Here is a 144,179-nt window from a genome sequence, read left to right as displayed (position 1 = left end):
CCACCACTGTACTCTATATCGATACACTCTACATCAATGCACTCCACTCTGTATCACTCCACTCTATTGCCCCTGCACTCAATACCAATCCACTGTACGCCACTCTAATCTATTAAGCAAAACTGCACTCTGTACCACTGCACTCTACACCACTTTACGCCATTACTCTACACCACTCTACTCTACACCACTACACTCTATTCTGCACCACTCTATTGTATGCCACATCACTCTACCCTGCACCACTCCCCTCTTTGCCACTCCACTCTATTCTGAGCCAACCTACTCTACGCCACCGCACTCTACACCGCTCTGTGCCACTCCACTCTATGACACTGTACTCTATACCAATGCACTGTATGTCACTGCACTCTATGTTGCACCGCTGTAGTCTATGCCACTGCTCTCTACTCCACTCCACTCAACTGCACTCTATGCTGCTCTACAATGCTGTACTCTCCACCACTGAACTTTATGCCACTCTACTCTCCACTTCTGCTCTCTACATATCTGTACTCTGTAGCACTCCACTCTACACCACTCCACTCCACGCCTCTATACTCTACACTGCACGCCTCTACATCACTGCACTCTACGCCACTATATTCTGCACCACTCTATGCCACTGCACTTCATGCCACTCTACTCTGCACCACCCTATGCTACTCCACTCTGTCACTCTATGCCACTCTAGTCTGCAACACTGCACTCACTCTACGCCACTCTACTCTGCACTGCTGCATTCTAAGCCAATGCACTCTACACCACTGTACTCTATGCCACTCTACTCTACACCATTCTACTCTGCACCACTGCACTCTGTGCCACTGTATTCTATGCCACTGCACTCTATGCCACTCTATTCTGCACCACTCCACTCTGCACCACTGCACTCTATGCCACTGCCCTCTACTATGCCCCACTCTAATGTGCATCACTGCATTCTACGATGCATCATTGTATGTGGCTGAATTCTATGCCACATCACTCTGAAAACACTCTATGTCAATGCACTCTACACCAGTCCATTCTACTCTACACTACTCTACTCTATGCCACTCCATTCCACTGTAAGCCACTCTATGCCATTGCACTTTGCTCTGCAGCACTGTACTCTGTCATTCTACTCCATGCCACTATACTCCAAGCCATTGCACCCTACACCACTGCACTCTATACCACTCTGCTGTACGTCACTCTACTCCACCCCAATGCACTCTACTCCAATGCACTCTACACCACTGCACTCTACATCACTCTACTCTGCAGCACTGAACTCTTCCAGGGAGCTTGGTATTTACTTTTCTTTCTCTGACATCAAAGTACAAGGATTTATGTGACAATCATGCTGGCTCTGGGGATTGCTTGAGGAAGACTTTTCATGTTACTTCAGAACAAAACTGCACTCTGTAGCACTGCACTCTACACCAATTTACTCCATTACTCTACACCACTCCACTCAACTGCACTCTATGCTGCTCTACAACACTGTACTCTTCACTACTGAACTTTATGCCACTCTACTCTCCACGTCTGCACTCTACACATCTGTACTCTGTAGCACTCCACTCTACGCCACTATACTCTACACTGCACGCCTCTACGTCACTGCACTCTACGCCACTATACTCAGCACCACCCTATGCCACTGCACTCTATGCCACTCTCTGCCACTCTACTCTGAAACACTGCACTCTATGCCACTGTATTCTATGCCACTGTACTCCATGCCACTCTACTCTGCACCACTAAGCACCACTGCACTCTACACCTCTGAACTCTACTATGCACTAATCTAATCTACGCCACTGCATTCTATGACGCTGCATTGTAAATCACTGAACTCTATGCAGCTGCACTCTACGCCACTGCACTGCACGTCACTATACTCTGCAACACGCTACGCCAATGCACTCTGCACCAGTTCACTTCTCGACACCACTCCACTCCATGCCACTGCACTCTACTCTGCTCTGCAGTACTCTACTGTATGCCACTGCACTCTACGCTACTACATTCTACTCTGCCCCACTGTACTCAACACCACTGTACTCTAGGCCACTCTACTCAACACCACTATACACCAATGACGTCTATGCCATTCTACACCACTGCACTTTACGAGACTCTACTCTGCAATACTGCACTCACTCTACGCCACTCTATTCTGCACTGCTGCATTCTAAGCCAATGCACTCTACACCACTGTACTCTATGCCACTCTACTCTACACCATTCTACTCTGCACCACTGCACTCTATGCCACTGCGCTCTACTTTGTACCACTATAATGTGCACCACTGCATTCTATGATGCATCATTGTATGTGGCTGAATTCTATGCCACTGCACTCTACGTCTTATCACTCTGAAAACACTCCATGCCTATGCACTCCACACCAGTCCACTCTACTCTACTTTATGCCACTTCATTCCACTTCATTCCACTGTAACCCACTCTATGCCATTGCACTCTGCTCTGCACCACTGTACTCTATGTCATTCTGCTCCATGACACTCTACTCTAAGCCATTGCATGCTACATCACTGCACTCTATTCTGCACCACTCTACTCTACACCACTCTACTCTATGCCACTCTATTGTACATCACTCAACTCTACGCCAATGCACTCTACTCCAATGCACTCTACACCACTGCTCTCTACAACACTCTACTCTTATCACTCCACTCTACGCAACTTCACTCTGCCGCACTCCACTGTATGCCACTGCACTGTATGCCACTGCACTATAGGGCACTGTACTCCACTCAATGTCACTCTATGCTACTGCACTCTACGGAAATATATTCTACAATGCACAGTACACCACTCCACACCACTGCCTTCTACACCCCTCTACTCTGCATCACTCCACTCTGCGTCACTTTATTCTGCAGAACTCCACACTATGCCATTGCACTGTATGCCACTGCACTCTATGGCACTATACTCTACTCTGCACCACTCTATGCCCCTCTCCTCTGCACCACTCTACCCCACTCTGCTCTGCACCACTTTATGCCACGGCACTCTATGCCACTCAACTCTGCACCACTGCACTCTATGCAACTGCACTCTACTATGCAACACTCTATCTACACCATGGCATTCTACAATGCTGCATTGTACCCTGCTGAATTCTATGCCGCTGCATTCTACGATGCTACATTGCATGTGGTTGAATTCTATGCCACTGCACTCTACACCACTGCACTCTATGTCACTTCACTCTGATAACACTTTACACCAATACTCCTATGCCAGTCTGCTCCACTGTGCTCTATTCCACTTCACTGTAAGCCACTCAATGCCATTCCACTCTACTCTGCATCACTCCACTCCATTCTATGCCATTCTACTCTACGCCACTCTACTGTAAGCCACTGCACTCTACACCACTGCAATCTATTCTGCACCACTGTACTCTACACTACTCTACTCTTATCACTCCACTCTATGCCACTGTACTCGGTGCCACTCTACTCTACGCCAATGTCCCCTACATCACTGCACTCTACAACACTCTACTCTGCAGTACTGCACTCAATGCCACTCTACTCTACTGAATTCTTTGCCAATGTACTTTACGCCACTGCACTCTACGCCATTCTACTCTGCCTCACTCCACTCCATGCCACTTCACTCTGTGGCACTCCAATCTATGCAACTGCACTCTACGGCACTATACTCTACTCTGCATCATGCTATGTCACGCTATGCTAATGCACTCTGCACAACTCCACATCACTGCTCTCTACGACCTCTACTCTGCTTCACTCCACTCTGTGCCACTTTATTCTGCAGAACTCCACTCTAGGCCACCACACTGTATGCCACAACACTCTATGCCACTCTACTCTGCACCACTGCACTCTATGACACTGTACTGTATGCCACTCTACTCTATTCTGTACCACTGAACTCTGCACCCCTGCACTCTAGACTGCTGCATTTTACTATGCAACACTCTAAAGTATGCCACTGCATTCTACAATACTGCATTGCACAGTGCTGAATTCTATGCTGCTGCACTCTTTGCCACTTTACTCTGCAACACTGTACACCAATGCACTCTACACCATTCTACTCTACTCTATGCCACTCCACTGTACGCCAAGCTACACAACTCCACTCTATGCCACTCCAATACACAACACTCTATGCCACTCCAATACACAACACTGTACTACACTCATCACCATTCCACACTAGACTACCCCATGCCACTCTACTCTACGCCACTAACTTTTAGCCATGCTGAACAGCAACTACACTGCTGTACAACAAGGATAAAACACATTGGCAAAGCCAATAGCTCTTACATAGGCAAGGCCTATTGGCTTTGCCAATGCTTGTCACTATACTGCAGCTTCAAAAGTCTATTTTGAGCTAAGAAGCTTTACCATGTCAGTAAATATATTCTATTATTTCCTCCAGAGATGCTTACGTAGGTTAGGGGATGAGAAAGCAAACCTCAAGGCAAGCTCTTGTGCGGTGTGATGGAGCCACTTCACCAGGTCTGCGCCATCCCCACATGCTGTTACTGCAGCATGGCAGTTATAAAAGGACAACTGTCAAAAATATATATTTATTTTCTCGTACTTTAATTGTATATAAAACAGGAAAGGTTCAGTACCAGCAGCAAAACATAAATAAAATAAAAAACACGGAACAATTACACCCATTCTGAAAATGAAGAAAGTCATAGCAGGTCGATTACAATCTTTTTTTCAAACACCTTATGGAGCTTCACTCAGGTAAACTGTATCTAGCGGCTTTATCTGACAAGTGGCATAGGCAATGGCAACCTACCTACGGTTCCCACAGGGAGTCTAACATGACGGAAGAGCTGTCATTATTGACAATATCTCCAGTGACATCATAACAGCTGGCATCTCCACCTGCAACCTAGGAATTCATTTGGACAGTGAAACAAAAAGCTTATCATTCATGACCAAGATTGGAACCATCTTTGGACCTGCAAACGTGATTACTGTGACATCTTAGTCCTAGGCTTTGCTATCTACTCTTCCTAAACTCTGAACAATGTTCTGAACGTATCCACCACCATGCATGCTCTTCAACCACCCCGATCCATCTACGCCTCCTCTTAACATCTTAAGGTAGGCTAGTTGTCAATGTCAAAGGGATCTATTGTCAAATGTTCCCTCTTTATTTCACACACATGATTTGCCTCTTCACACCTCATGATACTTCGTTACCAAGCCCCCTTCGACCCCAAACATCCCAAACCCCATCTCAGTTTCACTTATTCAAACTTATATTCTATCAACACACCAAACAAAAGTCAATCAATCAGGATTTATAAAGAGCTGCAAATCGTGGGGGTCTCAAGTCAATGGAGTTGCTAGCTGCTTCGCGGTGCCCTATTCGAACAACCATGTCCCGTGTCCCTCTAAAATGAGGACGAACAAGTAGGAGCAGTGAAAAATGAGGGAAAAGCAGGAGAAAGCGCCGAGAAAATGGGGTGAATTGAAGGAGAAAGCAGTAAAAAAAATGAGGCAAAAGCAGGGGAAATCTTGATTTCCCATGGCACAGCGGGTCGGGACCTGCGTCTTCGCATATTCATTTAGTAAGCACAAAACATGGATGAAAATCCAGGAATCAGTCTGAGCCAATCCGAATTCTTCTGGGCTCCTCCCATTCCAATGTGATTTTGCTCGTCATTTCCGCTACAGTTAACCACCATCGAAGCAATCAACAGCAACTGACGTTATTACTCACTGCAATCATTTAATTTTGACTGTTTCTGCAGTGATTTTTGTATTCAGCAACAAAACCCCTAAAAAAAGCTAAAGCCTGCAGATATAACTCGTGGAAGATAAAAATGGTCAATATTGCATACGCACCAGGAAGACTGAGTTCAGTCTTCTCGAATATCCATTTTAATATATTAAAACGTGCAGGCAAAATATACCTAATCTCTTGCTTCTCCTGACGAAACTTTGCACCTACCCACTCTTGCATTTCACCACTCTTTATAATATTGTCACCTGAGACCCAGCTGGTATTGGCACTTGCCCAGTCACCAATGATCATCCATTCTGCCCCAATGCTACCATTTCTGATAAGGAGGCTACAATTTCTTTCCATGTGAATATCATGTTGACTTTGGTTGGTCAGCCATGGGTGGACATCTGTTGTAAGGAATACACACTTAGGCACTTTTTATCCTCTTCCTGCTTCTCATAATGTCTGGTGCAGGGTTGAGATAATTTCACATCATCTGTGCCTAGTAGGACAGTGCCCCTTTGCCCCTCATTACCTCTTAAATTCTGTCCCTGTCTTCAACATCAGAGATCTTAGCAATGAAAGGGGTCCCTCATCTCAAGCACATCAATCCCACAGGGCTGTTGATAATGTAAAGCATTTCCACTTAAATAGGATTCTCGTCCACATTTATACCTATCAGTTGTGTTAGTCATTGGGATGGATCTCTGCCATAACTAGATCTCTGCCATCTCAGAAGGGTACTGAGGTGTTCCATGTTCAAAGTCAGGGCAATTTGTTCTCTAATTGTGCAAAAGTCATCCTTTTTTTTCCTGATCATCCCCCATTTATTGACTGATGCTGGTAGTAGCCGATTCTGATTGTGCCCTGGACTCTGCTAACCAGGCCCAAGGCCACTGCTCTGATTAAAAGGTATATGGCGATTAGGTGTAATTACAACTGGTACTGACAACCTACCTTCAAGTCCCTAGTATATGGTAGGGCATGTAGGTTTAACCGCCCAGCAAATTTAATGCACTTAAGTGTGCACTGCTGTGTTGCCTACTGTCAATTTAAAAGTCAGTCCTGCTTTGCAAGCTGCTTTTACATTGAAATTATATGCAAATTCGACTTTGGATTTAAAGGTACTTCCAAAACATTAAGCTATCTTATTTTACACATATGTCACCCCTAAGGTCTACCATAGGTGCCCTCAGGGTAGGGTGGCATCTAAAAATAAGCAGGGGAATTTTAAAAGATGTTTTATATGCCATGGTGAGGGAATAACTACCAATTTCGTTTTTACCCATTGTAGCATTTTAGCTCCATAGGCTAACATTGGGAATACTGTAATAAAGCATAACTATTGCCAAGAGACATAAAAGATTAGTAATGATAAATCCAACAAATTGCCACACTTGAATTTATCATAGCTAATGTAGAACAGAAGTTATAGAATTTTCTTTTCTGTGAGACAGAGTCCAGCCTTCTAACAGCCTCTTCTGGTTGGCCAGTCCTGACAGGCTTAGCCAAATTGCTCTGATGAGGTGATAAGTGGCCTGCTCAGAGACAAAAGGTATCTGGCCAGGGGAGAGCTGCAGCTGCAGAGAACAGGCCAGGAAGGGGGCTGGGTAAATAAACTGGTCTTCAAAGGGAGGAGGGCAGTAAAGATGCAAACTAGGTCTAGCCCCTCTTCCTGTACCCCCCAGCCAGATGAGAGCCCCAGGAATGGAATTTGCAGAAGGCCTGGAAGGGGAGTGTTAAGGGAAATGAGCCACACCAGTAGTTTGGCTTAGCCACATCTTAACCCCGAGGAGAAAGTTTCTCCATCTTGAATTTTAAATTACAGTGCTTTGTGTGACAAGAATATGCCACACTTTGGAGAAAGCTGTCATGCTTCTGGGTGGCACCCTGTACCCCATAGGTCAGGGGTTGCCCCCCCTACGTGTTGCCCCAGAACATAGGATAACTCTGGGAGATCTGCATAGTAACTCAAATTCCCTGCCTGAAACTACAAGAAGAAGAAGGACTGCCCTGCTTGAACCCTGGCCTGCACCAAGAGGACTGCACTCTGAATGACTGCACTTGCTGTACACTAAGGAACTACATTCCTACGGACTTTGCCTTGCTTCAAAAAGAGAAGGAGTGGACTCCCTGATAGCAACAGGTTAAAAGAGCTCCACCTGCATCATCTCCAGCAAGAAGAACCCAGCTGACTCCCTTCAGCTGAACTTTAAAGGATTTGGCCAGGTGCATTGTGGGAACTGTAGTCCCAACTTCAGACTCTGGAACCTTGGATTTCATTTGTGGACACTTTGAACTCCCAAATGGAACTTCAGAAAGCACCACCTGAAGTTTGGAGAACTTTTGTGAAAAAGCTTTATAAGTGGACCGACCCAATGATGAGAGTCAAGCCGCCGACATCGGAGCCCCGTCTCGGCCTGAATTTCAGATCCGTCCCACTGAAAACTCCAGAGTTCAAGACTTCAAGGATTTCATCGAGGCCCTGTGCAAATCCAAGCTACCATTGTTGATCTGAAACCCAGCCTGACAAAGTGCCCCGCTTGACGACGAGAGAAAAACCTCCAGAAAAATGACTAAGTGAAAAGGTAAAAACTTGACTGGGCCTTTCCCCTCATGTTAACCGACCCATGCTCCATCACGATCGGCCTTAAACATTGACTTTGTCCCAGTCAGGTGCGACCAAATGTCCCAAGTTGGTGTTTTTCATTTTTAGGCACTATAAAGCATATATTCTTTTCAAAAATCATATGTCTGGTTCCCTACATTGGATTTTATTAGTTTTGGTGTCATTTTAATCATAAAAATATTTCCTATTTCTTTTAACTTGGTTGTGGATTTTTATTGTGTTTTGTGTCTTACTTATTTAATGTATTGGTGTTTTTAAATGCTTTACACACTTGTCTTCTAAGTTAAGCCCAGCTACCAAGGGTTGAGCCCTGACTGGGCTTTATATTGTGTTGTTGGCCTTATAGCTAGTGGTAGGTGCATACTTACCCCTACTAATTATTAGGGGTGGGCGGAATTTGCGAAATTAACTTTCGCAAATTATCGCGAAAATGTTTAAAATTATCGCAAACAAGCGGAAATATCGCGAAGATGCGGAAGTTTTTTCCGGCATGTTCGCGAGATTTTCTGCATGGTTGCGGGTCGCCAACTTACCCATGTGGTTGCTTGCGGGCGCGGCCATCTTGTTTTGAGTTGTCTCGCGGTGCATGATCGCGAGAAGAAAGACGTGCTCGCGCGACACATGACGTCACTGCGGGCGCGAACTGTCGCGAGACAGCGCAAATGGCTAAAAACAATACAACATCTCATGGAGAACGCGACCGGATCAAGAAAACTTGTCGGCGAACGCAGGGATTCAGGTAAGGCGATCGCGCGCGCGCGCGAGAATGTATTATTTTACAGCGCGAGCAAGAAACAAATTATCGCCAAGCTGCAGGAACCGGAATTTTTGACATTTTCGTGCTCTCCGCGGAACGCGAAAATGTCAAATTATCGCAATTTCCGCGAACGGAACGAAATTTTTGCCCAGGCCTACTAATTATCCACCTTCCAACACTAATAATGACATTTTCCCTTTAATCTGTAGAGTTCACCTTGCCTTCTAGATCTTTCTGCCTGTCTTCAAGCTCTTTCACCTCAGTCAACATAACTAACAGTTCTTCAGATTTATCACCTCTCTTTTGTCCAACCTATTGTTTAGCCTGAACCTGATCACAGCTAACCAGGACCCCTTATTTCTAATCTTGCTTCTGCTTAGTCCTCCATCCTCTGTTTTCCTTTATGCATTGCTGGGGCAGAAATGTCTACCCTCATCCACTTGCTACAAAACATTCCATTGTCTGCACACATCATGGCCTCTCCCTAGTACTATGGGAAGTGATGCAAATGTTACTTCAAGTTTTCCTTTGATATTCTACCAATTGCTCCCTTTCTGCCACAGTAGGAAACTAGATTCCACTTTACATGAAGTGTCTGACTCCAGTTTACCTGCTGGCCAACAGCTACCTAACTATTGGTCCATTCAACGGTGAATCCTCTTCTAGAATTCAATTTGAAATCGTGACAATTCTCAGCTGGTGATGATCCACCCCAAAAAAGTGCTCTGAACGTAAAGGGGACACATATAGACCAAGGCTGAAGAGCATCTGAAAGCCTGAGTAGCAGTGTGGGAGGATTCCACTTGGTGCAGCTAAACTCACTCGGGTCCCCAGCAACCATTTGTGGAGCATTTCTTACTAGAGTCAATTTTAACTTTCTCTTTTCATCTTCAACGTTTAAAGGTTCTCTCTTTGAAGGTCACTGTTCCTTAAGAAACTCATTGGAGGTAGACTCTGAAATGCCACCATGTGATTCCCTAAGCATCAGGGGATTCCCACTACTGAGGGCACAAGCCTGCACTACTCCAGGGCCCAACCTTCACTTAGAGAAGAGCATTGTTGATAGAAGTCTTCGTGGAGTGTCGAGAGTAGAATAGTTACAAAATCGGGACGCAAGTGAGATCAGTAATTCCCTTCCAGGTGTATATGTGCATCATTTTGTAGGAGGGACATTTGAGGTGCAATTGTGTACCGAGTAGTAATATTATATTCAGGTGTGCCTTCAAAATTCACCCATAGGTTAGAGATTCCTTTTTACTCCCCGTGCAAGAGCTTGTTTTCAGCTACTTGTGACATATTGACAGATACTTTGAGGTGCGTGGGACAGACGCACAGATAGTGAGGGCATATTGAACGTATGACCCGGAAGTAGTTAGTAGAAGCTGAATCACATCGACAGATTAAGTGTCTCCTTCTGTCAATTTTGTTTCAATACTTCTGTAGTGCAGATCTGAGCTGGCCTGCTTTACATGCCCTCGCCGCTCTCTCTCCCACGGTGCAATTTGTGGTGCCTATTTATACATAATCACTTTCAAAGATCAGCACCTCCACTGGATGGTGCCAAGTGGATTCTGCTTGAATTCCTTCCTGCTTCCTACAAGTTAAACCAGAGCAAAGAGAAGTAGCCTGCAGTAAGTTCTGATGAATTAGCGTATCAAATATATCACTGCCCAAGCTCCACACTGTGGGGCTTATTTATGAGCCCCTGTGTCACTTTTGTGCTGCCGTTGCATCACTTTTTGTGACACAGCGGCGGCGTAAAATATGCGCCACATTGCTCCCTATTTACAAAGTGACGCATCTAGTCAGACGCAAGAAATCCTCGTAGAAGTGGCTCCGTGAAATTTATCAGATTTCACTGCGCCACTTCTAGGACGCCACTGCTTCAAATCCTTATGCCTGTCTCATAGCAGGCATAAGGGTGACGCAGTGCTACAATCATAGCCCTCCCCCTGCATTGCTGGAGTTGCATCATGCTTCCAACACAACTCCAGCAATGCATCAGTTTTGCGCCGACAGATAAATCAGTAATGCTGATGTATCTGTCATTCCTTGCGACATGATGCGTCATACAATAAATATGACGCATCCATTAAGTAGCAAGGAGCGCACAGTGATAACTGTTGCATCGCTGTTTTCATGTAGCCATATGGCAGTTTGCATTAATGAGGCCCTTTGTTCAGAAATTTTACTTGTGTCTGGTAACAAAGACCCAGTACAGGGACCTTAAAATACTGAGCTGTATTTGTGAAGTTACTTCATTTCTCATCATAGGTGCTTGTTTAAGTGTGAAATTATCAGCCATTTCTTAGCCAAAATTATCTGTAATCATTAGAGGTTATCTTACTGCACATGATCTTCCTAACCTCAGGGTTCTCTTTTTGGAAGTTAAGGTTGGAATATTATGAAGGACCGCTTGAGGGAGCATAACATAGATGCAGTAATTTCTCAAGGAAAACTCAATGAATTGCCTGATATGGAAAATTATGTTTGAATTGCCACATTCATTTATTAATTAATTAGTTAAATTATAACACAGATCTAGCAAAAGAAGCCTTTGAATACCAAGTCAGATTATCTAAATGTAAAGATTCTCTAAATTGATGAGAATCTGAGCTAGAGAGGAATAAAACCCAGCCTTTTAAACTTGTTGCAGCCATTCTAATCCCTTTGGCTATGAAATACTTTTGATGAATTCCAGAAATATGTAAATTATGCTTGCTGGGGCATTGTTGATATTTGTATTTTATATTTATATGGTGATCTGCTTATACAATGACATAATCTATTCTACTGGATAGATCCAACAGATAAAGGAAGTATTTTGACAATCAAGAAAATCGTCAATGCCGCATGAATAAACAATGTGAGCTTGAACAGAAACGGGTGTACTTCCTAGGCTGCAATCTCAGCCGTTGGGTTGTGGAAATGGTCTTCAAAGAGTCAAGCTATTTTATCTTGTATAAGCACAACAGAGGAGCTAGAATAACTTTTTGATCCTAGCCAACTATTACAGCTTGTTCATACATGTTTTAGTTATTTGTTAATTTGTTTATTTGTATTATAAAGCACAAACCAGGAGAAAGCGATGGGAAGCAAAAGAGGTAAGGAATCATGACCAAAAATAAATTGAAGACAGTGAGCAAGAAAAGAGTCTCTATGCACCACGAGCACAGCAGGTGCCATTAGCAAGTGGTGAAGGAAGGGAGCATGGTCAAGGCATGAGGCTGGAACTTTCAGCATGAAGGCTTTATGACGTCATCACTGGGAAGTGTTGGCTACAGGGGAGCCGCTCAAGTCTTTCTAAAGGAAGAGATACAAGGAGACAATATTACAGGGAAGGGACTGGAATTTAAGACCAATTGGGAATAACCCAAAAAGAAATGAGAAGGAGTTGGCAGATTTTTTAAACCTGGAGTCTCCAGTCGTAATACCTCAGGACTGCGGAGGCACATCTTATCCTCCTCACCTTCCTCGAGATGGCAAAGTTCTGAGTAGGTTAATGAGGTAAGTTCGAGTGCAGGATTATGGCTGGCTGCGTCTGAGGTCATGCAAGAACAGTGTGGGGTTATTTCGACCATGGATGTATGATCAGATCAATGCGGTCCTGAGACTAAATAGATTGCGCATATTCAGCCTCCTTGAGAGACCTTAATTGGTCTTTAGTAATGCCTGTGAGCAGAACATTCCCATAATCTAGTTTGAATAGGACCAGAATCAACAGGTTGGCTCACTGGGTTAAACTCTGACTGCTGAGATATGCAGTGATATAGGGTGACCAGACATCCCGGATTTCCACGGACAGTCCCCGTTTTTGGAGAAGTGTCCCGGTGTCTGGACACTTCTCTCCAAATTGTACTAATGTCCCGGTTTTTGGGTAGTGCCTGGGTTATGTCCCGGTTTTTAAGGGAGGGTCGAGTGAACCTGCACGTTAATCACAGTGTTGGGCAGGATCACATTTCGACCGTCTCTCTTTGAAACGGGGACAGAGTTCAATTCTTTAAACTCTCCTGCTGTGCTGCTTCACCTCATTTAAGCAGCACAGCAGGATTTAAGGAGGTATGAATCGGGGCTGCAGAAGCCATAGGACAAGGCCAGGCTCACCAGCAGCCGGACCCTGGAGCTCTTCCCAGAACGGGTGGTAAAGTAATGAAGTAAAGTGAAAATATTTTTTTTAAAGAACACATATATATATATAAAACGTACCTGCGTGTTTAAACAGGATCACATGGATAGTTTGAAATGCAGAGATTCAGTCCCGTGATCAAGGCTCCTGAGAGAGCAGAAACGTTGGGAGTGGGAGTCCCTCATGCTGTGGGGTTCCGTGATATAAACACATTTTTTCAAGACATGACCTGTGCCGGTGTACTTCTTTGAAAGCGAGAGAAGAGTTGTTGGGACATATTCAGGATGCCTCGTCCTGATGCACTGGCTGCCCTGTGAAGAAAGGGCTCTCCCGAGGCAAATTAGAGTGGTTTTATATATATATATATATATATTATCTACTGGCGATCGCCAGTAGATAGTTATAGTTAGGACCTATTTTCCATAGGAAATCCGCAACATTCTATTCCTAATAAGTCTGGCGCCGGTGGATGAATCCTCGCGAAATTTTCCAAACTTTTGGCCAGCTCCGCTCCGCTCGTACCCTGAAAGTTTTGTGGTGATTCGTCAAGCGGGGGCCGAGAAAAAAGGGGGGTCCAAAAACGCGTTTTCCCCATGCAATTTCCCATAGGATCTGTTGTCGCAGCTACAGTCCGAACCGCTGAGCGGAATGACACCAAATTTGGCAAAGAGATGGTCCTTAGTTCAGACTCGTGCCTTTTGCATAAATGGTGTGAATCCGTTCAGTAGTTCCTGAGAAAATTAGAGTTAAAAGTACATAAATATATATGGCCGGGGAGGATCCGCGGACCCTACCCACACCGTAAGCGCACCCTTCCCGAACCAAGCGCGCACCCCCCCGATCGCGCACTGAATGCTAATTGGCTGTCGAGTGTTTGTCTACATTCGAAACCAGGAACTGTTGGCGGCCATATTCTGCCTCGGTAGAAGCGAGGCTGAAGAAGCAAGGGGAATAAGTGTGTAAAACATATAAAGGGGGCAGAATGGAAATACTCTGACCCTCTAGAGGTGCTTAGGGGGTCCCAGAAGGACCCCCTGGGGCCCCCCTTTAAAAAAAAAAAAACGGCGAAATGCGCGCGCATCCTATCGCGTTGGATGCACGGATTCTCTCGCGGTGGGTTCGCGGATCCAAGGAAAAGAAAAATGAAATTGTTGGGAGATAAAGATTAAGGTTAAGTGTTTTGTTCTTGAGTGGCTCTAAAAAGAGCCGTTGTGTTCATTCAGAGTTTTTGGTACTTATAAGTAAGTACCTATACAGAGTCTAAAGTTGTTGAGGAAGACTCTGTTTCCTTCATCAGTAAAGTGTACTCCATCTCTCCTATACATCTCTTGCATATCAAAGTGCAGATTGTTATTGTAAATGGACTCCATTCTGTAGTCTCGGAGAAAAGCAGAAACAGATTTATTCACATGTTTCCTAGCTTTCTCAATCTGTGGACAAAAATGATCGGACCAGTTCCATTTCTGCCTTTGGCATATGTTAGAATACACAAAGGCAGTTTTAGGGAAAAGTGAAATCAGTTCTGCAAAGGTGTCCTTCATAAGCATTTCCAGACCTACCCCAGTCAAAGTGCCTAGGTCATTGCCACCACAGTGCACTATTATGAGGTCAGGGTGTTGGATTTGCATGAAGGATTTCACCAATGACATCAATTGGTGCCACTTTAACCCTCTCTGTCCAATCTGCATTTGGCAAACCTAGGTCTTTGTGAATGCCTTTGTTTTCTGCATACCAGAAAATGTAGCTGTGTCCCACAATCCACACTGTAAGCATCTTGTAAGGAGGTCTGGATGCACTCAGATGGTCTCTGTAAATGAAATGGCAGTTTGGAAAGTAAGATGTTTGTAAAATGGTGGCTAAGATGCAATTTTGAAAAAAGACAAGAAATCATTGGTTGTTTCACAACCTTCTACATCGAAAGGTAGGGTGTATATTTCTGTTTTTTAAACGCATGATTCTTATTGGTTAACAAAAACTGATTGTAAGGAACATTATATATGATATGTTGAAAAGTCAAGCACACTTGCTGTCTTGATTAGCAACATTGTGTGTGCTGAACTTGTGACCTGTGTGCTCAGTGCAGTGTTCCATGACCTTATTTTCACGTGGGTCGCACTCCGCTGGTCTTTAGCAAGTAGCCCCATAGGATTCTGGATGATAGAGTAGCAGCGGCGAGTACACCTATGCTACAAAGTGTAATAATAAATGCCATCCCTGGACACGTGTTTCGAGGTAGTTGCCTCTCGTCAGCAGGGAGCAGGACTGTGTGGGGGGTGCCGTAGACTGCCAAAAAATATGAGGTTTAAGTACCTTTCGTGGCGGCGCGCGGGTGCAGACTCCAGGCTCGTCAGCCAATCGCTCAGGGAGCTTCAAACATTATTTTCACGTGGGTCGCACTCCGCTGGTCTTTAGCAAGTAGCCCCATAGGATTCTGGATGATAGAGTAGCAGCGGCGAGTACACCTATGCTACAAAGTGTAATAATAAATGCCATCCCTGGACACGTGTTTCGAGGTAGTTGCCTCTCGTCAGCAGGGAGCAGGACTGTGTGGGGGGTGCCGTAGACTGCCAAAAAATATGAGGTTTAAGTACCTTTCGTGGCGGCGCGCGGGTGCAGACTCCAGGCTCGTCAGCCAATCGCTCAGGGAGCTTCAAACATTATTTTCACGTGGGTCGCACTCCGCTGGTCTTTAGCAAGTAGCCCCATAGGATTCTGGATGATAGAGTAGCAGCGGCGAGTACACCTATGCTACAAAGTGTAATAATAAATGCCATCCCTGGACACGTGTTTCGAGGTAGTTGCCTCTCGTCAGCAGGGAGCAGGACTGTGTGGGGGGTGCCGTAGACTGCCAAAAAATATGAGGTTTAAGTACCTTTCGTGGCGGCGCGCGGGTGCAGACTCCAGGCTCGTCAGCCAATCGCTCAGGGAGCTTCAAACATTATTTTCACGTGGGTCGCACTCCGCTGGTCTTTAGCAAGTAGCCCCATAGGATTCTGGATGATAGAGTAGCAGCGGCGAGTACACCTATGCTACAAAGTGTAATAATAAATGCCATCCCTGGACACGTGTTTCGAGGTAGTTGCCTCTCGTCAGCAGGGAGCAGGACTGTGTGGGGGGTGCCGTAGACTGCCAAAAAATATGAGGTTTAAGTACCTTTCGTGGCGGCGCGCGGGTGCAGACTCCAGGCTCGTCAGCCAATCGCTCAGGGAGCTTCAAACATTATTTTCACGTGGGTCGCACTCCGCTGGTCTTTAGCAAGTAGCCCCATAGGATTCTGGATGATAGAGTAGCAGCGGCGAGTACACCTATGCTACAAAGTGTAATAATAAATGCCATCCCTGGACACGTGTTTCGAGGTAGTTGCCTCTCGTCAGCAGGGAGCAGGACTGTGTGGGGGGTGCCGTAGACTGCCAAAAAATATGAGGTTTAAGTACCTTTCGTGGCGGCGCGCGGGTGCAGACTCCAGGCTCGTCAGCCAATCGCTCAGGGAGCTTCAAACATTATTTTCACGTGGGTCGCACTCCGCTGGTCTTTAGCAAGTAGCCCCATAGGATTCTGGATGATAGAGTAGCAGCGGCGAGTACACCTATGCTACAAAGTGTAATAATAAATGCCATCCCTGGACACGTGTTTCGAGGTAGTTGCCTCTCGTCAGCAGGGAGCAGGACTGTGTGGGGGGTGCCGTAGACTGCCAAAAAATATGAGGTTTAAGTACCTTTCGTGGCGGCGCGCGGGTGCAGACTCCAGGCTCGTCAGCCAATCGCTCAGGGAGCTTCAAACATTATTTTCACGTGGGTCGCACTCCGCTGGTCTTTAGCAAGTAGCCCCATAGGATTCTGGATGATAGAGTAGCAGCGGCGAGTACACCTATGCTACAAAGTGTAATAATAAATGCCATCCCTGGACACGTGTTTCGAGGTAGTTGCCTCTCGTCAGCAGGGAGCAGGACTGTGTGGGGGGTGCCGTAGACTGCCAAAAAATATGAGGTTTAAGTACCTTTCGTGGCGGCGCGCGGGTGCAGACTCCAGGCTCGTCAGCCAATCGCTCAGGGAGCTTCAAACATTATTTTCACGTGGGTCGCACTCCGCTGGTCTTTAGCAAGTAGCCCCATAGGATTCTGGATGATAGAGTAGCAGCGGCGAGTACACCTATGCTACAAAGTGTAATAATAAATGCCATCCCTGGACACGTGTTTCGAGGTAGTTGCCTCTCGTCAGCAGGGAGCAGGACTGTGTGGGGGGTGCCGTAGACTGCCAAAAAATATGAGGTTTAAGTACCTTTCGTGGCATTTGGCAAACCTAGGTCTTTGTGAATGCCTTTGTTTTCTGCATACCAGAAAATGTAGCTGTGTCCCACAATCCACACTGTAAGCATCTTGTAAGGAGGTCTGGATGCACTCAGATGGTCTCTGTAAATGAAATGGCAGTTTGGAAAGTAAGATGTTTGTAAAATGGTGGCTAAGATGCAATTTTGAAAAAAGACAAGAAATCATTGGTTGTTTCACAACCTTCTACATCGAAAGGTAGGGTGTATATTTCTGTTTTTTAAACGCATGATTCTTATTGGTTAACAAAAACTGATTGTAAGGAACATTATATATGATATGTTGAAAAGTCAAGCACACTTGCTGTCTTGATTAGCAACATTGTGTGTGCTGAACTTGTGACCTGTGTGCTCAGTGCAGTGTTCCATGACCTGTTTCTATGGTAACAGGCAGAATGCAGATTGGGGGAAGGGTTGAAGTTTATGTCATGTGGAAAGGGTTGAAATGTTTAACCAATAGAAATGTGTGTTTGCTTTTGAATTTATGTGGGAAGGAATGTGATTTGATGTTTACATGTATATGTGTGGAAAATGAGAGGGAAACTTTGCCATTCTTTGGTTCTGCTGACAGGTGCACAGTGTAGAGATTCTGTATAAGAACATCTGGTGTGTGACTGATATCTGGTGTGTGACTGATATACTTCTTAATCTACAAAACAACTTGAAAGGTGAGGTATTTAATTGTGAGGGGATGTATGTAGACTATTTTGATTTTAATCAGACTAATTTATTTCTTCTGCTAAAGTGTAGGGAGTACTTTTTTTTCTCTACAATCTTATTGACGTGTGTGTGCATGTAGAAACCATTCTGTGATAAGCATTTGTTTTTTTCATGTGTTTGTAGACAGATAACTGTGCAGTGTTTATATTTTGGTAGAATTAGAAACCAGTCATTGTTTATGAATTTGTGAAATGAGTTATGTTTCTGCACTAAAATGTAGTACTCCTTGTAGATGAAGAAATGTGTTTTGGTATAGTGCAAGGGATAGTGTTGTTTGTCTAGAATCACACAGTGAGTCTGTGTGCATTTGGGAACCACTGTGAGAGAAGTGTTTGGTAACATCGTGTATTTACTGACAGATAACTGTTTTAAAACATGTCATGTTGTCAAGTTTTAGTAGCATTAGAAGACAGTTATGGCTTATGCTTTGATTAAATGAGTCATGCATTTACACTAAAGTGCAGTCGTGAAATATGTAGATTGTGTGCAGTTCCCTTACCACTTCCACTGTAGTGAATGAGTTTTGGTAAACTCCTAGGGATAGTGGTGCTTGTCTAGAATAACACTGTGAGTGTGTGTGCATTTGGGAATCACTGTGAGAGAAGGATTGGGTAACATAGTGTATTTTCTGACAGATAAGTCTTTTAAAACCGGTCATGTTGTCAAGTTTTAGTAGCATTAGAAGCCAGTCTTTGCTTATGCGTTGATTAAATGAGTCAGGCTTTGACACAAAAGTGCAGTCTTGAAATATGTACATTTTGTGCAGTTTCCTTAACACTTCCATAGTAGTGAATGAGTTTTGGTAAACTCCTAGGGATAGTGGTTGTTGTCTAGAATCACACTGTGAGTCTGTGTGCATTTGGGAACCACTGTAAGAGAAGCATTTGGTAACATCGTGTATTTTCTGACAGATAACTCTTTTAAAACCGGTCATGTTGTCAAGTTTTAGTAGCATTAGAAGCTAGTCTTTGCTTATGCATTGATAAAATGAGTCAGGGTTTGACACTAAGGTGCAGTACCATGTACTATTCTCTTCACTGTGGCAGAACTGAAAATTTAAAAGTTTTACCCAGGCACTGTCCTAGAAGTAGTCTGATGATTTAGTCAGTTTCTAAGTACTTATGTTGTGAACCATTCATTACCAAATAGACTGCTTCAAATGTCTATGAAGTATGCATGTAGTGTTCTAACATACTATACACTTGTCTTTTACACCTTCAATTGCCTAGTCAGTATCCATACACTTCCAGGAAACACCCTGTCACTCCCTTTGTAGTCCTCTAGTGACCCATTCAGCACTATGTACTAATCCATTCACTGTGCTAAAACCCAAACACTTATAAATTCACCAAGACACTCTCTTTCCAGTACTCTAGTGATTCAGTCACTGCCTAAGTATTCATGCACTGAGCCAGGCCTTAGCACATGGACTTCTTCAAACCCCTATCCACTATGCATGCAGCCTTCTAACCACCTAGACACTTGTCTTTCACACTTTCAATTCCCTAGTCAGTATCCATACAGTCCAGCAAACATCCTGTCACTCCCTTTGCACTCTTCTAGTGACCCATTCAGTACCAAGTACTAATCCATTCCCTGCGCCAAAAGCCTACCACTTATAAATTCACCCAGGCAGTCTTCTTGCTGTTTTCTAATCATTCAGTCAGTACCCAAGTACTCATGCAGTGAGCCAGGCCTTATCACATAGACTGCTTCAAACGCCTATTCACTATGCATGTAGTCCTCTAACCACCTACAAAGTTGTTTTTCACACCTTCAATTCCCTAGTCAGTATCCATACACTTCCAGGAAACACCCTGTCACTCCCTTTGTAGTTCTCTAGTGACCCATTCAGCACCATGTACTAATCCATTCACTGTGCCAAAACCCAAACACTTATAAATTCACCAAGACACTCTCTTTCGAGTACTCTAATGATTAAGTCACTGCCTAAGTATTCATGCACTGAGCCAGGCCTTAGCACATGGACTTCTTCAAACTCCTATCCACTATGCATGCAGTCTTCTTACCACCTAGACACTTGTCTTTCACACTTTCAATTCCCTAGTCAGTATCCATACAGTCCAGCAAACATCATGTCACTCCCTTTGCACTCTTCTAGTGACCCATTCAGTACCAAGTACTAATCCATTCCCTGTGCCAAAAGCCTACCACTTATAAATTCACCCAGGCACTCTTCTTGCTGTACTCTAATCATTCAGTCAGTACCCAAGTACTCATGCAGTGAGCCAGGCCTTAGCACATGGACTGCCTTAAATGCCTATCCAGTATGCATTCAGTCCTCTAATCACCTACACAGTTGTCTTTCACACCTTCAATTCCCCAGTTAGTATTCATACACTTCTAGCAAACACCCTGTTACTCACCCAGTGTGTCTCCTTATAGTACTGTAATCATTCAGTCAGTTAGCATGTAGTCTTTTAATGAGGTAGGCTTTAGGGCATGAACTGCTTCAAAGTAGTATGCACTATGCATGTAGTGTTTTAACCATCGTCACACTTGTGGTTCAGGGCTATAGTTTCTTAGGCAGTTTTTATATAAAATGTGTTTGTACAGTAATGGAATAGTGTACATTTGAAAGTTATTAATATACATTTATTTGTGATTCTTTTTTACAGATACTGTTTTTCAACGTTAAAATAGAGAAATCATGCCAGAAAAAAAAAGAAAAAGAAAATAACAGAGACAGGAGGATTATTTGAAGAAACATCAACCACAAGTATTGAATGAACAAGATAATGTGGCTAAAAGGAAAAAATCTTCTGGTAAGATCACAAAGCAATTTATTAAAAATGTTTGTAGGAGCAAACAGAATGTAGATAATGCTGGAACTTCTGAGAATTTTTCAAGTAAGAAAAAAATTCTAAATAAGAGGAAAAGTAAAAAAGCAAATGTTCAGTCAAAGGAGATAAAGTATGGTAAAAGAAGGCAAAATCAGTATAAGAATTACGCAAAGAAATATTTTACAAGAGAGTAGTGCATAATTTGCTGAAAGATGTGAAGAAATATAAAAAGAGCTTTATTTTATAAAAAGAAGAAGCATATTGAAAGCATTGTGGAAAAGGGTTTTGAAGTAAAAAGGAAACTGTTTATTTTAGTGTTAAACAGAATTCTATCACTAGATAAACCAATATATGTAATGAAGGCCAAAAGTAGGAGGAAAAGAGTTATTAATAAAAAAAAAATTGTGATTTTTTTTGGGAGAATGGAAACACAGTTCTACTTCAGAGCCTTTTTTTAATGAAGAGAGTTATTCACTGAGCGAAAAATTATTGTATGCAGTTGACACCAGTGGTAGAGGTTATGAGGTTAGTGACGGTTGTCCAATGGAGAAAGAGAAAATGGTTGAAAGAAATGCAGAAGAAGTGATAGCTGATAAAGTTTTAGGGAGACGTGCTAAAAACCCTGTGTACACTTGGGATTGCAGTAGTGTTTGCAGTGTACGACAGGAATCTATTGAAAAATTATGTAGTTTTTTACGAGCCTATACTTAAAAAAGTGTAAAACAAAAGATTAAGCTGTTGCAAGGACTAGACCCTTGCAGAGTGAGAAAACATACTGGTTTGCAAGGTCATTCTCTGGCTTGTCTTTCTAGGAAAGTTTGTCAAAGTGTTTTTCACCATTTCAGAATGCTGGCAGTACATCATACTCAAATGCGGAAGTTAGTGAGAAGGTTTTATTATGCAAAAAGTCCAGCACTAAAGTTAAGTGAGTTGAACAGTGCTCTTTTGCCTGGGTCAGTATCAGATGTGAAGCAGGTCTGTGAGGATATTGAGTTTTGTTACTTTGGGCCTCAGCAAGAGAGTGAAGAAACTGACACATTAGAAGAACAAAATGTTGAAGAGAATGTAGAACCCGTAATTACAGAAATATTTGAGGATGAAATCACAAAGTTTAAGGTAATTTCAGGTGAAAGACCAAATGTTTCTTGTATTTGTTGTCGGCGAAGTCACTATAAAAATCAGACTAGGGGTGTCAATCTGTATTTAAAAAGTGAAATAGAAGATAATGATAAGTGGATGGAATTTGCAACTTATTTGTTGGTAGAGGATTGTTTTGATTTGGGTTTTGAGCAGCGTATTTGCAAATATTGTTATAACAAATTAGATGAGAATAAAATGCCTGCTAGAGCTGTTCATAATAATCTAGAGTTGGTTGCTATTCCTCCAGAGCTGATAGATTTAAATGCGTATGAGTCTATTCTCATACAATGTGTTCACCCGTTTCAGGCTATTGTTCGTATGGAGCCCAAAACAAGTAAATTACCTCCATCAGAGTTGCAAAGAGGATTGAAAGGAAGAGTTGTGTATTTACCATTAGATTTAAAGAAAAATATTGAAACTATTGGTGTAGACCATGCAGAAAATGAGCCACTAGTCATTCTAGTTAATGGTGTTCCTACTAAGAATAAGAAAATCTGCCAAGAGTTAGTGGATGTTAGAAAAGTGCAAAAGGCATCATTGTATCTGTTAAAAAATAATGAGTACTATAGAAATGTGTTTGTTGGAGAAGAAGAAATAGATTTAGCAGAAGATACTGAAACATTAAATGGACAAATTGAAAAAGTGGACATGTCCAGATGTGAAGAGATCTATGAACATTACAGTGTACAGCCACTTCATTCCAAAGAGGTGATGGGGAATACAATTGAGTTGTTTCAAATGAAAAAAGCAACAGGAAGCCCCATGAATGTATGGGAAGAGAGCTTGGAAGCTCATGGTTTCCCGTAGTTGTTTCCAACAGGAAAAGGTGGACGATATGATGAATGTCCTGTGCAGACTCCTGCATCTGAATATCGGACAACAAGAATATATGCAGAAGATCCAAGATTTCGTCAATGTATCCCTTATATGTTTCATCTTCTGTTTGAAAGTGACTTGTCTGGACTTTCATATGCAGTAAATCACATTTTAAAAACTGGAATGCATCTTCAAAATGTAACTGCAAAGGAATTTATGGATAAAGTGCATCAGAGAGATGATCATTTAGAATCTCAGTTGATTAAAAATGTGATGGCATGTCAGCGTGGGACTAATGAATATTGGTATCGTCGACATGGAGAACTGAAATGTATGCTACAGAACTTGGGAACTCCTACATGGTTCGTTACACTAAGCTGTGCTGAGTATGCTTGGGATGATTTACTTGAATTTCTTCGAGAGGCAAATTCCAATATAAAAAATATTGAATACAAGACACCTGGAGAATTGTACTCTTTGGATCCTGTCAATGTATGCAGATATTTCAATCATAGATTTGAAGCTATGATGTCTTTCATCTGCAATAAAAAGAATCCTCCTCTTGGAGAAGTTGTGGATTTCTTTTGGAGTATCAAGCAAGAGGTGCTCCTCACATACATATGTTGTTATGGGTCAAGGACGCCCCCAAATTTGGAACAGATTCAGATGAAACTGTTTTGTCTTTCACTGAAGATTAGGCTACATGTGCTCTTCCCAATAGCAGAGAAGACAAACTTAAAACAATAAGTCTTACGATTTCAAAGCCACAGGTGTGGAAAATACTGTCGACGAAAGTACAAGTCAAAGGATAAGTTCTATACCAAATGTCGTTTTGGATTTCCACGTCCTGTATTATCCAAAGGAAGAGTGAACAGTTTGATGTCAGCTGTACGACATACCATCACAAGAAAGTCTCAGAAAAACACCTACAACTTAAGAAGAAGCGAAGAATCAAAATACATAAATGACTACAATCCAGTTATTTTATCCATGTGGAACGCTAACATGGATATTCAGTATGTTGCGGACAATTCCATTGCTGTTGCTCGATATGTAACGTCTTACATTACTAAATCAGAAAAGACTGAATTGAAAGAAATGTGGGAAGAGATTTCTCACGAGAAGACTCTAAGTAAGAAATTATACAGTTTCAGTTTGAAGATGTTATCGCATCGTGAAATTGGAGCATATGAATGTTCAGATCGGTTATCATCTGCAAGTCTATATTCCAAAAGTAGAAGAATCATTTGGGTGAGTTTAGGTCTTGCAGGAATGCGAAATCGGGTACTGAGGTCTGTTCAAGAAAGTGAATATTTAGCAGAAAATGACACTGAAAGTACAGATATTTTGAAAAACAATATGTTGGACACATACTATCCAAATAGAAGTCATCATCTTGAGAACATGTGTCTCTATGAAGTGCTGAAAAACTACACTTTTAAACGGAATACTACAGAGAACATCAACGATGGAAAATATGGAGTGATTGGTTCCGAAGGATGTCTGGTGAAACAAAGGGAAGGAAATTTAATTAATCACAGAAAACTGAGTTGCGACACTGCTGACAAAAGGGAATTTCACTATTTAGCCCTTTTGCAAATGTTCAAACCATAGCGTTCAGAACTGGAATTACTTGGAGATCTTCCCAGCTATGAAGATTCACTTAATGCTTGTAAAGATAGCATACAATGCAGTGCTTTCGCAAATTATATCAAAATGTTGATTGATGAAATTGATCAAGAAGCTATAATTGCAGCTGAGATTGCTAGAGACAGTTCTCAAGACAGTCAAAGTTCTGCTGCACCGAGTCAAGATCCACTAGGACAATCAATTGTTGAAAATGAAGCAGCGATTGCAATGAATGAGGTGGAAACAGCAATGTATCAGGCACAAGAAGATGCAATACAGTTAGGAAACTTGGAAGAGCAACTAAATGTTGAACAGAAACAAATATATCAGCAAGTGAAAGAGCAGATTGACCATGGATTACTTCATGAAAAGAGAGGGTGCTCATGTACATCATTTCAACCTATCCGAATGTATGTGAGTGGTCAAGCTGGAACAGGAAAAAGTTTCTTAATTAAAGTAATTACAAGTTATCTGCAAAAAACAACTGAGTCGCATTTGTCTTGTGTTGTCACTGCTCCAACTGGGTTGGCAGCACATAACATTAAAGGAATTACTTTACATCATTTACTAATACTACCAGTAGAGCATGAGAACAAATTGGAATACCACAAGCTATCTGGAGAAGCTTGTTGTGAAGTTTCAAGAGTCCTGAAGAAAATGAAACTTCTCATTATTGATGAGGTGAGCATGGTTTCAAACTTGATGCTTGCCTTTGTGCATTTAAGAATGCAGCAAATTCTTAAAACAGAGTATGACATGTTATTTGGAGGAAAACACGTCATAGTTTTTGGAGATCTACTGCAACTGACTCCGGTAAAAGGACAACCGGTATTTAAAACACTTGCCCATGAAGATACCAGAAAGTCTCTTGGCAGTGTTGGTAATGTGAACATTTGGAGTAATTTTGAATACAAAGAACTGACAACAAATATGCAACAGGCAAATGATGCTGAATATGGAAGTAATCTTTAAGATATAAGAATTGGAATTCTTTCAAAACAAGGGAAAGAAGCTTTGGAGAGTCGATTACTTTGGAATGTCTTTCCAAATGAAAATTCAGTTCCTGCAAAAGTGTACGTGGAAATTGCTAAAAATAAGTCAGTGATTTGCTTCATGCCAACACTGCGTGAGTGTTCAATATTCAACGAAGAATTATTAAAACTGGAAAATGAAGAAATTGGAAAAATGGAAGCCATCGATAAAATACTGCATGAAGGAATCACTATTATTTTGACGGGTAAGTTGAGATCAAAACTGGATTGTTTAGAAAAAAAATATCTAAAACTGCTGGTTTAGAAAATACACTATATGCGTGTGTAAACTGTCGGGTAATTTTAAGGCGTAATTTGGATGTAGAGAAAGGTTTAGTTAATGGTGCAATGGGCAAAGTGGTGGATTTTGTGAATTATCAGAAAAAAAAGGAATTTAATTTTTAAAAATTAAATTTGATCAGATTGATGAAGTTAAAGAAATTGGTCGCTGTTCAGTTCGATTTTTGCTTGTTAAAGATTTATATGTCCGTAGGAAACAATTTCCATTTTCTCTGGCATATGCAGTGACTATTCATAAATCTCAAGGATTAAGTGTAGACATTATTTAAAGAGGGTATGGCATATGTTGCTTTGTCGTGAGTCAGAACATTATCTGGTTTGTTTTTGATTGATTTTGATGAGACAAAGGTTACTGCAGATGCAAACTGTGTAAAAGAGTATAATAGGTTAAGAAGGGTTTATGCTCCAAATTTAGGTCAATATCCTGTCATTTGAGATGTCATGAGTGATGTCATCAGTGATGTCACTGACCATGTCATGAGTGATGTAATATGTGACATCATCAGCAGTGCATTGCGGGGGCGCGAGTTATAGTTAGCTGAACTAACTATAACAGGGGAATTTGTAGGGTTTTGTACGAGGGAAATGTCCAGCTAACTATAACACCCCTGAAACCTATGGTTTTTTCAGTGAATATATATATATATATATATATATATATATATATATATATATATATTTGAAGCCCTGAGACTTAATAGGACATTTAGTCCTATTTGTATTTCTATGTTTGTGCCCGTCCCGGTTATTCATTCTGAAAATCTGGTCACCCTATCTACAGATCATGATTACGAATCCTGTCAAGGTTAAGGTAGACTTCTGTTTGCCTGCGTTTAGCAAATTGAAAACCATGCAATAGTAACATCTGTTATATGATAGCACTGAGAAATAGCAGAAGTGCAGTATGTAGTGCTATTTGTAAATGACAGCATATTATTCTTATTATTTCTATAGTTATTCGCATTATTATCAACCATAATGCATTTAGTTTTTATTACACTAGCAACCGGGGCTGTTGTTGATCATTTTTCATAATCTTTTCCACACGCACTGGAACAAAACTGAGGAATGCCAATTTTTACCATAGCTGGAGAAATGTCAAGTAATCAGCTCCAATATCCAGCCACTGGTGTTGAAAACAAAAGGGTGGTTAAGGGCTACTTTCTTGAGTCACATGAAGCCCTTGATGTTTTGAAGACAGATTTCAGGATAGTGCACTCATATATTGCAATAAATGCAGTGGCTGTGGTTTCACCAAGACGGAGGACTCTAGCAAGATGAATTATCAATCCTCTGTATTCCTTTGTACTCTTTCTCGATACATCAGCACCCGGAAGCAATTTAGTTGTACAGTGCATGCTTTATGAGCAAAATAAACATACAATTACATCATAATATCTATAAAAAGAGGACTGTAGATATCTGTTTTTGTCATTTTGTTGCCTAGTGACAATATACAGAAAGGTCATAGCAGCTTTTGAATGTTTTATTGGATTCTGAAAACCTTGTACTTTTTACAGCATCTCGAAGCATTCATGAATTACAGAATTCTGGTGATTTGTTGTAATTTCTATTCCTTTATAATGGAAGCTATAGTTTGAGCTCTGGAATTTGTATACCCCTAGTTTTCCCAAAGAACTGAAACATTAACCCAGCAGCTAGGGATGCCTGCCCAAATGGCATCCGTATCCAATAAATTGGAAACAGCTGTTAGTCGGGCTGCAGGCAGTATATTTTTTACTCTCCTAATGTAAGGGAAAGGAATGTTGATGCTTAAAGGTTTACTGTATAAAGAATTGCGATTTCATCAAGGAGGAGGCTACATTATGCATAAACTTTTATTTGCTTCCTTTTGCACCAAAACCTTTCTTGCATTGTGGATGCTTCAGTCGGGAAGAAGGATTAGAAGTATGTTTATTCAGAGCAAGCAGGGACATCTGTTCAGCTTGATGTCTGGATGTAACTGTTCTAGTTCAGAACTAGAACTTACTCTCAGATACAACTACAACTGTAACCATGGTACTGGTTACTAAGGTAGCTATGCTGCAACATCTCGTCCTTTAATAAATGTAAAACATGAATTAATACATACCCTTAAATCTAAGTTATTATATAAAATTAATTGTGTTATAAAAATACAATTCAAGATAACAAAAGTACAAGAAAGTTATTGATGTATGAAACATTTAAAATACAGGAATTTAAGATATTATTCAGGATAACAAAGTACAAGAAAGTTATCAAAAGGAATAATATATGAAACACTTCCGATACAGGACTATCTTTAAGATACATGTATTGTATTCCCTTCTGTACAAAATTAAAAAGATTATATAGCATAGTTTCCATATTTTGTTGGTTATCTTGTCTCTCGACCAAAGCGAGTTACTTTCCCAGTTTTGCTTCCAGAATGTGTGAATTCTCCCGAAGATTGGGTTTCAGCAGTGGGGGCACTATTGATGAATTGAGAAAGAGAGTCTTGATTAGCAATTGTGGTGTCTGTGACCTCATCCCACATCCAATTCATTGATGAAGTAGATTTTCCCACTTTCTCCTTGTGATTTATATTGCAATATTTTGATAATTTATTATAATGCCATATCTTTCCATCACTCAATTCAGCAGACCTGGAATAAGGTTTGATTACACGTAGAGGTAGAGAATATTTACCCTGCCCCTTTTTAACTTTAGAACTAAGTTTCACTTTGACCCAATCACCTTTTTTTAGTTCCACGTCCCGTGTATTATGTGTTTTGTCAAAATAGCTTTTACTTATTTCATGCATTTTCCTTAAATTGGACCTGGCAACCGTTGGTGACCATTTACCACAGGTTTTTATGGTGTTCCACACGACATTGTCTTTAGAGAATGGTTCTCTTCCTCGCAAGATTCTAAAAGGACTGTACCCTGTGCCAGTTGGGGTGATTCTGTATGCCCAGATAGTGCTTGTAAGTTCTTTTTCCCAATTTTTCCAACGTTCAATGAAGCCTGTATGCTGCCCATAATGACTCTATTGAATCTTTCCACAATGCCATTCCTAGCAGGATTATAGACAGGGGTTTTCTTGCTTTTAATACCATTCCTTTCTAAAAATTGGATGTACTGAAAATTGTGGCCCATTATCGCTTAGAATTATTTTGGGGATTCCTTCACATAGGAATATGCTTTCCAAAAATGTTATGACTTGTTTCGTGTCAAAGTTTTCTGTTATCTCTGGCCATTTTGAGTAGTCATCAATGATTACTAGAACATATTTGTGGTTGCAAGTCTCATCGTCGATTGGACCAAGCCAATCTATACTTAGATTTTCCCAAGGATGGTCCGGAAGTTGCCTGGTGCCAAGAGTGGGTTTGAGTACCCGCTGAGTTTTTTCAGAATCTTGACAGATGGAACATTGTTTGACAAACTTTTCAATTTCGCCATCCATACCCGGCCACCAGTATAGCATTTTAAATCTAGATTTTAGTTTAAGGATACCTAAGTGACCTTCATGGTTTAAATCCAATATTTTCTGTCGTGAGGAAGCAGGTACAACACTTCTTTCTCCTCTTCAAACGTATCCAGAATTGTCAATAGAAAGTTTGTTTTGTAATTCCCACATGGCTCTAAATTCTCCCTGACGTTCGTTTTTGATGGGTCATCCTTGAGTTATGAACATCAATGCTTTGATTAGAACTTCATCTTGTTTGAACTCATTATTCCATTCCTCTTTTGAAATTGCACTTATTTGATCATATATTGCAGCTACATTAAAATTGTCCCATTCATTGTGTTCCTGTGGCTCATGTGGAAGTGGAGCTCTACTCAAATAGTCTGCAACTTGATTTCTTTTACCTGGGTGGTATTCTACCTCATAAGTGAAATCCAAGAGTTTTATATTAATTTTTGCAATTCTTGGGGTTGCCTTTAATACACCATCAGAAGTTAAGACTTTTAGTAGTGGCTTGTGGTCAGTTCATTTTTTTTTTTTTTTTTTTATTGATTCCCACAATAATTTCGGTGACAGTACAAATTATATTACATCATTACATATTATATATAGACCTTATGAACAGACTCTGAAGATTTTAGATTTTGAAACACAAGCATTGGACATTATATAGCATCATTACAAATTATACATAGACCTGATAATCAGCCACTAACAATTTTAAATTTTGAAGCACAAACAAAATATAAAAAATGACTAGATACCATGGAATACTTCATATCGTAAGATAATCTGACAGAACACCCCAAGTTAATGATCCAATACGTTTTTTTCTAGCTCCCTTCAGTGCATACAAACTCCATTCTAACTCATAAATACTATATAGTTTATTTCTCCAAAATTCAAATTTCATAGCTAGAAAAATAAAATTCTTATGCTCCTTTAGAACAGTTAAATTTGGTTCAACTCCCATTAACATCAATACTGAAGATATCCTAAACGGATGATGTAATACTGCTGTCATAAATTCCTCAATAGCAGTCAAAAAAGGCGACAACTTATTACATTGAAAAAATATATGTAACATATCAGCATCAAAGTCCCCGCATCTAAAGCATTTCCCATCATATTTACTACCCCACTTTGCCATCTGTTTAGGGGTATAATATAAGCAAAAAACTGTTTTGTATACTTGAGCTTTCAGATTTGCGGCTAAACATATCTCTTTAGTGATGGATAAAGTATCCTGAACCTCCAGTTCCGGTATTCCTAGCTGACCTTGCCAGTAAATGTTGTATTTTATCATATCATCCTCTCTAAACTCCAACAATATCGAATAAAGTGAACCAATCCTTGAATGAGATCGAATCTCCTCCACTAATTTATTAGATAAGGGTATAATTTGTTTTTTTGAACAAAAATTTCTAACTTGGAGATATTTAAAAAAGGAATATTGAGGCAATTGATATTTAGCTGATAATGCTATAAATGTGGCAAATATTCCATTTCCGTTATAAGTCTCCAATTCTTGAAAGACCCTTTCTTGACCAACTCTTAGCAACATTATCCCAGAAAACGGAGGGGAGAATTTTGTCAGCACTGAAAGGAGTATAAAAAGTAATTCTGCCAAAATGCATTAATTTCCTAACACTTCTCCAGACTTGAAAAGCTGAAATCAATACCTTAAAACGGGTATGCTTGTAATAATTACCGTCAAGTTCTTTTAATAGACACCCTTTAGCTTGTTCTCCTAATAACAAAAAAAATATCGAGGGTGATTCCGCTTCATCCTCCATAGGTTCGCCTGTCAACATATATCTCATTCTTTGTAAAAAACACACATAGTAATAAAGTAAAAAATCCGGTAACCCGCGTCCACCCCTTTCTTCAGGTAACGTTAGCCATTTCATGGCTCGACGTACTTTTCCTGGAGCCCAAAAAAATTCCCCACAAACAATCTGAAGTTTCGATATATATTTAAGTGGAAATTGCAATGGTATACTCCGAAATAGATATAATATTTTAGCAAGAACCTTCATTTTAATGATGTTTCCTTTACCAATTATAGATATTTGCAGTCGTCTCCATCTATCCAGTGATTGCTTAATTTGTAAAGTTGTCTCTTGCCAGTTAATATCTACTCTCTCTTGCATATGGGATGTAATTTTTATACCTAGATATGTAACTACATTGGTAACCCGTGAATCTTTAAACTGAATTTTTTGTGTACACAATATTTGGGTTTTTGCGGAGTTTAATTTGCATCCAGACCTGCCACCAAAGTCTCTAGCTAAACGTTCAATCTCAGTGATTGCCTCTCCTGGATCAGTCGTTACTATTGCGATATCATCCGCATATGCAAAGACTGAATAAGCTATATCCTTTACTATAAATGGTTTAATATGGGGCGATTTCTGAAGACTATTGATAAACGGATTAATAAATAAAGCAAAAAGCAGAGGAGAACACGGACATCCTTGCCGTGTCCCTCTTGTTATAATAATCTTTTCCGATTTTAAACCCATAGAGGTTATTCTAGCATTAGGTGTTTTGTATAAAGCTTGAATTGAAGTTAAGAAAGCCTTCCCAAACCCCATCCTTTCCATTATTTCCCATAAATATGACCACTCCACCCGATCAAAAGCTTTCTCAGCGTCGAGTAATATTAATGCTAAATCCCTATGTTCCCCCTCTGCAATATCAAATAAAGTGATAACTCTATTTATATGAGTAACCGTGCCTCTTTTAGGAATAAAACCATGTTGATTTGTCGATACAAGCGGGGTTATAACCTTAGATAACCGATTTGCAATCATCTTTGAGTAGATCTTACTATCACAGTTAAGCAATGATATTGGCCGATACGACCCAGGTAGCTCCGGTGACTTCCCTTTTTTACTGAATACCACGATTGAGGCTTCATTCCATGTATTTGGAGCGGTCCCTTTTTGCGCCATTCTAAAAATCTCTAACATAACCTTTTTTAGTGATTCAAAAAAACATTTATACACTTCCCCTGGAATTAGATCAGGACCTGCCGCTTTTCCGAAAGGTATACTCTTAACGGCTACCTCTAATTCTTCCATGGAAAAGGGGGTATCCAAGAATTCCGAGTCAATATTATTTAGCTTGTTGAACATCCCCTCTTCCCACTCTTGATCTTCAGCAGAGTTGGGTTGGTGAGTATATAAGTCCGTATAAAATTGTTGAAATATATTTAATATTTCCCCTTGATCCTCGTGAATCACCCCATCCTGATCCTGTAATTTAACAATTGAGCGGGAGGTAGATTTCATTTTTAAGCGTAAAGCCAAAGACCGGCCTATAGCTTCCCCATATTCATAAATCTGGCGTTTATGTACTAAGTATTTCTGTGCAATCTCTTGGGTCCAAATTCCGGTTATACTCGCGCGACATTGTGCGATTTTGGCTTCAGCCTCGTGTAAAATAACTAAGTTATTCTCCTTCCCTATTACCTTAATCAGCTCTGCCTCCGCAGCCCTTAAATTGTTGTATAGTTCTCTCATTTGAGATCGTAGTTTGTTTTGATGATACAAGCCATATCTTATAGTCTCTCCTCTAAAACAGGCCTTAAAAGTGTCCCATACGTTTAGAATACTAGCCGACCCAATATTAATATTGAGAAAATCTAATATCCACTTGTTCATATGGATTCTACATTGTTCATCAAGACACAATTTCCGGTCATAAGAAAAATTTCTTAATCTATATATCTCTTCTGAAGTTGAGATCTCAATTAGCAAAGGGGAGTGATCAGATGAAACTCTGGGGAATAACTGAATCTTAGTCCCGATATGGATAGATGTAGACATGAAAAAATAGTCCAGACGGACAAATTTCTTGTGTGGAGCAGAGTAATAAGTATACCCTGGGGACGTCGGATAGTTTTTACTCCAAATATCCACCAGACCATGATCAGCCACTAAATCGTATAAGGCTTTAAAAACTCGTGGTTTACGACCCCTATCATTTTCTAACCCAGCAGCGAGTTCAACATTATTTAAATTGATTTTAAAATCGCAACATATAATTAAAGGGGATCTCCATTTAGCGAGTTCTGTATTCAAGTGTTCTAAAACCTCTGCTTCATCAGTATTAGATCCATAAACAGAACATAAAGTAAAAAAACCTTTTCCCACTTTTAATTCAGAGATCGCCCATCTACCCCACTTATCTGCTACACTATGAACTACCTCACAATAACCAGGTTTTGACAAAATCATTACCCCTCTGGTGTTATTGGTTTGTTGAGTGGCAGAAATTAGAGCATACCCCAAGTCTGCTATAAGTTTCCTATTATGCCATGCTAGATGGGTTTCTTGTAAGCAAAGGATGTCGGGTTGAATAAAGCGGATTTCAGCTGCAATTCTCCTTTTATTAAAGTGGTTAAGCCCGGATACATTAAATGAACATATTTTAGTGTTTCGCACCATACAGTGTTGATTTCAAAATTCTCAAATCAAAATAACTCATAATAGATATTAATCTCATTATTCGACATAAGCTGATATATTTATATTTATACATTTCCATTACATTATTGCCACCGAAAATTACCATGGTTTTTTCCCTTTTGGCCCACCCCTCCCACCTTCCCTTCCAAAGCTTCCCCCCTCCCTCAGAAGACATCCCCCCCAACCCCCCTGTATCGAGGCTTTAGGACGATGGTGCCGAGCTAAATGGGCCCTCTGACTTCGCCACAGGACACAAAAAAGTATTACTATCCCATCTACATACCGGAATGTCAAAATTAAAAAAAAAATTTTAGAAGAGAAAGAAAAACTTTTAGAATAACCTAGGTAATTCCAGAATTACACCTAAATAGATCTCGGTTAACCGAATTTCCAGTTTTAATAAACCTAAATAAACTTAGAAGTCGTTCAATGACTGTAAATATTCTTTCGCTTCACCTACATTTGTGAAAAAGCGAGTTTTCTCCTTATGAATCACTTTAAGTTTTGCTGGGTTCATAATATAGGCTTGGGCGCCTTTTGTTTGAAATAGATGCACCAACTGGCGCAATTGCCAGCGATTGTCCATTGTATATTTGGAATAATCCGGTGTAGCAAAAAAGGAGAATCCCTCTGCCATAGATTTCTTATTTTGTTGGGTGCTCATGTATACATCTTCTCTAGCACGGAAGCTGTTGAAAGCTACAATAAAAGGTCTAGGTTTGGTTGGAATTTGACCAGATCGGAGATTGAAAGGAAACCTATGGGCACGATCAACTTCTCGCTCCCAATCCCATTTATTCAAAGACGGAAAAGCCTGTTGAAAAAGTTCCACTATATATTTACGTGGGTCTTGGCCTTCTTTCCCTTCCGGAATCTGCATCAGTCTTAAGTTATTACGACGAGCGCGGTTTTCAAAATCCGCCATCTTCCATAGTATATCCTCCTTATTGGCGCTCAAGGTTTCAGTTATCGATTTCTGTTTCACCAGCTCGTCCTCAATATTTGAAATCCTAGTTTCAACTTCTGTAAATCTTTCTCCAAAGTCAGACTGTGCCTTGGCTAACTTCCGGATAGAGCCTTGCAGTTTCCGACATGAATTTTGGATTTTATGGCTCTCTAGTGCAGTTTTATCCATGTGACTCAGAATAGTCTGATAAATCGTAGTCAGCGTAATATTATCCGATACATCTTCTGTTCCACCTTGCGCATGTATATCACTCCCAGCTCTAACTGTAACGGGACTCTCCTCCTCTAAAAAATCAGCAGGTTCATTCTCATCATATTCGCTCTCTGGCCCCTCCATGCATAGCTGTTTGGAGTACTGCGCTACTAAATCTTCACACGAAGAGGTTGAGTTTTCTGACACTGAGAAGAAATCAGCAGATTCAACCTCTGCGGAGATTACGTTAGCCGGTGCCCCAGGGAAGGATTTCTTCATCAAGATTGTTTCATCCGAATTTAACACAGAGCCTCTCTCCACAGTATCGTACTGTCCTTCTGGATTAGCACAATGACTATCAATATTTTGTATCAATAAATTGGAGACATTAACATCCTTCTGCGGCGCTGTATCTATCAGCTGAGATTCTTGCCGAGCCTTAGAAGCTTTCCCTTTTTGTTTTTGTTCTGAAGCAGTAAATAAGGCAGATATCGTCTGCTTCACTCTAACAGGAGTCCCCTTCCCATTTTTCTTTGTAACGGTGACAATATTGTTTAAAGTGCTCTCACCATGATCGAGATTTACTGCTGGTATTTCACAATCTGTTGCTAATTCCTGTCCGCGTTGCTTGCGGGTGGTTTTAGGAGCCATCGTATAATTCAGCCGATCTTCCAGGCGATCACGATCCACGTTATGCTGCAGTTGCTTGTTTAGAGCCCAGCCTGCTGCACCTGTGCGGGTTACCGCCCACCAGACTCTACGGAGTTTCAATAATGCCGTAACTGCTTCCAGCATGGAGATATTTTCACCGTTTTTGTTTTCCCCGAGTTCAAAATTGTATCAGCTTGACTTTTCTCGAAAGATTCTTCCTCCTTGATAATTTTCCAAAGAACAGCAGACTACGAAAACAGAGTTATCAGCTGCTCCATTTCCTGTGTTCGTTCTCTATGGAGTTTCGACAGCGCCGCAGCTGCATGCAGGTATTTTCACCATGGAGCCTTTTGTTCTTTTTTTTCCGGTTTCTTTAGATGAAAAAGATTTTCACTCCTTAACACATTTTTCAAATGAAAGCCACAAGCCGTGTATAAGCCATAAGCAGGCTCCCAACAACCGAAAAGGGACCGATGAAAGACGGGTTATCAGCTACTCCGTGTCCTGGTGTCCTGTGGTCTCGGTAAGCGAGAGGTTTAGCTCACACGTCCAGCACACCCGGGCGTGCAATCGCCATCTTGCCTCCCTCTCTAAATTCTCCCTGACGTTCGTTTTTGATGGGTCATCCTTGAGTTATGAACATCAATGCTTTGATTAGAACTTCATCTTGTTTGAACTCATTATTCCATTCCTCTTTTGAAATTGCACTTATTTGATCATATATTGCAGCTACATTAAAATTGTCCCATTCATTGTGTTCCTGTGGCTCATGTGGAAGTGGAGCTCTACTCAAATAGTCTGCAACTTGATTTCTTTTACCTGGGTGGTATTCTACCTCATAAGTGAAATCCAAGAGTTTTATATTAATTTTTGCAATTCTTGGGGTTGCCTTTAATACACCATCAGAAGTTAAGACTTTTAGTAGTGGCTTGTGGTCAGTTCAAATGATGAATTTAGTACCCCACACAAACTGTCTGAATTTCTCCATTGACCACACTGTGGCTAGCATTTCTTTTTCTATCACGGAATATTTTTCTTCCGTTGGAGACAAGGAGCAGGAGGCAAATGCAATTGTCACCTCTTCACCATTTTCATTTATTTGAGACAAGACTGCCCCCAAACCTTTTCCACTTGCATCAGTTGTGATGATACTTTGCGCAAGGTTGTCAAAGGCTTGTAGGGGAAAAGCTGAGACAAGGTCATTTTTTATTTTCTTAAAATCCTCATCAAGTTCCTTGTTCCACAAAAAGTCTTGTTTGATTTTAAGCAATTGTCTCAAATTATAAGTTTTTGAGGCAAAAGTTTGTACGAATTTTGAGTAAAATTCAGCCATCCCAAGGAATGATCTTATTTCGTCCTTAGATTTGGGTACTGGTGCCTTTTTTATAGCCTCAATCAGGCTCTTTTTTTAAGGAAATACCATCACCACTTACTTCATGTCCTAAGTATGTGACAGATTTCATTCCGAATTTGCATTTTTTTAGTTCAGCTGTTAGACCTATTTCAGCAAATATGTGGAGAACATTTTTTAATCTTTCGTCATGTTCTTTTCTGTTTCGACCCATGATTAATATGTCGTCCTGAAAATATGTTATGCCTTCCAATCCTTTGAATAGTTTGTGCATCAATCGTTGGAACACGGCAGCAGCAGAAGCAAGGCCGAAAGGCATGCGCACGAAGCGATAGCATCCAAAGGGAGTTATGAAAGCTGTTAAATTTCTGCTGCTGTCGTGTAACTGAATTTGATGGTACGCCGATGTTAAATCGATTGTTGAAAACCAATTAATTCCCTTAGACTGCGCAAGTAATTCATCAATCCTTGGTAATGGGAATTTGTCAACTACGATGTTTTTGTTTCGGTCTCTCAAATCAATGCACAGGCGCAACCGGCCATCCGGTTTGCGCGCTACGACCAACGGAGCAAGCCATTCAGAGCTTTCTACAGGCTCTATAATCCCTTTTTTTTCTAATAAATCCAATTCAGCCATAACACCTTCTTTTATGCTGATAAGGATGTTTCTTGCTTTATGGCAACTTGGGGTGGCATTGTCTTTGAGTATTATCTTGGGTGTGAACCCATACAGTTTTCCTACATTACCAGAAAAAACATTAGGAAATTGTTTCACCACCTCATTTGCTAAACCATTGTTAAACTCTTCAACTAGCATAACTTGGTTTTTCATTTTTGGATTGAGAATAATCCCCAGCTCACCTTGATCAATCCATCCTAATACGGATGGACCTTTTTCCGCAACGTATAACTTACATATTGCATTCCTGTCTTTAAACCTGAAATTAACCTCCACATAACCCACCATGGGTATTTTTTCACCAGTGTATGCTACTGGTTGGATATCTGGAGGCTTCAAATCTGATTCCAAGACATTTGCAAATTTGCTCTCCCAAACATTGCGCTGTATGATAGTACAAGGTGAACCAGAGTCTGGTACAATTTGTAGATCAACACCTCCTATGTTTACTACACAAACTGGTTTCTTTTTTTCAGAACTGCTTACATTCAGTACGACATTGTCTTCATCATTTATGTCGATAATACATAATATACCATCGTCACTAGATGAATTTCTTTTATCGTTGTGCTCATCACACTTGTCTTCAACACAATTTACTACCCTTTTGTTACCCTTTTTAATTCTTCCTCTACATGCCCTTGTAAAGTGTCCCATAATCCCACAGTAACCACATTTTGATTTTAACGCAGGACACCATTTTTCATTAGCATTATTGCCTTTGTACCCACATCTGTAACATGTAAGCTGTTTATCATCTTGAAAGTTTTTTCTATAAGTAGATCCTTTCTTATGGAAATCTTTGAAATTACGTCTTTCAACTTTTTTGTTATCATCTATATTGCTAGAAACTTTACTAACTATATTATTCTCATCCTTGTTTTTAAGTGTAACCTGTGCACATCTTTTGGACATTTCTCCTTTTTTTTTTTAACTATGGCTATTATTTCCTTTAAAGGAGCGTCCCCACATACCCATAGTTTTTCTTGTATGGCAGAGTTATTGGAATGCATAACAAGTTGGTCTCAAATAAAACTGTCCTGAGGTTCTCCAAATTCGCAATTAATAGATAATTTTCTCAGAGAAGATACATAATCTTCAACTGGTTCTGATTTATGTTGTTTTCTCTGGAAAAACTCATATCTACTAATTCCTATGCAAACAGTGGGTTGGTAACGTGCATCGAGATCTTCTAATGCCTCAAGAAACACATTCCCTCCCACTCTTGCTTTTTTTCCCATTTGGTAGTAAATTCTTGACCCTTCTGGTCCTAGACTGTGTAAAAGCATTTTCTTTTTTCTAGATGCAGAAAAATCATCTTCACTTTCTTCTTCTAATGCAGATATATAATTAAGAAAATATTCCTTCCAATCTAACCACTTCAAGACAGGTTCACCAGGACGTGTAAGAAAAGGAACTGGGGTAACCAAGCCATAGCCTTGGTTAGCCATCTTTAAATATATTTTCTGTGCTCCCAAGCTTGTAAAAAAAAATTATAATTAAATGTAATATTTCATAAAACTTAAGCAATTTTCAACCATATGAACAATGTTAATGCTTAAGGTTAAATTCCATCTAGCAATGAGTACCTTATTTTTTTTTTAATACATAGTTTATCAATTGTGCTTATTGTGAAGCAGTAGATAGATATACAAAATAATAAGTAGATGTGGTGTACACATCACCTTAGAGATAATGTTTTTTTATTTTAACGTATCTTTTTATTTTTACCGTGATTTTCTGTGAGGACTCCTGTACGATGCCTTTCGCTCGCGTTTAAAATCTCCTTTGTTTTTTTTAAAACTGCTTCTGTTTGACGAAGAGAAGCGCTGCGCGCTGAGCTTCCATGACGATTATTTTCCCGGTCCGATGTTGCCTGGATACCTAAAACAAAACTAAGATGGCTGCTACGTGCAGATCACATCACGTGATCTTGTGCGATGACGTCTATACTCTACAGATGCCGAGCAGGCTCTTTTCAAATGAGTGAGCGTCACAGAAGTAATCCTCCTTCAGATTCTAACTTGCGTAATGATGATCTTGCAGCTTGCGAACATGGGGGCACAATGATGTTGGAACGTACTCGGGAATCGCTACCGCTTGAAAGATGCGGTCAAGGTAAGCTGCTTTAACGGTCACATTTGCGTAAGAAGAGAAATCCGATATTATCAAAGCGTAAATGCTGCCTTTCCTTGCTTTTTTTTTTTATAAGAAAGCGGAAAACTTACAGTTTTGGTACGGATTGTCCAACAGTTCTGGCATGAATAAAGATGAATCTCTCTTTAAGTTGCAAGTGGAAGCCACGAATAAACTTAGGTTAGAGGTTAGCAGTCTTCACGAATGCGTATCGTATCGTATCGTATTTTTTTCAGTTGTTAGCTTCCTTTGAGCAGTTCTTTTTCCGCTCTGCTTGCTCTCTCAACTGCTCTAATAAATTAAATCTTTTTCCGGTTGACGGAGTGAAGAAATGTAATTTGTAAATCCTTACTGATTCTGGCATCCCATCCTCTGTCGCCAAAATGTAATGATGCTTCAGTCAGAAGTATGTTTATTCAGAGCAAGCAGGGACATCTGTTCAGCTTGATGTCTGGATGTAACTGTCCTAGTTCAGAACTAGAACTTACTCTCAGATACAACTACAACTGTAACCATGGTACTGGTTACTAAGGTAGCTATGAAGCAACATCCATTTTCTTCCTCTTTTGTTTCTCTTCAGTCAATCAATCATGGGTTTGTTACGCGCGACTACTCACCCGTAAGGGTCTCAAGGCGCTGGGGTAAGGAGCGAGGCACAGGGTGAAGTTGGGGATTGATGTCGTCTGTCTGAGGTGGAGCGGGAGGGCGTTCCAGGCTCTGGCCACGAGGACGGAGAAGGAGCGGCCTTCCGATCTGGACTTCCTGGTGCGAGGGACCACAACGTGGGAGAGCTGGGCTGATCATAAGGTCCTTTGAGGTGCGTGGAATGTGAGTCGGCTATTCAGGTATGCTGGTCCGGTGTCATGGAGGGCTTTGTGTGCGTGGGTGAGAATCTTAAAGGTGATTCTTGCCTCGATGGGAAGCGAGTGGAGTGTGTGCAGGTACTGGGTGATGTGGCAGTGTCGTGGCAGATTGAGGATTAGTCTGGCGGCGGCGTTCTGGATGTTTTGAAGTTTGCGGGTGAGGTTTTTGTTGATTCTGGCGTAGAGTGCATTGCCGTAGTCAAGTCTGCTGGTGACAGGGGCGTGTGTGACGGTCTTTCTGTGTTTGAGGGGTATCCATTTGAAGGTCATGCGTAGGGGGCGGAGGGTGTGGAGGCAGGAGGATGCAACGGAGTTCATCTGGCGGTCCATTTTGATTTCGGAGTCCAGGATGATTCCGAGGTTGCGTGATACGTCCATGGGGGTGGGCAGGCTTCCAAAGGCGGGGTGACACCAGGTGTCATTCCAGGCGTCGGGGTGTGGGCCCATGATGAGTACTTCTGTTTTGTCCTTGTTGAGTTGTAGACAGCTGCTCTTCATCCATTTGGCCACTACTTCCATGCCTTCTTGAAAGTTGTGTTTGGCTGCGTTGGGTTCATTGGATAGGGAAGGATGAGTTGGGTGTCGTCTGCGTATGAAACAATGTTGAGTCCGTGGGTTCTGACGATGGGGGCGAGCGGAGCCATGTAGATGTTGAACAATGTAGGGCTGTGGGAGGATTCTTGGGGGACTCTGCAGGTGGTTAGTGTGGGGTCCGAGAGGAAGCGAGGGAGTCTGAACCGCTGAGTTCTGCTGGAGAGGAATGAGTGGATCCAGTCGAGGACCTTGTCCCAGATCCCTGCATCATGAAATCCGCGTGTTAGGGTGTAGTGAGAGACTGTGTCGAAGGCTACTGAAAGGTCGAGGAGGATGAGGGCTACTGTCTCCCCTCTGTCCAGGAGGGAACGGATGTCGTCTGTTGCGACGAGGAGGGCAGTTTCTGTGCTGTGGTTCTTTCTGAAGCCGGATTGGAAGGAGTCAAGGATGTTGTGCTCTTCGATGAAGGTGGTGACTAGGCTGTTGATGGCTTTCTCGATGACTTTCGCTGGGAATGGGAGCAGGGAGATGGGTCTGTAGTTTTTGAGGTTGGTGGGTCCACCGAGGGTTTTTTCAGGAGGGGGTTGATCTCAGCGTGCTTCCAGTTGTAAGGGAAGGAGGCATTCACGAGGGAGCAGTTGATGGTGTGGCGAAGCATGGGGGCGATGGTTCCAGCGGCTCTGCTGAAGGGGTCCGTGGGGGCCCCGGGAGGATTGACTTCATCGTCTTCAGTGTGTCTTCGGTGGTGAGGGCTGTCCAGCTGTCAATCATTGGCTTCAAGGTGTCCGGGGTGGTTAGTGAGGGTTCTGTGTGTTGGCTGTCTTCGTCAAAATTGTCGGAAATGTTCTTGATTTTGTGGTGGAAGAAGGTGTGGAGTTTGTCGCAGAGGGCTTGTGAGGGAGGGATGTCTGTAGACTCGCTGATGGGCTGGGCGAACTCTTTGATGATGTTGAAGAGTTCTTTGCTGTTGTGCGCGTGTGTGGAGATTCTGTCCTTGATCGCTTTCTTTCATGTATTTCTGATGAGTTGGTGGTGGGCGTTGGTGGCGGCTCGGAAGTTGTCGTGGGCTGCTGTAGATTTGAGTTCCTCCAGGCCTTTTCGAGGCGGCGTCATGTGCGTCTGGACTCTCGGAGTTCGGTGGTGAACCAGCTGGCTTTCCTGGTATGTGTGTTGTTGTTTTTCTTGAGGGGGGCTAGGGTGTTGGTGCAGTCGAAGATCCATCTGTGCAAGGTTCGGGCTCCGGTGTTGGGGTCGTCATTGTCAGCTATGGTTGGGGTGGAGTTGCCAAGTGAGGTGGTGAGCTGGTCATCGGTGTGTTTAGTCCAATTTCTGCAGGGGCGCCTGTGCTGGGTTCTGTGGATGGTGGGTGTTCTGAAGGTGAAATGGATGCAGCGATGGTCAGTCCACAGGAGTTCGGTGGTGTGGCTGAAAGTGATGGAGTTTCCTGTGGTGAAGATGGGCTCGAGGGTGTGTCCTGCTGAGTGCAAGGGCTCGGTCACAGTTTGGCAGAGTCCTATGTTGTGGAGGTTGACTTGGAGGGATGTGGCGTTGGGGTCTTGTTGGTTGTTGAGGTGGAATTTGAGGTCTCCCAGCAGGGTGTAGTTGGTGGACGCGATGGCCTGCGGGTGATGCTGTCTGTGATGGAGTTGGTGAATGGTCCGCAGGGTCTGGGGGGCCGGTAGATGAGAGTTCCTCGGAGAGTGGTGGTAGGGCTGGTCTGTATCTAGAAGTGTAGGTGTTCCATCAGGTCTGTGGGCTCGTCGGAAAGTGTGCTCAGTCAGAGGGTGGATTTGTGGACAATGGCAATTCCCCCCAGAGCGGGTGGAACGGTCCTTCTGGGAGATCTTATATCCTTGGGGAATGGCGATGGCGATGTCAGGTCCCGAGGTGGTGTTGGTCCAGGTTTCAGTGAAGAATGAGACGTTCGGGGTGGTGCTGTCGAAGAGGCCCCAGATTTCAGTGACGTGTTTGTGGAGGGATCGGACATTGAGGATGATGCATTGCAGGATCTTTGGTGCGGTTGCGTTGTTGCGGGCGGGTTGTGTTGGATCCGTGGTCTTGGCGGTGCTGAAGGAGTGGCGGCAGGGGTGACAGCTGAAGGGTCCGTGGGTGGCGGCTGGTGATGCTAGCTTGCAGTTGTTGTTGCGACCTGGGTTGAGTGCGTAGAGTGCCGCTGGGTTGTAGGGTTGGCGATTTGAAGGTCCAGGGTTGGCGCTGGCCATGTTTGAGTCGCGGATGGGAACAGACGGGCTTGCCTTTGGCGTGCCAGCGGCGCGCCCGCTGCGCTCGGATGTGCATCGCCGCCATTAAATAGGGGTCGGGGAGGGCTGGACAGCTGGGAGGTGGGAGAGGGAAGGGGAAACTAGCTTGGGCTGGTCGCGCTGGTGGGGAGGGGCCACGAGGGCTGCAGCGGTGGGCAAAAACGGGAGAGAGGTGCTCAGAATAAAGAGTAGAGTGAAAACAGAGTAGAGGTGAAAAGGACGATAGAAAGTGATAGAAAGAGAGTGACAGTAAAAGGGTGAAAAACAAAGGTGAAAGGAAAGAGGTGAAAGGAAAAAGAAAGCAGAAAAACAGAGCAAGAGAAAGAGTGAGAGGTCCACTGGACCACCAGGGATGAGGCGCAGACATAGCCTGCGGATGGAGGACGGCCTCGAACACCAACACTTGAGAGTGCAGGGGCCCAGGTGGGCCTCACTTGATGGTGGAGCTGCGAGGGTGGGAGAGCAATTTCACTGACAATAAGTCAGTGGTCTTGGTCGCCTGTCCCCGCAGCGGCCGCCATTAAGTCGGGGTCGAGGAGGGCTGGACAGCTGGGAGGCAAGAGCGGGGAGGGGAAACTGGCTTGGGCTGGTCGCGCTGGGGGGGAGGGGCCACGGGTGAGCAGCGACGGGAAAAAAACGGGAAAGAGGTGCACAGAATAAAGAGTAGAGTGAAAACAGAGTAAAAGTGAAAAGCAGGATGGAAAGTGATAGAAAGAGAGTGACAGTAAAAGGGTGAAAAACGAAGGTGAAAGGAAAGAGGTAAAAGGAAAAAGCAAGCAGAAAAACGGAGCGAGAGAAAGAGTGAGGGATCCACTGGACCACCAGGGATGAGGTGCAGGTTATAGCCTGCGGGTGGAGGAGGGCCACAAACACCAACACTGGAGAGGGCAGGGTCTCAGGAGGGCCTCACTTGATGGTGGAGCTGCGAGGGTGGGAGAGCAATGTCACTGACAATTTCTCCTACCCATTCACTTCTTCTGTGTTCTCATACCATAATCTCTTTACTAATCTGAAAAATATGCAAACATAAGTGTATCTTTCTTCCTATCTTAATTGGCAGATCAACTTAATATCCAATTACTCTTATTCCTTAAACTTTGTTATCACTAATGAACACTCCTACTTCCTCCAAGTAACTTGGGAGGGTGTGTGGAATAATACTAGCCTCCTTGTCTTACAATTATGATTTTTCATAAATAAACCTTTAAGAATCGTCATTTTATGGCAAGACAGGAGGCTAGCATTATGCATGTTCAAAGTTTATCAAAGTTCAGCGTGAAACATGATCTGTTGGTCTAAAGTAACATTTCCTAAATATATCCGTGCTAGACCAATCTGCTGCCTTCATAATCTCATCCAATTTACCTCCAGACATAAAGGTTTTACTTGCAATGGCACCTAACTTAGTCAAGTCAATACCTGCTTCCTTCATTGCAGACTTCCCCCACCTTGCAATGGTTGCATTCGTAACCACATGAAAATGTTTTACATATGAGATAAATAGCAGATCCACTCCAGTACTCCTCTTATTCCAACATTCTACTTTCATATTCTTTAATACATTTAACCACACATAACTTCAGCGAAGTACCTATATTTGGATAAAATATAGAAGTTTATATAATTTTTGTCCTTTTCAAAATCTTAAACAACACTCCCATTGGTTGGTAAAATCTGTTCGACACCTCCAATGCCCCCATATCTGAAACTCTTCTGAAAGAAATTAAACACAACAGAGCCGCTAATTTGCAGTATAATTTTCTTACACCCAAATATTTATTACTAGGCCACAACTGAGAGCAATTTCAACATTGAGGGCCCGATTACAATATCAGGCAGTCGGACCACTGTCTGTTGTTGTGGCAGTCAGGGGACGCCTGACAAGCAGTCAGTGGTCCAATCATCCAATTACGATATGACCGCTGTGGTGGTGGTCGGAAAGTGCTAATTTACACTGCGGCTTGTGCTGCAGCCCAGGAAAAGGGACACGGCACAAGCCACAGTGTAAATGAGAAGTTTGTGCATCCATTCACTGTATGATATGCACCATGTGGTGCACGGCACACAGTGCATGGATGTACATGGGGGTACTACATGTGCCCCACTGGACCTCTTTGCAGTGGCCCAGGAGGGACGGGGGCCTGTTTGAGGCTCCCAAAGTCCCTTGCTGGCAGCTCTTTTATGGCACTGGTATCGCCATGCAAAGGCTGTTGGAAAGGGACATCGTAATCCTGGCAGTGGTGCTTGCCTCGCGACTGTCTCTTGTCGGGACTACGATTCCGACTGCTACCCTGTCGGGATCAGATTATCCTGTTGGAAGCTGCGGTCTTTCCCCCAACACCTCCTGGACCTCGTGGCTGAAGAGTCAAAACACCCTTGATCACCTAAAATCACCCGACTTCCGTGGGCATCCATCTTCCTGGCCCCGGGTCACTGACAAGGGACTGTGAACACTGTCCCTTCTGCTTTCAGGTCTTCTTCATCTTGAATCCAGCCTTGGATTCCACCGGACACTTCTCCAGACTTCGCAAGCAGCAAAACTTCTTCGGCTTCCATAGAAAACGACGACGCGACCCAACACCAAAAGACACCTATGCACCCGGCTTCCCTGGGTGAGGTAACTCGTGCACTCCGGTGCTCCTGTGGGTGTTGGCCCTCGAACTACTTACCTTGTAAGTGGCTTGCTTGTAGACTCTCTAGAAGTACCCTTAAACTTAAAAAATCCAACTGCGACTTGCTCCATTGAAATCCTTAGGGAACCCGCGGCTGTGTTCTCACACTGCACGTGTCTCCCGTGGGTCCTTTACGTACCTGCCTTGGGTGGATTAGTGAAGCCCCAGCGATTCTACAGGCCCTAGGCCTTGACCCCTTGCAAGTCGATTTCCTAAACCTCTTTTTTAGTATATGGTCTGGTACGCCCCTAGGGCCCCAGCCATAGTTTTGCTTAACTTATTGTGAAACGTTGATATTTGCATATGTTCCTGACTTCTAATCTCATAAAGAGATTAGTAGAGTGTGTCTAGAAATAAATACATATATATTTGATATATATACCTGTGTGGTGTTTTTTCATTTGGTAATTCAAGAGATTATAAGGTAAAACAAGCTGCTTCACATTCCTCTGAGACTTAGCCTGAAGGCTGCTCTCCACAGCTATCACTAAGATAGCTTTCTTTAAAAGGTTGTCTTAAACCTATCTACCATAAGAGTCGAATTGGACTGGTGCAAGGTGGCCACTATAGCTAGTGACCAGCATTTACCAGGCCAACTTCTCACAAAAGGGATGAAAAAGAGAAAGCAAATGAGGGGGCATGAAAAAGAGTGATTGTCACAGGGGAGAAAAAGTGTAGACAATTATAATATCGGAAGGAATTGATTGAAAGAAGGCGAGGTGGTGAGAGGGGACTGAGGAAGAGGGAGGCAGAGAGAACACAATATTTCTTGGACAGAGGAGTGAATATTTAATTGGATGCCCATTTTATGCATACATTTAGAAATTCTGCCAGTGACTTCCGATATAAACATGTATTTGGCTACCTATTATGCTGGAATTAGAGGATGTTGTATATAATATATATGCCAGGCCAACTTCTCACATTACAGGAGTCCAATCACCCTTGCTAAATCCCTTAGATTAATATACTCTTTCCTCATCGCCTTTTTTACGTCTTCCTTTGTTTTCTTTATCTTCCTTACCAGAAGCTGCAACTGACACTTTATTGTGTCTATAATAAAACCTAAAAATTCTTATATCTGTCTTGGTATTAAAACAGATTTCTCTGTGTTGACTATAAATCCTAATGACTCCAATAAATCTCTTACCATTGTTAGATGTTCCTTCAACTCTTCCCCACTTTGATTCACTATCAATATGTCGTCCATATAAACGATCATACTTATGTCCCTCTCTCTCAAATAACATACCACAGGCCTCAATATCTTTGTAAAGCACCAATGGACCGATGATAGGCCGAATGGAAGACACTGAAATCGGAATAACTGACCTTTCCATCTCAATTGTAACAACGTTTGAATCTTCGGATGAATTGGAATAGTGAAATACGCATTCTTGAGATCTAACTTCACCATCCAGTCCCCATTTCACAACATATCTCTTAGCAGATGGATACCCTTCATCTTGAAATGTCTGTTAGTTACAAATTGGCTTGATCCTCTCAAATGTCTCCCTCCACCATTGGTCTTTCCTCTCCACTAGAAAAAGAGTGCTGACATTCCCTCTCCTGTTGTTCTTCATCTCCACTATTACATTTTTTTCCAACAGCTGCACCACTTCCTGTGTCACAATCTCCTCCAAATCCATTTGAAAACTCAACTCTCTTGGTTCTTTCACCTGATATTGTTCCCTATACAATTCTATCAGCTATCCTCTTTCTGTAGAGGTAACACATGGATCTTCTGTGATCCTTTCCCGTTGTTCTGCAAACAATTTTAGTCTTCCTCAAGCTTTTTCTTGGGTAGAACCAAAAACTGTCCTCATACTCATCTTGACCTGCTGAGGAGCACTGCCCTTGATCTCTGGCCCTTGATGCTCAATGTCTATTTCCTCTATGGGTTTAGAAGCCATATGGCTGTCATAACTTCCTCCCTGGTAACCATTTCCCTGGTTGTCTTAATTATGGGTCATATAGAACCCTCGGCTGGGATGCTGCCCCCTCCTCCCAGCCCGTCCATAAAAATAGTTCCCTAAGAATACTCTTTTTATCGACTTTTGTACCTTATCCAAGCTTGATAAGGTTTGAACATATTTACCGATATTCTTAACCATGCCGTCCCCGAATAACAGGTCTTTCGCCTGATAACTGGAATCTTTTACACTAAAATCTGCCAGCTTTGGATTTATTCACATCAGAATACTTTTCTGCCTTTGGGCTAATAAACCAGCATTGGCATTGCCTAGAAAATAAATTGCCCTTTGGCATCATAGGTGGATATTCACATCCAACCCCTTAATGAACGCCTCTTCCACTAGATCATAAATCCTTGCCACTGGGCCAAGGATGTCCCAAACTTTATCCTGCCAAGACTTAGGAATTTTTCTAACCCCTTTCTCAGGTCTTTGCCCATCTAAAATCAATGTGTGATCATCTCAGGATTAATATTAGGGGTCAAAGTAACCTTCTTTTCAATATTGGGGCATGAGCATTCCGCTCTTAGCATGTTCCTTTCTTCTCTCTATAATGACCTTAATGTAATCTGCCACGTGATCTAGTGGCCACCATTCTGTGCTTCTAGGATGCTTTATCTCCCTAGGATCAAACAACTTCTCACCCATGGGGTCTGTTAGACCTGGTACCATTGGTGTGAGTCTCCCTTCCATTTTTTCTGATTGCCTCCTCTGTTTATGATATGTTTTGCTGGTTTAGATGCTTTGGGCACTGTGCCACTGCTATTCAGTGCCACAGTGCAAGTGCTCCCTATGTTAAATTGATGTATTGATTAGTGACTCCATGATTGGGTTATTTGATTTACTTGTCAGACCCTAGTACAGTGCACCATGTGTGCCCAGAGCTTGTAAATCAAAGGCTGCTGGTGGGCTTGCAGCACTGGTTGTGCCACCCACAGAAGCAGCTTGTAAAGTGTGTCTCAGGCCTGCCATTGCAGAGCCTATGTGCAGTCTGGTACTGCCATGCTGACTGACCAAGTGCCCCCACTTGCCAGTCCCTAAACCTTCCCTTATCTTCATATCAGACACCCCTATGGTAGGCCCAAGGGCAGGGTGCATTGTAAGTGTAAGGTAGGACATGCCCTGGTGTGTGTGGCATGTCCTATTAGTGAATTACAGCCATTTTCATTTTTCACTATTGCAGGGCTACCTGTTCCCCATAGGCTAGAATGGGCAGTTTGATTATTACATCTTATAATCCTAACTGACTCAGGGAACATGGTAGAAAGTCGAATTTAGTACGCCTGAACTCAGAATGATAAAATACATCTTTTAGTAAAGTTGGACATTCTGTGTTTGAAAATACCACTTTTAGAAAGTAGGTATTTTCTTGCTTAACTGTCCAAGCTTGCCTCTGCTAGGTTGTGTATTGTGTGTCTGGTTCTGTGAGTGACAGGGGCTGGGGGATTCCAAGGGAGAGGGTAAGTCAGCACAGGGCTGAATAGGAAGATCTGCACGTAGATGGGTGGGAGGAGTTGCACCTGGGACCTGAATAGGGCTGTGCCTTCCCTCCACAATGCTGGCTCCACCTCCTGTGGTGTGTCTGATGTCTCTGCCCTGCACTCTGAAAGGAAAGAAGGAGTGAGGTAAACAAAGTGCTCCAGGACTGACCAGAACTGGTTTGGACTAGTTAAAGGCCTCTCTGCCTTCAGAGAACAAAGAGAAAAGTAGTATAAATATGGGGACCCAAACCCCAAGACTTTAGATCACTTCTGGAACAACAAGAAGAAAACTCTGCCAAGGAGAAGAACCAAAGGAAACTATAGGAGTTGGACTGCCCCCTTCCAGTGTTCTGTGTTGTTGGGTTGGCCTACAGTGGTGTCTTCATTGCCAAGGAGAGGAGAAGGAACTTTTACAGAACTTTCATCATCATGCAGAATATTTCTCCAAGGGCTTGAACTTGTGCTTGCCTCCTGCTGAAGTCTCAGGGACAACAGACTTCACCACCAGCTCCCCTCTGAATTTCCTTGCTGGGAATTCTATCTGCAGAAGCCTGCGTGTCGTCTGGAGCTGGAAGCGCGATGCAACGAGAAGAAGCGTGTCGCCGCCGCAGCTGTAGTCATCGCATCGCCGGAGAAGTGTGCCACCGCCGCATCTCCCAGTAGCGTGCCTTTGTCGCAGCTGTCTGCTGTCGCATCACCGGAGAAGCGCGGCGCAACCGTGAGGGTCGCATCATCAAAGAAGCGTGTCGCAGGGCCTGTCGCGGCTCCAAAGTACAGAGTCACCGCAAGGCTGCCAGGGCTTGTCGCTTCGTCTCAACGTCGTCGCATCAAGGGCGCCATCTTATCGCACCGGATTGTCGCATTGCATCGAGGCGCCATCTTGCCGCATCGCAACCAGGCTGCAGCACGAGAATCTACGCATCACCTCCTCTCCGGTAAGGATCAAGACGCATCCCCTACTCTGCGCAAGCATTGAGGCGCGACACATCGTCTCCCACGAAGCAAGGAACCGACGCATCTCCAATGCTGCGAGCCTTTTGTTTATTTTGCGTTACGCATCCAGGTACTTTTGTGAGAACTTTGTTGCATTTACCAACAACTTGAACTAAGTTAATTCTACCATCTTGAAGCCAATTTTAAATACAGTATTGTGGATTTTTGTAGTTTGTGGTCTTGTGTTAAGTCTATATAAAGAATAGCTATTTTTATAAAACCTGTGTAGTGGTTTTACTGTATTACTGCATGTGTTCACAAATGCTTAACACACTGCCTCTGAGATAAGCCTGTCTGCTCGTGCCAAGCTACCAAGTGGGTGAGCAAGGGTTATCCAGTAGTGTAATCCCATTTCCCTGACTTAGAAACAAGGGTCCCTAATTGGTCAAAGGTACCTACCTCTGCCAACTAGAGACTCCCAGTTCTAACAGGGTCCAACACCATATTCTTTCTTTTGTCTTTTTTCCTCAGACTCTCATCAAATTCATCCTCTAGACCAGAGCTTTCCAAAGTATGTGTGGCGACACGTTACTGTGTCGCCTGACCTTCGTGGGTGTGTCGCGCAACAGGAGCCATGGCCCTCGCAGTGAGGGCTTGAAGGCAGGGGCGCAACGGAATTGAGCTCAAAGAGCTGTCTGTGTGTGCGCGCGCCCAGGCTGAGACAGCTTCCCACACACACAGACAGCTTTGAGATTATCGCAGCCGCACCCGGGTACTTCACAGGTCTTTACAAGACCATTAACGAGGCTTTGTTTTTTTTTTTCACCCCTCCATCTCCACATGGCGAAAGGGACAAATCCTTTGTTTGTCACCGGTAACCTTTGCCGACTGTCCTGCTGCGTGGATATTTCCTTTTCTATGCAGTGCAGGAGAAAATAAGTTTGTTTATTCCTGTCACCTTTCCCGACCCCTGCAGCAGTTTATCACACCAGGCTGTGACACAGTTTGACTAATAAAGTAGGTAGGAGAATTTGTCACTATTTGTTTTTCGATTTAAAATGTGCACAGGACCAGCAGGACACATACTTTGTGCGTGCTTCATTTAAACAATTTTTTTATCATTATCATGACCGATGCAGGATAAAATAAGACAACACAACATGCCCAGATAACGCTGGTGATTAATGATCCTGCTGGAGGGCAATCGTTTGTCTGTCCGTAGTTTTTAAATGCAGATCAACTGTATTTTATGTGGAAGCTCAGTGGGTTACTGCCTTTGTCACAGAGATCCTTGTGCTACTTGCAGTTCAGAAGTTACAATCCTAACATAGGACAGTGACCAATGAACTGTCACCAAAGAGCTGCATACAAACATGAATGGTGTAGTTAGAACTTCGCTTATTTTTGTTTTGTGATATAGTTAGAACTTCCTCAGTCTTTCATTATTCTAATGTTGCTGAAATGAGTATGTTTGGGCAGATATACATTTTTATCAGTAAAGCTGACCCCCATGTAATACTCTTTAAATCCTAAAGTTGTTTCCCCACACCAAACCCTCTTAAAATATATTGCCCACCAGCATGTATGACGTGATTCATACACCTTGTCATCCTCATTGGCTTATGTGACATTCCCTGTAGACTGATTTACATACTTGTATGACTCATTGTCTCTGTATAATGTGTGCGTGGTGTAAAGTACTGACACACTACACTGACATGAGTAGCGCTATACAACAAATGAAATGCATATGAGAGAGGGTCTACGTAAAGATGAGGGGCACTGTTGGAGGGTGGCAGCGAGGGAATCTGAGGAGGAGGTGGTGGTGGGAGGGGCTATGGAGCAATGAGGGGCACTGTTGGAGGGCGGCAGTGAGGGAATCCGAGGAAGAGGTCATGGGGTGGAGGGGGGGGAGCTAGGGAGAGACGAGGAGCACTGGTGGAGGGTGGTAGAGAGGGAGTCTGAGGAGCAGGTCATGAGGGGGAGGGGCTACAGAGAGATGAGGGGCACTGGTGGAGGGTGACAGTGAGGGAATCCGAGGAGGAGGTCACGAGGGGGAGGGGCTATGGGGAGATCAGGGGCACTTGTGGAGTGTGGCAGTGAGGGAATCCGAGGAAGAGGTCAATGGGGGGGCCATGGAGGGATGAGGGGCACTGTTGGAAGGTGGTAGTAAAGGTATTTACGGAGAAAGAGGTTATTAGTGTGGCGCCAAAAAAGACTTTCGCATCAGCGCTAAACCCGGCCCTGTCATGGCCTTTCTGTTTTTGTTTAATTAGCAGTCTGGTCATACAGGCTACTGTGGAACATACTTTAAAGTGCGTGCTAATTATATTTACTGCTTTATTCAATGTTTTAAGTTTGAAGGTGATTTTACTATTGTTTTTACCGGGAAAAATGAAAGTGGAGCCCGATGGTGCCTGATATGGGGCTAGGGCCCAAGGTCAGCTGTGAGATAAGGTGCACTGGAGAGGAGTAGTGGATAATCAAGCCTGTAAGGGAGTGCGTTGCAGAGTCCGGGGTCAGGTGGAGGTAGTAATGAAGAGGGATTCTCCCTGAAGGCTCGCTCAGAGGGAGCCCGAGTAGTGTCAGTTGCCTGATACTACCACCTCAGAAACCTCCTTTTCCCATCAAAGGAACATTTCATAGAAAAAACACTTTTTGAGAGTGATAATATTTAGAAAGAGATTTGGAAAAGAGTGCGTTTTACTGGGCCTTGTAAGACTAAGAAGAGATAAAGGAGGGCACTGAAGCAGGCCTGCCTAGACATATATGCGACAAATCGATCCCGCAGTGGCCCCCCCAAATGCACCCTTGGCCCACCCAAATAAAAATTCCTGGAGCCGGGCCTGATCAGGATAATTAAATAAGAGGTCGCAGGCCATGGGGCCATTTTTACCAGCCCTTTTCTACCTTATTCCATGTCCCTCTCTCACTTACACACACCCAACACCCCAACCCTTTTGGTTAAGACATGTCATTAAACAATCCCTAACGCATGGCTAATGCAACATGTTCACTGCTCTTTAGCAGTTACTGCTTCAAGCTGTTTCAGGCAATACTCTCACCCCTGCACACTGCTGTTTACAAAAAGCTGAACTAAACAACAGGCTTTTCCCACTGAACGATGAGTTGAACAACTGTATTACTTTTACCAGGTAATAACCCGAAAAAGCAAAATGACAACTATCAATTATTTAACAAATCCTCTCAATTATCTCACAGCTTTAATGACTGCCGCTGAAAACAAAAACTAAAAATCAATATTAGTCACTGCCAGTAGCACAAGAAACCAAACATGAAAGTTATATGTTTGTTTAGCAGGTCTATCGTAAGTACATTTGAGCTCATTACAATATTTAACAAATTAGATTTTGCTTCGGGGTTGTGCAAAAAAATTATGCAACCCGATGCAAAATCAGGGCCTTAACATGTATTTATTTTTTTAAATCCTGCCACAAAGAAACTGGCAACAAGGAGAAATGCGGCAGTAAATCTGTTCTACTCAACTGGTTGCAAAGTCTGTATTTTAAAATATCATGGGGTTAAGGCACCTGTGGCAGAGATCTTTGTGTGCTCAGTAAAGCTCGGGGAATAATAATAATGGTAAAATAACTATTTGCTGGAGAGGTTTGTGTTTTGTCTAGTCCCAGTTTTGGATCAAAGTAGCATTGAGGGTTAATAGGTCTCCTGGAAAGCACATTATGTAACGCGCAGATGACAGATTTTTATTGTATGTAAATGGGCAAGTGAGTTAGCGCTTTGAACACAGAGATCCTTTTGTTACTTGCAGTTCATACATTGTAATTCTTCTGATATAGCACAGTGAGCCAAGAAGGACATGTGGCTCCTACACCTTGTAACTCTCCCCATCTTATGTAACACTCCCTTGATTTACACACATCATTTATTGTCAATGTATAATGTGTATGTATAAAGCACTCTGACACTACAATGGGATTAGTAGCACTATAGCGCTGTAAAAGAAACAAAACAAAATAGTGACATTTAAATTGTTTGTGTAAATACTGGGACAGACTAACAAATCTGACATTCCTACACACATGCATATCTCTTATATAAAAGGACTGAACAAAGTCAAAAGCATGCCTGCCTCTTGTGTGATGTGATGTGATAAGCTATGTGCCTTTGTTTCTCCTCCATTTCATTTAGATGTGAGGCTCCTGATAGCTCCCAGCCTGGATACTCCAAGAAAAGGAGACCTGATGGCCCCTTAACTTCGACCTTTGTTATAGGCCCAGCTGGAATCTGATAAGCCCCTTCCCCGTCTGTACATTGCTGCTTGGAACAAAAGCAAACAATGTGCAGGCACTGTTGAATGTGTCCCGGTGTCTAAAAATTGCACCAAGACAAGTTTACCATATTTCTGTGGGGCCCAATCTCATAGCAGGGTAGACTGCGATCACCCTGTGAAAAGAGTGGATAGACTCAGTCTACCCTCAACTTGTGCCCGGTCTACTACATAGTGCCAAGAGATGCATGTGCATCTCTTGACGCTATGTAGCAGCTATTGCTCATTTTAGTAATGATGAAGTTCACCTGTGTGCCCTAATACTGAAAAGCGAGGGCAAGAGATCTTTGCAGTGTAAGTTAGTAGATAGGTACATAGTACATTTCCTTTACAACGAACCATGAAGCGGTGTTTAGGAATTTATTAATATGCTAGTTATAACAGGTGCATTTAGAAAACTGAGGCCCAAGCTCCTAACTAGCAGGAAGGCCATTTATTTTCTTGATCTGTGCGTAAGTGGATGAGCTCAAAGGGGTAAGTACACATCACTTATCATTTTGCTGGCTCGGTGAGTGAGGTGAATAATAAAGCCGATCTACAAAGAAAACGAATCAACAGGGTTGGGGCGGGCGGGAGGAGATGGAGTGAGTGAAAACACCAGCACTCGTGTGGAGTGCTCAAAGACAAAGAAAATAGTAGCTCCTATAACGGGAGTAGTGGAAGGACGCAAGCACTTGGTCCATGTTCAGGGGGAGGGTCAAACACAGGAAGAAGCATGACGCTTTTATGCTATGGACTAACGGGAACGACGGATATGAGAGCACGATGGAGCAAACAAGTGGTAAGGCAATGGGCGGGCTGAAGCCCACAGATTGAAAACATGCTGTTCGAGACAGCACATGCGCAGCCTAGACGGGACCTAAAAAAAAAAAGACAGAATATGACAAACAAGGCCAACATGCTTAAAGTTGATTATTATATAATAGCTCACCAGCAACTTAATATTTGGCCCAATACAGGAAATAGGTTTTCTTTTGATAACGTGGCGAAACAAAACTCCACAACCCAACCGACAGTTGATCTAATGTACTGCCTTGTTTTTTTTAACTGGGAATTATTCTAATTTGATTCACATGTTTCTTTTTAGTATTTAAGAAGGGAGAAACGTTTGCCAAAACCAACACTCCATATGCTGTGGGGGTGCCCTTTTTGTGCTGTAAATCACTGGGGCATGTGTCGATGTGTGCATGATTATATTCTTGTTTCAGGCACAAACCTAACCTTACTCCCTGTTTTGCCAGTCACTGTCTTTGTTAAAAACAGATTCACAATTGCTTTATTAAACCTTCTTGCTTTCTCCAATTTGATTGAAAATGCACCATTTGCCCACTATTTTTTAAACCCCCCCCGAACACCTCTGTGGTGATTCCGGCTCACTCGCTACGCTCGCTCGCATTACCGTGTCACTAAAGCAGGAATGTCAAAAAAGTGTGTCACCAGCATGAAAAGTTTGGAAACCTGTGCTCTAGACCATCATTATAGTCTAAATCCAAAATGTACTCGTCATAATCCTGATGTTATATGACTGTTCAAATTCATATACTTTGTCTTCCTCCAAGTGCAGTGCTAGACTGCCCATTTTGGTTTTCACTTTGGACATTCAATCTCTTTGAACTTCTTGAGACTCCTCTCTCATAGCCACTGGCTAAGTGTGTTCTCTTTCTCACCCATTTTCCTTCTGGGCCCCTGCTACTTTCTCCCTCCCCTTCTGAGATTGAGAAATACTCCTCCTCATCCTGACCCTTACCTGCTCTCTTGGGCTTCAATACCTCTTTAACTGTCTCTTTAACTGGTTGTGGCAGTCCCTGAGAGATAATCTTTCTGATTAAATCCTCTGGCAAAGTCTGCACAGACTCTTTTTCAGACATTCAGCCCAATGCCTTCACTTTATTCACTGTACTTGCTGTATTATTTGATCATTTAAACATATTTCCTGGTCCCAAAAGCGGGACCTTTTGGCTATGCCAATGCTTGTTTGAATAAGTAGATATTCTCCCACGGTACTCTTAGATTGGACTCACTTCGAGAAACCAACTGCGGACACAGAGTGTTGCTAAGAGATCCAACGGCTAATTTCAATGATCAAGTGTGTTCAAACATTGTCTGATTTATACCGCCATTCCGTTTGAAACACACGTGTCTCCTCTGCACGCCTTCCAGTATGTCCATTACAAGAAAGCTGAACCTCTTCCGCTCCTCTTACTGTCTACTCGGTGCGTTGGCCACACGCAATATGGCTATGCATCGCGTCAGGGCGTTATAGTCTTTTGTGCATTGCTCGGGAATGACAGATCTGTAACATCTCCATGAGCCCAAAACACACACAATAACCTTCAAGTAAGCCTTTCTTCATTAATCAAGCGATTTTAAACAAGCAATTAATTTTTGAATTTCCAAAAATAAAATACAATTTAAATGTAAGCCGTCTGATCTCGAATAACACATTTTTATAAAATATTGACACTGGACATTGGCAAGATGTCCCTCTCCTGTCAAACCCTAAATGAGGACCTTAGTGTGGAACTCAGGGCCATCGTCTTGAAGTATGACCCAGAAAAATTAAGCCTTCCCTGTAAGATCTACGCCCAAATTAACGTGACTAAGATTCAATGTTTAACCTGGCCATATGTAAATGTGGCTTCTGCTCACCCCACCGAGACCTCCCTTCTGCTAGATACACCTCGGTTCAGAACACATTTTCTGGGATAACCTGGGGAGGTGAACTACTAAGAAGAAACCACTTAACGTGAATGTCATTCATTCTCAAGCCAATTTAAACATACAGGTAATGTATGCTGTCAAGAGACAAAAATAAATATATTATCCACTGGCCAAAAGCCTCCAAACGTGGGTAATAACTCTCTTCTTCCCTCTTTTATTTATATACAACATCCTCTAATTCCAGCATAATAGGTAGCCAAATACATGTTTATATCGGAAGTCATTGGTAGAATTTCTAAATGTATGCATAAAATGGGCATCCAATTAAATATTCACTCCTCTGTCCAAGAAATATTGTGTTCTCTTTGCCTCCCTCTTCCTCAGTCCCCTCTCACCACCTCGCCTTCTTTCAATCAATTCCTTCCGATATTATAATTGTCTACACTTTTTCTCCCCTGTGGCAATCACTCTTTTTCATGCCCCCTCATTTGTTTTCTCTTTTTCATCCCTTTTGTGAGAAGTTGGCCTGGTATATGCTGGTCACTAGTTATAGTGGCCACCTTGCACCAGTCCAATTCGACTCTTATGGAAGATAGGTTTAAGACAACCTTTTAAAGAAAGCTATCCTAGTGGTAGCTGTGGAGAGCAGCCTTCAGGCTAAGTCTCAGAGGAATGTAAAGCAGCTTGTTTTACCTTATAATCTCTTGAATTACCAAATGAAAGGACACCACACAGGTATATATATCAAATATATATGTATTTATTTCTAGACACACTCTACTAATCTCTTTATTAGATTAGAAGCCAGGAACACATTCAAATATCAACGTTTCACAATAAGTTAAGCACAAATATGGCTGGGGCCCTAGGGGCGTATCAGACCATATACTAAAAAAGAGGTTTAGGAAAGTCGACTTGCAAGGGGACAAGGCCTAGGGCCTGTAGAATCGCTGGGGCTTCACTAATCTACCCAAGGCAGGTAAGTAAAAGACCCACGGGAGACGCGTGCAGTGTGAGAACACAGCCGCGGGTTCCCTATTGATTACAATGGAGCAAGTCGCGGTTGGATTTTTAAAGTTTTAGGGTACTTCGAGGAAGTCTACAAGCAAGCCACTTGAAAGGTAAGTAATTCGAGGGCCAACACACACTAGGGCACCGGAGTGCACGAGTTACCTCACCCAGGGAAGCTGGGTGCATAGGTGTCTTTTGGTGTCGGGTCACGACGCTGTTTTCTATGGAAGCCAAAGAAGATTTGCTGCTTGCGAAGACTGAAGAAGTGTCCGGTGGAATCCAAGGCTGGATTCACGATGAAGAAGACCTGAAAGCAGAAGGGACAGTGTTCACTGTCACTTGCCAGAGACCCGGGGCCAAGAAGATGGATGCCCACGGATGTCGGGTGATTTCAGGTGCTTGAGGGTGTTTTAACTCTTTGCTCACGAGGTCCAGGAGAGATCGACGATGACTAGCAGCTGGATTCTGAGTGGCCCACAAAGTCTGCAGCTGACTGAGATGTCGGTAACTGGATTGGAGCCAACAAGCCTTTGCAACAGCAAGTCTTATGAAAAGTAAATAAAGACAATGGTGCAGACCAGCAAGGTCTGAGAGACTCACCCAGCAAGGGTGAGTGAGGGCAGGCCTGGAGCAACCAGAGGAGCCCTTTGGTTTGTTAAGAAAGTCTTCAGGGGACCCACAAGCCAACGGGCAAGTGATCGCAAAGATGCCTCATGAGGAAATGCTTTGCAGGAGCCCACGGTCACTCGGGATGGGGTAGGCCTCGGATTTTCGGTGTACAAGCTGCTGGAGGCTTGGGCCACAAATGGTCCAAAGCACAAGTTCGTAGAACGTCGTGAAGGGGTTGCACTTGACAATAGTACACGGTACCCGGGTATTGCAGTTCCTTGTCACTCGTGGGGTCCACGCACCTCAGCTCTGCTGGGGACTCACAATGGCGGTCGAGAAGTCAGGAAATCCACTACTGGGGCTTCAGGGACTTCGGACTTCGGCGGGAGCGGGAAAGTTTGCGACTGTTGATTCAAGTTTTTGGTGCCTGCCCAGCAGGGGAGTCACTCCTTGACTCCAAGGGAGATTCTTCCGTCTTCCAAAGGTAGTGGAACGTCGAAGGACCAGGATTCTTCTTGTAAAGCGTCGTCCAGGGTTATCTAACTTGCAATGGCAAGGTTTGCTTATCTTCTAGTAAAAGAAAGGGAGGGACAAGCTCTATGACCACTCCTCTAGGAGGGTCAGGGGGGTGGGTGGTTACACCCACTTCCCTTTGTTCAGTTTCACGCCAGAGCAGGGGCTGGTAGCCCCTGAACCAGTTTGAGCTGGCATATGCACAGAGGAGCCTACTGCTCCCCCAGTGCAGGACATTAAAGCACTCTAAGAGTGCACCCACCCAGCTCCAATACACTAAATCCTGTCTGGAAGGTGGTGACACCTCCCTATGACAGGATGCCTATTGTGGGGCCTCCTCCACTGCGAGTTTCGGTCAGCAGCAGGAGGGCAGCCCAGTGTCTGTGCTGGTGGCATCCATTTTGTGATGCCAGGGCTCTTTCAGATATCTACTGTGTTTCCACAGTGGGTACATGTCGTCCCCTCTAGAAGGGTGGGATCATACTCCCACACCAGTTACTGGTGTGGGGGTATGATTCCAAGTTGTGTGACACCAAACACGACATGTTTTGATGCAGTCATTCCAAAGTTAGCATTTACCGGGAGGTTATAATGCACTTAAGAGTATGTGGTTTAACCGCATCCACAAACAGCCACAGGGAATAGACTCTGCCAGCTGCAGAGGGGCCCTGCTCAGACAGAGGCACCCCTCACATTGTAAACCAAGCCCCCTGCCCTCAGGATTGATAGGGCCTGCTTTATGGGTGACTGATAGGTTTATATGTGTGTGTATGCTGAGATATAGGAACCTATACCTCTGTGAGGAGTGCTAACACTACCTCACCCAGGCTGCAGTAGCAGGCCTGAGGTGTCAGATTTAGTCTGCTTCCCAGGGGTGGCATAATACATGCTTCAGCCCCTGGTAGGCTTGTAGAGTACCTATGCCCTTGGTACCTAAGGTACCATATACTAGGGGCTCATAAGGCACCACAGTATCCAATCACTAGTGCATCTAATATGCACTCCAAGCCGTTTAGAGAGAACAGAGAGACTGGGGCCCTGATTAGCAGGGACCCAGCCAGACTATAGCCAGAAACCAGTGTTAACATCAGAAAAAAAGTGGGGGCAACATAAGTGCAGATACTACTCTCCTACACAACCCCGCCCCCCAAATGCAGGGACACTAAACTAACCTTGATCAGTTGAGTCTTCATGTTCTAAGTGGAAATACCTTGAGAGTCCATCTGCATTGGCATGTTGGGTCCCAGGTCTATGTTCCAGTGTATAGTCCATCCCCTGTAGGGAAATGGACCACCTTAGCAGTGTAGGATTTTCACCTTTCATCTGTTTGAGCCATAGGATGGGCTTGTGGTCAGTCTGAACTATGAAGTGAGTGCCCAACAAGTATGGCCTCAGCTTCTTTAGGGCCCACACCACAGCAAAGGCCTCCCTCTCTATAGCTGACCAACGTTTCTCTCTAGGGGTCAGCCTTCTGCTTATAAAAGCTACTGGCTGGTCTTGACCTTCATCATTCAGTTGAGACAGTAAAGCTCCCACACCCAGCTCAGAAGTATCTGTTTGGACAATGAACTTTTTTGTGTAGTCTGGACTCTGTAAGATGGGGGCAGTGCACATGGCCTGCTTCAGGTCATCAAATGCCTTTTGACAGCTAGCTGTCCACTGAACCTTCTTTGGCATTTTCTTAGAGGTAAGATCATTTAAGGGGGTCACTATAGATCCATATCCCTTAACAAATCTCCTATAGTACCCAGTCAGGCCTAAAAAGGTTCTCACCTGTGTCTGGGTGGTTGGAGCTACCCATTCCATGATGGTCTGGATTTTGCTCGCAAAGGTTGAACCTGGCCTCCACCTACAAGGTGGCCCAGGTACACAACCTGACTCTACCCTATCTGGCACTTAGTGGCCTTGATAGTGAAGCCTGCTTTCTGAAGGGCCTCCAGAACATTTTTGAGGTGGACCAGGTGATCCTGCCAGGTGGAACTAAAGACAGCAATATCATCTAGATAAGCTGAGCAATAAGTTTCCATACCTGTCAGAACTTTGTTCACCAACCTCTGAAAAGTGGCAGGTGCATTTTTCAAACCAAAGGGCATTACCCCAAAGTGATAGTGCCCACCAGGGGTTGAAAATGCTGTTTTGGTCTTGGCATCATCAGCTAACTTGATTTGCCAGTAGCCAGCTGTTAGGTCAAATGTACTCAGATATTTGGCTGAGGCCAAAATATCAATTAGCTCATCTGCCCTGGGAATTGGATAGGCGTCAGGCCTGGTGACTGCATTGAGGCCTCTGTAGTCTACACAAAACCTCATTTCTTTCTTACCACCCTGGGTATGAGGTTTAGGCACAAGGACAACTGGACTAGCACAAGGGCTATCTGAAGGCTCAATCACTCCTAGTTCCAACATTTTCTGGACTTCAGTCCTGATACAGTCCCTGACATGGCTAGGTTGCCTTTAGATTTTTACTCTTGACAGGCAGACTGTCTCCAGTGTCCACCTCATGCACCAGGAAGTCTGACTAGGGGTCAGGCTAAACATATGTCTAACCTGCTGCAGCACTTGACTGCATTCAGTTTGCTGATGGTCAGTGAGGCTGCTTGCCAAAGCATCACCTAGCAACACCATCTACTGACCCATCATCAGGGTTCTGTGAGAGCAGGTCAGGGAGACGGTCACTCTCCTCCTCCTGTTCCTCATCAGTTGCCATAAGCAAGCCCATGTCAGCCCTGTCAACATATGGTTTCAATCTGTTGACATGGAGCACCCTAAGGGGGCTCCTGGGAGTTCCCAGATCCACCAAGTAGGTGACCTCTCCCTTTTTCTCAACAATTGTATGGGGGCCACTCCATTTGTCTTGGAGGGCTGCTGGGGCCACAGGCTCCAACACCCACACTTTCTGTCCTGGCTGGTATACAGTCAGCACAGCCTTTTGGTCATGCCAAGCTTTTTGCAGTTCTTGGCTTGCCTCCAGGTTTTTGGTTGCCTTCTTCATGTATTCAGCCATCCTGGAGCGGAGACCACATCCTGTTTGGGAGGTTTGAGAGGTAACTCCCAGCCCTCCTTCACCAAACATAATGGACCTCTGACAGGGTGCCCAAACAGAAAGTTCAAAAGGGCTGTAGCCAACCCCCTTCTGTGGGACCTCCCTGTATGCAAACAGAAGGCAGGGAAGTAAAAGGTCCCATTTTCGCCTAAGCTTTTCTGGTAGGCCTTTAATCATTCCCTTTAGGGTTTTGTTGAACCTTTCAACAAACCCATTGCATTGTGGGTGATAGGGAGTAGTGAATTTATAATTGACACCACACTCCTTCCACATTGCTTTTAGGTACCCTGACATAAAGTTTGTTTCTTTGTCACATATAACCTCCTTAGGGAAACCCACTCTGGAGAAAACTCCAATGAAGGCTCTTGCCACCACAGGGGCTGTGGTGGTCCTGAGGGGAATTGCTTCTGGGTACCTGGTGGCATGATCTACTGCCACCAGGATAAACCTGTGCCCAGATGCTGTTGGAGGGTGAAGGGGACCAACAATGTCAATCCCTACCCTTTCAAAGGGTACCCCCACCACAGGTAGTGGTATCGGGGGGCCTTTGTTGTGCCACCTGACTTGCCACTGGCTTGGCAAGTGACACAGGAGTGACAAAACTCCTTGGTGTCCTCTGACATGTGTGGCCAATGAAAATGTGGAACAAGCCTGTCCCAGGTCTTGTTTTGGCCCAAGTGTCCTGCCAAAGGGATATCATGTGCTAGGGTCAAGAGGAACCCCCTAAACTTCTGAGGTATTACCAACCTCCTGGTGGCTCCAGGGGTAGGATCTCTAGCCTCAGAATATAGGAGTCCCTCATCCCAATAAACTTTATGGGACCCACTAGCACTCCCAGCAGCCTCAGCAGCAGCCTGCTTTCTGAGGGGTTCAAGAGAGGGGCAGCACTGTTGCTCCTTACTCAGATCTTCCCTGGAAGGTCCCCCTGCCCCCAAGAACTCAACCTGATCAGGCTCAAGTCCCTCTGGGGCAGTTCCTTCTTCAGGATCTGCTTCTCCCGCCTCAGGAGGGGAATCTGAGATCTGAGACAGAGGGGAAGGCACAGCCTTAACCCTACTGCTCTTCCTCTTGGGTAGTAGTTTCAGGATCCAGAGCTGGTTCAGCTTTATGCATCTTGGCCTGTGACCTGGTCACTGCAAATACCTCTGCAGGTATGCCCAACATCTGAGCATGAGTCCATAACTCTACTGCAGACCAGGCTGAAGTCTCCAGATCATTGTTCAATAGACATTCGACAGGGAGGTCTGCACTGACTACTACCTTCTTGAGGCCAGTTACCCCTTCCCCGGGAGAAATTCACAACTGCCAGACTATGGTTGGTTCTGACATTGCTTGCATTGGTAACCAGGTACATTTCACACAGGATGATCTGTGCAGGGTCCACCAGATTCTCTGCCACCATGGTGACACTAGCACCTGTGTCCCTGAATGCCAAAGCCTGTTTGCCATTTATTACAGGCTGCTGTTTGTATTTGCCCAGATTACTGGGGCTCACTAGGAAGGACATATCAATGTCTCCCTCACAAACCAGCATTGCCTGAGTGGGTACTCTGACTAGGCCAGAGTCCACTTCAGAACCCAGGGTCAACCCTACTACACCCTTATTCTGATTACCACCTCCACCAGTAGCTGCACTAGGGTAACAGTTGCCTTAGGGGCAGGAGTGGTGGTGGTTTGGTCTTTGGACTTGGTACAATCAGAAGTCCAGTGCCCTTTCTGTTTACAGAATTTGCACCAGGGCTTCTTTTGGCCTTTTCCCTTTGTAGACTGTGAATCCCGACCAGATGCAGATTTGTGGGGCCCTTGTGAAGACTTTTGGTCTTTTGACTTATCCCCACCTTTCTCAGAGCCTTTATGATCTTGCTTCTTGGTGTCACCCCCTTGGTTCTGGGTTTTCTGCCTCACCCTGGTTCTGACCCATTTGTCTGCCTTCTTTCCCAATTCTTGGGGAGAGGGCAGATCAGAGTCCACCAGGTACTGATGCAACAACTGGTTTTGGCAATTATTAAGGATCTGTTCTCTCATTATAAGATTATACTATCCCTTAAAATCAGTAACTCTACTACCAACCAGCCAACCCTCCAGAGCCTTGGTTGCACAATCAACAAAGTCAATCCAGTCCTGAGTCTGTGCTTTCTGGGTATCTCTGAACTTCAACCTGTACTGTTCAGTGGTTAAGCCAAACCCTTCTATCAGTGCACTATTCAAGACTTCATAATCATCAGCATCCTCTTCCCTAACAGTGAGGAGCTTGTCTCTACCTTTATCAGAAAAGGAGAGCCACAAAACTGCTGCCCACTGTTTCTGGGGGAACTGTTGTACTTTACAGGCCCTCTCCATAGCAGTTATCCACTTGTGGATATCATCCCTACTCTGGTAGGGAGGAACAACCTTGGACAGGTTCCAATGGTCTGGAATGTAATCTCTGCCTCTAGGGACACTGTTGCTGCCACCAGGGGGTTCTAACCCCTCTTTCTCAGAAGCTCTCTGGAGCTCAAAGGCTTCTCTATCTAAGGCCAATTGCTTGGTTCTGAGGGCAAGTTTTGCTTCCTCATACTGGAGCATCTTGTACCTTCTTTCAGAGGAGGTCTCTCTTCTATTAGAGTATGAGTTCCTCTGATGGACAGATTCTCTGTCAGAGTGATATGAGTGGTTAGATTCCCTTGGAGGGGGTCTAGGCCTCTCTTCACTTCTGTCAGCTCTCTTAGGGAGAATTCCTCTGTCCTTTTCAGACCCTTGTGGGTCTGGCTCTTCAATCACACACTCCAGGTCATCCTGATTTTCATCATCTGACCCAGAGACTATGTGTGACCCACCCCCTGATCCAGATCCACTAGCTCCTAGAGCTAGTCTAAGATCATCTGCTGTTAGCAAATGTATCAGGTGTTGTGTGGAGGGACTCTGTCCTAACCCCAGGTGTCTTGCAACACACATGGCCTTCAAGTCAAAGAAGGTCATGTCCTTATACTGAGGTCGGGTGGATCCACTGGGTCCATCCCTTGAGGACATTCTAGTGTTGTGCAGTTTTGTACTACCTACACTAGTTTGTGGCCTACTGATCCTAGCTTGAGCTGTAGCAAGGGTGTACTATCCCTTCACAAACAGCTCTAAGTTCAGTAGAACTCATTGATACTAAGCTTGACTTTATAGGTACCTTGAGTACCTTAAGTGGTTTTCAGTTAGTAGTTCAAATAGAGATTTTCTGGTAAAACAATGGCAAGCTGGAATTCTACACGCTGCCCACCAATGTGAGAAGTTGGCCTGGCATATGCTGGTCACTAGTTATAGTGGCCACCTTGCACCAGTCCAATTCGACTCTTATGGTAGATAGGTTTAAGCCAACCTTTTAAAGAAAGCTATCCTAGTGGTAGCTGTGGAGAGCAGCCTTCAGGCTAAGTCTCAGAGGAATGTAAAGCAGCTTGTTTTACCTTATAATCTCTTGAATTACCAAATGAAAGGACACCACACAGGTATATATATCAAATATATATGTATTTATTTCTAGACACGCTCTACTAATCTCTTTATGAGATTAGAAGCCAGGAACACATTCAAATATCAACGTTTCACAATAAGTTAAGCACAAATATGGCTGGGGCCCTAGGGGAGTACAGCGGTTGGGCCACCCCTAGACCACTGCAGCCGCCGGGGATCCCTGATCCTGCAGTGGTGGCACCGTGGTAGGAGATAGCAATATGCTGGCAGTGCCGATGCAGCACCTCCGAGCATATTACGAGTTGCCTCTCTGTGACCCTATCCATGGCTGTGAGCCCTTCATGTAAAGAGTGGTGGTAAGGCAACTCAGGGGGCCCTTACAAGGCCTCCAGTTGCCTCTGTGTAAAGGGGTGCATGCAGGGGGGCACATAGTGTCCCCCCGTATGTTAGCATCCCCAGTTCCTCCACAGGAAGAAATGCATTTCTTTCTGTACAGAAACCTGCTTCGGTGCTTTCTCAGTGCTGCCTTTCCATGGCTCTCCATTGAGCCTTAGAAAGGCACCTCTATGGAACTGCTGCCACAGGATCGCCCACACAGGATTAACTTGTAATCCAGTGGGCGGTCTGACTACGTGTTTGGCGATCTTGCAACAGGGGACTAGCGTGGCAGCCTGCTGCAAGACTGCAAAACACCTAATCAGGCCCTATCTTAATGGTTTAAGATGCACATTTGGGTCATCTGGGGTTAGTAATATTAGTGCAGTTAGTTAGCTGCACTTTGGCATCTTTAGAGCTTTTTTGCCATGTTATATACATGAGAGCATGAGTGGGGCCTGTCTAGCATTTGAGAAATGCAAAGATAGTTGGAAAGGAGTTGGTGGGTGGAAGGTGTTGGGTGTATGGTAGCTAAATATAGCATTTTGAAAGTGTGTTGCATAGGGGTGGTGCAGTATGTCTTTTCTGTAGGGGCAGTCATGTAGTTAGCGGATGGCAGATGGGGCTCATGCTCCAGTTGCATTTGTCCTGCCCCCCAATTGTAACCCATGACATTTGATGAGATACATTGTTAAAGCCTGATGTAGGGCCAGGGAAGCCGTGAAAAAACAGCCTGTGGCAGTTAGCACTATATTCCCATTGGTGATAAATGGTCAAGGAGGTGGGCAACAAACTGCAAGAGCAGCGCTTCTTTCTTAGCGAGTTACAGCCTACTCCCTGTAACCCACTCTATAAAACATGCTAATTGCATCTGCGCCCGTGGCAGCTAACTACTGGGCATGGGTGTATGTGGCCAGCACTAGAATTCTGAGAAACGTTATCCCAGATTCTCTTCAGCAGGCGTGACTTGGCTCTTGAGCCCCTTCTGCCCTGTCTCCCCAGCAACAAGTTAATTTTGCAGCCTCTTGCTCTACTATCAGTGCCAATAGGACAGCACTGATGAGCGTCTGCGTTAGTTCTAGGGATTCAGGATGGCCAGGATTCTGCATATGCAGGTATGTAGCAGCGGCACAGAAGCTGAATGTGAGGGCATCTAAGAGATACTTTTGTTGCCCTAGCTGCAGTTGTTGTTGCAGAGACAAGGGCATAGCAGCTCATCAGGAAGAGACCATGAGTTGGCAAGGAGCTCTGAGCTGCTGCAAGTGTCAGCAAACAGCACAAGGCTGAATCTGTGATCAGGATTCCCTCCTTCGTAAGTAATGAACTTAATAGTGATAACTGTACGTGCATCAACACATAAGGTCATTTAACCATATGATGTAAACACTTTGGGTGTACTACCTAATGTTGAATAAAATGTACTACCCATTTCTTTATGTTTTCTAGACTGGTACTGGAGAGCTAGACAAGCCATTCAATAGGGAGAGCTGAGCTAAGGGTCTGGCTTGATGTCAGCAAACATATCCTTCCAAATATTTGACTTATACTTTGTACAAAAGTAATTTAAGAATATAACAAAACTCTTCAATATTCAAAAAGTGTATATTCCTCCTACATTTGGAATCATTCTACATTGGAACATACAATTATATCATTGCATAAGTGGCATTTATTAGATGTGATAGTTTCTCAACATGAGCTTAAAAACACTAATGAACCACCCCATTCCAGTCAACCTCGACGATTTTGGCCTAAGAGGTAAGTCATTTGTAATGTGCCCCCACCATCGTCAAGTATCCCCTATAAAAGGCCTGCCTTGTTATTATAGATGGAAAAAACATTACCATCTACCTAACCATATGCAAGAAACATTTTTACACAGCTACGTCTTGAACTGAATTATTTCAATGTGCAGAATGAAGCTGGGGTTGAACTCTGATTGCCTGATTACAAATTGTGCAGTTTACCACTTGGTGGGTGTCTCCTCCTTTCCCAAATTTAACACCAATATGCAAGGCTGTGTGTTTAATCCTTTGAGGAAGTAAATTAATAAATAGACATAACAGCATATGTTAAATCAATCTGAAACAAGAAGTCCTCCTGGATAAAAGTGCTAAGTGAAAGGAAGGCAGGGCTCTCAATTTTGATACTAATATCGATGTAGCAGAAGAGACCGAGTTCAGGAAAGGTTCAACACCTCAGTTTTTGATACCCTTTTTAGTGGAGTTCATTACATATAATTGTTTTAAATAGAAAAACAAATACTTCTAAAAGGTGCAAAATATATTCAGTGTCAGTTAAAAAAAATCATAGTATTCTATGGCTAGAGATAACCATTTGAAAGTTTTTCCTCTCTTGGAAATCATTTACGATCTGAGACAGGAAGTGATAACTGATCATCATTAAGTATTTATCACAATCAGTTGTTCTTATCCCCTAAAATGAACAATTAACAAAGGAATACCTTCTATATTTTAACTAAGGCATGTAGGGGGCTATTCACGAAGGTATCTTACACTTGTGAGTAATTTACATGTGTAATTTATGTGCATTTACTCCATGAAACAGGGGGTGTATCCAGATTTACAAGTATTAGTTACTGTTGCGGGGATTCTACTCATGCACAGAACTATGCGCAGGAAACCAGGACCTCAGTGAATTGTGGTGTACCAAAAAACTCACCTTAGTACCCAGAACCCCTTATCCGACTAGTATCAGTGTCTCATTTGTTCTCCGTACTACAGCGAAGCTACCAATGATTAGACAATCCAGAACAAGCGACTTAGGTTACTCTCAGGAATGGTGGGAATCAAGAACACCTTTTCGTTGTTATTCTCATATCAGTCCACAACGTGTGTAATCAGAGACCCGGTAAAGTTTAAAATGTTTATTTTTAACTACGTGCTCTAAGATGCAGTATTTTGGCTAACATAAGCAAACACATTATTAGAAATAAAACCATCAGCATTGTTACAATTCCATAAAACACAAAGGGAGAAATCATATTATAATGATAGTGGAAACAGGTCCTATAATACCTTGTGTACCACCCTCCCCTGGCTATAAGCTAGTTTTATAATAATAGAAGGTCTGTAGGTTTGAATAGGGAACCCCATACCTCCAAGATCAGCTTAGGTGAATCACATCACAGGATCAGCACTGCTCTCTGTGTCTGGAAAGGTTTTCTCCAAGAGTGCCAGCATCATGCATGTAATGCAATATTAAAGGCACCCGAGTTTCAGAAATTTGCAGCTGTGTGCTTGTTGTGTCTAGAGCGTTGGCCGATCAACCTGAATTCAACAGCATACATTGTTATTTGACCTTGACGGTTTCTGCACACAGTGTTCAGACTAAGGTCGCGGTGTAAGTCTAGGGATGTGAAAAACAGACCGTTCTTATGTGAAGAAAAAGCAAGCAAGCAGTTTTACTTATAATAACAGCTACCTGTAGTGTCGTGTGCAAAAGAAGCAAAGTGGCAAGATGGCGTTAACATCTAAAACGCTTATGCTAACATAGCAATGTGTGCAGGCAAAACCCTGTCTTCACTACACCCTCCCTTGATCGGACCACGAACAAAATAGGGAAGCAATGTAGGAACGCAGAGTTCAAGTTCGAATGAGCCAAAACCAAGTTCATATGTTGCCAATCCGTATAATTGGTAGTGAAAAGTTCAGAATTGTGTGTTGGGAAATATTAAAAAACCAAAAAGATCATTCTCGCGCTAAAACAATAAAAAGTAATTTTTTTTAAAGATTGTATGTGCAGAAGATGGACGACTGCCATTTTAATCCATCAACCTATAGGCACAGTATGTCGCAACAGCCTCCAAGAGGAAGTCATTGTAATCTGCAGTAAATGATTCAGCCATCCAATCTAATAAAGTAAACGAACATACATGTTCTTCGATAACTGGAGCCTCTAGCACCATCAGAGGACAACTTGCATGTTCTTCGAGATAACTTCGCACCAGGAAGTCATGAGCTGTGTGAAAAGTTAGCCTGGCATATGCTGGTCACTAGTTATATAGTGGCCATCTTGCACCAGTCCAATTCGACTCTTATGGTAGATAGGTTTAAGACAACCTTTTAAAGAAAGCTATCCTAGTGGTAGCTGTGGAGAGCAGCCTTCAGGCTAAGTCTCAGAGGAATGTAAAGCAGCTTGTTTTACCTTATAATGTCTTGAATTACCAAATTAAAGGACACCACACAGGTATATATATCAAATATATGTGTATTTATTTCTAGACACACTCTACTAATCTCTTTATGAGATTAGAAGTCAGGAACATATGCAAATATCAACGTTTCACAATAAGTTAAGCACAAATATGGCTGGGGCCCTAGGGGCGTACCAGACCATATACTTAAAAAGAGGTTTAAGAAAGTCGACTTGCAAGAGGACACGGCCTAGAGCCTGTAGAATCGCTGGGGCTTCACTAATCCACCCAAGGCAGATAAGTAAAAGACCCACGGGAGACGCATGCAGTGTGAGAACACAGCCACGGGTTCCCCATTGATTTCAATGGAGCAAATCGCAGTTGGATTTTTAAAGTTTAAGGGTACTTCTAGAGAGTCTACAAGCAAGTCACTTACAAGGTAAGTAGTTCGAGGGCCAACACCCACAGGAGCACCGGAGTGCACGAGTTACCTCACCCAGGGAAGCCGGGTGCATAGGTGTCTTTTGGTGTCGGGTGGCGGCGTCGTTTTCTATGGAAGCCGAAGAAGTTTTGCTGCTTGCGAAGACTGGAGAAGTGTCCGGTGGAATTCAAGGCTGGATTCAAGATGAAAAAGACCTGAAAGCAGAAGGGACAGTGTTCACAGTCACTTGCCAGTGACCCGGGGCCAGGAAGATGGATGCCCACGGAAGTCGGGTGATTTCAGGTGATCAAGGGTGTTTTGACTCTTCAGCCACGAGGTCCAAGAGGCATCGACGACAGCCAGGAGCTGGATTCAGAGTGTCCCATGAAGTCTGCAGCTTTCTGACGTGTTGGCAACTGGATTGGAGCCAACAAGCCTTGGCAACAGCAAGTCTTGTGGAAATCAAAGAAAGTCAGCGGTGCAGACCAGCAAGGTCTGACGAACTCACCCAGTGAAGGTAAGTCAGGGAAGGCCTGGAGCAACCGGGGGAGCCCTTTGGTTTGATGAGAAAGTCTTCAGGGGTCCCACAAGCCAACCGGCAAGGGATCGTGAAGACACCTCATGAGGATTTGCTTCACAAGAGCCTACGGTCACTCGGGATAAGGTAGGCCTCTGATTTTCAAGGGAAATCCTGCTGGAAACTTGGACCACACGTGGTCTAATGCACAAGTTTGTAGAACGTCGTGAAGGGGTTGCACTCGACAATAGTGCACGGTACCCGGGTATAGCTGTTCCTTGTCACTCGTGGGGTCCACTCACCTCAGCTCTGCTGGGGACTCACAATGGCCGTAAAGAAGTCAGGAAATCCACTTCCAGGGCTGCAGGGAATTTGTACTCCGGCGGGAGCGGGAAAGTTTGTGACTGTTGATTCAAGTTTTTGGTGCCTGACAAGCAGGGGAGTCACTCCTTGACTCCAAGGGAGATTCTTCCGTCTTCCAAACGTAGTGGAACATCAAGGGGCCAGGATTCTTCTTGTAGAGCGTCGTCCAGGGATATCTGATTTGCAATGGCATGGTTTCCCTATCTTATACTAAAGGAAAGGGAGGGACTAGCTCTATGACCACTCCTCTGGGAGGGTCAGGGGAGTGGGTGGTTACACCCACTTCTCTTTGTCCAATTTCGCGCCAGAGCAGGGGAAGGCAGCCCCTGAACCGGTTTGAGCTGGCATATGCACAGAGGAGCCTACTGCTCCCCCAGTGCAGGATTTCAAAGCACTCTAAGAGTGCACCCACCCAGCCCGAATACACTAAATCCTGTCTGGAAGGTGGTGACACCTACCTGTGACAGGATGCCTATTGTTGGGCCTCCTCCACTGCGAGTTTTAGTCAGCAGCAGGAGGGCAGCCCAGTGTCTGTGCTGGTGGCATCCATTTTGTGATGCCAGGGCTCTTTCAGATTTCTACCGTGTTTCCACAGTGGGTACATGTCATCCCCTCTAGAAGGGTGGGATCATACCCCCACACCAGTTACTGGTGTGGGGGTATGATTCCAAGTTGTTTGACACCAAACACGACATGTTTTGATGCAGTCATTCCAAAGTTAGCATTTACCGCTAGGTTATAATGCACTTAAGAGTATATGGTTTAACCGCATCCACAAACAGACACAGAGAATAGACTCTGCCAGCTGCAGAGGGGCCCTACTCAGGCAGAGGCACCTCCTCACATTGTAAACCAAGCACCCTGCCCTCAGGATTGATAGGGCCTGCCTTAGGGGTGACTGTTAGGTTTATATGTGTGTGTATGGTGAGATATAGGAATCTATACCTCAGTGAGGAGTGCTAGCACTACCTCACCCAGGCTGCATTAGGAGGCCTGTGGTGTCAGATTTGGTCTGCTTCCCAGGGGTGGCATAGTACATGCTTCAGCCCCTGGTAGGCCTGTGAAGTACCTACGCCCTTGGTACCTAAGGTACCATATACTAGGGGCTCATAAGGCACCACAGTATCCAATCACTAGTGCATCTCATATGCACTCCAAGTTGTTTAGAGAGAACAGAGAGACTGGGGCCCTGATTAGCAGGGACCCAGCCAGACTATAGCCAGAAACCAATGTTAACATCAGAACAAGCATTTGCAATGCAATAGGTCTCGCAGTTATACGCGTTTGAGCTATTGGCATTATAAATGACAGTGCCTTTTATTTATGTTTTTTAAAAAACAAACTTAAATAAAAAGCATTGTCATTTACAATGCCAATAGCTCAAACTCCTATAAATGCGAGACCTATTGCATTGCAAATGCTTGTTTTCGTCTGAGATTAAATGGCTATCATGTGTAAATTGGAGAGTAAATAGTGTGTGTATTTCTGTGTTGAACACTTGTTGAGGAGTGTAAACCAAAAACTATAAAAGCAATGTAAACGGTGCGTGGAAATGTGCAAGTGTATGTATAGGATATATGAATGTTATATGTGGTGTGTTACATAAAAGTGTGTCCATATAACATAAGGATCTGCAATTGCGGAGGGGTAATATGGAGTAAAAGCTGTAAGTATTTTAAATAAAGGAATATCGTGAAGTAAAGATATGTTGAAACTGTAAGCAAAGAGACAGTGTACAATGAAAAATGTTTTGGTGGTTTGCAAAACCTGTAGCCTATTTAAGCAGATTTAGTGTAAACCATATTGTTGTTTGCTTCTTGTGAGGAGGAGCAGAGCATCATGTATTTTATGTATTTAATGTGGAGTGCAGCATATGAAATGGGTGTACTATTGCGTACAACATATAGACATACACACATACAGACAATCACACACACAAAGGTGTAAAGTTACAAATGCACAGACAGAGCAAGACACAGAGAGACATACAGACATAGAGAGAGAGAAACAAACACAGATAAACGAAAAGACATACACACAGATACACACGCAGAGATAGGCACACACACAAATGCGTGTTTTTTGTATGTATTTATTGTGAAATGCGGCGTATGAAGTATGTGTATTTGTGCGCAGAACATATAGACATACACACATAGAGGCAGGCACACACATAAAAGTACAAAGACACATACACAGAGAAAAAGACACACAATGTTACCCAAAAAAAGACAGACACATACTGAGGCAGACACACAGAGACACCCAGACCTAGACAGGAACAAATAGAGTAAACAAAAACACACACACAAAAAATACACACACAGCGATAGGCAGACACACAGATGCGTACACAGAGACAGACACGTACACTGAGTCATAGATGTGGACACAAACATACGCACATACAGACGCACACAATAGACAGAGACACACACACTAACACACATATGCACACACTGAAACAGAAACACACATACAGTTCCTGTATGCATTTTTTTCTATGCCTCTTTTTGTCTGGCTTCATCTGTGCATTACTGTTTCTGTGTACGTCTTCGTCTCTGTGTGTGCATCTTTGTCTCTGAGTGTACGTCTCTATATGTACATCACTATCTCTCTTTTTGCATCACAATCTTAACTATGCATCTTTGTTTCTGTAAGTGCGTCTCTCTCTTTGTGTGCGTGTCTCTGTACGTATATATGTGTGCATTACTGTTCCTGTGTGTACATCACTGGTCTGTGGGTGCGTCACTGTGTGTACGCCTCCGTGTGTGTGTGTTCATCTCTGTCTCTGTGTGTACGTCTCTGTGTGTGCGTCTCTACGTGTGAGTCTTTGTCTATGTGTGTACATCATCAAAAGCAAGAATCTTGCTTGTACAGCTTAGTATACAGCCTCTGCATTGTAAAAGTGATGGTGTTAACGCTTTAAATTAAAAAACCTAACCGATTTCTAAACATACCTATATATCTTTTTTGCATGCACTCTACACAAGATTTTGCCCTTATTGTAAAACTTAAAGTAGTGTATGTTAAAAAGACATTTATACTGAACGTAGGCTATTTCACATTTTTCTCCATATTATGCTTCACCAGTACTGTCTCATTTAATTAACTTGCAAAGCGTACGGCAGCACTGTGCATTTTTGCATACTAGTACAATAAACCCACTAATCTGCTTCTTGTCACCAACTGTTGCAAATGCAAACAAGCATTGGACGCGCGAGACGCGATGGTGGGGGGTGGGGGAGAGAAGCGCGAGTTCTAATAAACTGGTGTGAAATAGCAGCAGGGAAGGGGGCGGAGAGGGGCTACGAGGGAGAGCGACGTAAAGCCATATGGCTGCTTTGCGCGCGTGCACGCCTCGTGGAAAGTTGCAATAACGAAGAGCAGGCGCGCGACAAGGCAGAGGTAAAACCTGAGGACAAATTGACCCGGTCGGGTCCCGCTCTACAGGGATGGCAGACATGGCCTCGAAGGCTGCCTTTGTGCTCCCTCCAGCCAGGTGTTCGTTGCTACGGAACGAGCATATGAAATTAATGGTCTGCCCCCGGAAACTGCATATGCCTGTGGTCCGAGGGCATTTAATATTTGCGAGTTGCCCAGGATCACAGTGGAGAGGATTTGGCCGAAGTGATGCATCCTGTGCCCGGGCACATCACTTAATTCCCCCGTGCCCAATTATTATTTTTTTTTAATGGATGTGTCCTCGTGTAACACAACTGGTGCCCGGCGAAGCTCTCTGATACCTTCTCGTCAGACACGGTATATGAATGAAAACTCTGAAGCAAGCTTGGTGATGCTAACTTGAGGGGAGAGGGCGTAGCCTCACGGCCAGAGCTGCCAATATTGGAGCTAGGGAGCCAAGCTGAAGCCTCACGTGGGCTCAGCACCTGGTGTTTCCAGGCAGAGCACTGAATCCTCCTGTGCCTACCAAAAAATGAATGTGTCCTCCTTATGTTACGTCACCGGCAATCGGCTAAAGCGCTCCAATACCTTTGGGTGAGTTTGCGCTATATATAAATCTGCAAATAGGAAGAAATCTCATGGGCGGAACAAATTATGTTCAGTCGAGTGGGGGAAGCCTCTTTGCAAATACTTCAACTTAGCGTCCATCACATTACACTCGTGCAGCCCAGAATAGTTCTAAAGCGTCCAATGATGCACCGTGCACCGCTTCGGTATGAAAAGTTGCACAGAACGTGGGTCAGGTAAATCACTAAACATCTCTGTCCAAAAAAAAAAAAAAAGTAGAGGTGCAGACCACGGCTTGTTCCCCTAGGAAGGGTCTCCTCGAGGCATTAGATGCCGTGGCACAAGACGGGGTAAATGAACGCCAGGAGGTGGCATTACGTACGGCTAGAGGCATCAGGAGCTGTGGTGTACCACGGACAGAAACGCGGATCATGCGTGGGGTGCCAGCGAGTATGGCACGAGTCGGGACGGGCGGAGCCCCTGCACTTTTAGAAAAGCGGCCAATAAAGCGAGTGGAGACAACGCTGAACTAAAAGTTCACACGTTACACGCTTTGAAAAGTCACCCTGGGCACATGTAGAAACAAGAAAAAAATGAAGCGTTGCGGTAGCATCACGTTGGGCCGAAGGCGGCAGATTGGCAAGTCCGCGTTAAGTATGCTATGACCACAGGGTACTGATAACATGGGCTTTAATTGTGAGAAGGTCCGGGCATGACCTATCTTTGATCCCTGCTGTTGCTTAAGGACCTGCAAGGGATAAGCATGTTTGCTCTTTGAAAGCGGAGAAAGACCCGTGCGAGCATTTAACAGCAAGCACCCACCCCTTTTCACTACTCTCCCTAAAAAAACAAAAACAAGCATTGGACGCGCGAGACGCAATGGTGGGGGGTGGGGGAGAGAAGCGCAGTTCTAATAAACTGGTGTGAAATAGCAGCAGGGAAGGGGGCGGAGAGGGGCTACGAGGGAGAGCGACGTAAAGCCATATGGCTGCTTTGCGCGCGTGCACGCCTCGTGCACTGTAGCTCTATGCCAGGGGAAGCACTTTAAAAAACCCACTTACAAAATGTCTCAAAGAGACAGCTTTGCTGTCTCAGCGAGACCTAAAAAAAGTGGGGGCAACATAAGTGCAGATCCTACTCTCCTACACAACCCCCCCCAAACCCAGGGACACTAAATTAGCCTTGACCAGTTGAGTCTTCGTGTTCTAAGTGGAAATACCTTGAGAGTCCATCTGCATTGGCATTTTGGGTCCCTGGTCTATGTTCCACTGTATAGTCCATCCCCTGTAGGGAAATGGACCACGTTAGCAGTTTAGGATTTTCACCTTTCATCTGTTTAAGCCATAGGAGGGGCTTCTGGTCAGTCTGAACTATGAAGTGAGTGCCAAACAAGTATGGCCTCAGCTTCTTCCGGGCCCACACCACAGCAAAGGCCTCCCTCTCTATAGCTGACCAACGTTTCTCTCTTGGGGTCAGCCTTCTGCTTATAAAAGCTACTGGCTGGTCTTGACCTTCATCATTCAGTTGAGACAGTACAGCTCCCACACCCAGTTCAGAAGCATCTGTTTGGACAATGAACTTTTTTGTGTAGTCTGGACTCTATAAGATGGGGGCAATGCACATGGCCTGCTTTAGGTCATCAAATGCCGTTTGACAGCTAGCTGTCCACCGAACCTTCTTTGGCATTTTCTTTGAGGTAAGATCATTTAAGGGGGTCACTATAGATCCATATCCCATAAAAAACCTCCTATAGTACCCAGTCAGGCCTAAAAAGGCTCTCACCTGTGTCTGGGTGGTTGGAGCTACTACCCATTCCATGATGGTTTGGATTTTGCTCTGCAAAGGTCGAACCTGGCCTCCACCTACAAGGTGGCCCAGGTACACAACCTGACTCTGCCCTATCTGGCACTTAGTGGCCTTGATAGTGAGGCCTGCTTTTTGCAGGGCTTCCAAAACATTTCTGAGGTGGACCAGGTGATCCTGCCAGGTGGAACTAAAGACAGCAATATCATCTAGATAAGCTGAGCAATAAGTTTCCATGCCTGTCAGAACTTTGTTCACCAACCTCTGAAAAGTGGCAGGTGCATTTTTCAAACCAAAGGGCATCACCACAATGTTTTAGTGCCCACCAGGGGTTGAAAATGCTGTTTTGGCCTTGGCATCATCAGCTAACTTGATTAGCCAGTAGCCAGCTGTTAGGTCAAATGTACTCAGATACTTGGCTGAGGCCAAAGTATCAATGAGCTCATCTGCCCTGGGAATTGGATATCATTTTTATAACAAACAATAGTGTCTCAACTGGAAGTCATTTAAAAATTATATGACAATTTCAGAATTTAGTGATATAAATCACATCAAAGGCGGGGGGGAGAAAGGAAGGGAAACCACATGGAAAGAAGTAAGGTTGTGTATTTTGTAAGTAGTTATAACAGCACTACATTACAAATCAAAGTACATATGACCATACACTCAATTGAGCACTGGGCGTGGTAGTGATGGTGAACGGCGCAGTGACACAAGGGTGAAAGACAGCGTGAACGGCGACAAATGGTAAATGAAACAAAGTGATCAAAGAGAACAAAACATTATATACAGTGCAGTTGCTGAACAATGATTAAATTGACCACAACAATGCCAGGGTTCTTTGCTGGGAAGGGGTGACAGCGTTTCAGCCTGATTGATTCCAGGCCATCATCAGGACAATGGTCATAAATTAGGGGAGTGCTGTATAGAAGGAAGGGGAGAAAAGTCAGAGAGGCCCAAAGGTGTAGAGGAAAAATAAAAAGAATAGTCCGGCTGTGATCAATTAACTGAGCTAATCGCATTAAAGGCAAGGAAGAGAGCCAATTTGAACGAGGTGAAATGGTAGAGGGAGAGAATATATGAATTCAGAGGGTGGTGGATGATCCTGCAGAAAGGGAGGGACAATGTGGGGGGAGGGGCAGAGGGGAAGAGGGGGGGAGGGGAAAGGAAACGGAAGAGAAGGAGAGAAAAGGCGAAATTTGGAAAAAAACGGATTATTGGGATAAATGGTACACTGGTAAGGATTAGTGTTGGATTCTCAATGAATAAATGATTAATTACCCCACGAAGAAACAGATCAGTAAGGGGAGCGGAGCGAAAAACAAATTAGAAGCTCGTGTCCGGTGTGTACAGTCTTGGGAGCAATATATCCACTGCTTACTGTTGGGAGAAAGGTGGAAAGTTAGGGGCGGGGACCGAGGGGGACCATGGCAGTGATTGAAAAGGGTCCATCAGAGCTCGGACGTACCTGTTAGTAGGGTGAGTCTAGAAGCGGCGATCGTGCGCATGGGTCCGTAGTACCCGTTAGCAGGAAGGGAGTCAATCCAATCATGGGGCGAATGAAGCGTTCGTGGATCCGCAGGGGTAGAACTGGAATCGGCAATAAGTGCCGAGGGGAGACACGTGACTGAGGTTACGAGGGGAGAAAGGAACTAGACCCGTGTTGGAGAAAGAGAATCGGGTACCCCGGGGGGACCAGGCATAGGAGGAAAGGTCGGAATAGCGTAAATTAGACACCGAATGTGAATGGAAGAAAGACTTTGACCAAACAAATGTATAAACCACATTACTAAAGAACGCATTAGTTAATCGGACCAATTAAACACTTAGAGGTTGTTAGGTCATTGGAAATAAATTTCAGAGATTTATAAAGGGAATATTATAAAACATACGGAGCCAGTATGCATACATATCATTAGGGGGTGATTAAAACAGTTTGAATCCTAAAGGGAAAAACAGAGGAACATTTTATAAAGCATTTGTAATTGACAGTGCGCAATTTGTACAAGTGATACAAAATAATTAATAAATAAATAAGGCTATTAATTAGAGCGGTGCATGAGAGCATAGCAAGAGCAAACAATGGATAACAACATGTATCTCAAATGTATTGGCAATTCATATGTGGTGAGGAATCAAGGATAAATAAGTAAGGCTCACTATAGGCAGTTAGATATGCAATGTGAGGGCAGGCAAGGACAAAGAACGACAATGCACGGGTCATGATGTGGTAGTGACCGTGTTCCACTCATCCAAAGTGTTTAATCCCCGATTGACAGAGTCACAGCGTGCAATCCACCTGCATTCGCACCTATTGAGCAAGAGTTGAAGATTGCCGCCACGAAGGTAAGGTACTGGGCGGTCAATGACTTAACCATATACACGAGACTGGGTCTAAGAAGGTATAAACACCATCAACTGCCGTTCAAATCCCTATATCTTTGGGTATTTTGTACTCCCCTCTTTTCTTAGATTGGGGTTGTCACCGACAGCCATTCACCTTCCATTTTTAATTTTTATAGTTTTATAAAAACTTAATCCAGAGTTGTTACTTATGGCAATCCCCACTAATGATCCTCTCAGTGTAAGAACTCGCACATCACATACACCGGGTGTTTTTAACAATCCTTTGAAAAAAACTTTTGAAAAAAATGTGAAGAGACAAGATGATACCTCACGTGCGCAACACCAATTGAGCTTGATGATTGGTACTCACAAGCTCTGCCCACTTTTATCGTCATCGGTTGTCATCTTGCCCAAAAAAAATTTAATCAATAAAGTGTCCACACAATTAAACCCAAAATGTGAAGGGATATAGTGAAATAATCACATACCAAGGTGCGACTGAAGTGTGAGAATAAAAATGACTTGCCAAGAAATTTCGGTTTCTGAGTGTTTTTTTTCTTTGAAATGGGCCACAAGGGGTGCCGTTTCAACATTGCAACGTATGCGGCTTTGGTGTTGAAAAATCCGCTGTTTGACCATCTGAGTGGTCTGGCCAATGTACAAGAGGTTGCACGGGCATCGGATAGCGTAGATGACATTGTTCGTGTGGCAGTTAGAGAAATTTTTTAGTTGGTACGTTTGTCTTGGTGTAGCAAAAACCTTAGTATTATGAGTGAGGTTGCAGGCTGCGCACGTTTGGCATTTGTAATGGCCAATGATTGGGGGGAGGCCCCACAAGGTAGTTACAGATTGATTTCTCTTTTCTTTTGTAGGCCATGTGATAGCATGGACGAGTTTGTCTGACAAATTGATACCTCTTTTGTAAGAGAAAAGGGGGGGATTTTTAAAGGGAGCATGAGTGCGCAAGATGGGCCAGTTTTTCTTTATCACTCTGCTGACCAGGTTACTTGACGGACTGTTGTTGGAGACCAATGGAATGCGTAGATTGGTTCTTTTTGGTGCAGGGGAGAGCAATACTTCCCTGTGGCAATACCATGCTCGTTTAGAGGCCCGGGATACAATTCGTTTGGGATTTCCTCTGGATATCAGTTTCCTCTGAAACCTCTGAAAAGTGGCAGGTGCATTTTTCAAACCAAAGGGCATCACCACAAAGTGGTAGTGCCCACCAGGGGTTGAAAATGCTGTTTTGGCCTTGGCATCATCAGCTAACTTGATTTGCCAGCAGCCAGCTGTTAGGTCAAATGTACTCAGATACTTGGCTGAGGCCAAAGTATCAATGAGCTCATCTGCCCTGGGAATTGGATAGGCATCAGTCCTGGTGACTGCATTGAGGCCTCTGCAGTCTACACAAAACCTCATTTCTTTCTTACCACCCTGGGTTTGAGGTTTAGGCACTAGGACTACTGGACTAGCCCAAGGGCTGTCTGAAGGCTCAATTACAACTAGTTCTAAAATTTTCTGGACTTCAGTCCTGATACAGTCTCTGACATGGTTAGGTTGCCTGTAGATTTTACTCTTGACAGGCAGACTGTCTCCAGTGTCCACCTCATGGGTGCACCAGGAAGTCTGACTAGGGTTCAGGCTAAACATATGTCTGAACTGCTGCAGACCTTGTCTGCATTCAGTTTGCTGATGGTCAGTGAGGCTGCTTGCCTAAGCAACACCATCTACTGACCCATCATCAGGGTTCTGTGAAAGCAGGTCAGGGAGAGGGTCACTCTCCTCCTCCTGGTCCTCATCAGTTGCCATGAGCAAGCCCATGCCAGCCCTGTCAACATATGGTTTCAATCCATTGACATGGAGCACCCTAAGGGGGCTCCTGGGAGTTCCAAGATTCACCAAGTAGGTGACTTCTCCCTTTTGCTCAACAATTGTATGGGGGCCACTCCACTTGTCCTGGAGAGCTGCCGGGACCACAGGCTCCAACACCCACACTTTCTGTCCTTGCTGGTATACAGTCAGCACAGCCTTTTGGTCATGCCAAGCTTTTTGTAGTTCTTGGCTTGCCTCCAGATTTTTGGTTGCCTTCTTCATGTATTCAGCCATCCTGGTGCGGAGACCAAGTACATAGTCCATCACAATCTGTTTGGGAGGTTTGAGAGGTAACTCCCAGCCCTCCTTCACCAAACATAATGGCCCTCTTACAGGGTGCCCAAACAAAAGTTCAAAGGGGCTGTAGCCGACCCCCTTCTGTGGAACCTCCCTGTATGCAAACAAAAGGCAGGGAAGTAAAAGGTCCCATTTTCGCCTAAGCTTTTCTGGGAGGCCTTTAATCATTCCCTTTAGGGTTTTGTTGAACCTTTCAACTAACCCATTGCATTGTGGGTGATAGGGAGTAGTGAACTTGTAGTTTACACCACATTCCTTCCACATTGCTATTAGATACCCTGACATGAAGTTTGTTCCTCTGTCAGATATAACCTCCTTAGGGAAACCCACTCTGGAGAAAACTCCAATGAGGGCTCTTGCCACCACAGGGGCTGTGGTGGTCCTGAGGGGAATTGCTTCTGGGTACCTGGTGGCATGATCCACTACCACCAGGATAAACCTGTGCCCAGATGCTGCTGGAGGGTCAAAGAGAGCAACAATGTCAATCCCTACCCTTTCAAAGGGTACCCCTACCACAGGTAGTGGTATCAGGGGGGCCTTTGTTGTGCCACCTGACTTGCCACTGGCTTGGCAAGTAACACAGGAGCGACAAAACTCCTTTGTGTCCTCTGACATGTGTGGCAAATGAAAATGGGGAACAGGCCTGCCCCATGGTCTTGTTTTGGCCCAAGTGTCCTGCTAAAGGGATGTCATGTGCTAGGGTCAAGAGGAACCCCCTAAACTTCTGAGGTATTACCAACCTCCTGGTGGCTCCAGGGGTAGGATCTCTAGCCTCAGAATATAGGAGTCCCTCATCCCAATAAACTTTATGGGTCCCACTATCACTCCCAGCAGCCTCAGCAGCAGCCTGCTGTCTGAGGGGTTCAAGAGAGGGGCAGCACTGTTGCTCCTTACTCAGATCGTCCCTGGAAGGTCCCTCTGCCCCCAAGAACTCAACCTGATCAGGTTCAAGTCCCTCTGGGGCAGTTCCTTCTTCAGGATCTGCTTCTCCTCCCTCAGGAGGGGAATCTGAGATCTGAGAGAGAGGGGAAGGCACTGCCTTAACCCTACTGCTCCTCCTCTTGGGTAGCATCTGGTCCATACTTTCAGGATCCAGAGCTGGTTCAGTTTGATGCATTTTGGCTTGTGACCTGGTCACAGCAAATACCTCTACAAGTATGCCCAACATCTCAGCATGAGTCCATAACTCTACTTCAGAGCAGGCTGAAGCCTCTAGATCATTGCCCAATAGACATTCGACAGGGAGGTCTGTACTGACTACTACCTTCTTGAGGCCAGTTACCCCTCCCCAGGAGAAATTCACAACTGCCAGACTATGGTTGGTCCTGACATTGCTTGCATTGGTAACCTGGTACATTTCACCCAGGATGATCTGCCCAGGGTCCAGAAGATCTTCTGCCACCATGGTGACACTAGCACCTGTGTCCCTGAATGTCAAAGCCTGTTTGCCATTTATTACAGGCTGCTGTTTGTATTTGCCCAGATTACTGGGGCTCACTAGGAAGGACATATCAATGTCTCCATCACAAACCAGCAATGCCTGAGTGGGTACTCTGACTAGGCCAGAGTCTACTTCAGAACCCAGGGTCAACCCTACTACACCCTTATTCTGATTACCACCTCCACCAGTAGCTGCACTAGGGGGGACAGTTGCCTTAGGTGCAGGAGTGGTGTTGGTCTGGTCTTTGGACTTGGTACAATCAGAAGTCCAGTGCCCTTTCTGTTTACAGAATTTGCACCAGGGCTTCTTTTGGCCTTTTCGCTTTGTAGATTGTGAATACCCACCAGATGCAGATTTTTGGGGCCCTTGTGAAGACTTCTGGGCTTTTGACTTATCCCCACCTTTCTCAGAGCCTTTAGGATCTTGCTTCTTAGTGTCACCCCCTTGGTTCTGGGTTTTCTGCCTCACCTTGGTTCTGACCCATTTGTCTGCCTTCTTTCCCAATTCTTGGGGAAAGGTCAGATCAGAGTCCACCAGGCACTGATGCAACAACTGGTTTTGGCAATTATTAAGGATCTGTTCTCTCATCATAAGATTATACAATCCCTTAAAATCAGTTACTCTACTACCAACCAGCCAACCGTCCAGAGCCTTGGTTGCACAATCTACAAAGTCTGTCCAGTCCTGATTATGTGCTTTCTGGGTGTCTCTGAACTTCAACCTGTACTGCTCAGTGGTTAAGCCAAACCCATCTATTAATGCACTTTTCAGGACATCATAGTCATCAGCATCCTCTTCTCTAACAGTGAGGAGCTTGTCTCTACCTTTATCTGAAAAGAAGAGCAACAAGATTGCTGCCCACTGTCTCTGGGGGACCAGTTGTACTCTACAGGCCATCTCCATAGCAGTTATCCATTTGTGGATATCATCCCCACTCTGGTAGGGAGGAACAACCTTGGACAGGTTCCTATGGTCTGGAATCTAATCTCTGACTCTAGGGACACTGTTACTGCCACCAGGGGGTTCTAACCCCTCTTTTCTAGAAGCTCTCTGGAGCTCAAAGGCTTCTTTATCTAATGCCAACTGCTTGGCCGTAAGGGCAAACCTTGCTTCCTCATACTGCAGCAGTTTGTACATTCTTTCAGTGGAGGTCTCTCTTCTATTAAAGTATGAGCTCCTCTGATGGACAGATTCTCTGCCAGAGTGATATGAGTGGTCAGAGTCCCTAGAAAGGGACCTAGGCCTCTCCTCCTCTCTGTCAGTTCTCTTAGGGAGAATTCCTCTGTCTTTTTCAGACCCATGTGGGCCTGGCCCTTAAATTACAGAGTCCAGGTCATCTTGATTTTCATCATCTGACCCAGAGACTATAGCTGACCCACCCCCTGATCCAGATCCATTAGCTCCTAGAGCTAATCGAAGATCATCTGCTGTCAGCAGATCTATCAGGCCTAGTGTGGAGGGACTCTGTCCTAGCTTCAGGTGCAACACACATGTCCTTCAAGTCAAAGAAGGTCATGTCCTTATACTGAGGCTGGGTGGACCCACTGGCTCCATCCCTTGAGGACATTCTAGTGTTGTGCAGTGTTGTACTACCTACACTAGTTTGTGGCCTACTGATCCTAGCTTGAGCTGTAGCAAGGGTGTGCTATCCCTTCACAAACAGCTCTAAGTTCAGTAGAACTTATTGATACTTTGCTTGACTTTATATGTACCTTGAGTACCTTTAATGGTTTTCAGTTAGTAATTCAAATATAGATTTTCTGGTAAAACAATGGCAAGCTGGAATCCCACACGCTGCCCACCAATGTGAGAAGTTGGCCTGGCATATGCTGGTCACTAGTTATAGTGGCCACCTTGCACCAGTCCAATTCGACTCTTATGGTAGATAGGTTTAAGACAACCTTTTAAAGAAAGCTATCCTAGTGGTAGCTGTGGAGAGCAGCCTTCAGGCTAAGTCTCAGAGGAATGTAAAGCAGCTTGTTTTACCTTATAATCTCTTGAATTACCAAATGAAAGGACACCACAAAGGTATATATATCAAATATATATGTATTTATTTCTAGACAAACTCTACTAATCTCTTTATGGGATTAGAAGTCAGGAACATATGCAAATATCAACGTTTCACAATAAGTTAAGCACAAATATGGCTGGGGCCCTAGGGGCGTACCAGACCATATACTAAAAAAGAGGTTTAGGAAAGTCGACTTGCAAGGGGACAAGGCCTAGGGCCTGTAGAATCGCTGGGGCTTCACTAATCCACCCAAGGCAGGTAAGTAAAAGACCCACGGGAGACACGTGCAGTGTGAGAACACAGCCGCGGCTTCCCTATGGATTTCAATGGAGCAAGTCGCGGTTGGATTTTTAAAGTTTAAGGGTACTTCTAGAGAGTCTACAAGCAAGCCACTTACAAGGTAAGTAGTTCGAGGGCCAACACCCACAGGAGCACTGTAGTGCACGAGTTACCTCACCCAGGGAAGCCGGGTGCATAGGTGTCTTTTGGTGTCGGGTCGCGTCGTCGTTTTCTATGGAAACTGAAGAAGTTTTGCTGCTTGCGAAGACTGGAGAAGTGTCCGGTGGAATCCAAGGCTGGATTCAAGAGGAAGAAGACCAGAAAGCAGAAGGGACAGTGTTCACAGTCACTTGCCAGTGACCCGGGGCCAGGAAGATGGATGCCCACGGAAGTCGGGTGATTTCAGGTGATCAAGGGTGTTTTGACTCTTCAGCCACGAGGTCCAGGAGGTTTCAACGATGGCCAGGAACTGGATTTGGAGTGTCCCACGAAGTCTGCAGCTTACTGACGTGTCGGTAACCGGATTGGAGCCAACAAGCCTTGACAACAGCAAGTCTTGTGGCAATCTAAGACATTCAGTGGTGTAGACCAGCAAGGTCTGAGGGACTCACCCAGCAAGGGTAAGTCAGGACAGTCCTGGATCAACCAGGGGAGCCCTTTGGTTTTATGAGAAAGTCTTCAGGGGACCCACAAGCCAACTGGCAATGGATCGTGAAGACGCCTTGTGAGGATTCGCTTCACAGGAGCCCGCGGTCACTCGGGATGAGGTAGGCCTCTGATTTTCAAGGGAAATCTGGCTGGAGGCTTGGTGCACACGTGGTCCAATGCACAAGTTCATAGAACATTGTGAAGGGATTGCACTCGGCAATAGTGCACGGTACCCGGGTATTGCTGTTCCTCATCACTCGTGGGGTCCACTCGCCTCAGCTCTGCTGGGGACTCACAATGGCCATCGAGAAGCCAGGAAATCTGCTTCTGGGGCTGCAGGGACTTCGGACTCCAGCTGGAGCGGGAACGTTTGCGACTGTTGATTCAAGTTTTTGGTGCCTGCCAAGCAGGGGAGTCACTCCTTGACTCCAAGGGAGATTCTTCCGTCTTCCAAAGGTAGTGGAACGTCGAAGGGCCAGGATTCTTCTTGTGAAGCATCGTCCAGGGATATCTGATTTGCAATGGCAAGGTTTCCCTATCTTATACTAAAGGAAAGGGAGGGACTAGCTCTATGACCACTCCTCTGGGAGGGTCAGGGGAGTGGGTGGTTACACCCACTCCCCTTTGTCCAGTTTCGCGCCAGAGCAGGGGCAGGTAGCCCCTGAACCGGTTTGAGCTGGCATATGCGCAGAGGAGCCTACTGCTCCCCCAGTGCAGGACTTCAAAGCAGTCTAAGAGTGCACCCACCCAGCCTCAATACACTAAATCCTGTCTGGAAGGTGGTGACACCTCCCTGTGACAGGATGCCTATTGTTGGGCCTCCTCCACTGCGAGTTTCAGTCAGCAGCAGAAGGGCAGCCCAGTGTCTGTGCTGGTGGCATCCATGTTGTGATGCCAGGGCTCTTTCAGATTTCTACAGTGTTTCCACAGTGGGTACATGTCGTCCCCTCTAGAAGGGTGGGATCATACTCCCACACCAGTTACTGGTGTGGGGTTATGATTCCAAGTTGTTTGACACCAAACATGACATGTTTTGATGCGGTCATTCCAAAGCTAGCATTTACCGCTAGGTTATAATGCACTTAAGAGTATATGGTTTAACCGCATCCACAAACAGCCACAGAGAATAGACTCTGCCAGCTGCAGAGGGGCCCTGCTCAGGCAGAGGCACCCCCTCACATTGTAAACCAAGCACCCTGCCCTCAGGATTGATAGGGCCTGCCTTAGGGGTGACTGCAGTAGCAGGCCTGTGGTGTCAGATTTAATCTGCTTCCCAGGGGTGGCAAAATACATGCTTCAGCCCCTGATAGGCCTGTGAAGTACCTACACCCTTGGTACCTAAGGTACCATATACTAGGGGCTCATAAGGTACCACAGTATCAAATCACTAGGGCATCTAATATGCACTCCAAGTTGTTTAGAGAGAACCGAGAGACTGGGGCCCTGATTAGCAGGGACCCAGCCAGACTACAGCCAGAAACCAGTGTTAACATCAGAAAAAAAGTGGGGGCAACATAAGTGCAGATTCTACTCTCCTACACAACCCCCACCCAAATGCAGGGACACTAAACTAACCTTGATCAGTTGAGTCTTCTTGTTCTAAGTGGAAATACCTGCACATGTCTTAATCCTGTTACCAGAACATGCGGGGGTGGGAAAAGCACATTCTTACAACAGACTACTCACTGGGAGACAGTTACAATGTACGGAATCCCTGCTAGCATCCTGCAACATGCCTCATTGTTTAAAAGCAAATAGCTACCGTTAGCTAATAACGTGAAAGTCGGTGTAATCGCTGGCACAGGATTTCCCTTCAAAATGCAAGCTAAATTTGGTGCGTGTACGTTGCAAGCACCATGCAATTCGATGTTCCTGCAAACTACTGAGTGATCAGGTGTGGAAGTGCACTTCTCTCTTTTTAAATAAATCTCTTTACCCTCTCTCTGGCACCTGTATGTAAATGGGAATGACCAAACTTCATGGAGAAAAGCGGTACCTAGTGGTTCATATCTGCCTAAGGCATATTGTTTCATACATGAACTGAACTTAAACAATGGAAAAGGTAGTGTGATTAACCCATGGATAAGCCACACAGCTGAGTTTGATTCGTCCATAGAAAATGGTAAAGGTTCTAACTTTTCAATATGCAATAGTGAATATGTCGCCTCTTTCATGGACATGAACTGTTGTTTATCAGTCAAATTAAACGGCAAGAATAAAGATGATGTATTCATGTAGTCCCAGGGAACTTTTCCAGCCTTCAATGTGTGTAAAGTCCATGCAAACTGCATTATGGAACACAATTGATTTTGACCATGGTATAAGACAGACATGTCATCCTGTACAATATCCACAACAAATGAGACAATATTATCTAATGTGTAAATTCTGGAAGAAAGAGTGTTAATGCTATTATCAATGACGGCAAGCACTCTTTCCAAATTTGCTTGATCAATAGCTCTCAACCTAGAAGCAGCTTCAATTTGAGATAATTTCCGAACTTCGTTGTAAATAGCATATACCCATCTTGGGCAAATGAAGTTTAACTGACGCCAAGGTGGAATGTTTAAGCCAGGTTTGACATCATTTTCCTACTGAATAGGTAGTAACAGAATGGGAGGTTTCAAACCGGAGGTCAACCCTAACTTGTGTGTAGCCTGATCTCAGCCTCAGAAAACGATTTTGACATGAGTCTGAAGTATTTTGCCATGATAACCATCCGTGGGGATCTAAGTTGGAAATATTAAAGGATGTATTAGTGATTAGTGACTGCAGTTCATCAAGGGACAAATCTGTGTGATTGTCCCAGGAAGGATAAGCAGCCAGATCGGGAATGGTAGGGGTGTTAATATTTTTAGAAGTCGACAATCCAAAGCAAGTGGTTTGAATAACAGTAGAGTTCAAAAACAAAATGTGGTTCGGGATAAGGCATGCACGATGCAAAGCTTCCGTGCCTTGCACCTGCCAGGCTTTAGAACCCTAGATTTAAGATCAATGGTATCTTTCCACAGCTCATAGCCCCCTATATCTAATTCATCCATAAAGGACTTTGAATACAGTAATTTAGTGTGTGTAAGCCTAAACTTTGGATGTGGATTTAGCAGATACTTTGAAATAAAATGCTTGAGGATTGGATTCACTGAAATCTGTAAAATATGTAATTTTTTTCAATAGAGTTTTTGAACTACCTTCAATGGGAGCTGGACAATGTTCCCATTGTATATAATTAACGACATTTCTAAATGTATTTGCTTTATGCAGAAAATGATTGCCATAGTGTTAGTAGCAAAATAACTCTCCATAATTCACTGAGTCTAAATACAAATCTTCAGCATAAAAGGCAGCATAATATTTCAAATCAGAAAAAAGAGCCTCAACGGCTTGGACGTCTCAATCATCAGAGCGTATGTTTTGTTTCACAACATCCCCCATAGAAACACGAAGTACATTGGGGACATTAATCACCTCTGTAGGGCCATGAATTTGAAATTTTACAGCATCCCACACAATCCCATCTAGCACAGGCCATGCAGTAATGTTAACAAAAGTCTGGTCCCTCTTCATGATGTGCGATGAGGAGTGGGGTGCCAAAGTTCCATCAATTAATCTAATTGCAGATCTTTCTGTCCATTCACTAGATGAAAAAAGACAACCACTAATCCAATCGACATGAACAAGCAAATAGATATGAGCACCAGCCAAATGTAAGTCCAAGGGGGAATTAAAAAATGTCTTTTAATGGGGCTCTCGATGTTGTAGAGTTAGTGTCAAAAGAATAATGTGACTGGTCAACTGCACTTGTTCGCACACCCGGCAATGACACATCTGTGAGATAGGTATACTCAGTTTCTTCATGGGGGCCACCAGCCGGTGGAGTCAATAAAGGATTAGTAACTGTATGCATCTCGATGGCAATGTCAGGCGTGTTCGTATTTGCCGAAGCCAAAACAGAATTTCTCAGCATTGCTGGAGTCATACTAAGAAGAATCGGCCACTCTTTGTAGTTTGACATTTTCAATGGAGATGTACCTGTTATCCTTGTGACCAGGAAGTGGAGGTAAAATGACTGTTCTTGTACCCTGCACGCTAAGCACTGGAACAGGTGCACGATAAGAGGGGCCGAACTCCTTCTTGGTCTCCATCTTCTCACGGACCAGGTCACCAACTCGAGGTAGCCAGCCAATTACCGGAATCTGAGGTGCAGCACCAGTTGTGGACGGCAAGTGTTCCTTTGCAAGACTGTCTCAAGTCTCTTGTAGATTTTGTAACACAGCAGAATGATCATCTACGTCAAAGGGTGCGGCCGACGCCACCATGTCTAGACCATCAAGGTCCGGGACAAACATTTTTATGCCAAAGAGCATTTCCTATGGGGTCCGCCCACCCAGAGACCTTCTAGGGAGATTATTAAGTGCACGTTGAACACTATACAAATGGGCCAACCAGTTCCTGCCAGTACCTAAAACCCTAGCTGTCAAGGATTGCTTTAAGTCACGGTTCATTCACTCCACAACAGAATTGCCCTCAGGCCTGTATGGATACGAAAATTTGACTTGGACCCCCAAAGACCTCATGGCATCCTTGTATGCCTTAGATGCGAATGCCGGACCTTGGTCCGAATGGAGGGTATCACATGCAAAAATTCCCACAAAGACACGCAAATCCCTTATGACAGTTCGAGCATCAGCACTCCTTTGTGGCCAGACCCATAGAAAACGTGTGCACGAATCCACTGCAACCAAGATAAACTTATACAAAGTATCAGAGGAGAAAGGACCGCAGTGATCTAAATAAACACACTCAAGTGGTTTATTAGATATGTACAACTGTGTTTGAGGTGGACGCACAGAAGTCGAAGGTTTAATCTGCTGGCAAATGTCACAAGTAAGGACATAATCACGAGTCTGTTTATACAATCCGCGCCACCAGTAACGTTGTTGTAAGATAGTGACAGTCGCTGAGATGCCAGTGATGGAGCAGGTAAAGCAAAATTTTGTATACCTCCTCTATTTTGCATGAAAATACTAATTATATAACCTACTTATATTATAATTTGACTAACGGTTTGCTATGTTATATTAATCAACTATTTGCACCTTTATTAAACATCAATTACACGTGGGACTTATTGCTATTTGCATGGCAGAATAACTCTAATAACTAAATTATGTACGCATATTAATAGTAGTACGTGTGGTAATAGGATATCACTTGATTTATGTTGCTTTTGTGATGTTTGCTTTCCCGTTTTGTACCGTAAGGGTGAGTTTTATTGCTTTAAATGTCGCTAAAAGCTAAGAAAATACTAATACATAAAGGGATTAGTGAGGGTTTAACATTAGAATCTTCATTTCTATGTATTAATTACTCTTTCGTGTTTGTTTTGCTTAAGTTGGCATTTGGGTCTACTAAAACATGGCGTCCAAAATGGAGTTCAGAAGTGGCCACCGTCTTGTGAGCGCGATGCCTACTGCGCAGACTCGGATGGCTCCGTAGACCTCCAGGCAACCTCAAGGCACAGTGTTCCTGGTCAAGGATAGGAACATGGAGGACTGCCAAACTTCAGTCAGTAAAATCTGGTCTAAATGAACAATTGGGACATACAAGCAAAAACTTTTACAATGTTGCATAAGGGCAACATGGACAGAGGAAGTGAACCAGCAAAATCCATGAGAACCTCAAGTGATGTGAAAATCGGACGTTTCAAATTAAGCAATCATCTTCTTTCTTACTCTAAGAATGTTTCATGTTATCCCGAGATTCATTATAAAAAAGGGTAGTAGAATAGGGAGGGGCTGGCATTCTGCGGTTTTCGATGACTGCACACCCCTATTGACCCCACAGGCGATGACAGATGCTTGCACGATCTCTGGTCCTTTGGAGATCTTTGGGACTGTAACGTGCTGAGCAAAGAACTTTTGGACTTTGAGCTTTGGCCTGCTTTATTTGGACAATTTAACGGCTAAATTCGGTTATGCAGAGCCAAAGGAATTAGGAAAAATCCATATAGCAAGATTAGGTAAATATAAATGTCATGCAATTTGTGCTGATTGAACAAAATTCTAAACTTTGATTGACCAAAATGCTTATTTTAATTGCAAATAACATTTAGATGAACAAATATTTGATTAACAAGAAATTACGAGTTTGTGGTTTTTCAATGAAGAGAGTAGAGGATTCTGAGTCTTAAATGTGTTTTAGCTGGTTCTAAATCACCATCAACCAGTCCAACTAATTGGTCCGTCGACCAAGTGGTGGAGTGCCTTGATGTTTAAGGTTAGGATTCTATAGGTGGTGATGCTAATGTATATTCTGTAAAAATAACTTTTCTTCCCTATAGGTAATAAGGTACTCCCCCACATGTCCAGCGCTTGACTTATCATCCCTCCTGTGTGCAGACTTGTGAGAGGAGACGTGTGAGTGTTGGTGTTATGGGCCCCACCAATGACTGCGTGTGTGAATGAGCTAGTGTGACGTCGGGTCTGCGACACAGGGAGGATAAGTAGTTGAAAAATTTGACCTTTTCTTTTTCCCCTGGGTTTTCCGCGCGCTGGATCAGTTGTCTGGTAGCAGAATGATGGTTATTATTGGCTAGCTTGGTGAATATTGCTTATTTCGGATTTTTGATTATTGATTGAGGATGTTTGGATGAGTATTGATTTATGTACTAACATTCTATGTTGAGTCGCGTTGCGTTCTATGTTGTTTTTGAAGACTTCTGGGATGTAGGAAGTCGGATGGCCTGTGGCAAGTGAAGTCACATGGTGAATTGTTTGTTGCCCTGTAGGTACACGGGGAAAACGTGTGACGATTGGAGTTGCACAACGCATTGTCTGGGTTCGATTTGGTAACATCGCCGTGTGTTATCGTTAGGGACATTTCTGTGTGAAAGTGGTGTATGGGTAGCGAAGGTCACCTGTGAAATTTTGGTCTTAAATAACAGGAGTCCACGTGAACTCTGATTACGCTTATCACTGGAAAGGTAATAGGTGTTCCCTAAGCTTGTAAAAAGGATAAAGTAGAGGGAAGTGCTACTTTATTAACGAGTATAATAATTCTGTAGCAGGGCAGAGGCAAGCGCTACTCTCGGGAAAGGCAGGATTCTGTGTGAATGAACTACATTTTCCGTATGAATGTGTGTAAATGAAATAGCATTCGACTTAATTGTGAAACTCTGGTCTTATTTCTCAGGAGCAGTGCATCTCCAACAGGTGTCTTTATTCCAGAGAAATGGTTAGTTACTGCTTGCTAGAAGGGTAAGGTAGAGGAAAGTGCTACTTTATCGGCAAATGTAATGATTCCGTAGTAGGGCAGAGGTAAGCGCTGCTCTCGGGAAAGCCGGAATTCTTGTGAGAAAGGTCAGGGCTATCTTTTTTGTTAGCGAAATAGATAAAGGTGGCATTTTTTATGTCGCTACTAAAAGAATTTGAGTAAAAGAGAACGTAAGAAAAGCTTGCCGATAAATTTTGTAAAGGAGGGGTCAGCAGAAGCAGGAGTAGTGAGCAAAGCTGACGTCAGAAAAGACCGCGCTGGAATTGGCCAGTCAGTAAGGGACGTAGACGCTCCTGATTGGTGCGTTAGTGTACGCCGCGCTAGGATTGGAGAATTACAGGGTGACGTAGATGCTCCGGATTGGTGCGTTAGTGTAAGTCGCGCTGGAATTGGAAATTTACAGAAGTGACAGAGAAGCTCCGGATTGGTGCGTTAGTGTGAGTCGCGCTACGATTGGATAAGACAACAGAATAGTCGTAGGAGAAATCTAGCGATATTGAGAAGAGAAAATGATGTATTACGATCCACCAGAAAAAGAGAAAAAGTCCTGGTTCGGAAAGATCAAGAGTTTATTTAAAAAGGACAAACTGATTGTGACTAGAGAGGGACAGTTGCTTCCTCCACCGAAATCACCTGCATCCTTTATGGGTGCCAAATATGGATATCATACATGTATTTGGCTAGACAATTGGGCAAAGTATACAAAAGATGATGGAGTTTTAGCATTTCCGGAACATGGTTCATTCAATTTAGCGGTATTGAGGAATTTAAGAGAAAGAATGATGAGATTAGAACCGAGACCTAGACCTACTCAGTTTGAAGCATTGACAGAATGGGAAGATGAGATGTATGACAGAGAGCGACAGCGGAGTGGCGGAAGGTACAAATATATGTTTGGTAGACCGTGTGGACAAGAGAATCATGATGACAGAATGAGGAGATGGCGAAGTGGAAATATGGATGATGGTATGTTCCCTATGAGAAGTGCTGAAGAGACTAGTAGTAGAAAATGTACAGAGAAGAGAAATAATGCAGGATCAGAAGGTTATAAGTATGGTGTGCATGAGTCAGAGGATGATGTACTTGAGGACATGTTTCATAAAAATCCACCCCGTACCAACCAAATTCCACATTGTTGACACCAAGTGCCCCAGTAAAAGAATCACCACAAAATATAAAGTTTGAGTCAATACCACCTGAGGTCGGAAGAAATAATCCCTTTAGAGAAACAGAAAATACACAACCTGGTAAAATGACAAATGAAAATTCAGCTGAATTAGCCAGAACTACTTTAGAGTTAACTGAAAGATTAGGGAATTGACTAAAAACATGGAAGCTGCAACTGTTCCTGTAACAATAGGACCCGTAATGCCTATTTTTGATAAGCAAAAGGATAGTGAGCATTGTCTGACGATTCCTTATAACAGTAATAAACAAACCGAAATGGAAAGAAGAGGTTCAAGAGAGAACCCATGGGGACAGGTGGTAGAAACTTCTGGACTAAGTACTCCTAAAAATTTGAAAGTAAATCAGAGTCTAGCGAATAGAGCAATAATGACTACAGAATCAGTACCAGGGTCACCAAAAGGTTTAGAACAAACATGAAATGAAACAATTCCTGTAGGTCCTACTTCTGATGAATTAAGTGAATGGTTAAGGAGTTTACAGCAAAAAGATGCTGAACCTCGACCTTTAGATGTGTCTAAATTAAAAATAGTTTTAGAAGAATTAATAGTAGGAACTATTCCCACAGAAAAGTTAAAAGCATATCAGGATGAAGAACTAATGTTTCTTTTTTTGTTTTATATTTTTTATTTTCCATGACAGTTCCAATAATATATACATACATAGCTGTAATCCAAAAAGAAAGGAAAAAAAAAGAAAGCAAATCTCAAATACTACGGTGTACTGGTATTACCAAAAAAATTTGTGAGGGCTCCCCAGATTACCATTCCTATACGTTTCTTCCGATTACCCTTTAGCGCATACAAATTCATTTCAATTTCATAAATACGATACAACTTGGCTCTCCAAAATTCAAAAGTAGGGGGCTCAGATGAAAGCCATTCTGTTGCAATACATAAGCGAGCAACCGTCATTGCAAGGAATAAAAAATACCGGTGTTCTTTTAAAACAGGATGACTATATGTTTTTTGACAACTTCCCAGTATCATAAGTGAAGAGGAGATCTTCAAAGGACATGACAATACCAATGACATAAATCTTTCAACATTAACAAAAAAATGCGACAGTTTTGTACAGTTAAAAAAAATATGCAACATATCAGCTTCCGGACCCCCACATCGAAAACATTTGCCATCATATTTATCTCCCCAAGTTGCCATGCGTTTAGGAGTATAATATAACCTAAAGATCGTTTTATAAACTTGAGCTTTTAGATTGGCTGCCAGACAAATTTTTTTAGCGAGGGATAAAGATTCCACGATATCAATTTGGGGATCTCCTAGCTGATTTATCCAATACTGGTTATATTTTTGAATATCATCATCTCTATATTCCATCAAAATCGAATAGAGTGGACCAATCCTTTTTTGAAGACAGACCCCCTCTATTAAATTATTAGGGAGAGCCTCAATCTGATTTTTCAAACAGAAGTCACGAACTTGAAGGTATTTAAAAAACGACGCCTGTGGAAGCTGATATTTGTCTACCAGTTCTGCATATGTTACGAATGTTGCTTTATTATCATATAAGTCACCAATTTTTGAGATCCCTTTTCTAATCCATAACTTTGCATTATCGTCCCAGAACACAGAGGGGAGTATTTTATTAGCATCAAAAGGAGTATAATATATAATTTTACCCAATTTAATCATTTTCTTGACGTTTCTCCAAACTTTAAATGCTGAGGCGAATACCTTAAATCGAGTATGTTTGTAATAGTTGCTCTCTAAATCCTTTAATAGGCAACCTTTTGCCTGTTCTCCTAATAGTAAAAAAAAGATAGATGGGGCTTCCGCCGCATTTTTTGGAGGTTCCCCTGTCAATATATAGCTCATTTTTTGTAAAAAAACATATATAATAATAACATAAAAAATCAGGCAAACCACGGCCTCCTCTTTCTTCCGGTAGCGTCAGCCATTTCATGGCTCTACGAACTTTACCTGGAGCCCACACAAATTTCCCACAGATATTTTGTAATTGCTGTATATACTTAAGTGAAAATTCCAAAGGTATACTTCGAAATAAATATAAGATCTTGGCTAAAATATTCATCTTAATTATATTCCCCCTTCCTATTATTGATAATTGAAGTCTGCTCCATCTATCTAATGAGTACTTAATTTGAGCTATAGTCTCCTTCCAATTACTGTCAACAATCTCTTGCATTTGGGTTTTAATTTTAATGCCTAAATAAGTGACCTCGTTTATAACCCGAGAATCGTTAAATTGTATGTTCTTTGTACAAAGAACTTGGGTTTTTGCAGAATTTAACTTATACCCAGACATAGCTCCAAAGATTTTAGCTAGTGACTCGATCTCCTCTATTGCCTGCCTAGGATCAATAGTCACTATAGCTATATCATCTGCGTATGCAAATACTGTATATGATATACCTGTAATAAAAAAAAGTTTGATACGAGGAGAATTCTGTAAACTAATAATAAAAGGGTGAATATATAATGCAAAAAGTAAGGGAGAACAGGGACACCCTTGTCGTGTTCCTCTAGTGATATTAATCTTTTCAGATTTTAGACCCATAGCCGCAATTCTGGCATTTGGAGCATTATATAATACCTGGATTGCCGTTAAGAAAGCTTTCCCAAAACCCATCCTTCTCATCAGTTCCCATAAATAAACCCACTCCACACGATCAAAAGCTTTTTCTGCGTCAAGCAATATCAAAGCTAAGTCCCTCTTTTCCACATCTGCAAAATCAAATAAAGTGATAACTTTATCAATATGAGAAACCGTACCCCTTTTTGGTATAAAACCATGCTGATTTGTGGTTACTAATGAGGATATAACTTTAGATAAGCGGTTCGCTATCATTTTGGAGTACAGCTTACTATCGCAATTAAGCAAAGATATTGGCCGGTAAGATCCAGGTAGTTGCGGAGGTTTCCCTTTTTTACTAAAAACAACTATAGAAGCGTCGTTCCATGTAGCTGGAGCTGTTCCAGTTTGTGCCATCCTGAACATTGCTAACAACACATTCTTCAATGACTCAAAGAAACATTTATAAACTTCCCCGGGAATAAAATCAGGGCCAGCTGCTTTTCCATTTGGTATTTGCCTAACAGCCGCCTCTAATTCCTCCATAGTAAAAGGACTGTCTAAAACGTCTGCCTCAACATCAGTTAATTGATTTAGTATAGCCGCATCCGGAATCTGAACTGTGGAAAAGTTTGATTGCCGAGTGTAAAGCTCCGAGTAAAATTGATGAAATACTTCTAAAATTTCTGAAGGAGCTTCCCGAACCACCCCAGATTGATCCTGTAATTTCGGAATCAATCGAGAAGTCGCCTTCATTTTTAGTCTTAATGCTAAAGACCGGCCAATAGATTCGCCATATTCATAAATATGTCTTCTATTTACCAAATATTTACGAGCAGTCTCTTCAGCCCACACTCCTGTTATAATCGCCTTACATTGTGCAATTTTTGCTTCCATAAGCGATATCTGTATTGGATTATCTTTTTTTATTAATACTTTGGCGAGTCCTACTTCCGCTACCTTTAGTTGCTCATAGAGCACCCTCATTTGAGACCGTAATTTGTTTTGATGATATAATCCAAATTTTATCGCTTCTCCTCTAAAGCAGGCCTTAAATGTGTCCCACACTGTTGCGATAATAACCGAGCCTAAATTGATACTAAAGAATTCTGTCATCCGTTCAGTCATGGGAATTCTATATTGTTCATTAAGACAGAGCTTCCTATCGAATGAGAAGCTTCTTAATGTATTTATCTCAGTCAAAATTGAACAATCAATCATAATGGGGGAATGATCCGATGTGACTCTGGGAAAAGTCTGTATCCTAGTCTGAGTATGAATAGTTAAAGATGTGAAAAAATAATCTAGCCGAACGAGTTTCTTATGTGGTGCAGAATAGTAGGTATATCCTGGAATGGTAGGGTGATTTTTACTCCAAATATCCACCAAGCCATGATCATTAACTAAATTGTATAAGGCTTTAAAAACTCGTGGTTTCCGTCCCTGATAATAATCTAAGCCTCTCATTAGTTCCGTAGTACTCAAGTTGATATTCAAATCTCCACATAAAATTAACGGAACTCTCCAATTAGCAAGCTCTATATTTAATGATTCCAAGACTTCAGCCTCATCCAGGTTAGATCCATATATTGAGCAAATTGTAAAAACCCTACCGCGTACTGTAAACTCTGATATGACCCATCTGCCCCATTTATCGGCTAATTTACGGCCCGCTATACAGTATCCGGGTCTAGAAAGAATCATAACCCCTCTGATGTTGTTGATTTGTTGGGAAGCTACATTCAACGTATAGCCCAGATCTGCTACAAGTAACCTGTTATCCCAAGACAGATGTGTTTCTTGCAGACAGAGAATATCAGGTTGGATAAAGCGGATTTCTGCTGCTATTCTCCGTCTTTTATTACTAGAATTAAGCCCGGATACATTAAAAGAACAGATATTTATACTTCGAGACATTGAAAATTAATCTCAAAGTCAATATCCTCAAAACAATATTGGCCTGACCAAACTGATAATTGTACAAAATTAAATTCTTGGCATACGTACACCATACGAAGATATCCGTTTCATAACTGTCATTTGGAACCACCATGGAATTTTTTCCTTTATTCCCATCCCAACCCCATACCCACCACCTTCCCCAACTCCTCTTACCCCTCCCCAACCCCAAAAACCCCTTCCCCCCTCCCTTAATCAAGGCTTTAGGACACAGTCCTATGGATGGAGATGAGCGTCAACCCCCTCTGTCGACTCCCGCAGCTCTATCAACTCTATCACAAAAAAGAAGAAAAGAAAAATAAGAAATATGGAGGAAACCCCTCCCTGCTGTGTGTCGCCTGAATTTATCTAAATCAATGATGATCTTTGAGTCTCAATCCTGATCGGAGGATGAACAAAGAACATGAATACCCATATAATAAGAATAGACTATCTTGTCCACAGATTAATATAAAGATATTTTTGTATGAACATTGAAGAAAAAGAAAATCCATTTAAGAGTCCTTCAAAAAGTGTAAGTACTCTTTAGCAAGGGCAACGTTAGTGAAAAATCTCGCTTTTTCTTTGTAAATCACTTTAAGTTTTGCAGGATTCATGATATACGCCTGCGCGCTCTTTTTTTGGAATAATTCCACCAATTGTCGCAATTGCCAACGAATATCCATTGTGTGTTTAGAGTAATCAGGTACTGTAAAAAAAGTGAATCCTTCCGCCATGGATTGACTATTTGAACGAGTTTGCAGATAAACATCTTCTCTAGCACGAAAACTGTTGAAAGCCACAAGAATCGGTCTGGGTCTTGATCGGGAATCTATGAGCTCTTTCGATTTCTCGATCCCAATCCCATTTACTCAGACTAGGAAACGCTTTCTGAAAAAGATCCACTACAAATTTTCGTGGATCTTGTCCTTCGTTGCCTTCAGGAATCTGCATTATTCTTAAGTTGTTGCGCCGAGAACGATTTTCCATGTCAGCCATACGCCAAAGTACATCTTCTCTATTACTGCTCAAAAACTCAGTGGCCGTTTTTTGTTTAGTCAGTTCATCCTCAATGTTGGAAATTCGCGTTTCAACTTCCGTAAATCGTTCTCCAAAATCTGACTGTGCTTTGACCAACCTTCTGATCGACCCCTGTAGCTTCAGACAAGAATTTTTAATTTTCTGACTTTCTAATGCAGTTTTGTCCATATGACTCAAAATAGTTTGATATATTGTAGTAAGAGTGATATCCCCGGCTTGACCTTCTTGAAATCCAGCGGCGCCCTCAGCCAAGGATACATCTCGACCTCTTACAGTGGCCGGGGTGTCCTCCTCCCCAAGCTCGCCGCTAGCATTCACCTCGTCTTCAAATGAATCAGCTTCACCCTCAATAAGCATTTGTTTCGAGTATTGCGCAGCCAGTTCTTCACACGAGGAGGCAGAGTTCTCTGCAACTGAATAAAAATCCCCGGATTCAAACTCTGACGGTATAACCATAGCAGGCTTTTCAGGGATCTGGCTTTCATTCACAGTTACTGCCTCAAAAGGTATTGAGCAGCTAGGTTCTTTTTCTTTTTCTTTTAATTCGTTATGAGCCACCGTTTTTAATACACTGTCGTCTGCTGCATCCTTTAATACCTCATCTACTGCCAAGACATCAAATCGTGATGTAGAGAGAATATTATCAGATTGAGACTCATTAGTCGACACCGCTGGGCGTTTTTCCTCTGCAGTCGAGAACAAAGTCATTATAGTTTGTTTAACTTTCCCAGCAGACGAGTGTACAACAGTATCCCTCTCACCTTCTTTAGTTGCGAGGAGAGAGGTCTTTGCTTCCTGACCGCGGACCTTCCGTACATGCTTTGGGGCCGGTCAAACTCTGTACTGGCGGAATATTTGCCGCGAAGCCGAGTCGGAACACCTGTGAAGGTCACCGCCCAGAACTAATGTTTCTATGCAAAAGTATAACATGGAGAGCAAGAAATTTACATGAAAGATTGGAAGAAGTAGCAAGTGAAATGGGTATCGCCTTTGAAAAAATAAAATCATTACAGAAACCATACAGAGTAGACTTTGTTGAAAAAGACATTGAAAATTTGAATACAGCAGGAAGAATAACTCAGATTAAAGATCTAATTGTTTTACTGAGAAAATGGGGCGATGTAGACAAATGGAAAAGTAGGTGGTTTTGAAAACGAGACGATGCAACTGACAAAACGTTTGCAGCTTTCCCAGTAAGAGAAAAAGAAAATGTGGTAACTGAATGTCCCATGAGGGAGATTCCAGGCGGAGGCTATGTGCATGTCCCCTGGACCAGACAAGACATTTTATCATTCGCCAATGACTTTCCTCGTTTGCGCGAGAAGTCGATTGAATGGTACAGGCAGGTAGACAGGTTTGTAAAATTATCAAAAGTACTATGGATTTATTTGAATAGTTTATTTGACATAATTGTGCCAGCAGACCTATGGGCAGAATGTAAAATTACAATAGATAGGCCTACTCAAGAATACCCTAGAGATCCAAAAACAGGTGCTCCTGATCCAGAAGTAATGAGAAAATATGCACAGGTAGTTACCTTCCTGAAAAATAAAGTGCCTCCTAAAGAAACTGATTGGGTAAAAATTGATAGAACTCATCAAGAAGTAAAAGAATCTGTACATGCCTATTATGAGAGATTGTTGTTAGCTTTTAAACAATACAGTGGTGATGAAAATTTGAGTGAGAAGGATTTGAGTCATTTTGTATATCGATTTGTGTATGGGTTGCGTCCTGAAGTAAGCGAAATGATTAAACAGCATACAGTGGATTGGCAAAATAAAAAGATAGATGAAGTACTGAGACATGCAAAATATTTTAGTAATGAGATTGAAGCAAAGCAGCATAAATTTAAAGAAAAGGCCATGTGGGCTCAAGTAAAAGTGGCAGAGAGACAGGAAGCCCAACTGATTAAACAAGCAAATGGTACGAGCATGAAACAAAAACCCAACATTGGGCAAGGGAAAGGACAGATTAGTATAGAAGAAGCTAAAAAGAAGTGGCCATGTCATAATTGCGGAAGAATAGGGCATTGGAGAACCGAGTAATGCATCATTGAATCCACAGGTGCAGAATGAGGTGAGTTGTCAACCGCAGTGACAGCAGCAGGTTGTTGCCCAACAGTGTCAGGTGCCAAAACCGCCTTTTCCACAGAGCGTAAATCCTCAGAAATACAGTAATGAGACAGGATTCTACAACGAAGAACAGGTAACTAAGCTGCCGTGCGCTAGTGCTGTTTCGCAGTATTGGCTACAACGCGATGGGAGTGAGTCAGAAAGAAAGTTATTGACGGTGCCGAGGGGAGGAAGAAGAGTGCGTACTTGGTGCAACTCTAGAAGTAGACCAAACAGGCCCTTTTGTGGATGGAAAGGTAAATGACGAAAACATTACTTTCCTTGTAGATACTGGGGCTACTTGTTCAACTGTTAGGTCAGCTGATGTCAAAAATCTTCCTCTCTCGGATGAAACAATCCAAGTAGTTGGAGTATCCAACAGAGAGATAAAAACGTATCTCACTGAACCAGTTAAAGTTAAAATAGGGAAATTTTCTGAAATGCACCGTTTTGTCGTGTGCGATTCAAGCTCTGTAAATTTGTTAGGGAGAGACTTGCTGTACAAAATGAACTGCACAATATTCTGTATTCCTGATGGAATAGCTTTCGAAACTCCTGATGAGGATGTACTGTACGAAATGACTATAGCTAACATGGAACCTGAAATCACTGAGGCATTTGCTGTATTTGAACCCAAGGAATTGCCTCAAGAATTGAAGAAAACAGTAAAAACTGAGGTATGGGATTTCACAGGAGAAGATGTGGGATTAATGAAAAATGTAGATCCCGTAAAAATTTCTGTGAAGGAAGGAGTAAGTTACCCAAATATTCCACAGTACAAATTAACACCCGAGATAATTGCAGCAGTTTCTCCTATAATAGACAGAATGATTGAACAAGGTATTTTGAAGGAAATAATGAGCAGTCCATGTAATTCACCAATAATGGGCCTGAAAAAACAGAACTTTCAGAATTGTGCAAGACCTGAGAAAAATAAATAAAATCGTTGTATCATGTTGTCCCATTGTACCAAATCCATCTTGATTTTATCTCAGATTCCTCATGATGCAGAATGGTAAACAGTGATTGATTTGTGTCATGCTTTCTTTTACATTCCGTTGCACCCTGACAGTCAACAGATTTTTGCGTTCCGGTTTGGGGAACGTACTTTGGCATGGTGCCGAATCCCACAGGGGTATACAGAGAGTCCCTCGATATTCAATCAGATTCTGAAAAAGTCCCTAGAAGATTTAAAAATGCCTGAAAGTTTGGTATTGGTCCAATATATCGATGACCTACTTGTGGCATCGAGAACTCAAGAAGCTTGTGTAGTGGATACCGTTGCATTGTTGAATCATTTGGCAGATGGAGGACTTAAAGTATCCCCATCAAAATTGCAATTCTGTGAGAAAGAAGTACAATATTTGGGCCATAAAATTGAAAAAGGACTAAGAAAAGTAACTGCAGATAGAATTAGGATAATAAAAGGAATGAGAGCCCCAATGACTCAGAGAGAAGTGAGAATGTTTCTTGGAATGTATGGATATTGCCGCCAGTGGATTAATCATTTTTCATTAATTGCAAAACCTCTAGTACGCTTGACAAGGAGAGATGTAAAAGATCCCATTGAATTAAATAAAGAAGAGTTGAAGGCTTTTAAACAATTGAGAGATGGTTTGTGTGAAGCCCCAGCGCTTGGCATGCCTTACTATGAGAAAGAATTTGAACTCTATTGCAGCGAAAGAAATGGATGTGCACTTTCTGTGTTAATACAGAAACACGGAAAATTGAGGAGATCAATTGCATATTTTTTAGCTATGTTAGACCCTGTAGCTGTAGCATTGGCTGGTTGTTTGAAAGTTGTAGCAGCAACTTGTAAGAGTCTGGAACAGAGCGAAGGCATTGTGATGGGATATCCTGTGAGAGTGTTTGTACCTCATGATGTGGCAATCCTTTTAACAAGGAGCCGCACTCAGTTCATGACGCATAGTAGTCTGACTAAATATGAGAAAGTCATCTTAGGTGCAACGAATGTGAGCCTTGTGAGATGTCTGAATGTTTACCCTTCAACCCTGTTACCTGGTGCTGAGAATGTGGAAGTCAGAGATGATGTGGATCATGACTGTTTGGAAGTGCTTGATTTTTGTACCAAACCACGTCCTGATATAAGAGATTTACCTTTGACAGAAAGTGACTACGTGATGTTCGTGGATGAATCATGCCTGAGAACGGATAAGGGAATTTTGAGTGCAGCGTATCCAGTATGTACGGTAGCAGCTGTACTGGAAGCATCTGGTCTGAAAGGAGTAAAATCAGCCCAGGTTGCTGAACTTTTTGCATTAACAAGAGCATGCAAGTTGGGAAAGAATATGAGAGTGACTGTGATAACCGATAGTCAGTACGGCTTTGGTGTGGTGCATGACTTTGGGCAGATTTGGTCCCAAATAGGGTTTTTGACATCGAGTGGAACTCCTATAAGGAATGATGAAGTGGTTGGAAAATTTGCTTGAGGCGATACAGCTGCCTAAGCAGTTAGCAGTGGTGAAATGTGCTGTACATTCGAAGTCTGCTGATTACATTTCAGCGGGAAATCAGTTTGCCAACGACATGGCTCAGTATTGTGCACGAAATCAGAACTCTGTAAAACGGGGTAGAGAAAAAGAAATGAATTCATGTCCCTTGCTGTTTACTAACACTGTGAATTCATGGGAAGAAGTGAGGCAGCTACAAGAAGAAGCAGGAGATGAGGAAATGAGACAGTGGGTAAAAGCAGGATGTGCACCACGGGAAACAGATCATGTGTGGGTTTATCGGGATGGAAGGCCAGTCATGCCTGATAGCATGGTTTCTACCATGGCACAGATGTATTATGCACAAGCACATGTAGGAAGAGATGCTATGATCAGACTTTTCAAACAGACATGGTATAATGCAAAATTCAGACTTGTCAAAGATGCCTTATATGTCAGCAGTACAATCCTGGAAGAAAAACAGTGGTAAGTCTGGGAACGATAGGACGAGAAGGAGGGCCTTTCACAAGAATGCAGATTGACTTCATTGAAATGCCCCCCTTTTCCAGTCACGATCGAGTCAGACAGAGCAAAATATTTCCATAATGAAATCATGAAATTAATTTGTGACGCATTGAATGTACAACAGAACCTAAATTGTGCCTATCGCCCACAGGCTTCTGGTGTGGTGGAACAAGTAAATGGCACCATTAAAAACAGATTGGGAAAAATGTGTTTAGCCACAGGTTTGAAATGGCCTGATGTTTTGCCTCTGGTACTCATGACTATTAGATCTATTCCGGATAGGAATACTGGCTTGAGTCCTCATGAGATTGTGATGGGGAGAGCAATGAGACATGTTTTCATACCAGTCAACAAGCTTTTGCCTATATCTGATGATTTGGTGTTGGATTATTGCAAGGGGTTGGCTGATTCCGTTCCTTCTGTGTTTCATCAGGTCGGATCAGATGCAACCACTCTTGAAAAGAAGCCAGCTCATGATCTGAGCCCAGGTGACTGGGTGAGAATACAAGTGCATAGAAGAAGAAATTGTTTGGTCCCAAGATGGGGTAAACCGCGTCAGGTGATCCTGAATACGACGACAGCTGTAAAATGTGCAGGAGTGAAGAATTGGATCCATGCTAGTCATACCTTGCGAATTCCAAATCCAGTGGATAACAGAGAAGAAGAATACTTTGAAGAATCTGATACAAGTTCCGAATCAGATACAGAAGAAATAAGAGCAAGACCAACTCCTGAAAGGGGGGAGTCAGAACCAAGTTCAGCTATAGAACCAGAGAATCTACTATTAAGAAGAAAATTGCAAATTTCTGACACCAGCTCAGAATCAGACACTGAACCAGTACAAGCACATAAGAGTGTAAACAAAAACAGTGGAGAGACTGTCAAAGAAATTCTTGATAAAGAAGTTCCATATGAAAAGTCAAGAGAAATTCCACCTGAAATAACAGAAGTAGATGGTAAGGTACCAGATACAGAGAGAGAGGGAAAGATTGTTGCGGAAGACCCCCGAGGAGATGTAGGGAAACCATACATCCAGGTAGAAGAAGGGACAGTTAGTCAGCAGGAAGATTGTGTGGAAGAATCACGAGGAAGAACAGAAGTAGATAAGAAAAAGGAAGTGGTGGAAAGAAGGACTACTGAAAGTAAGAGTCAAGTTGGAACTGAATCTGAGGACAGTGACGAAGAATTACCAGAAGGTCGAGTCCTTAGGAAAAGAGCATGGAGAACTGAGATAAATGAAAAGGGAAATAAGTTAAAAAGGCCAGCAAAGGATGAAATTTGGCCAAACAAGATAAACAGATTGAGATACAAATTGACACGAGTAAAATCATCCAGAGCTGAACAAGTGAATGAGGTGTCTAGCCAAGAGAAATCAAAAGACGTTGAACAGACACCATCAGAGGAAAGCAAAAGGACTAGAAAACCTAATCAGTAGTATAAGTCAACAGAATGGTCGTATGTGGCACTTCCTGAAGTACAAGAAGAGGCAGACAGCCAAGGAGATCTTGAGGTGACTATACCAGAAGTGGTTGAGGACGACGAAGAATCAGAAATCCTGAGAGTTATCTTGTCCGACAATCGGGAAGAGACGGATGTTCAGGAAATTCTGAATCAAGATTGTGAAAGAAAAGTGAAAGACGATTAAATACCAAACTGAAGAGACAAAAGTGCTCTAAAAGGAGAATTTTGAAAATTACTAAATAAAAGACATAACAGAAAAGAACCAAGTATGTGCTTAGAGCCTTGGGTTTAGACAAAACTAGTTGTGAAGTAGACGAGGCTAAGTCAAAAGACACTGATCATTTTCCGAAATGGCAAACACAGAAAGTAGAAAATCTACATGTGTGTTTCTTCAAAGATGGTGCAAAATGTATTGTTGTTGTTCAGGATTACTAATGCTTTTGTGGATTGTGTTGGCTTTAATGGTCTCATTTAAGGTTACATTAGAAACAATAGAAGGTCATAGTGAGAATAAGACTGATGTAGAAAAGATTCAGAAGATTTATCCGACTAAAATAGATAGAAATTATTTACATAAAGATAGGTCCATAACTGATTTTTCTAACAATGTTTTCTCAAACTTACTATATGAATATGTAAAAACAATGGATGTGAGAGATTGCTATGTATGCATGCAGTTGCCTGCATCAGTGTCTGAGGGAGTGACGTACCATCACCTTCCAGTGACATATGGAATAACATGTAGCGTATTAGCAAGTTTGTTTTACAAAATAGGGAAACTAGAATATTATTTTTCAGATGTAGATAACATATTTTCACAAGTACCGTAGTCCATAAACTGAATAAAGTAAAACCTGGTAAAGTGTTAGGTGAATTTTTCTTAGAAACTAGAGAATTAACATTAGAGTCAGTATTCAAAAATAATCTAACTTGTGGTCTGAAAAGAGAGGAGAAGACTTTCTTAGATATGGTAGAAGAGAGAAGAATAAATATGAAAAAGAAGGTACCTGAAGGTAAAGAAGAAAAGACAGTTTGGGATGGTGAAAGAGAAAAACATTTGATAGGAGAAGCTAGTCCAGCAATGGCTCTGGATTGGCCTCAGAAAGGAAAATTGTGTATTAGAAGAAATCAAACTGCATATGATAACTATTTCATAGGTGCAAGTGATTGCCATGATACTTATAGAATCATGGGTGGATGGGGATTTAAGGGAGGAAGTGATCCGGTATTTCCTGGATTATATTTTATCTGCGGGAACAAAGCTTATTATCGATTACCCGACCATTGGTATGGCACATGTTATCTAGGCCTGGATTTCCCAAAGATATTTCATGTGGGAAGAGGAAAAGATGGTGCACACGAGATAGGTAGACAACTAACACGTAGAAGAAGAGAATCTTGGTCAGAAATTGTAGGAGAACTTTTTGGAGCGTTGATACCAGCAGTTGGAATATCTCTGAATGCACATAAAATTAGAAAATTATCAACAGTAGTGGATCGCTTGTCAACAAGCACTGCTGGAGGATTTTTATTGGTAAATACCGAAATGGTTGCCATGCGAGCCATGGTGATGCAAAATCGACTTGCCCTTGATATAATTTTGGCAAAAGAGGGTGGAGTCTGTGGAATGCTGAAGGTTCAACATTGTTGTACTTATATTCCTGACGAAAGTCAAGATTTAAAGACGTACATAAAGAATATAACTGATTTGCATGAGGAGATTGTTCCACTGGAGGTTGAAGGAATTTGGGAAAAGATTGGAAAAAAGTTTTCTACTATTAAAGACTTTTTACTAAAATTAGGTAGTACCTTTATTGGTAAGATTTTATTTCCAGTAACATGTGTGATTATTCTAGTATTAATTCTGAAATTAGGATGTTTATGTAGCAAAAGAAGAAAAATACGAAATAACATAAAAAGAGGAACTGTAAAGAAAAGAGAGAAAGAAAGAAAAGAAAGAGAATTTGAAGAGGTAGAATTAGAAGAATGGAAAGAGAATATGTATAAAAAGACAAGAGAAGAAGAGACAGGGGAAACAATCATGTGATCTAACAAAATTTTTAAGAGAATTGAATTCATTTCTATTTACACATTTTATCAAAATTTTAGGGATCTGTCGTGATATTAAAAATCACCAAAGGGGGGATTGATGGAGCAGGTAAAGCAAAATTTTGTATACCTCCTCTATTTTGCATGAAAATACTAATTAGATAACCTACTTATATTACAATTTGACTAACAGTTTGCTGTGTTATATTAATCAACTATTTGCACCTTTATTAAACTTCAATTACACGTGGGACTTATTCTATTTGCATGGCAGAATAACTCTGATAACTAAATTATGTACGCATATTAACAGTAGTATGTGTGGTAATACGATATCGCATGATTTATGTTGCTTTTGTGATGTTTGCGTTCCCGTTTTAGACCGTAAGCGTGAGTTTTATTGCTTTAAATGTCGCTAAAAGCTAGGAAAATACTAATACATAAAGGGATTAGTGAGGGTTTAACATCAGAATCTTCATTTCTATGTATTAATTACTCTTTTGTGTTTGTTTCGCTTAAATTGGCATTTGGACTTACCAAAACATGGCGTCCAAAATGGAGTTCAGAAGTGGCCACCGTCTTGTGAGCGCGATGCCTACTGTGCAGACTCGGATGGCTCCGTAGACCTCCAGGCAACCTCAAGGCACAGTGTTCCTGGTCAAGGATAGGAACATGGAGGACTGCCAAACTTCAGTCAGTAAAATCTGGTCTAAATGAACAATTGGGACATACAAGCAAAAACTTTTACAATGTTGCATAAGGGCAACATGGACAGAGGAAGTGAACCAGCAAAATCCATGAGAACCTCAAGTGATGTGAAAATCGGACGTTTCAAATTAACCAATCATCTTCTTTCTTACTCTAAGAATGTTTCATGTTATCCCGAGTTTCATTATAAAAAGGGTAGTAGGATAGGGAGGGGCTGGCGTTCTGCGGTTTTCGATGACTGCACATCCCCTATTGACCCCACAGGCGATGACAGATGCTTGCACGATCTCTGGTCCTTTGGAGATCTTTGGGACTGTAACGTGCTGAGCAAAGAACTTTTGGACTTTGAGCTTTGGCCTGCTTTATTTGGACAATTTAACGGCTAAATTCGGTTATGCAGAGCCAAAGGAATTAGGAAAAATCCAGATAGCAAGATTAGGTCAATATAAATGTCATGCAATTTGTGCTGATTGAACAAAATTCTAAACTTTGATTGGCCAAAATATTAATTGCAAATAATATTTAGATAAACAAATATTTGATCAACAAGAAATTACGAGTTTGTGGTTTTTCAATGAAGAGAGTAGAGGATTCTGAGTCTTAAATGTGTTTTAGCTGGTTCTAAATCACCATCAACCAGTCCAACTAATTGGTCCGTCGACCAAGTGGTGGAGTGCCTTGATGTTTAAGGTTAGGATTCTATAGGTGGTGATGCTAATGTATATTCTGTAAAAATAACTTTTCTTCCCTATAGATAATAAGGTACATGTCCAGCGCTTGACTTATCATCCCTCCTGTGTGCAGACTCGTGAGAGGAGACGTGTGAGTGTTTGTGTTATGGGCCCCACCAATGACTGCATGTGTGAATTAGCTAGTGTGACGTCGGGTCTGCGATGCAGGGAGGATAAGTTGCTGAAAAATTTGACCTTTTCTTTTTCCCCTGGGTTTTCCGCGTGCTGGATCACCGGCATGGGCTGAGGCCATACCTTCATGAGCGGCTGTTATCAATGAAAGTCTGCGGTCCGCATTGGGAATCAACCTGTCACCAACGTCGTTAATTCTCACATACGGAACTTTATCAGGACTTAAATGATAAGAGTATTTAGAAGGGAAACCTCGAGGGTAATTATCACCCTTCTCTGTTGCAGCAATGGCTGCCAAGATGTCATCATCAATTTTACTTTTGGATCTTGTAACTGCTGCTACTATATATGTTGCCACTGCTGTTTTCGCTGCTTCATCAGCTAAACTGTCGCTAACAGCGTGTACCCATACGGGCTGGTGACCAAGAGTATGAATTGCATTCACGAGTGGCAGACGTTGTTTAAGATCTGCGACTTGAACCCAAAGCATTTTATGTTTGATTGTGCTACCTTTGGAATCACGATATTCATTTTGAGACCAAAAGAATAAATTGTCGTTGAAAGACTGAACACAGTAGTATGAGTCACTTACAACAAGAGTAGTTACACGGGAATCAGCAAACTCCAGTGCAAGTACCAGAGCAGGTAGCTCTGCCAACTGGGTGGTACAGTCTCCCAATGCCTGCGTAGGCACGACATCAGACTTGAATTCTCCATTCACAAAAGTACCAGCCACTATTGCGCAGGCCGCTTAATAAGCATGCTTAGAATCCGTCGACGGTTGCGCCGAACCATCAGTGTAAATGATACAATGGTAATCCTCAAGCGGGCGCGAGGACAGAGGAGCTGGATGAACAAATTCATACTGCAAATACTACTGAGTCTGCAATGAGGCATCAAAGATGAATGTGACATCCGGAGAAGTCAAAGAAGTGGCCCGTTGTATCCAACGTGGGTGCAAAGCTTTAGATTTTGGTACACTGGCCTTCGTCACTGCCCCAAGGGCAGGATACGGTGTGACAACCAACATTCAATTTCCTTGTGACAGTGCTCTCTCTTTTAGAATCGCCATCTGCACTGCAGTCAAAAAAATTTCGACAGTGGAAAAGCGCATTTCAGCCGAAGTGTACAAGTGTGACTTGTAAGCAATAGGGACTGTGTCCCCCTCATTAAAAGTCAAGTACGTGAAACCCACTGCACCATTCTGATTACGAGGTTTGTGTGGTTATCACGTGTCAATAAGTGTTTAGAAGCAAGAAGATCAGCCTGCAAAGAGTGCAGGATGGCTGAAGGTTCTGGCAGCCAGCCAGATTTGGTAGAAGTAGGTTGTACCAAGGCATAGAGCGGCTTGATACGCTGGGCATAATCGGGACTGTAAGTACGCCCGAAATTTAAAAATCCAGCAAAGATTGTAGTTTTTTCAGAGTTGTTGGAGCGGGAAAACATGCGCATTTCTCCAGGAAGTGAGGTGCTAAACCTCGTCCTTCGTTGTTGAGTTCATAGCCCAAAAACAACACTGTATACTCTGCAATGTGTGATTTTGCAAAGTTAAATTTGTAATCGAAGTCCGCAAACATGACAATGATGCGGTCAACACGACACAGTTGCGGCCATAATTCGTCGTCTGTGAGATAAATATCATCAACATACGAGTATGCATCAGGGTCAATGCTCTCTAACAGAGAGACTACACGTGCGGCAAAGACGCCTGGGCTGTTTTTGTAGACCATGGTTAATCTTTTAAACTGCTTTTGTTTGCCGCCAGAAGTAATGGCTGTCCATTTACTACTAATGGAGGACAGGTTGTGGCTATAAAAGCCATTTGAGATGTCAAGTGTGGTTTTAAACCTTTTTCTCACAAGACTATCAACGAGGGCAGAACTATGGGTATTCTGTACCGCACACGTCCGACAGTGAGAGTTCTAATGCCGTTAATCCAAAACTAGGCGGTACGACCCATCAGGTTTGGTTACAGTGAAAAGAGGATTATCCATGGGTGACACACGTTTCAATTACACCTTGATATTCCAATTGTTCAAGGATTTCCGCAACGTGAGATCTAGCTTCTTGGCGCATGGGATATTGGGGTTGTGGCTGTGGCATAGACCGTAACGGAATCTCATGGCTTGGTGACAATTTATCCCACCCAACTTGAGTACGGTACAACGCCTGAGCAAGCACCTGTGCCCACTCCTCTGCAAAGTTCTGAGCTTGCTCCTTCGGCACTCTGTGCACGAAAGATGGGAGGATTACCTCCTCCCCTCTAGGAGTGGCCAAAGCGAAAGCTGGTGGCCAGTCCGCCTTTGCTAACAAAATGTCATACGTAGAGGTGAGATTTTCCCAAAAAATCCCTTTTATTGTACGTTGTATGTCACTTTCAATCAAAAGGACTATGTCATATAGTCTGTCAGGGGGAGCGACTCTAGTGTCAGCAGTTTCTACAGTAATAAATGTGCCGGTTGCTGTCGCCTTCAGATATGGACGCAGTGCTTGCCGCACTATTGTAACCTCCGCTGCGCTGTCTAGCAGCATTAGTGCCCATGTCAGGTTCCGAAGCTGTGTTCTCACGATCTGTGGCATACCTCGCTGTTAGTGCAGCAACTTTCTTTTTCTGAAACAGAGGTCGTTGACGGGAAAGGTCCTGCTTGCCTTTACCATCAGTCAGGCGGGTCTGCTCACGTCCTTGAGGTGCACCCTGACCTCTGCCGCGTTCAACTCCACTGGCTTGCGAGACCGATATTTCCTGTGAAGAACGAGGAGAACGTTGCTCAAGAACCTGAAATCTATCAGGAGACCTAATTCTTGTACGAATGCGCAATTCATATGTGCGTTCGGTAGTCACTGGTATTGGTGATGCGGGACGTTACCCCTGTTTCTGTTGCTGCTTCCCCTGTTTTTTAGCTTTCCAATTTTGTTTAGGAAAACAGGATGGTCGTCTTTCGTAGACTTAACCGTCTGAGTTTGCGGTTGCGCTATTGATTTAGCAAAAGGCTTAACCCCCAAACTATTGCGGCCAATGATCTTATAAGCCTCCTCAATAATTCTCGGTAACTGCCGGGGCTTATCGACATCGTCGACTAGGTGCAGCGCATTAGAAAGTTGAAGGTTAACAGCATCTCCCTTGATATTAGCAAGGATGAGATCAGCAACTACGTCGAACACGCCGACAAGCCTCATTCCCAACTTGACCGCGGCCTCCGGACCATGCTCATCCTGAACACGCTTAATCACGGAGGGCAATACAGTCATAGACGGTGTGCCAAAGCACTTCGCGTAGACCGCTGCAAATACTTTACCCCAGTTCTCACAATCTGTTACCTCTGGGACTAAGTCTTTCTGCAAACTAATTGCAAGATTCCTGTGTTTCTCCACAGGAGTTGAATTAGGAAATACTGCTTCGAGTTGGTCAAATTTCTCAGCAAGCCAATAAGGCATATCAACCTTATTCTGGGGGCGCTTGCCCATTACCGAATTAACCATGACAGGACTAATAGTGATCCCGGCCGGTCCAACTGTTTGCGTCACAACCCCAGGTGCCCCCACCTGGAGATTGCGTGAGACGTATTGCTCTAAAGCCCTATGCACCGCAATCAAGGCGGTATGTAGTTGACGTAAGTCATCCACTGGGGCTTGCAAATATCGTGGATGAGGTGTGAACCTGGCCAAGACAGGCCAAGTGGCCCCAGGAATGGACAAGGGAACTAACTGAACCGGAGTTACGGTGTGGGGAAGGCCGCCATTGAACCAAATACGATGCTGCCAAGCAGAAATTGGAATTTCCTGCGTCCTATACGGCGTGTAATTCGCTGGAACTGCGTAGGAGTGTATGAGTGGAACGTCTTATCATCAGCATTCACCTCCGGAAAAGTAACCCAAGAGTAAAAAAGCTCATAGGGGAACGATGCATTGGCACTCACTACAAAGATAATTGACATTCCATCTTCTGGCACCCCGAACGCCGGAGAGGTGTGCGACTATGCGCTGCAATAGCAACTTCAGCAATAAGGACGCAGAGAAGAAAAATAATTTATATGAAACCGTAGCACAAAAAGGGTAAGTAATTCAAAATGAAACCTTTTTAACTGTCAGGCTTGAATGAACCTATAAGTCAACTACATAGGTAGGTTTAAACTGTCACTCCCATCAACCGGAAGCAAGAGTGAGGATGTTGTGGACAAATAATAAGCACTACTAAGGCATCTCAAATATAAGACCAAAACGTTAGGTGCGCCATGTTGCGGGGATTCTGCTCATGCACAGAACTATGCGCAGGAAACCAGGAACTCAGTAATTTGTGGTGTACCAAAAAACTCACCTTAGTACCCAGAACCCCTTATCCGACTAGCAGCAGTGTCTCATTCGTTCTCCGTACTACAGCGAAGCTACCAATTATTAGACAACCCAGAACATGCGACTTAGGTTACTCTCAGGAATGGTGGGAATCACGAACACCTTTTCGTTGTTATTCTCTGTTCTCACTGTATGTCAATGGAGTGGTGGAGCACCTGCTACAACATCCTGCAGATGCACCATCCCTGGCTGGCAGAAGAATACCAACCCTTCTATTTGCAGATGACACCCTCCTGATCTCTAAAACCCCGGTAGGTTTACAGAGCCTACTATCCAATTTTAAGTCTTTTTGTGATGTTAGGGGGTTAGTTATCAACACAGCGAAGACTAAGTATCTGGTCCTCAACCCTCCGAAAAAGTTGGCCAAACCACCGACCCTTGATTCCGTTTCCCTCGAGAGGGTCTCAGAGTTCGACTACCTCGGTATTCGTCTCTGCGACTCCATGAGTTGGAAATGTCACCTCCAAAAGATGTTGCTGACCCATAAGAGGGTGGTGGGTGCCCTTCTTACGGAACATCGTGCCTCAACCCTTAAACCCATTGCTCCTGTATTAGACATTTACAGGGCAAGGGGAGTCAGTGCTGCTCTCTATGGAGCCGAACTCTGGGGGGTATATAATGTGGACCACCTATCCCGCTCAGAAAGCAAATTCCATAAAGATTTAATGGGGCTCCCCTATAGCAAGCCAACCCTCCCACTGCTTCTAGACATGGGTACTCGGCCGATCAGCGATCTGGCTAGGCTCCGTCCCCTTCTCCTATGGGCGAGAATCTGGAGAACTCCAGAACTGTCCAGCTATGCGGACGGTCTAATCGATGTGTTGGGGTCACCAGGCTGGTCCAAGATTTATTGGTTGAGGGAAGTCAAGCGTCTTCTCGTCAATCTTGGTCTTGGCGAGGCCTGGAATAATAGATCTGCACCCCCAAAGTCTGAGCTGAAGAAGATATATTGGAGATGGGTAGCCGATGGTAGAAGCAGCAATGCCAATTTGTGCAGGTCCACCATGGATTTTCTTCTGGTCAAGGAGGTGCATTCTTGTGAACCATACCTGGATGTCATCTCTAACCGTAGGGATAGGGCACTATACTTCCAATTTAGGATAGGTTTACTTCCCGTTGGAGAATTGACTTCCAGGTGGAAGGCCCCGAATCAGACAACTTCCTTCTGCCCACTTTGTGAAAAGAGGACTGAGTCAGTTCTCCATTTGCTGTTTGAATGTCCGGCCTATGCAGCCCCTCGGAGTAGATGGTTAAAGCCACTCTGTAGAGAACTTGGAACTAGACACTATCAGGAGGCCCTACGAATATAGTAAAACGACCCACGGCCCCTTTTTGCTTGTGGTTTAGCAAACTTCCTAGGATGGGCTTGGCGCATCAGATCAACTAGGCTTTCGTATCTTGTTTAATCTGTTTTTTTTAACAAAATTATATATGGTTCTTATCTAACTTATTGGTGCCAGTTGTAGTATGAAATGTACGATTACCTCTCTATGGGCCATATGTAGATAGCCCAATACCGGTCGGTAACGGCCGATTTTCGGTAAATATACCGTTACCGACCGGTATTTAGGCTTTTGATATGTAGGGGGATCATTTCTGTATTCGATAATTTTCCCGAATCGGTAAAACTACCGAATCGGTAATTTTACCGATTCGGTAAATACCGAATATAGAAATGAGATGTAGGGGGAGTGTGTGGTGGGTGTGGGGATTCGTTATTTACCACCAACTGAAAGTTGGTGGTAAATGACGAATGACTCAGTTAATGCATCTTTTGGCCCTTAGATGTGTGCAATGTGGCAGACACACATGCCCTCAGGGCATGTATGTGTGCCACATGTGCACACATGCAGGAATCAGGGGTGCAACAGGGTGTCAATGTGACACCCTGCCACCCTTGATTGAGCTCCCCCCATTACCGAATCGGTATTTACCGATTCGGTAATGGTAACTGGCTTCCCATTGATTCCTATGGGCCTCCTGGCCCATAGGAATCAATGAGATGCAGGTTACCATTACCGAATCGGTAAATACCATTTCTAAAATACCGACACTTACCGAATCGGTATTTTTTTACCGATTCATAAATACCGAATCGGTAAAATTCGGTATTTAAGAATCGGTAAATGTAATTTACCTACATATGGCCCTATGTATTGGCTCCTTTTTACTATTTTATTGTTTTTTTACCGTATTATCACTTTTTAAGATATTATCATATCGAAATAAAGCCTTTTGACTGACTGACTGTTATTCTCATATCAGTCCACAACATGAATAATCAGAGACACGGAAAAGTTTAAAATGTTTATTTTTAACTACGTGCTCTAAGATGCAGTATTTTGGCTAACATAAGCAAACAAATGATTAGAAATTAAAACCATCAGCATTGTTACAATTCCATAAAACACAAAAGGAGGAATCATATTATAATGATAGTGGAAACAGGTCCTATAATACCTTGTGTACCACCCTCCCCTGGCTATAAGCTAGTTTTATAATAATAGAAGGTCTCTAGGTTTGAATGGGGAACCCCAAACCTCTAAGATCAGCTTAGGTGATTCACATCACAGGATCAGCACTGCTATCTGTGTCTGGAAAGGTTTTCTCCAAGAGTTCCAGCATCATGCATGCAATGCAATATTAAAGGCACCCGAGTTTCAGATATTTGCAGCTGTGTGCTTGTTGTGTCTAGAGCGTGGGCCAATCAACCTGAATTCAACAGCATATATTGTTATTTGACCTTTACGGCTTCTTCACACAGTGTTCAGACTAAGGTTGCGGTGTAAGTCTAGGGATGTGAAAAACAGACCGTTCATGTGAAGAAAAAGCAAGCAAGCAGTTTTACTTGTAATAACAGCTACCTGTAGTGTCGTGTGCAAAAGCAGCAAAGTGGCAAGATGGCGTTAACATCTAAAATGCTTATGCTAACATAGCAATGTGTGCAGGCAAGACCCTGTCTTCACTACATTACTACTACCAAAAAGAAACAAAAATAAGTCTAACAATACACAGGGCCAATCACTGGCACTGCATCATCCTCCACAGAAAATAATGGAGGTAATGACTTAAAATAAAACCCTCAAAGGAAATAATGTTAGATTAAGCTAAATTATTAAAAATAGTTATAAATATACATAAGCGTAATATATATATATATCTGCCTGTGTGTGTAATTGACATTAATAGATACCATCATTTTTTAATGTATTATAATGTTTAATAAGTTCTTTACCATGCTATAGGGGATCTCCACCCTGACTGTGGAGTCTCCCTCTGGTAAATATATAGAAAAGTAAAAAGTAAAAAAGTTTATTTATCTAGTTTGTGAATTGGTCTCGCAGTTTATAAATCTGTGCATATTAATTAACCAGATACAATGTGTTAGCTTAAAATAATTAAATATGACTTTTTATATATATAAAGTGTACACACCATCTTCACGATTGCCCATTTTAGGTGGGCCACCAGATTTATCTGTCGCTCCTTGAGTGCATCCCCATCCCCCAAAGATTATTTCTAGAGCTACCACTGGGCACTACTTAGACGTGCCATGTTTCTTGGATTTAGGTAATATTTATAGCATAGTGATAGCCATATATAAAGCATATCTTATGTATTTGGTTAGTCGGTGTTAGAAGGCGACCTCAGAGGGGCCCGGAGGGGGCCCTGACTGCCCTGAGACCCACCCTCGAAGTATCGTAGCCGGGCACTGGCAGGAGACTCCTCAGGGGAGAAACCTCGTTTCTAGGATCGTACACTCGGCACCACACGACAGAGAGACACCACACGAGGAGTTCTTAAGAGCAAATCTTTATCAGATCGAGTGGTAGGACCACGAGAGTCTGTGGGAGCTGCGAGTCACTCAGCAGGGCTCAAGCACAAGTTCGGAAATCTTACGATCTTCAGGGAGCCGCGAGTCACTCAGCAGGGCTCAAGCACAAGTTCGGAGGTCTTACGATCTTCAGGGAGCCGCGAGTTACTCAGCAGGGCTCAAGCACAAGTTCGGAGGTCTTACGATCTTCAGGGAGCCGCGAGTCACTCAGCAGGGCTCAAGCACAAGTTCGGAGGTCTTACGATCTTCAGGGAGCCGCGAGTCACTCAGCAGGGCTCAAGCACAAGTTCGGAGGTCTTACGATCTTCAGGGAGCCGCGAGTCACTCAGCAGGGCTCAGGTGTTTCCAAGGCGAATCTGCCGGACAGTCCCAGAGCACCCCTTGTTATAGGACGACTCCTCTTTGATGTCCGGAGTCTGTGCAGGCAGGGGTCTTGTCACCTGGGGGTCGCTTGTTGGGGTTTCCTGCCATTGTCCTTTGATCCTTCCAGGGCCGGGTCGGGAGGAGTCCCAGACACCCAGCAGGTGTGGAGCCAGCCCTCGGGGAGGCCGGCAGGTCGATCGAAACCCACCTTCCCAGGGAAGGGCAGAGGTGTGATAGAAACTGCTCCTCCCTCTCTCATCCCAGGGGGAGCGCGATGTTCTCCAGCCGGAGTGGCGCCTCTAGGCCAGGGTCGCGCTGGGGCTGGGCGGCCATCTTGTTGCATGAAGTGGGCACGCGGGCCTGGTGTGGCCGAAAGGAGGAAGGCCACGGACGGGAAGTCCGGGTTGGGTGCGTGTGAGTTCTGGTGGGAAGAATCGGCTAGGCCGTGGGTTTGGGGGCTGGTGTGAGGTGCAGGGGTCAGGTCTAGCTATGTTACGAGGGCCGGGTCTAACACGCGTCCCCCCCAGCTGAAAGCCGGAGAGAACTACCCATCCTCTTGGGGGTTCTCTTCGCTGAGGCGGAAGAACCGGGAGAGGCCATCGGCGTTGGCGTGGTCAGTCCCAGGGCGGTGTTCCACAGTGAAATCCATCCCCTGGAGGGAGATTGACCACCGCAGTAGCTTGGGGTTTTCTCCTCGCATCTGCATGAGCCATCGCAAGGGGCGATGGTCGGTTTGGACCTTGAAATGGGTGCCGAACAGGTAAGGGCGTAGTTTCTTGAGGGCCCAGACTACGGCGAACGCCTCGCGCTCGATGGTGCTCCATCTCTGTTCCCTGGGCAATAACCTTCGGCTGAGGAAGGCTACGGGCTGGTCGAGGCCTTGGTCATTTACCTGGGAGAGGACTGCCCCGATGCCATGCTCGGAGGCATCAGTTTGTACTACAAACTCTTTGGAGTAGTCGGGGGCCTGGAGGACGGGGGCAGTACACATGGCTGCTTTCAGGGCCTCGAACGCCTCTTGGCAGGCAGGGGACCACTGTACCTTCTTGGGCTGCTTTTTAGACGTGAGTCCCGTGAGGGGACCGACCAGGCTGCCGTAATTCCGGATGAATCTCCGGTAGTAGCCCGTGAGGCCCAGGAAGGCTCGGACCTCCGTTTGGGTCGTGGGGGGTTCCCAGGCTAGGATGGCGTTGATTTTGGGCTGTAGGGGGGCGACCTGCCCGCTTCCGACCTGGTGCCCCAGGTAGATTACCGAACCTTGCCCAATCTGGCACTTGCTGGCCTGCCTGGTGCAGGGCGGTCAGCACCCTCCGGAGGTGCTGGAGGTGCTCGCTCCATTCGGAGCTAAAAACTGCGATATCGTCGAGATATGCCGCACTGAATTTTTCCAGCCCGGCCAGGACTCTATTTACCAGTCGCTGGAAGGTGGCCGGGGCATTTTTCATCCCGAAGGGCATCACGCGAAATCGATAGTGCCCATCCAGGGTGGAGAAGGCGGACCGCTCCTTGGCTCCCTCTGTGAGCGCAATTTGCCAGTAGCCGCAGGTGAGGTCGAAGGTGCTGAGGAACCGAGCAGCCCCGAGCCGGTCAATGAGCTCGTCGGCTCGGGGAATGGGGTGGGCATCGGCTCGGGTGACTTTATTGAGTCCCCGGTAGTCCACGCAGAAGCGGAGTTCCGGTGCGACCCCGGGGGCAGCTGCTTTTGGGACCAGGACCACGGGGCTGGCCCAGGGGCTGTCTGAGGGTTCGATCACGCCTAGGGTCAACATTTTCGAGACTTCGGCTTGGATACAGGACCGGACCCGATCAGGGACCCGGTAGGCCCGGTGTCTCACTGGCGGGCTGTCCCCGGTATCCACATCGTGGACACACCAGTCGGTGACCTTAGGGACCAGGGAGAAGAGGTCCGAAAACTGCCCTAGGAGCTGGCGGCAATCCTCACGTTGCTGGGGAGTGAGAGACGGGGAGAGGTTCACTCCCTCTACGGAGCCGTCCTTCTCTTTGGTGCACAGGAGATCAGGGAGAGGATCTGACTCCTCCTCGGATCCGTCATCAGTGGCCAGTAGGAGGCTCAGCTCCGTCCGCACACAGTGGGGCTTGAGGCGGTTCACGTGGAGGACCCGGAGGGGGTCCCGGGGGGACTGGACGTCCACCAAGTACGTGACCTGGCTCTTCCGCTCAACCACTTTGAAGGGCCCGGTCCATTTATCCTGGAGGGCGCAGGGTTTCACGGGGGCCATGACCCATACCTGCTGGCCCGGCTGAAACTCGACCAGAGTGGCGTTCTGGTCGTACCAGCGCTTCATCTCCTCCTGACTCGCCTCCAGGTTGGCCTCGGCCATCTCTCGGAACCTCCTAGTCTGATTTCGGAGGGTCAGGACGTAACGGAACACATCTTGGGGGGGGCCTCGGGGCGCCGCCTCCCAGCCTTCCTTGACCAGGCTGAGGGGCCCCCTGACGGGGTGCCCGTAGAGTAACTCAAAGGGGCTGAACCCCAAGGATTTCTGGGGAACTTCTCGGTATGCGAATAGGAGGCAGGGGAGCAGGATGTCCCACTTACGCCGGAGGGGCTCTTCCAGGCCGGCGATCATCCCCTTCAGAGTCCGGTTGAACCACTCTACCAGGCCGTTTCCTTGGGGGTGGTACGGGGTGGTGAACTTATAGGACACCCCGCATTGTTGCCATAAGGACTTCATGTATCGGGAGATAAAGTTGGTACCGCGATCGCTCACGACCTCGCGGGGAAAACCCATGTGGGAGAAGATTCCCATCAATGCCCGGCCCACCACGGGGGCTGTGACGGTGCGCAGGGGGATGGCGTCAGGGTAACGGGTGGCATGGTCCACCTGGACGAGGATGAACCGGTGCCCTTGGGAAGTTGGGGGGTCCAGAGGTCCTACAATGTCGATCCCGACCCGCTCAAAAGGGGTACTGACGACAGGGAAGGGTTGGAGGGGAGCCTTGCGCTTTCCTCCGCTCTTCCCACTGGCCTGGCACGTGGGGCAGGACTTGCAGTGGGCTTCTACATCTGCTTTCATTCTGGGCCAGTAGAAGTGAGTCACGAGGCGACTGTACGTTTTGTCCTGGCCCAAGTGGCCTGCGAGGGGGACGTCGTGGGCCAAACCCAGGAGGAGGTTTCGGAAGCGTAGGGGTACCACCAGCACCCGGCCGGACCCTAGCTCCACCGACTTCTGTTCGCTGTACAAAAGGTCATTCTCCCAATACACCCGGTGCGTCCCCGTCTGGTCGCCGGCGGCCTGGGCCTCTGCCTGTTGCCGGGGCCCGACCAGGGAAGGACAGGTAGCCTGCTCTCGGCAGAACTCCTCTCGGGAGGGGCCCCCTTCGTGGTGCCACTGGGCTAATTCGGGCAGATCGCCTAACTCGGTGACTTGGGGGGAGTCGGAAGGCGGGGGTTCGTCACTGGCGATCGACTCTTCTGGTGGGGGAATGTGGGGACCCTCGGCCGGGACCATCCTATCTTCAGGGGTCGGGCGGCTCGACTTCCCTCAGGGGGGTCAGTCGAGCCGCCATGGATCGAGTGGTGGCGCACACCCACTCAGGGAGGCCCATCATCCCTAGGTGGGCCTTGCGCTCGACTTGTCTCCAGGGGGAACTTTCCAGGTCGTTCCCCAGGAGACAGTCGACGGGCTGGGAGGTTCTTACCACGACCTTCAGTTTACCGACCACCCCTCCCCACTCAAAGGGCACCAGGGCTACCTTACATAGGCTTTCTGTGTTGTCGGCTGAAATGACAGGGCAAAATACGTTGGGGAGGACCTGGTCTTCGTGGACTAAATGGCTGAGGACACCGGTGATGCTGGCCCCGGTGTCACGGAGGGCTTCTACTTGGTGGCCATTGATCGTTACGAGCTGCCCATATTTCTTTGTGTTAGGGGGCAGAAGGCTCCCAGGGACCATCTCTCTATCTCCTAAGGATACTAGGGCCATAGCGGCGGGTTCCCACTCCTCGGCCTCCTCAACCTCCTCCCCCAGTGTTACATTGGCTATATGTCTAGCTGGGGGTGCTGCCTGGGTGGTGCGTGGGGCCATGGGACATTCAGGGTCGTTGGCGTAATGCCCGGGCCTCTGGCAACGAAAACAAGTGATGGTTACCCGGTGCCCCCGTCTCAGGGGGGGGCGGATACAGCTGGTGGGGGTACCGGGAAAGGTGGAGGTTGGGACTTGGGGGGACTAGCCTGGGACTCTCTCTGCCCTCCCTGGTTTCCCCCCCCTCTCTGGCGGGGTGGTCCCTGACTGGCTCGGGGGTATTCTCCTACAGGGCCCCGGGAGACCCGGGTGTTGGTCCAGCGATCCGCCTCGACAGCCAGCTTTCTTGGGTCCGTGAGCTTGCTGTCGAGCAGATGCTGGCGTAGTTCCACAAAGCAGTTCGCAGCCAGGTGTTCCCACAACATAAGGTCGGTTAGTTCTTCCAGGGTGGTTACCTTGCTGCCCTTGATCCACCCATCGAAGGCGCGGCTGAAGAAATTCACATATTCCACCCAGGTGGTACCCGGGATCTTCCGGCAGTCCCGGAAACGCTGGCGGTACATCTCCGGGGTGAGGCCGTACCTCGTGAGGAGGGCCGCTTTCATGTGGTCATAAGAGGTCTACATGGAGGTGGGTAGGTCGAGCAGGGTGTCTCTCCCTTCGCTCAGGAATCGTCCCCACAACCCAGCCCCCCAATCCTTCTGCAGGACCCGATGGGAGGTCATGGCGACCTCGTAGGCCCGGAACCACTGCTGAATGTCATCATTTTTGTAATATTCTTTGACCACATCCTTGGGGATGTGGTCCTTCTGCTCCGCCGGGGCGGCCGCCTCCTGGTTCCCCGGGGGCCGTGCTTCTTCGCTTCTTCGCTTCTTGCTTTCAGTTCTATTTCCTTCAAGCTGCGTTCATGCTCCAGTTGAAGTCTCCTTCCCTCGTGTTCTCGTTGGAGTTTCTTCTCTTCTGGTTCTCCTTGTACTCGCAACTGTTCTACTGCTAGCTTTTTCTCAGCTAATTTCAACTCGCCCTCAATTTTGAGTTTGGCTAATTCGAGCTCGTCATGGCGACTTTTTTCTCTGTCTGCGAGTTCCTCCGGGGATAGGCCCCCGTCTGGTACGAAGCTTCGCACCTGGTTGCTGTTGCGTTCTCCTTGGGAGGGTCCAGCTTCGTCGTGGGGCTCCCCTGCTCCTTCTGGGCGGGAGGCCCCAGAATCCACCCAAGCTTTCAGTGCCTTTTGCATATCTTCTTTGGTGTTGAGACCAGTGGTAGCGATTTTGAGTTCCTTACAGAATTGTTTTAGTTCTTTGTGAGTGTACTCTTCCAGCTGTTCCACCTGGGACACGGCACTGGTGTCGTTTTCTGTGAGAACCACGGCATTTCCTTCTGCCATCTTTGTCGATAGTGCGTCAGCCGTTCACGGTACGATCACTAGATGATGAGCCCGAATCCCGTCACTTGCCACCAATGTTAGAAGGCGACCTCAGAGGGGCCCGGAGGGGGCCCTGACTGCCCTGAGACCCACCCTCGAAGTATCGTAGCCGGGCACTGGCTGGAGACTCCTCAGGGGAGGAACCTCGTTTCTAGGATCGTACACTCGGCACCACACGACAGAGAGACACCACACGAGGAGTTCTTAAGAGCAAATCTTTATCAGATCGAGTGGTAGGATCTTTATGATCCGCAAGGCAAAATATATACAAGTAGAGCGCGGGCTCACAAGGTCTTGGAGGGGGGTTAGGAGGTAGCGGGACAGTCTTTGGGGTTAGGAATCAAATGCAGGAGCGTACCCGGCGCACAGCTCACAATCCTCGAGCTGGGGGATACGCTTGTCGTCGTGGGGTCTGGCGGGACCACGAGAGTCTGTGGGAGCTGCGAGTCACTCAGCAGGGCTCAAGCACAAGTTCGGAGGTCTTACGATCTTCAGGGAGCCGCGAGTCACTCAGCAGAGCTCAAGCACAAGTTCGGAGGTCTTACGATCTTCAGGGAGCCGCGAGTTACTCAGCAGGGCTCAAGCACAAGTTCGGAGGTCTTACGATCTTCAGGGAGCCGTGAGTCACTCAGCAGGGCTCAAGCACAAGTTCGGAGGTCTTACGATCTTCAGGGAGCCGCGAGTCACTCAGCAGGGCTCAAGCACAAGTTCGGAGGTCTTACGATCTTCAGGGAGCCACGAGTCACTCAGCAGGGCTCAGGTGTTTCCAAGGCGAATCTGCCGGACAGTCCCAGAGCACCCCTTGTTATAGGGCGACTCCTCTTTGATGTCCGGAGTCTGTGCAGGCAGGGGTCTTGTCACCTGGGGGTCGCTTGTTGGGGTTTCCTGCCATTGTCCTTTGATCCTTCCAGGGCCGGGTCGGGAGGAGTCCCAGACACCCAGCAGGCGTGGAGCCAGCCCTCGGGGAGGCCGGCAGGTCGATCGAAACCCACCTTCCCAGGGAAGCGCAGAGGTGTGATAGAAACTGCCCCTCCCTCTCTCATCCCAGGGGGAGCGCGATGTTCTCCAGCCGGAGTGGCGCCTCTAGGCCAGGGTCGCGCTGGGGCTGGGCGGCCATCTTGTTGCATGAAGTGGGCACGCGGGCCCGGGGTGGCCGAAAGGAGGAAGGCCACGGACGGGAAGTCCGGGTTGGGTGCGTGTGAGTTCTGGTGGGAAGAATCGGCTAGGCCGTGGGTTTGGGGGCTGGTGTGAGGTGCAGGGGTCAGGTCTAGCTATGTTACGAGGGCCGGGTCTAACAGTCGGATACAGTGGTTGAGGCAGAAAAGGCTGTGTGGGCGTAGATCAGTGGTTTTGAGAGATAAAAGCAAGGGAGATAAAGAAATGTGATTAGTGTGTGTGTGTGCGCATGTGTGTGTGTTTGAGGGATGTGATCTAGCTCAAGGTGTTGTTTGTCAGTTACCAATGCAGCCTGATGGCCTGAAATCATCAGATCTCATCAGGAGTCTCTCTTTACCCATCTCATTTGGGCAAAACTGAAAGGTAGTTCCATCCCTGCCCCTCTTTATACCACAGTCAGTGCTTAATTTGAGCCAGTGGTTTCTGGTGCTCTGCACCGGCCCTTATTTGTCAACATCGGCACTTAAAATAGTCTACCACATGGTGGCACTGCTACCCAAGCCATTCTTATAGGTTTAGGTGGCCTGGAATAGTCTGAATTGTCACTTGTACGAGTGTGATGTTAGTAGTTGTATTATTTCTGTCATTACTTTCATGCGTTATCTACCATTAGATAACGTCCCTCTGGGCGCTACGAAATGTGAATCGCGTGAGCAAAATTCAGTTTATTTGAAAAGTTCAATCAGAGAGGTGAGTCAAGCCGTGTGATGAAAATTGAGGTTAGTCTTTATTCCTTTCATAAAGATAAAGTCAATTCCATTTGGACGGTAAGGAACACCATCCTGATGCAATTGAAAATCTTTTATAAATGATCCCAATGCATTTCGGGCTCAATGGGGGCCCTTCATCAGGGAAATCTAGACAATAAACAATGAGATAAACTTTTGTCATATGAGGAGCCACGTCTAATGAAAGATTCAGTTCATTCAGAAAAATGTTCGTGATGGTGCCCAAAGTGAAGATAGATGTATTCTTCAACTAATGTCAGTTAGCGCTGTGGTTTGTATGTTAATGCCGGATACACGTGTGGTTACATGCGTGGTGCACTCTTCAAGAATGGTAAAACATGAAACATCATTGTCTCCGTGTGCGACACTGCCCTGTGTTCTGTCATTAGCAGCACTGACAGGGGCAATGTCTGGTGTAAGCTGCAGTGGTCGCCTGATGGAGGCCCTGGTACGTATATTTTTCTCAAATTGAGCGAAGGACAGTCCTATTTTGCAAAACTCTCGAGTTTATCAGACTCTGCTTGTTGATATCGCCGCAAAGTGATTTGTTTGCTTTAGAATAATGACTAATTGAGGACCGTTGAAGGACACTTGTTTGAACTCGTTTGAATTTTTTCAGGGATTAATATTGCCTACTTTCTCTTATGGCCTTTTTTTCTACATAACCTATCCCTGTAGCATTGGCTTATTGCTGTCTTTGCATATAGGTGCCGATTCGGATCCTGGAGAAACCGGGTACGAACCGTTGGACGGAGCATTTTCTCCGTCCGACTCGTACCCGGTTAAAAAACATTACAAAAATGCAAGTACGATTCGCACGGAAACACCATTTCCATACGAATCGTAAAAAACACCGACCGACAAAAAAATACATACCAATGTGATCCGAGACAGCGCCGACGTGACGTCGGGACGCATGCAGGCTGCGCTTCACGAACCAGGAAGTACGATCCGCACCGACGTCACCCCGCACGGATAAAATTCTCCGCCTGCCAAAACTGCCAGGAAATCAGGACGACGCGCGCAAGGACAGCCATGGACCCGAACCTACGTGTCATCCCAGCCCTCATAGCAGTCCACCTGCTCTACAGGAACCGCCGCAGACGCCGCAGAAGGTCAGAACAACACCCAGGGGCAAAGGGGGGGGGCAGGGGCAGGACACAAAACCCCCACCCAAGTCTCAAATCATACATGCCCTGGACATACCTGACCTTCAGGGCCTGGTCACTTCGAGGGGGTGGGGGCGTGTCCAGCAACGGAACTGGATGTAGACGCGAACCGGCAACACAACAAGTCCGGTACGTACCGTACCCACGCCTTAAGAGCGTGGGTACGAGTCGTACCACGCCCACCCCTACGTCACCCCAATAATGGCGGTACGGCCCGTACCCATGTTCCAAAGGCCTGGGTACGGGCCGTACCCCCACCCGTGTATGTACGGCGCGTACCAACACCCCACCCATGGATGTACGGACCGTACCCACACCTGCGTACGTATGGAGCGTACCCCCACCCCAACAGTGTATGTATGGAGCGTACCCCCACCCCAACAGTGTATGTACGGACCGTACCCACACCCGCGTACGTATGGCGCGTACCCCCACCCCAACAGTGTATGTATGGAGCGTACCCCCACCCCAACAGTGTATGTATGGAGCGTACCCCCACCCCAACAGTGTATGTACGGACCGTACCCCCACCCGTGTATGTATGGAGCGTACATGGCCAGACACAGGAAGGGTGTGTGCAGAGTCCTCCCAGCAGTGCCCAGACACAGGAGGGGTGGGTGCCTATCACTCCCAGCAGTGACCAGACGCAGGAGGGGTGTGTGCAGAGTCCTCCCAGCAGTGCCCAGACGCAGGAGGGGTGTGTGCAGAGTCCTCCCAGCAGTGCCCAGACACAGGAGGGGTGGGTGCCTATCACTCCCAGCAGTGCCCAGACACAGGAGGGGTGGGTGCAGAGTCCTCCCAACAGTGCCCAGACACAGGAGGGGTGTGTGCAGAGTCCTCCCAGCAGTGCCCAGACGCAGGAGGGGTGTGTGCAGAGTCCTCCCAGCAGTGCCCAGACACAGGAGGGGTGGGTGCCTATCACTCCCAGTAGTGCCCAGACGCAGGAGGGGGGTGCAGAGTCCTCCCAGCAGTGCCCAGACACAGGAGGGGTGTGTGCACAGTCCCCCCAGCAGTGCCCAGACACAGGAGGGGTGGGTGCCTATCACTCCCAGCAGTGCCCAGACACAGGAGGGGTGTGTGCAGAGTCCTCCCAGCAGTGCCCAGACGCAGGAGGGGTGTGTGCAGAGTCCTCCCAGCAGTGCCCAGACACAGGAGGGGTGGGTGCCTATCACTCCCAGCAGTGCCCAGACACAGGAGGGGTGGGTGCAGAGTCCTCCCAGCAGTGCCCAGACACAGGAGGGGTGTGTGCAGAGTCCTCCCAGCAGTGCCCAGACGCAGGAGGGGTGTGTGCAGAGTCCTCCCAGCAGTGCCCAGACGCAGGAGGGGTGGGTGCAGAGTCCTCCCAGCAGTGCCAAGACACAGGAGGGGTGTGTGCAGAGTCCTCCCAGCAGTGCCCAGACGCAGGAGGGGTGGGTGCAGAGTCCTCCCAGCAGTGCCCAGGCACAGGAGGGGTGTGTGCAGAGTCCTCCCAGCAGTGCCCAGACACAGGAGGGGTGGGTGCCTATCACTCCCAGCAGTGCCCAGACGCAGGAGGGGTGTGTGCAGAGTCCTCCCAGCAGTGCCCAGACGCAGGAGGGGTGGGTGCAGAGTCCTCCCAGCAGTGCCCAGACACAGGACGGGTGTGTGCAGAGTCCTCCCAGCAGTGCCCAGACGCAGGAGGGGTGTGTGCAGAGTCCTCCCAGCAGTGCCCAGACACAGGAGGGGTGTGTGCAGAGTCCTCCCAGCAGTGCCCAGACGCAGGAGGGGTGTGTGCAGAGTCCTCCCAGCAGTGCCCAGACACAGGAGGGGTGTGTGCAGAGTCCTCCCAGCAGTGCCCAGACGCAGGAGGGGTGTGTGCAGAGTCCTCCCAGCAGTGCCCAGACACAGGAGGGGTGGGTGCCTATCACTCCCAGCAGTGCCCAGACACAGGAGGGGTGGGTGCAGAGTCCTCCCAACAGTGCCCAGACACAGGAGGGGTGTGTGCAGAGTCCTCCCAGCAGTGCCCAGACGCAGGAGGGGTGTGTGCAGAGTCCTCCCAGCAGTGCCCAGACACAGGAGGGGTGGGTGCCTATCACTCCCAGTAGTGCCCAGACGCAGGAGGGGGGTGCAGAGTCCTCCCAGCAGTGCCCAGACACAGGAGGGGTGTGTGCACAGTCCTCCCAGCAGTGCCCAGACACAGGAGGGGTGGGTGCCTATCACTCCCAGCAGTGCCCAGACACAGGAGGGGTGTGTGCAGAGTCCTCCCAGCAGTGCCCAGACGCAGGAGGGGTGTGTGCAGAGTCCTCCCAGCAGTGCCCAGACACAGGAGGGGTGGGTGCCTATCACTCCCAGCAGTGCCCAGACACAGGAGGGGTGGGTGCAGAGTCCTCCCAGCAGTGCCCAGACACAGGAGGGGTGTGTGCAGAGTCCTCCCAGCAGTGCCCAGACGCAGGAGGGGTGTGTGCAGAGTCCTCCCAGCAGTGCCCAGACGCAGGAGGGGTGGGTGCAGAGTCCTCCCAGCAGTGCCAAGACACAGGAGGGGTGTGTGCAGAGTCCTCCCAGCAGTGCCCAGAGGCAGGAGGGGTGGGTGCAGAGTCCTCCCAGCAGTGCCCAGACACAGGAGGGGTGTGTGCAGAGTCCTCCCAGCAGTGCCCAGACACAGGAGGGGTGGGTGCCTATCACTCCCAGCAGTGCCCAGACGCAGGAGGGGTGTCTGCAGAGTCCTCCCAGCAGTGCCCAGACGCAGGAGGGGTGGGTGCAGAGTCCTCCCAGCAGTGCCCAGACACAGGACGGGTGTGTGCAGAGTCCTCCCAGCAGTGCCCAGACGCAGGAGGGGTGTGTGCAGAGTCCTCCCAGCAGTGCCCAGACACAGGAGGGGTGTGTGCAGAGTCCTCCCAGCAGTGCCCAGACGCAGGAGGGGTGTGTGCAGAGTCCTCCCAGCAGTGCCCAGACACAGGAGGGGTGTGTGCAGAGTCCTCCCAGCAGTGCCCAGACGCAGGAGGGGTGTGTGCAGAGTCCTCCCAGCAGTGCCCAGACACAGGAGGGGTGGGTGCAGAGGCCCCCAGCAGTGCCCATGGAAAGAAAAAGGGTGGAGTACCCACAGATCCAATGGCCACAATTGTCAGTCAGGTGCACAAAGACCCTGCAGTACATGTAACACATGTGTGCGAGGCTGGGAATACACACATGCATACTGCCTAAAAGGGAACATGTCCACATGAAGTCATGTCAACAGACTACATATACAAGTACAGTGATCACCAAGGATGCCACGAATGATGCAGGTGGAGACATCGCTCTGCATGCATGGCCAAAGTTGAAGGGGTCCGTCACACACCCAGCTAATGTAGACACAGCTCAGCACAACATATTGGAAACACCCTGCAGGGAAGATGTCAGGGTACATAGAGGAAGGAACACACCTTGGGACAATTTCACCATGCAGTAACTGCTTACATGAACAAAGAAACTTAGCTAACACCTTGTGATGGCACACAGATACCAGGGTCCCCCCTATGACCAGCACACTACTACATTTCCCACACACCCAACACATGATCACCACCCAAAATCATGTAGCAGCCCCACCAACAGCAATACCAGAAAAGCAGTAGTGTTCTCTTCTAAGGAAAAAAAAATGGCTTTATTCAGCATGATCAAAAAATGTTTGTTTGGATAAAGTTCAATATTTACAAAGCCCACAGGGCAGTCCATAAGTCACAGCTGGATGGGGGAAACAGTGGGACGCGTGTCCCCTAGCTTGCCTGCACAGTTCAGACCACCCTGTCTTCCACGGGGGGGGCATCATGTGGGGGGGAAGGACCAGGCACCACAGGGACAGGAGGGGCAAGGGCAGGCGTTGTGGGTGCAGGGACGGAGGACTCCACCACAGGGGGTGGGGCAGCACCAAAGGAGGTGGTGAGGATAACGCTGCACACGTCAGCAAGGTCCCCCAGCGTCTCCCCTGCACACGAAGGAACCACAGGCCCCAGGGAGGGGGGGGGGGGGGCGGAGGAATGGGTCGCAGCGCCACTGGGGAGGGTGTGGACAGGGGGGGGCACTCAACTACCCTGACCGGGGACTCCTTTGCCCGCTTGCGGGGTGGTGTCACTGTTGGGCTCAGGGACAGAGCGGCCATGAAGGAATCTTTGCTGGATTCGTGGCCAGGAGAGCTGAGGGGAGTGGATGTGGAGGGAGTGGATTTTGCGGACTGCAGACTCCCACTCTGGCTGCGTGACTTACGTTTGCCCCCCGACCCAGTGGATGTGCCTACCTCACCCTGTGTGTGCGTGCCAGGAGGTGTGCGCTTGCCCTGCCCTGCTGGTGTGGTGCCTGTGTCTGGTGGGGTGCGTGCATGCTGACGTCTGGGTGTACGTGGGACAGGCATGGGAGTGGGAAGTGTGGATGGGGCAGGGCTAGGGGGTGGGACGTAGTGCTGCAGGAGACCCACTGCTACAGTCAGTGTCGAGTCTATTGACCTCAGCAAGTTGCGTTGGTCAGACTGCGCGGCTGAAATGCCCTCCAAGTATGCCTCCATCTGGTTGAGCACTCGGCTGTGGCCATGGAGGACATTAAGCGTCGCAGTCTGACCAACCCGCAACTGCCGCAGGATGTCCACAGACTCGGCATTGGTGGCAGCAGTGGAGACAGGGGCAGGGGGTGCGGTGCCTGGCAAAAAGGAGACACGTGGTAACCGAGCACGGCGGGAAGGGACACGAGCAAGTGGGAGGCCGGTGATCGGAATAGAGGGGGCGGGTAGTGATGGAGTGCTGGTGTCAGCTGTGGGACCAGCCTCCGCCCCCTCGGAGTGCTCAGCCTCGGACCCGTCTGCGTCATAGTCGGTGGTGGTTTGACTGGACAGGTCCTCCGCTGCACTCCCGTCGGCCTCCGTGCCACTCGATGTGCCAGACAACTCTGCACTACTAGCACTGGTGCCCGCTCCCTCCTCACGGTCCGTGCCAGTGTCTCCCTCGGTGTCCCCCGACAATGCTGTGGGCAAGGTGAAGAGACAGGAAATAATCAGACACCTGTATACATATGTCACATGAGTCAAATCCACATAGGTCACAGTGCATAGCCTGAAAAGCAACATGAGTAACATCTACAACACAAGGTACATATGTAGGCCCTGCAACACACAGTTGGTTGACCCACCATGTCACTGACCAACTATGGAGAGCATGACACAAAAGCAAATAACATGATATGGATTTGGACAGAGGAGCCAGGCACTGGGGACAATCCAGCACAGCATCTGCAGCACACAGCGTTGGCGTAAAAAGGGATGAGCAGGAACCATGTCTATTAACTGTAGGCACATGCTGCAAAGGTAATACTTAAAAACATGCCCAACATTAATGGGTCACTGCACCTTGAGTGTATGTCCAGACAAACATCACACACTGGCCAGACCTAGCAAGGAGACTTCAGGTTTAGACATGTAGGCCTTGCCAGCACCAACCACCCCCTACATGAGACAATTTTTTGAGACACAGGAAGCACTTACATCTCTTAGTCTGGAATAAAAACACATAGCCTGCAAGAAATCCTGGTGCGCCGGTACAAATACATCATCTACAAATGGCCATCATCAGATCATTTTACCAAGACACACAGGCACTGGCCCCCGTGAGTATGAACAAGGGACATTTGGTCAGCCTGTACAGTGGACACATGTAGCAGAGTTTACGGAAATACAAATGGTGCCAGGGTACAATGGCACAGAGCACAACCTATGCTGTAGACACAGAGATTGTCGACATTTTTGGATTACACACATGATACCTAGGAAAAGATGCCCTAGGGGACAGTAGTGGCCACACTACTCCATGGTCCTGAATGGTAATGACTGCAACACAAGCCACCATCCCTGCACTCTGCATATCTCACACTCATGCACATCATGTCACAGGCCACAAAATAGGACATGCATGCTGTAAAGCAATACACTTTAGAGACACACTCCTATGTCTGGACTCAGCATCAGTGACAACTGACATGGACCCCACAAGTACTGAACTGGACAGGGCACAGGCAAGGTCCCAAAACCTGTTACACACCACCCCCACACATGAAGCTGCAAGCATTGGGCACATCGATAAACTGGCAGCCTAGATAACCTTGTGCAAGTGTGACTACACACAGACCAGGGTACACATGGCAAGGAGGGGAAGGGAGGAAGGACAGCACCGCTACACTTTGGGGACCAGGAACTGCACTGCACATGTAAACCCTGGCAGTGTATCCATGCAACTGTGCACTAACAAATGCTGGTGACACACAACAAACACACATGTACCTACCCCCTTCCTGCTGCTGCTTTTCCCGTAAGCACCTGTCCATGTCAGGGAAGACGACCGCCAGCACACGCTTGTGGATGTGGGTCAGACGGCGGCGCCCATGGTTCTTTTGGCTCACAGGTGAGTCCCCCAGCAGGACCCGTGCGATCCTCCGCGTCCAGCACCGGATATCCTGCCAGCGTTTCCTCACCTGGGCTAGGCGCCGCTTCCGACCATCCGTCTTCCTCACAGCACTGACGGCGTCCTTCCAGATCTGCTCCTTGGCACAGGCGCCTACCTGTGAGGATGAAAAAGTGAGACAACATCAATACACCTGCGACATGTCACAGAGACACACATTAAAACAATTAGGCTGGTTTTAACAGGGCATAGAATGCGTCAAACTCATTACACCTGTGTCATAGGGACATTTTCCTCTGTGGAAGGCAAAATGCACTAGGTGGCATTGTAGAGTAGACAGGTGGCATGAGGGGTACGACACAATCAATCATCCAGGCTCACACTGTGCATCACAAGCGACACCAGGATTATGTGCAGCACCTCAAAGCAGTCACATGCCACAGGCCACTGAGGCGCCCTCAGCAGAGTACACAGACACACACAGCCACAGGACAATCACCTGCCATTGCCAACTGCAGCTACACACCTCACTCTGCACATGTGCCACTAGACTGGGGGGTGTCACAGGTGTGGGGCTGGCCCATCACCGCAGACACACAGCACTGCTCCCTGCTCACATCACATGGGCAGGGTATATCCATCCCTCATGCAGCTGGGGTGCTACACTCCACATATGCACTCACCCACATGACAGGGGACTTACACACACACACCAATGTCCAGGGGACAAACACATCATTTGTACACTCTCAGCACATGTACACTAAACAAACACACATCTGTGGGTACTGCCACCTGTCACACTGGGGGGACCACAGATTCACATAAGGACTGTAGTAACAACATTCCCAGGAGGATTAGACAGGCAGAATGTGTAATGCCACATGCAGTGATTGTCACAGTACACACAATGCGAGTGAGGAGAGCAGACATGCACCACAGCATGCTCTGGCTGGGAGACATTAGGCATTCCCCCACCCGGGACCCACCCTACAGTACATTGCATGTGTGTTACACCTGGACACAAAGGCAGAAGTCACAGTCACAAAAAAGGGGCACAGTCTTTGCTAGTGGACTCAGCACTCACCTGAACCCCTGGTCGACCATACAGCATGGTGTACTGTGGGAGGATCGCATCCAGCAGGGCTTGGTTCTCCTCGTGGGTGAAAGGCTGGGCCCTCTCCACAGACCTGGACATGGTGCCAGAGGATTCACGAGCAGCAGCAGTGTTGTTGAATCAAAGGATGTGCAGGCAAGTGCTCTCTCTTGGGACCTGGCTGCCTTATATCTGCCTTGCTGCCCTGTTTCATTCACAGGAGTACAGAGTGATTGGTCACTCACATTTGCATCCTATGTTTCCTCCAATCCCTTTAAACCTACCACAGTCAGTGGCTTTGCTTTTTTTTTAATTGAGCATGATGTCAACTCAACAACCACTTTGCAACAAAGTAGATTCTTTCAAACCGACTTTAGCTGGGCACCTGATGAAAAAAATTCAAACTGTAAACTCGGTCTCCATGACAACCAGCATGCATGTAGGGCTTTATACTTGTCCCTCATGTGTCCCCTATGTAATTTGGACATTCACACACAGGTACGGTGAGTTCCAGGGCCCTAGGGCACCCCAAATGCATAGAAACGGCCCGTACACGCGCGTGTACGGGGCGTATCACTATGGGTACGCATACGCGAGCAAATCCATAGTTAAACGGCCCGTACACGCGTGTATGGGGCGTATCACTATGGGTACGCATACGCGAGCAAACCCATAGTGAAACGGCTCATACACGCGCGTGTACGAGCCGTTTCACTATGGGTTTGCTCGCGTATGCATACCCATAGTGAAACGGCCCGTACACGCGCGTGTACGAGCCGTTTCACTATGGGTTTGCTCGCGTATGCGTACCCATAGTGATGCGCCCCATACACGCATTGTCTGTGCAGTACTACATGTGTGGGGCACAGGTGTGTCAGGCTGTAATGTGGCACATTACTCCTGAGTTGTGAAGGCAATAGATGAGATGTGTACAGATGTCATGTGTGATGGTGGACTATGTGCCAGACATCCCCTTCACTCCTTTGACATGTGTGCATGTAGTACAGAACACTTGTGAAAAGCGTCACTGCCATGGCACAGTCAACACCACACGCAACTGTCCCCTGATGCCAGCTACAGGGGTTTTCACACCTGACATATGACTACCCGCGTTGCACGATGTGACTATGTCATGTATGTGTCGTGTGTTCCCATTAGCTTGCTGTAGGTGTTTGGTCAAATGCATCTGCAGTTGCTGCAACCAACATGTGTCTGTGTGTAGATGGCCATGGCACAGTGTTACGCATACCAGGCCACATGTGGAATCCGACGTGAGGTGTGTGTGTATGCATTGACACGGAGTTTCAAAACAAGGACATATCTGCATCCTCTCAATGTATGTGTGATCCTTCTTGAAATGTAATCCTTCATGGCAAGGTGTGTGGTCTGTCCTTTTTCTATTACATGTGACCTGTGCCTCTAGTGTTCTGCAACCTGTCTGTACAATAAACATCCTTCCTCTGCACATATTTGGTTGTCTGTAACTCCTGTAATGCGTCTGCCTGCTCACTTACACTGGCCCACAGCTAGTTTCATGGCATGGCATAATGAGGTTGAGAATAAACGTTTGGAGCTGTCTCTTGGTAGGAGTGTCACATGGCTGGCATACGTGTCCAGGGTATATTGCACAGACCTGACTCTGTATGTAGCATATGTGTATTGCCTGTTGACCATGTGCTCAGTACATTGACATTGGTGGTGTACTGTACTCACTCTTCGTTGTCCCTTCTAATTCACTGCAGGGCTCCGCCTCTCCCTCGAGCAATTCCGGACTTGGCTGACATGCGGGAAAATGACTGTATACGCCGCTACCGCTTCCCCCAACGTTTGATTGTGGACTTGACGACACGGCTGGCAGCACACCTCCAACCGCTACACAGGTATCCTGGTGCACTGACACCCAAGATGAAGGTGATGGCAGCCCTACATTTCTTGGCCACGGGTACCTTTCAACATACCATTGCCCATGTCGGTGGGATGTCTCAAACCATGTTTAGCTGTGTTCTGCATGATTTTTTAGAGTCCATGTTGGAGCACCTTGATGAGTTCATAAAATTCCCAACTCCTGAGCAGTTGACAGCTGTCAAGCGTGAGTTCTATGCCCTGGGAGGGATGCCCCATGTCATTGGGTCCATAGATGGAACACATGTGGCTTTGGTACCACCACAGGTACAGGAGGTAGCCTTCCGTAACCGCAAGCATTACTACTCCATTAATGCCCTTGTGGTGTGTCTTGCCAACATGGTGATTTCACATGTCTGTGCTCGTTTTCCAGTATCAGCACACGATGCGTACATCATGAGGCGTAGCAGGGTGCCTGAAATGATGCTGCAGCTGCGCAACGAACGAGCATGTATTGTTGGTGGGTATACTCTGCCAGTCCTGTATTTAACGTCATCTTCCTGTCTTACTGCTTCTCCTGACCCATTCTTGTCCATGATGTTTCCATGTAGGGGACGCTGGCTATCCCAACATGCCATGGCTGATCACGCCTCTCCGCAACCCCAGCACGGCTACCGATCACCGCTACAACAACGCCCATGGGCGGACCAGGCGAGTGATAGAGAGGACGTTTGGCCTCCTGAAGAGCCGATTCCGTTGCCTCCACAAGACCGGTGGCGCACTCCCATATGCACCGGTGAAGGTCTGCAAGATATTCCTTGTGTGCTGCATGCTGCACAACATGGCAGTGGAGAAAGCTGTGCCACTCATCCTGGATCCAGATGAGCAGGACCATCCACCCGTGGAGGATGAAGGGCTTGGGCATGAGGCAAGTGATGTGGAGGAGGAGGAGGCGGTAGAGGACATGCGGAGTCGGCTCATACACGACTTCTTTGCTTAGTGGTGAGTTCCAGTGTCTGAGTGTGCACGCATTTGGCTGTGTGTGGCATGTGTTGCAATGTGTGTGTCCATCTGCATGTCTTCCAAGTGAGTCTGAGGTGTTTGGATGTGTCACTCGAGTGATGGTGCAATAGAATAATGTTGTTCCAGAGTCATCATTGTCACCTCGCATGTTGACAACCTAATATGTGTCGAGTACATGCACATGCATGCGGATGTGCTTCTTTTGGCTGACTTCTGGTGTGTCTCCCATCCACAGGTACTTGCGCATGCTGTCTGCTGGTGGCATTGTTGTGCTCCTGCTATTCCTCATGAACACAGCAACATGTGCTGCATCAGCGTGACATGCACGGACAAGTTCGAAAATCTCCTTCGGGTAAGGGATGCAGCACGGCTTTTTGGGAGTGGCATTTGTTTTGAATGTGTGTGGACTGCTCCTGTTCAAGTTTGGATACTTCACATACATGTAGATTCACCATGGGGCACATGACCTGGAGCAGAATTCACCTGAATTGATGGTCAGACTTGGTGACAGTCATCTGTAATGGGATTGTGATGGAGCCATCAATGTGTGTAACACTGGCCTCGGAAACATACGGGATGCACCGGGTTGACATGGTGTGTGAATTCCCCATTAGGGGCTCCATGGTGTATAGCAGGCTCTCCGTGAGCAGCAGGGGTTGTTTAGCTGTAACCCGTCACTTGTGTGCCAGTGCCATGGATTTCCAGCATCTGTGGTGGTAAGGGGGGTGCCAGTGTTGGTCCCACGTGTTCATCCACATGACCTGTGTATGTGTTGACAGAGTTGCATTAGCATTCCGACACACGAGTAATAAAGGTGTCCCTCTGCCTCCAAGGTGCCTCATCTCTGTCAATGGTGGTCTGTTGCCACTGTGCATGCGGCATGTCTGGCATTGTTCTCAGAGATGGTGCATATGAGTCTATGTGTAGAGTAGCAAGATGCAAGCTGTTTGTCAGGGATTAGATTCTGTATTGTGCATGATGTCCATGGCTGTGTAGGTTTTGTGGCATGTCAGTCTCCACAACGGCCACTGTGCCGCATGTGAATCCATTGTGTGTGTGTGTGCCATGTTGTACCAGACATTCCTTCCTTGACATACACCTTTTGCATGGTTCCTTCCTGAGATCCTTGTCTTTGTGTGCTACTTGTGGCATTGTTTCCTTGACATGGCGCACGCTGCTGCAGGCCCTGCTGCAAGGGCACCCAGTGTCCACGCAAACGAGCTGGTGTTCATCATGGATTGCTTGCTGACATGTGCTATGCTGATCAGCAGCATCTGTGCCTCATGCGGCAGCACACTCTGCATTATGCACAAGATCCCCAGTTCCATCCACCTCAAGGCAAGAGGGAGACCATCCCCCAGGTCAACTATGACATCCGTGTCTACTCCTACCCTGCACTCTAGGGACATGTGCATTAGAAATCCCATGATACTTGTCCACATCCAGGGTGCATCTGCACAGCTCTGCTACTACATCCGGCGACCAGGCCACATCAACGTCCAACAGAGATGGGGGGAGTGGATCACTGCCAGCTGCAGGATGACCTTCTCAATCCACGCACGCCCTCAGGATGCAGCCCACACCCACAACACAACCTTGTAGCACTGTGATCCAACACCCAATTGTGCCATCTCCATGCATCCAACCTTGGCTGGCCCACCATTCTCCACATCCACCTGACTCAAGCATGCAGGACATGGTTCTGCCACGTGTCTACACATACCTGGGACTCCCACCCCAGGACACTCCACATGATCCCTGACCTCTGCGCATGACTGTTGCTCTTCTAAATAGGTCTGTGGGCACAGTTGTGCGGGCACCCCCTCAGCTGGTTGGGCCCATCACGGGTGAGTATGGTGCTCCATGTCTGTCTTGGATGGTACGTTGTGACCCATGTGTGTCCTGTGCCAGACTCAGACACCAGGGTATGGATGTTTGGAGTTAATTCAGTAATCAGGCATGGTTTGACTTTACAACACAGACATGTAGTGGAATAATGCAAAATCACAGCATCATTTTGTGATTGTGATGATTTTTATTAGTGCTGGGGTACGTGTTTGGGGGGGTGACAAGAGGTGCTTGGCGGGAGTGTAGAATCCAAAGTTTTTTTTAAAAAAATTTTTTTTAATGCTTTATTTAATTTTGCAAAAACAAAACAATACAAAGACATTGGCTGTATGTTCAATAAGAAACCGTCGATAAGATACATCATGACACCTCTAGCCCACAGATCATCAACAGCATCTAATAATGTCATCGGTTCAGTGGCCCCCCGTAATCGTCCCAACATGTCCATCCGTCAGAATTAAAAAAAAAACATAAGACGAACAGCCCGCCAAAGGGCCCATTGTTCAATCTCCACAGACGCTGCAGCTGTCGCCCCACACATCCCGTCCAGCCCACGCCCTCACAGACCAGCATCCCAGACCGCACAGCAATGCTGACATAACGTCCTGCCAGGTTCTTCACCCCTCCTGAATCATAACCCTGGCGCAGCGCGGTTTACCCCACTCCCGTAGGCACTATTCCGGAACTGGAGTGTGGTGGGGAAGAGCTCGGCAGGGTAGCGATGTATGTCTTATACGGGCCCCAGATGTCTTTGGGTCGTGCCACCGTGGGGAGGAGACTAGAGTAGACTTCGTTGTTTGTGCTGCAGAAAGCCATGGAAGTGAGCCATGCATCCGCCGTGGGGGCCATACGATCCCCCCAGCGCTTAGCAACCTCCCGCTTAGCAAGCAGGAGGCCTAGAGAGGCAAGCCTTCGGACAGTCTTAGGGAAATTTACCGTGTAGCCCTGCAGCGCAACCTCGGGTGTGGGAACCAACGTGAGCCCCAGCATAGTGCCCAGGATCTCGTGCACCTGTGTCCAGTATAATTGCAGTCTGGGGCACGTCCACGACAGGTGTGCAAAATCAGCGTGTAGTGCAGCGCATTTCCAGCATGTGTGAGGTCAAGAGGGGTCAATGGCATGGAGTCTGTCAGAGGTCATGTAGAAGCGGCGAAGGAATTTGTAATGGAGGAGCTTGTGGCGTCTATTGAGTGATATCGTGTTAGTGACTTTGCAGCAAACGGTCCACTGCTCGTCCGTGATCGGCCTGCCCAAGTCCGACTCCCAAGCCGCCCGCAGTCGGACATCCGCACAAGGAACCAGAGCTGCGCATGACTTATAAAGTTTAGAAACCATGTGGGCTCCCGTGTCTTTATCAATGAGGAGGGTGAGGGGCTCAAAGGACTCCGGCTCGAGAGGGAATCCCGCGATTTCCGACCGCGCTGCGCAATAAAGCCGGCGCAGTACAAACTTATCCATGAACGAAGCCTCGCTGAAACGCGCCTCCTCCATCATCGAGAATATGTGTCCGCCAGGGTATAAATCTCCAATCTTAGTGGGGTTAAACTCATTTAAAGTGCGCTGCACAAGGAGTTCTCCCGTACCCGGCAGCAGCCCAGGGTTAGGAAGTGGGAGCGAAGAGGAATACAGGCGAGGCCGGGCTAAATAACGAGCCAGGCGACCCCAGGCCCAGCTGGTGGTGGATACCGTTTGTATGTCCACTGGGCTCCGGGGAACCCCCCCGGGCAACACCGCCGACAAGCGACCCGGGAGCACGAAATCCGCCTCCGGCCGAAGGAACGGGATCCGTGCATCAGGATGATACCAGGCGTAGGCGTGCGCACACTGAGCAATCAAGTAGTACAGATACATATCCGGTACACCGAAGCCGCCTCTGTCATGGGGGAGCGTAAGAGTCCTCCAGCTGATTCGGGGGCGCTTCCCGCCCCAAACCAGCTTAATCAAATGTGACCGCAGGGTGGAGAAAAATGCCCGAGTAAGAGGAATAGGAATATTATTAAAAAAATACAGAAATCTGGGAAGTACAACCATTTTTATAATGGCAATTCTGGCCGACATGGAGAGCGAGAGTCGCAGCCACCCCTCCACCTGCGTCTCCAACCTGGCAATCGCGCGGCCATAATTGAGGCGAATAATTTCGTCCGTGTTCAGATGTATCTGAACGCCCAAGTACCGTACCGAGTCGGAGCACCACTCCAACGGGAACTCACACTGCCATTGGGACGTGGCGCTAGTCAACAGAAAAATTATGGACTTGTGCCAGTTGATGCCCAATCCAGAGTGGGCACCGAAGCGAAGAATTTCCCGTATCAGGGGAGCCAAGTTGACCTGAGGCTCTCTGACATACAGTATCGTGTCGTCCGCGTAGAGGGAAGCCAATAAGGGACCCGTCCGGAACTGGAGACCCCTGTGCAGATGCCGCTCCTGGAAATGCCATATTAAGGGATCCATGGCCAAAATGAATAATAGCGGGGAAAGCGGGCAGCCCTGCCGCGTGCCTCTCGTGAGAGAGAAAGGGCGGGACAGCGTACCATTGATACGCAGACTGGCCGTGGGGCGGCTATACAAAAGCCGCGTAGTGGTGAGGAAGTTCTCTGGCATGCCCATGCGTTGCATGACAGAAAGAAAGAAAGGCCATTCTAGGGAGTCGAAGGCCTTCTCAGTGTCTAGAAGGATAGCCGCGGCAGGCGTGGCCGGGTTGATTCTGTGGAGAACCGTGAACAATGTCCGCAAATTTAGAGACGTGGAGCGACGCGGGACAAAGCCCGATTGCATGGGCGATATAATGAATTCCATCAATTGAGACAGTCTGTTGGCCACAATTTTGGCCAGTATCTTGTAATCAAGGTTCAATAGGGAGAGGGGCCTATACGAACCACACAGCGTCGGGTCTTTATTTGGTTTTGGGAGCAGAACTATTACCGCTTCGCGAAGGGTCGCCGGGAGGGACCCACCCTCCAGCGCCTCTGCGTAGACCTCAATAAGCCGTGGCGACAGGAGATCCGCAAAGGCCTTGTAAAAATCCCCAGTGAAGCCATCGAGGCCGGGGGCAGAAGAGCCGCAAAGCACCTTAATTGCGCCCCGAACCTCAGTCACCGTTATGGGCTCCGCCATGAACTCCTGCATACCCCTATCAAGGAATACTAGCGCGATTTCGGACAAGTAGGCCTCACAAGAGGCCGAGGATTCACCTAACTTGGTCTTGTATAGATCCGAGTAGTAAGCCAGGAAGTCGTCCCTGATCTCGGTGGGCTTAGTGTGCAGCGAACCATCCGTACCACGCACCTCTACTATCAGGGATTTGCTGTACGGGGGTCTCAGACGCTGCGCCAGCGTGCGACCCGGTCTATCCCCCTCCCCGTATCTACGCGCAGTCTGGTACTTCCCCAGGTACAAAATCTCTCTGTCCGCCGCGTCCCTGAAGTCGGCCAGGAGGCGGAGACGACGAGCGGACACGTCCGCGGTGGGCGCAAGCAGCGCCTCAGTGTCAACTGCCTCCAACTGTGTCTCCAATTGTTTAATCGTCCTGCGCAGCGCCCTTAGGACCCCAGCCTGTTTGGCTATGCAAATTCCCCTAATATATGCCTTGAACCCCTCCCAAAGCATGGCCCACGAGTCAACCGATCCGGTGTTAAGCGTGAAATAGTCCTCGATCGCCTCGGAAATTTCGTGGACAAATAAGTCATCCAGGAGCGCCCTCCCAGGGAATCGCCATTGCCGCTCATAACCCTCCGACCGCGGAACGTCCAAGCACAATGACACCGGGGAGTGATCCGAATATGTTCTGGGGAAGGTCTGCATCGCGCAGAACCATGGGGCCAGGCCTGGGGACAGGAGCCAGTAGTCAATCCTGGTCCAAGTGTTGTGTTGTCCCGAGAAGTGTGTGTAGTCAGTGGTGTGTGGATTGCGCCTGCGCCAAATGTCCGTCAGAGAGAACTGGCTGCATAGGTCAAGTAGTGCGCGTCGCGCCCTAGGCTTAGAGTGAGCCGCCCCCGAAGTACTGTCCAGACTCTCGTCCAGCAACAAGTTAAAGTCACCCCCAAGTATGAGGCCGGCCGGTTCAAGAGCAGCAAGCTTAGCGGCGAGCTCATG

The sequence above is a fragment of the Triturus cristatus genome, chromosome 1_2 (genome assembly GCF_964204655.1).
Source record: "Triturus cristatus chromosome 1_2, aTriCri1.1, whole genome shotgun sequence".
Lineage (NCBI taxonomy): Eukaryota > Metazoa > Chordata > Amphibia > Caudata > Salamandridae > Triturus > Triturus cristatus.
This window is presented reverse-complemented; position numbering follows the sequence as displayed.